General features: G+C 41.9%; 16 protein-coding genes across 20 annotated transcripts; 10 read left to right on the forward strand and 6 right to left on the reverse strand.

Moving 5' to 3' along the window:
• Positions 1-2,524: 2,524 nt before the first annotated feature.
• Positions 2,525-3,607, forward strand: homezb (homeobox and leucine zipper encoding b; the record flags this gene model as incomplete). The annotated part of the gene is made up of 1 exon (XM_079215195.1): positions 2,525-3,607. One exon carries the CDS (start codon positions 2,525-2,527, stop codon positions 3,605-3,607), a length of 1,083 nt encoding a protein of 360 aa, XP_079071321.1.
• Positions 3,608-4,428: 821 nt separating this feature from the next.
• Positions 4,429-6,744, reverse strand: cideb (cell death inducing DFFA like effector b; the record flags this gene model as incomplete). The annotated part of the gene is made up of 5 exons (XM_079215091.1): positions 4,429-4,570; positions 5,236-5,426; positions 5,528-5,686; positions 6,281-6,395; positions 6,719-6,744. The coding sequence occupies 5 exons, from the start codon at positions 6,742-6,744 to the stop codon at positions 4,429-4,431; spliced, it is 633 nt and encodes a 210-aa protein (XP_079071217.1).
• Positions 6,745-7,866: 1,122 nt separating this feature from the next.
• LOC306733886 (TERF1-interacting nuclear factor 2-like) lies at positions 7,867-10,141 on the forward strand (the record flags this gene model as incomplete). The annotated part of the gene is made up of 8 exons (XM_079215196.1): positions 7,867-7,973; positions 8,294-8,496; positions 8,693-8,797; positions 8,892-8,987; positions 9,067-9,177; positions 9,506-9,629; positions 9,727-10,014; positions 10,131-10,141. The coding sequence occupies exons 1-8, from the start codon at positions 7,946-7,948 to the stop codon at positions 10,139-10,141; spliced, it is 966 nt and encodes a 321-aa protein (XP_079071322.1). The 5' UTR covers positions 7,867-7,945.
• LOC306733786 (uncharacterized protein) lies at positions 10,063-12,186 on the forward strand. Its single transcript, XM_079215089.1, has 4 exons — positions 10,063-10,543; positions 11,091-11,149; positions 11,262-11,323; positions 11,747-12,186. The coding sequence occupies exons 1-4, from the start codon at positions 10,167-10,169 to the stop codon at positions 11,864-11,866; spliced, it is 618 nt and encodes a 205-aa protein (XP_079071215.1). The 5' UTR covers positions 10,063-10,166; the 3' UTR covers positions 11,867-12,186.
• Positions 12,187-12,336: 150 nt separating this feature from the next.
• dhrs4 (dehydrogenase/reductase (SDR family) member 4) lies at positions 12,337-15,464 on the reverse strand. Its single transcript, XM_079215088.1, has 9 exons — positions 15,409-15,464; positions 14,983-15,098; positions 13,962-14,139; positions 13,707-13,808; positions 13,494-13,564; positions 13,362-13,413; positions 13,126-13,260; positions 12,975-13,030; positions 12,337-12,892 (listed from the first exon to the last, which is right to left on the reverse strand). Exons 1-9 carry the CDS (start codon positions 15,418-15,420, stop codon positions 12,778-12,780), a joined length of 837 nt encoding a protein of 278 aa, XP_079071214.1. The 5' UTR covers positions 15,421-15,464; the 3' UTR covers positions 12,337-12,777.
• A 1,275-nt stretch (positions 15,465-16,739) lies between these two features.
• efs (embryonal Fyn-associated substrate) lies at positions 16,740-25,529 on the forward strand (the record flags this gene model as incomplete). The annotated part of the gene is made up of 7 exons (XM_079215198.1): positions 16,740-16,751; positions 17,509-18,822; positions 19,048-19,176; positions 20,149-21,078; positions 21,388-21,459; positions 22,840-23,097; positions 23,276-25,529. 7 exons carry the CDS (start codon positions 16,740-16,742, stop codon positions 23,459-23,461), a joined length of 2,901 nt encoding a protein of 966 aa, XP_079071324.1. The 3' UTR covers positions 23,462-25,529.
• A 430-nt stretch (positions 25,530-25,959) lies between these two features.
• On the forward strand, positions 25,960-47,590 carry acin1b (apoptotic chromatin condensation inducer 1b). 4 transcript variants are annotated; one of them, XM_079215082.1, is made up of 18 exons: positions 25,960-26,104; positions 27,760-27,825; positions 28,136-28,247; positions 28,632-28,705; positions 29,001-29,609; positions 29,700-30,638; positions 30,755-30,828; positions 35,253-35,373; positions 40,129-40,174; positions 40,865-41,007; positions 41,828-41,977; positions 42,117-42,288; positions 42,482-42,627; positions 44,266-44,373; positions 44,494-44,601; positions 44,977-45,328; positions 45,869-45,966; positions 46,060-47,590. In XM_079215082.1, the coding sequence occupies exons 1-18, from the start codon at positions 25,970-25,972 to the stop codon at positions 46,399-46,401; spliced, it is 3,795 nt and encodes a 1,264-aa protein (XP_079071208.1). In that variant the 5' UTR covers positions 25,960-25,969; the 3' UTR covers positions 46,402-47,590. The 4 variants fall into 4 exon arrangements, with proteins under 4 accessions (XP_079071208.1, XP_079071205.1, XP_079071206.1 ...); XM_079215079.1 differs by having other exon boundaries at positions 29,001-30,638; XM_079215080.1 differs by having other exon boundaries at positions 29,025-30,638.
• A 128-nt stretch (positions 47,591-47,718) lies between these two features.
• Positions 47,719-54,473, reverse strand: ajuba (ajuba LIM protein). Its single transcript, XM_079215083.1, has 8 exons — positions 52,695-54,473; positions 50,301-50,402; positions 50,083-50,150; positions 49,912-49,974; positions 48,815-48,945; positions 48,557-48,608; positions 48,346-48,414; positions 47,719-48,250 (listed from the first exon to the last, which is right to left on the reverse strand). The coding sequence occupies exons 1-8, from the start codon at positions 54,295-54,297 to the stop codon at positions 48,119-48,121; spliced, it is 2,220 nt and encodes a 739-aa protein (XP_079071209.1). The 5' UTR covers positions 54,298-54,473; the 3' UTR covers positions 47,719-48,118.
• Positions 54,474-58,766: 4,293 nt separating this feature from the next.
• On the forward strand, positions 58,767-60,522 carry mrpl52 (mitochondrial ribosomal protein L52). The gene is made up of 5 exons (XM_079215092.1): positions 58,767-58,809; positions 59,115-59,184; positions 59,735-59,802; positions 60,053-60,117; positions 60,242-60,522. Exons 1-5 carry the CDS (start codon positions 58,776-58,778, stop codon positions 60,386-60,388), a joined length of 384 nt encoding a protein of 127 aa, XP_079071218.1. The 5' UTR covers positions 58,767-58,775; the 3' UTR covers positions 60,389-60,522.
• A 6,043-nt stretch (positions 60,523-66,565) lies between these two features.
• On the reverse strand, positions 66,566-81,134 carry mmp14a (matrix metallopeptidase 14a (membrane-inserted)). Its single transcript, XM_079215084.1, has 10 exons — positions 80,931-81,134; positions 73,521-73,669; positions 73,187-73,309; positions 72,348-72,655; positions 72,095-72,256; positions 70,370-70,509; positions 70,071-70,209; positions 69,736-69,886; positions 69,077-69,192; positions 66,566-68,783 (listed from the first exon to the last, which is right to left on the reverse strand). Exons 1-10 carry the CDS (start codon positions 81,012-81,014, stop codon positions 68,467-68,469), a joined length of 1,689 nt encoding a protein of 562 aa, XP_079071210.1. The 5' UTR covers positions 81,015-81,134; the 3' UTR covers positions 66,566-68,466.
• A 3,133-nt stretch (positions 81,135-84,267) lies between these two features.
• On the forward strand, positions 84,268-90,315 carry lrp10 (low density lipoprotein receptor-related protein 10). Its single transcript, XM_079216077.1, has 9 exons — positions 84,268-84,386; positions 84,555-84,587; positions 84,884-85,028; positions 85,393-85,589; positions 85,696-86,231; positions 86,324-86,760; positions 87,729-87,923; positions 88,394-88,523; positions 89,634-90,315. Exons 1-9 carry the CDS (start codon positions 84,338-84,340, stop codon positions 90,237-90,239), a joined length of 2,328 nt encoding a protein of 775 aa, XP_079072203.1. The 5' UTR covers positions 84,268-84,337; the 3' UTR covers positions 90,240-90,315.
• Positions 90,316-92,698: 2,383 nt separating this feature from the next.
• Positions 92,699-98,052, forward strand: cirop (ciliated left-right organizer metallopeptidase; the record flags this gene model as incomplete). The annotated part of the gene is made up of 14 exons (XM_079215203.1): positions 92,699-93,131; positions 93,310-93,403; positions 93,702-93,753; positions 93,864-94,013; positions 94,716-94,841; positions 94,926-95,010; positions 95,491-95,636; positions 95,713-95,896; positions 96,034-96,103; positions 96,206-96,302; positions 96,581-96,699; positions 96,862-96,973; positions 97,649-97,758; positions 97,842-98,052. The coding sequence occupies 14 exons, from the start codon at positions 92,699-92,701 to the stop codon at positions 98,050-98,052; spliced, it is 1,989 nt and encodes a 662-aa protein (XP_079071329.1).
• Positions 98,053-98,175: 123 nt separating this feature from the next.
• On the reverse strand, positions 98,176-103,208 carry LOC306733825 (ubiquitin carboxyl-terminal hydrolase 47-like). 2 transcript variants are annotated; one of them, XM_079215132.1, is made up of 14 exons: positions 103,106-103,208; positions 101,609-101,690; positions 101,425-101,518; positions 100,937-101,036; positions 100,560-100,669; positions 100,410-100,480; positions 100,205-100,330; positions 99,907-100,002; positions 99,674-99,802; positions 99,471-99,599; positions 99,336-99,373; positions 98,984-99,015; positions 98,717-98,887; positions 98,176-98,615 (listed from the first exon to the last, which is right to left on the reverse strand). In XM_079215132.1, exons 3-14 carry the CDS (start codon positions 101,489-101,491, stop codon positions 98,497-98,499), a joined length of 1,188 nt encoding a protein of 395 aa, XP_079071258.1. In that variant the 5' UTR covers positions 101,492-101,518; positions 101,609-101,690; positions 103,106-103,208; the 3' UTR covers positions 98,176-98,496. The 2 variants fall into 2 exon arrangements, with proteins under 2 accessions (XP_079071258.1, XP_079071257.1); XM_079215131.1 differs by lacking the exon at positions 103,106-103,208 and having other exon boundaries at positions 101,609-103,024.
• Positions 103,209-104,072: 864 nt separating this feature from the next.
• LOC306734259 (uncharacterized protein) lies at positions 104,073-105,130 on the reverse strand. Its single transcript, XM_079215610.1, has 2 exons — positions 104,960-105,130; positions 104,073-104,299 (listed from the first exon to the last, which is right to left on the reverse strand). Exons 1-2 carry the CDS (start codon positions 105,090-105,092, stop codon positions 104,178-104,180), a joined length of 255 nt encoding a protein of 84 aa, XP_079071736.1. The 5' UTR covers positions 105,093-105,130; the 3' UTR covers positions 104,073-104,177.
• Positions 105,131-106,179: 1,049 nt separating this feature from the next.
• Positions 106,180-107,910, forward strand: LOC306733438 (putative E3 ubiquitin-protein ligase RNF144A-A). Its single transcript, XM_079214671.1, has 3 exons — positions 106,180-106,274; positions 106,793-106,945; positions 107,062-107,910. The coding sequence occupies exons 1-3, from the start codon at positions 106,209-106,211 to the stop codon at positions 107,503-107,505; spliced, it is 663 nt and encodes a 220-aa protein (XP_079070797.1). The 5' UTR covers positions 106,180-106,208; the 3' UTR covers positions 107,506-107,910.
• A 923-nt stretch (positions 107,911-108,833) lies between these two features.
• LOC306733433 (uncharacterized protein) lies at positions 108,834-111,552 on the forward strand. Its single transcript, XM_079214666.1, has 4 exons — positions 108,834-109,884; positions 110,017-110,117; positions 110,270-110,419; positions 110,538-111,552. The coding sequence occupies exon 1, from the start codon at positions 108,943-108,945 to the stop codon at positions 109,771-109,773; it is 831 nt and encodes a 276-aa protein (XP_079070792.1). The 5' UTR covers positions 108,834-108,942; the 3' UTR covers positions 109,774-109,884; positions 110,017-110,117; positions 110,270-110,419; positions 110,538-111,552.
• The last annotated feature ends 5,935 nt before the right edge of the window (positions 111,553-117,487 follow it).

Here is a 117,487-nt window from a genome sequence, read left to right on the forward strand (position 1 = left end):
ACAAACATGTTGGTGTAACTCTGGTGTAAACATTAGGACTCATAGGCCCATTGTAACCTAGCACAACATCTCTTACAATTCATTCATCACATAAATTCAACTATACATGATTCATATTTTAAACATTTGCATCTTTAGATTTTCTCTATTTATCTTGCAAAACCTTTCTTTATACTCGTTAAGAGCAACAGTAACTACTAGGTCAGTTCGGCACCATGGGAACAACTAATACAATGGAGCGCACACACCCATGGGATAGGTTCATTATAAATGGTGAAACCAAATGTCTTAATTTATTTTATATCGTTATTCTAGGTTGTTTAACTGATGGAAAGTCGTCATCCTTCCGTCTTCGGGTAGTTAGGTAAAGTTGGAAAGATATTCACAACAGTACGTATTGATGAAATGTGCTTTTAATTAATTATGGTGAAAATATTTATTCAAATTCAGTGTTGCACAATCAAAACCAGTTCAACCACCAGGGTGTCGCCTTTTGGTTGTACTAAAGCAGTAATTATTGAGAAATATGCTTTTGTATACTGCAGAAGATTTGTTATTGGGAGGAATAATCAATAACTTCACTGTTACAAAGTCTAGCATGACCACAATCCTTTCATACATCAATGGGCTCATCCTTGTTGTACTGAAACTGTGTTATGGTCAAATTTGCTTTTGATTAATTATGGTGAATTTGTATTTGGGAAAAGATGAAATAACTTTACTGTTCTGCAGCGTGACTAAAGTCCTTTCATACATCAATGGTCTCCTCCTCGTTGCACTTTGCTGTTGTGTGTGTTGTGTGTTGCACAAGTTTCAGCCAGGTGTACCAAATAAACTTGCTACTAAGGGAATATTTAATTAAATAATCAATATTTTCACCATGCATTATGCTCATAGGCATGTGGTATATAACTTGTATCTATACCACATATAACCAGTTGAGAGGATGTGGACAGCCGGTATTTAAGTGGAGTTAATTTATCTGGAGCCCCTGCGCGGTTGTTTTTACCGACGAGACCAGATCAGCAGAAAAACAACTCCTGTCAAACTTACAAGACTTGTTTGTGCTTTTAAAGGTAAGTTAGGAACTATAGCCCTATCGTGATCTGAAGATAATAATAACAGTGACGTCTTCTGGGGACTGACACGGAAAAAGTCGATGATTTAAAACTTTAATAAAAAAGTATCTTAAGTTTTCTGTAACGGTCTTTCCTGACGTGTCCCGCAAGCTAGCTAGCGAGCTAACGTTACGGCTAATGCTAACAACCGGATAAATCGAACCGCAGCCCGATCGATGATGTAATCGATATGTGACGTTGCTGTGAACTCGTTTGTCCCCGTTTATCTGCGTTACACGTACATTAGTTAGCGTTACTCAAACGTGGAAAGAAATTACTTTACGTCAGATTTTAGCGCGAAGTTAGCTCGCTGCTAACCCCAAAATTAGGCTCGGTTTATAAACCAGTTTTAAGGTTATTCTTTGAGTCTTATTTGGTCACTAATTTAGTTTATTAAATAAACACAGGGTCACTTTAGTTTTATATAAGTTGCTTAGCAGCAAGGTGCAGTAAAGTTCAGCAACTTGTATTTATTTTACTTAATGTCACCCTTTTCTTCTCCTGCATGTAAGAGTTTAACTACTTAATTAACTTTATTATCTCCACCAGTGTTTTATCTTTCTGGGGTTCGCTTGTGAAGTAAGCTACCCCATCACTAACTGTTTAAAGATGAACACTAAGCTAAAAAACAGCGGCAATATAAAACGTTAAAATGTTTAATGACATTTAATTGCTGTCACCACATTAATCAGTAATAAAAATAAAATATGTGAATAACAATTCAACACTTATTTAATTTACCTAATGACTACTTTGATTTGTGATATTTTAATTATATGCATGTGCATCTTTTTAAGCAGAAAAAAACTTTTACTTTCAGTAAATTAGGGATCTGAGTCAGGTATATATAAATAACACTTCTATTAAAAATATATTTATTTGTAATAGAAGTGATGGATATTGTATCACAATATATGTCATTTTATATCAGATGTACATTTTTCGGAAAGTTCAGTTGGGGCGGTTTTCGAATAAAACACCCATAGATGTGTCTACTTTAGGCTTAAATCCACACCTGACAAATCAAGTGCATCATCATCATCAGATTGTCACTGATAATTCGTCCTCAGTCATACAACGAGAAATATTAAATATAGGTATTATTATTGAAACATCTGTGACTGGTGGCAAATGTATATCTTCTCACTATATTTTCACTATGACTCCTATTCATATTGTTCACTACAAAAAAAAGATGAAATTGCATTCAGATGATTCATTTTCTGTTTCTTTATGGTATTTTATTCATGAATACATTTTTTCTTTGGGTATCAACCCTCTCTGCTTGTCTGCTATTTCCAGGAGTTATTCCAACAGATGACTAAGAGATGAGACAAAAAGCCAATAAAGGACTCCCCCATCTCGGACAAAAGACACCCAACACTCCTGGAAAGACTTTATCAGACATGAACGTTGGCCAAACATCTTTCAGTCTGAACCAGAGCAGTGTGGTGTGTCTCCCCCTGGTCTCTGACAGTCAGAGGCTCGTATGGGTGTCCTCGAAGGAGATCAACCTGCAGCTGGATGGTGCAGACATGCTGAGCGAGGCCTTCGACCGGTTTCCATACCTGACACAGAAACTGACAGACGCACTGGCGCACCGCTGCGCTCTGCACCCAGACCAGGTGAGGGTGTGGTTCATGGCACAGAGGCTCCGCTATGGCATCAGCTGGGACTATAAAGACATCCCCAGTGTTCGGACAAAGATGTCAGGTCAGGGAAAGGAAGAGCCGCGAAACAGAAAGGAGCCAAAGGTAAAAGAAGATGCGGGAGAGAAAAAGAAAGGAAAAAGAAAGAAAAAAGAGGCTGGTGGGAAGAAGGCAGGAGAGGTTCGGAAGGAGCAGGGTGCAAGGATAAAGGGAGAAAAGTTGAGAGCTGCTGTGAAATTAGAAATGAAGCAGGAGCAACCAATGAAGAAAGACAAGGGCATAAAAGAAGAAGAAGAAGTCAAAAAGAATCCTCAGAAGAAGCGGAAAAAGATGACACTGACAGTGACGGACGAAGAGATGAAAAAGAAGAGAGTGAAGCAAGAGGGAGAAGGCGTTACGGAGAGAGCAGAGGGAGTAGAAATAATAAGTGAAGAAGCTGAAGAGACAGCACGTTTAACCAGACAGAAGAAGAAGACCCAGTTGGCGATGATGAAGGTGGCTTTCTCCAACTGCCAGTATCCAGACATGAAGGACTACGACCGGCTGGCGGTATTGATTGACATCCCCCGCTACATGTTGGTTCAGTGGTTCGGTGACATGCGCTATTACGTCAAGAAATTTCGACCACGCTGGCTGAATACGGAGCAGTACAGCCAGGCGCTGGCCAACATCAGGTACCGGCAGTATTTGACCGAACTGGTCAAGATGCAGCCACAGGGAGCCGGCAGCGCAGGCGACGGAGAAGCAACCTGGAAGATTAAGCTTGACGGGAGTGAAAGCTTTGGCGGGGAGGAAAGTGAGCCGGCGCCTCCAGAGGAGAAACGATTCCACAATCTGTGAACTGAATATCCCTCCGAAGGGAATGAAGATGACTCATATCTTTACGTTTGGAAAGATGTATAAAATGTAGTGTATTGACTTGTACTTTTTGTGTTGATGTTTTGAACTTCAAGACTTTTGCCAAATTCTTGACAAATAGTATTTTCTGTTATGTTGTTTTTACACTGTTATTGTGATTACATAACATGCATGTACTGTCTTTACAAAAGATACTTGCGTCGATGAAGCCCTTTGTGCCGTGCAGACGTTTTAATTCGAGTAAAACACTTTCATTGTTCGAACACAATTTTGCTTGTGATTAGTTACATCGTTTATATGTTGCACAAATAAACTGACAAAATGAATGGCAACTTGTTTTCTCAATTCTGTAATATTTCCTCTTTTTTTTTTTTTTAAGATAGACAGTGGTTTTGTATCACCTGTGATGTCAGAGCAGATAGTTTACATCATCTACACCAAATTATCAAAAATAAAGTACAATTCTAGAATATTATGTATATATGGCACAAAAATAGAAAACTACATTAATACCTATGACACTCATTCTCGTGTTATCCAGCTACACCACTGAGCTTCTTTTGCCGTTACTGACATTTATTGTTCTCTGTTTCCAACCTGAAGTACACACAGTCATATAATCAGCCCGTATCATATTATCACTAAATCAGTGATATCACTATGTGATGATAACACATTATCACTATAATGGCAGAACATCCACACAACAATAGTCACCCAATAAAGGGAATACTATTCAAAAGATCTCAAACCTTACAAATCCCGATTAAACAATGATACTGAATAGGTCTCTCTTGGCTCCCTCAGTTGAAGCTGGCTGTGTACTCTGTCCTCTGTGGGTGCCAAAGCTCAGTGCCTTCGATAATGCGGCGAATCATGGAGGCGGAAGAGATGAGCAGGTGTCCAGCGGCGTGCAGGAGGGTGGAGGCGACGCGCAGGGCTTCTCTGAAAAACAGAACAGAGATAAAGTGTTATCGGTATCGTCTTGTTCGCTGCCTAACAGCCTGCTCAAAGTCACGTTTAATGTCAAGTTACTACATCTTTATTTATTTATTTTGGCATTGTGCAGTAAATTTGAACTTTGAAAACAGAGCATTTATCAATTCATCTGCTGAGTATGAAAAGTAAGATAAGATTGACGAATTCAAAGTACATTTACTCCACAAAATGTATGTAAAGCTATAGATATAAGTTACTTTTCAGATTAGGGTTTTACATATAAATAAAAAATAGAATAAACATAAAATGCAATGTTAGATTTTTGGCTTGAACCCTTTAAAAAAAGAGACATTAAATTAATTTAGATAACTCGTTGAGGTCTTAGGAGGTTAAATTATCAAATATTTCACTCAACAAAATAATGAATACTGTAGTAGATTTTTTCTTTTTCATTAATCATTTCACAACTCCCAAGATTAACTTGTGGCCTTTTGGAATGGGCCCCACCCGAAGATTGTTTTACAAACTATATTGTAAAACAGTATAAAGTAGTTTGAACTTGCATCAGCATTAACAATCTCATCGTGCAATTATATACCTGCATTTTTTTTCTGCAGAACATAAATATATATTTTCGGTAATGACCATTACCCTCTTCCCTTTTGACTTACCTGAGGACTTTCTTGGGCCCCAGACATTCAAAATTAGCGCTCACAGAGTACAGGCCTTGAAATGTGGCCTTCACATTCAGGGAGCCAAACACATCCTTCGGGCTTATCCTGTAAAGGTCAAAGGTGACACGAGCTATGTCTCTTCCGGTCCGAGGCTTGTTGTGCTCCTGAGATTTGGACACGACTGCTCCCTGGTGGATCATAGATGTGATGTGATGATAAAAAGCCTGCGTAAGGTCCAACATAAAGTACACATGGGGCTATGTGATGAATAACATTCGGTCAAACATACTGGCTGTGGTCTCCACGTCTGTCCCGGCTCCAGGGCCATGAGCATGGTGTTGTCAGGCAGGGTCATGAGGAACTCTTCGGAGTCTACCTCCGTACCGTCCTCCTCGCAAACCAGAGACAGAGACACTGCAGACAGGGACAGCAGCAAAGCCTGGCATACCTACAGCCCAGATTCAAGTTAGTGCACAAGAGCACAAAAAGCTTGAACGTCCTAAATGGTACACATCCTGTTGTACATGACAACTTCATCAGCCTCTCAGAAACCACAACAGTATTTATTCCCATGGAGAAATTATGCCGTTTGAGTTAAACTGGTGAAAACGCCTTCATGTTACCCTTTAACTCCAACATCTACACCTACAACTAACATTAGCGACATCTTATCTTTCGGCCTTGACTCATGATGTGATCACATATTTGACATCATCAAGGCTCTGACAACAGTTTTAGACAAAATAACCATTGTGCTGTTGAAACATGCTGATTATTTAAACGTTTTAGTCAGTAAGTAACAACGTTTTTAGATGAATTCTTAAGAAACTGCTAACGTTTCCATTTTTAATGAATTTTATATGCTTTTTGTGTACTATTTGCTTATTACTTACTATGTTTTGCTTTTTTTTTTAAAGATGTTATAGTACATTTAGTACTTCCTTGAACCTTTTTTTCTTCTTTTTTTTCTTATATTATATTACAAAAAGCAGCCGTACCCTGATCTGCACCTTTCCTGTTATTTGTTTTAAGTCCTTCTCACCCTCTCTTTCAGCTCCTGCAGGGTCCCGGCTGTGATGCCCTTCCTGGTCGCCCGGTCATGACAACAGACTCTGAAGGGACGCTGAGGTGGAGACCACACTCGCTTGGTCACCGATCTGAGGAAACACCAGACAGAAATATATTTAAATTGTTTAATGTGTGAGTGCTTTTCCTGCTATCAAGTGTCAAAAACATTTGTGTGTGTGTAAAAGGCCCTATAACAGGCCAATATTTGAATATGTCATGAGATAAGATTTAGCTTAAAATTACATCTTGTTGATATAACTTCTCATTGAGATAATTACTCTCTTCTTTAAGTCCTACATTCATTTTGGGAGCGCCAACTACCACAAAATGTTGTTTGGATCGTTGATCAAGCAGAGGGACCATGGAGAAAATCACTACAATATCAACAAGCCAGAACATATTCTTCACTTACTTGATAAATGAAGATGTTGTGTCCATGCTCGTCAGTCTTCTGGTGTCTCTTTCCACGGCCTTGTTTTTTAGCGAGTTGTTTTGGTGTAACAGATGGTGATAATGTCAGTACTTGTGTTTGACCCAGCAGCTGGACTTTGCCCCGAACGTGGTGATAAGTCAGATCCAGAAAAGCACAGGCAAAGTTCATCTAGCCTCTGTTTGTACGTGAGAGGCATCCTTTCGTCATCTGACAAAAGTTAATACCTCGACAGCCCCACTCATGCTGGGTATTTGAGGGTATTTGAATTTGATACCAATATTGATATTTGAGAGTTTAAAAAAACGTGACAGTCTGATTGTATATGACACAAATAACAGTTTTGATATGGATTCCTTATATTAGTTTTGTACTTCTGTGCTGCAATTCCTTATTGGCTGACAGCTAAAATATTCCATCCATTTTCATCCAAACTAAAATATTGTCCCAGGGAATTTATCTGGATCACTTCTAAGATATACATTACAACAGCATTCATATTTTACAGTGTGAACTATATATTTGAGAAATTATATTATCATAGTAGGGATATGTGCTTATATTGATATCTGTCATGGCTTGTATAACAGTTTGTTTCTTAAATATTTCTTGGCATTTTTTCCTTTCCTCTGGGCCATTATCTTAGTTTTAATTCTTAAATAATTATTATTTGTTTTAAAAATGTTAACATATTTAAGCAGTAAAAGCCAAAGACTGCATCTGGTAAAATCACAGAAATAGTCAAACATATGGGAACCAACGGCTGTCGGATCTGCCGCTACGTCACGTCCTGTTATTATCAATGGGTGCGCTTGTTTTGTGTATCACCAGCGAACGCGTGGACGGAGTTTCTTATTCGAGCCGATGTCTTTCACTCAAAATGCGCTAAGCACCGCCCGTTCGGTGCGGACAAATGGTATTTAGAGAAGCTCGATAACGTTCCATGAAGGCGGGAGGACGAGAAGCAGAACTTTTGACGGAGCTTTGTTTTGGTTTTTAACGGCTAAACAACAACAGCGATAGGGTGTAACGATGAACTAAACCCGGTCCAGAGAAAACATTATCTCAGCAGCGGTTCGTTGACAACGTTGCCCGTGTACACTGTTAGTTCCGCATCAGCTTGACGTCTACTTGCGTGGTGTAATGTGTCTATAAGTTGCTAAGCTAAGCGGTAAGTTAGGTTCTTAACGTGTCAGCTGATTCAGTATCATGGCTGCAAGGAAACATAAAGAAAATGGTAAGTATTAATAGCATTTAAAACGGGATGTGACACAGATTTTGGTCAATGTTGTAGTGACCCTGGTTTACATTGAATAAGGTAACGTTAGTATGTTAGTTTAGTGACTGTCAGTGACATCCTCACCCCAGCTGACCAGTATACATGTGTCTTTTTGGCAGCTGGGTAGACCTGTCAATGGATTTTACAGCTGTGTGACTCCAGTGCCACATTGAAATAGTTAAGCCATGGAGACGAGTGATTTTAGGTCTGCTTAGCTAGTTGCTGTAAATGTATCACTGTTGTCTCTTTTTCTTCTTCTTTAATTGTCTCCTGCACAGATGTCGGCCTTCCTTTTGCTGCACTCCAGCTCCTGGCCCCGCCAGTGCGCCTTGTGTCTGCGGCCCTCTGGAAAGTGATGAAGCAGAAGGATGTGATGCAGTACGGGGTTGTGGAGGAGGTCGTGACATCCGCCTGCGAGACCGTCCCAGGGCTGCTCACCGTGAGACACCAGGGCAAGCTGGCACTGGGGCTGAGAGGTCGGGTGAGGTTTGGATGTGACTCTTCTGATACCGGCCTTTTATTCTCCACTCCTATCTCGATTGTGTGTTTTTTTTTTTTATTATTATTTTTTTTAATTTTAGCCTATTGGATCAATGCATAATGATCATTAATATATTAAATCAGTTTTATATTCCTAGTTCAACTGTGCGGTTCATCAACCGTACCCTCCTTTTCAGTTAATCTTGGAGCTGTGCTGTACAAAGCCAGATGAAAAGGTGATTGCGCCACACCTGCAAAGGATGCATGCTCCTGCTGCCATGTCCCTCTCCTCTGCTACTGTGGTAAATTTAATTTAATGTTCAGAGCTTCAAAATTGAAAAAAATGCCATTTTTGTCTATGTAAACAATAACCGTAATTTTTTTCTTTTCTTCTAGAAGAGGGATGTAAAAATCATAAGAACAGTGGAAAGTTTCCATTCATTGGTTCACACTCTGCTAAAAGACCCAACGGAGAGGGAACACTTCTTCAAGGTGAGTCTCTCTTGTAAGGTTTATTTGCAATCATGCAGCAGCAGCAGCAGCCAACATATCTTATTCTCTCTTCTCACAGGAGGAGTTTCCTGTGGAATATGGTCCAAAGTTTGATCAGGAGCTGGAGAAGCTGCTGTGGGAGTTTTTGATTCGACTGGATCAGTTACTTCCAGTTCCCAACTTGGCTCAGGTAGTTGGTGCTTTTGAGAACAAAGCTTCCTTTGATGTTTCACACACACTATGCCTCCTTTCATTATTGCTTTACAGAGTACAGACTCTGTACAGTTGTAAAAAGTCAACTCAGTCCAGACGAGGTTTCATATACCTCTTGTTAGTTGTATGATTCAGCCTGCAAGAACAAATATAAAATGTATATTTGGTTACAGTGGATGAATGATGTGTAAAAGCAAAGTATATTTCTGCTTTTTCTATGGCTGGTAATCATCTAAAACTGCCTGCTGACCAAACAATAATACAAAATGAAAGAAACAGTTTATATATTAATAATTTCTCTCCAGACCGTGTCGTGGCTCAGTGACGCCCCCCCTGTCCTGGAGGAGTGTGCGCAGGCGGCCACCCAACCGCAGCTCCTGAAGATCTTGCTTGAACATCAAACCTGTCTGGGTCACCTGGAGGCTGCAGGTAAATCTAGATGACTTCTGAGTTAATCAAAGTCTCTTAGCTCGAATGACTGTAGATTACGAATGCTTCTCATTATCCACTTTTTTTTTTTTTACAGCATCCCTGCCTCCAAACATGGGAGACTCCATCCTAGCTTCACTTTCCCTGCCGCTCTCTGGAAGAATACCTTCAAATGGACCAACGGGAGCCAAAAAGTCTGGAGTGGACCAGTCCGGTGGCACACAGATAAGAGACAAGACAGCCTTCATTACACCTGTTATCGGACTAATCTCTAACAAAGATGTGCCCTTTATGATCAGGACAAAAGATGCAACAAATGAGCACTTGCACCCCAAAGAGAACTGGAAATACACCGGGGTTAAAGAGAGACAAAACCCCAAAGATGGTGAAGAACAAGTGGAGGAGGAGGAGGAGGAGGAGGAGGAGAGGAACCCCTCAAAAAGAAGCAGTGGACTGAAACGCAAGCAACCTGACAAAGGAGAATGTGAATGTGATGAGGAGGAAGTGTTTGACTTGACCAGATCTTGGGAAAAAGGGATGAGCAGGAGTTTGATGAGTGGAGCGAGCATGGTCAAGCAGGAAAGTGGTAACGAAGGAGACGGAGCTGTAACAAACGAGGAGTGTAACAGAGCGGCCCTGGAAACCTGCATGACCCGGCTGGGTGTCAAAACACTGCACCTGCCTGAGGATCCATCAGTTCGCTCCATTTTTGTCTCTTGCCTGAGGAGCCAACCCAGAGTTATTATAGAAGGAATGGCTCCTGCTGCCGCTGACGGGATGTATGGCGGCGGAAGTACATCCCTGTGTGTAAAACGGGAGACTCAAGGGAGAAAGTCACCAGTCAAAGCTGCAACGCAAATTCAGAGTCCACCTCAAAAGCCTGACCTGGATGTCCCTGGCCTGGACGATAAAGAGTAAGAGACATGGGAGTACGGCGAAAAATACGCCTCAACATTGTGTTCAATTTGTAGTGCAAGAATTCAGCAACAAGCTGCTAAACTACATAATGTGTTTTGGATTTTGTTAACTATCTTTTTTTTCTCTGTCTTGGTTTCTTGTGTTGTACATTTTGATTTAAATTATGAACATAAGCACTAATTTTGCTGAACCATGCATTTTAAGTTGAAGTAGTAGTTTAAATTACTATTGTAGTTGTTTTAAACCTGACAAATACAATAAAACCAACTGATTCAGTTCAATGTTTCCGGTTTCATTTGGTTTTTCTGTCAGATATTATTAGTGATTTCAATACGTATATTATTCTTTTAAGAATTGCAGGTCTTATAAAGAGAGACGTATTTACGATTCAACTGCATTTAAAAGATTCTTGGTAGTCTTAAGATTACAATGCCCCTAGAAAAGCAGCTTAATAAAAGATGGCCAGGTCTTTCTATATTGAAACTGAATTGATTCAGAAATGAATTGACTTGGTGGTTTAATTGTGTTGTTTCTATTTGACAGAAATCTTCCTGTGTTACCGAGTATAAGCAGCTCTCCCTCTCACCAACGTCGTAACACAGGTGATTTAACAAATCATGTCTTTCCAACGCATGGAATTGAAAAAGAAACAAGATCAACAAAACAATCCCCTGCACAGATTTGTAACTGTTTTCTTTTGTGTTTGCCTTCCAGGAGACACTGACGACTACGTAGCTGATTCTGAGGATGAGGCGACGAAGAACTTCAAAGTCAGGGTAGGTATTCTACGAACATGAGAAAAACAGGGTTTTCGTCGGCATTTTAACGGGGGGCATACCTTGAATATTTGTTTTAAAAATGGATGGTTGTAATACTTGATTTATTTTAAATAATAAAATCCAGCAAAATTCATCCTGAGGAATATTCTGTTTTATCATTTCTTCTTTGTAACGTGATTGCAGGCTAACAAAGAAAGATTATTAACTTAATTACGCGTAATTTTACACAGATGTCACATTTTAAACTTTAAACTAAATCATAGCGACTTTAAGCCTTTAACATCATCAAACAAGACACTGACGGTCGATAAAGTGTTTTCACTGGTAGAATAAATATTGCTCCCTTCACATTTGTGCTCATATTTCAATCAACTCCTAGCCATCATCTGTGTTTTTCTTCCGGACTCTTGTCTCCCTCAGCTGTTCAGTAAGCGCTACTACAAGACCAAACATGGCACATACGTTCCCACTCTGAGGGAGTACTGGAAGCCCGGGATGACGCGGCGGGACCCGACGTCTGCTGGAAGCAAACGCAGATGATGAAATGGATTTTCCATGCCAAGATGGGTGTTTTTTTTTTAAACCATAGGACTTTAAACTGTGGTTATGTTGGGTTTTCTCCACCCGCTGCGATGACAGAAAATCCCAAAATACATTGAATTTCACCAGCCACTGTGGCTAATGGACTTTTTTTTCTTTGTTATCTTCCTCTTGATGTATGATTTCACTTGAATCAGAGTTGAGCTTCTCTCAGTGGTTTGTCATCATGGAAAACAACCCTTGAAATGATTTTCTGGGGTTTCAGTCTCATACAAATTTGTCATTTTTAAATGTTTACTGTGCAGATTGCATGCAAATAAAGACCAGCATATTTTAAACCATTAAGTGCCATTATTGGACTGTCCGTTTAATACAGAGCTAATGGCAAAAAGACAACGGACGCTCTTCTTGAACTGCTCCTGCATCCAATTAATGTGATGTGGAAGGAATCAGTGACTAGTTTTAAAAAAAAAAAAAAAAAAAAAAAACTTCTACAACTGGGTTTGTCAATCATGTGTATATTTAAGTACTTATACATCACATCATTGAATGAAAACCTTCATAATTATTTGGAAATTGAATGTCATCCCATTAAATCAAATTCAATTGATGTGGCTTATTTGCTCTCATAACGTTTGTAGATATATTCTGGCTGTGCTGTGTCAACATATAATCAAAACGTGTATATATCTCTATCTATCTATCTATCTATCTATCTATATATACACGTTTTGATTATACATATAGAGATATAGAGATATATATATATCTCTATATATATCTATATATCTATATATATATATATATATATAGATAGATATCTATAGATATCTATCTAGATAGATAGATAGATAGATAGATAGATAGATAGATAGATAGAGACAGAAACACAAGTTGTTGCCACTGGAGAATCAGAGTCGGCAGCCAATCCCTCCGGTCACCATGATGGTCTCTCCAGTGATGTAGGAAGCCTCCTCGGAGCACAAGAAGGCGATCACTCCGGCGACTTCCTCCGGCTCTCCGACTCTGAAGGGCAAAATGTGAAATCTGGTATCCATGTGTTTATTGTACAGCACATCAGTGAGGTACCTGCGACGACGAGTTGTACCTTTTAATGCTGAGCTGGCTTTTAAACTCGTCCATGATGTCTTCATTCCCCCATAACTGGAACAACACATCGTATTATAGAGACTTTAACAGTAAATCAACACCCAGGTTGGAGATGTGGGATTTGAATGTGTGTTTTTTTTTCTCCTCACCGCAGAGCTGAAGCGGGTCTTGATGACTCCAGGGGCCACGCAGTTGACTCTTATGTTACTCTGGGCCAGCTCAGGGGCCAGTGCCCGGGTCAGACCCAGCAGAGCTGTCTTACTCACACTGTAAGGGCCCAGAGCCTGCAGAGACGGAGACACCGTGTACTTTACATACATACATTCACATTGGACTTGACCTATTTATCTTATAATATAAACATTCTGCTTATTCTCTCACTGACCGGTATTGGTTGGTATCCAGCCACAGATGACACGAATACCACATTCCCCCCTCTAAAAAGGACAATACAGAGGATGTGTGATTAAAAACACAGCGTGGAGTTGTATAGTCTTTATTGCTGTTTGTCACTCACCCCCTCTTCTCCATATGAGGCACCACCAACTTAGTCATGAGGAAGGCTGATTTTACGTTTACAGACAGGATCTACAGAGAAATGATCCCATATTAAAATAAACAAATGGAGGAAGTACAGGTATAATTATTTTTCAGAAACACAGAATCATTAAAACAATTTTTTCAGATGCTTTACAATCGAGTCCCCGGAGGCTTCGCCTGTGGTGCGTACCTTGTCCCAGACCTCCTCAGTGGAGTCCATGATGTTTCCGAAGAAAGGGTTGACTGCTGCGTTGGATACCAGGATATCTATGCCTCCGCACTGATCCAGAGTCTAGTCCAAACACAGAAGGAAACGATTAATGAGCTTATGAGACATATGAATCACTGACAACCTTATAATTGTTGGTATGCAGCCATGTGGACCAAACTTGCAGATGGCTGAAAACGATATACGTGTGGTTGGTAGAATTTTTAAAATACTCACAGTTTGGACCAGTTTTTCTCTGTCTTCTCCTTTGCCAACATTACAGGTGGTGCCAGTCACTTGGATGCTCTGGCTCTGCAGCAAAGCCACAGCCTTGTCCACGTTGGCTTGCCGCCGGCTGCTCACCACCACATGGGCTCCTCTCTTTCCCAGAGCCTGAGCTGCAGCCAGACCAATTCTGAGGAGGAGGAGGAGGAGGAGGAGGAGGAGGAAGAGGAGGAGAAGAGCATCTCAGGAAGGGATCAAGTCTGTAATTGTGGTTGTTTTACATGACGTTATTAAGAGACGATTGTTTGAGATCATTGCAGGTGCCGTCCTTTGACAATTCAAAGATTCAATGCTTCGTGGCCGAGTCAAAGTTGTCTTAGAGAGCTTGCATAAAACTAAACAGGAAACTCCAAACATAACATGACTGTACTGAAGACGTAAAAAAATTACTAAAAACACAAAATGATCACAGTAAAAAGCTAAAAACTGTGCATAAAAAAGGGTAGAATTAATAAATAGATAAGGCCAATTTCCCCATAGTGACGCTAGCAGCACCATATCATGTGTTCCATTGTGTGTCCTAAGCACAGGAATAACAACACTACCGGTATTCAAATGGTAAAAGTAAAAGTTTAGTCACGTTTTTTTAATAGTCTGTGTGAATTTTAGCACGGGATGGTAGCTCATGAATCATGAAGAATGATTATTTGATAGTTAGTTTGATGCGTCACTTTGCCAAGCCTTTTCCTGCCTCGACCTGGGGTTCTGCAGTTACAGTTCTGTTATTGCGAAGCCAGTGTGCATAATGCCTTTCAGTAATTTGGGACCATTTTCGGCTGTCCCATTTTTGAGCTTTCTTCATATGATCACAACTAAGTATAGTTTATCGTCCAAGGGAATGTTTGATTATCCACTTGCTATCACTGCTTCATCAGGACAGCATATACGTATTTCAAAAGCCATTTACTAGTTAGTGTTCTGTGTATTTTTTGGAGAGTATAAACAAAAGAGGAATTCGTAAAGGAATTCATACCCTTCTGTGGAGGCAGTGATGATGGCGACCTTTCCAGCAAGGCTACTTTGAGACATACTTCTTTGGCCAGCAACAGGATTGGTCCTAAGGCACCTGAATACACTCCTCAACATCACCTGTGAACACAGAATAGTTATATTTTCTGTTATTAAAACCCTGGGTATGTAGGGTAAAGGTCATCTGACAGCAGTGGTGCACGAGCTAAGTGCTAGAAATAAACAATATGTTAACGTTAGAAACATCTTTTTTTGATAAGTCACCTCAACAATTATTACACTTATTGATACCTGGTGTTAAGGCAACGATAACATACTTGATTGGTATTAAAGGCAAACTCAAGACAATGAAGTAAAAGTCCACGCATGAGGCTACGTTGCATACGCAACTAATGCAAATACGCAAATGTGGTCAAAAGCATTATCTCACCCTGCAGTTCATGCAATATTGAGGTTGAACAGTGGAAGAATTTCTTAAAAGACAAGGTCTACTTCTGGACCTTTGACTACCGACGATTCATGTGTAGTTGTATTTTCCGGGTAAAATTTGCGCTGTCAAAACAAAAGCCTCCAGCAAGTAGCAAAACGAAATTAGCTGCTTTTTAATTCAACTGTACAATCAAGTCTGTTGAAACGATAATGCTATTTGTTCTGTACTGTCCAGTAATATATACATTTGACTACATATTTAGTTTTTAGTTTTTTTTCAGTTCAAAGCATAGTACTCTGATGAACAACTAATTTCGGACGTCCCGAAACGCAACCCGCAATAACGAACCAATCACAGACGCGTTGTGTTCCGGGCGGCGGATACCAGCGCGAGCTCACAAGCGTTGGATGGGTCTGAACGCCTGAAGCCGACGCCCGCGCTCTGCTTGTAGATCAGCGAACCGTGTGACGCGCAGAGGAGGCGGAGCCATGGATGTTGTCATCGTCGAAGATGATTGAACGCCGATGGTCTCCGATTTTCACGCCTGAGAAGAAGTGAACGTACGTATCCTGGACTGTACGCCGACGCGAAGTTTATGGGCGAAAAGATCTGAAAACAACAACAACAAGGTAACGTATTTCCCGATGGCGGCTTTGGGTGCTCACGTGCACCGGGAGACAGCTCACCGTGAGCGGGTTCACCCGGCGGTGCCATTGTTGTTTTGGGCTGAACTTTAACGTCAGGCGATGAAGATAACCACCTTTTAACGTCGCGAGCAGCTAGGCCGCGACAACACAGATCGCGCTGTCGAAACCAACGGTTGCCCACACTTAAAACAAACCGTCGTTTTACACCATGATAGCTATTTCTAATCAGACAAATATAACGTATATATATTTAATAGCGAATACACCCCGCTTATTCAATTTCGGCGCTTAGCTAACGTTAGCTATCGTTTAGCGGTTGGAATTTTACGTAACGTTACGTTACTGGGCGTGAAAAAGGAGAGACAGGTGTCGTCGTTACCCGCCTACCTTTCGGCTCACACGTGCCCAGCACCGTTTTGAGTTTGGGAGGTTTTCCAAACTGTCGTCTTATGTGTGTGTTTTTTTTTTATTTTTATGAATGTGTCGTCCTGGTGAAGGCGGAGACGACGAGGCGCCCGGACTGTGAGATGTGTCCTCCTCCGACTCTGCGGTGCTTCTTCTGCACCGAGTCTCTCCGGCGACCAGCTCGTCCATGAGAACCACCGCGGATCTAGATGGACGACCCCGACTGACCAGGACACTGGAGTTATCTTCTCTTGAGTCATTGCTGTTAACTTAGCTACGATGTCTGTCTCTGTGAGTACACTATTTGTTTCCTTTTGAGTATATGAACTAAGTATTTTGATGGTATCAAAATAGGATTACAACTATTTGTTTTTTTTAAAGCTAAGCAATGCATAATTTACTGGACGTTGTTTTGACATTGTATGTTATCTCACCTTATCTATACTATTTAATCAGGATCCTCATTGCCTCCATTACTCTTCTAAGGGGTCCCACATGGCTCAATGGACCCCAGTTGTCCCCAGGGGGTTGGTTTAGAAAATGAAAGGGGGCTGACTCTGGCTTTAGGTTGGCAATTAAATCCTAAACAGCTCGGGACAGATGTGCCTCTTATCCCTTCCCCCTCCCTCTCATCTCGCTCATTACCATTAAGCTCTTGTGTCCAGTTGAACATTGATCCTCCCCGACTGTGCCTCTCTTTCTCTCAGCCTCATAATTATTGACACAGCTGTGAATTGTGAGTTTGTCATGATGCTAGCTTTAAAAAATTGTGTTCACCCAATCTTTTCCTGTCTCTCGCATGGACATTTTACGAGATCTTCCCTATTCACTCTCCATTCATTAGCCCCAAACAATCAACCTTTTGATACTCCTGACTTGGCATTGCCATGTCAATGTACTTGCTTGTTTGTGGTATGAGACACTAGCTTGTGTAAATTTAGGCTGTTGTTTAAAACCTACTTTTTCTCGCCATTTGGTGTATTTGTTTGAATTTTTGAATGGAAGGGTCTGTTTATGCTTTCTGCTTTTGTTTCGTCCTCTCTCTCAGACGGTATTGGCAAAGGCCCTGTTTGACAACGCAGCAGAGAGCCCGGAGGAGCTGGCTTTCCGGAAGGGTGACATACTGATGGTTCTTGAACAGGAGCAGGGTGGTGGGCCGGGCTGGTGGCTCTGCTCCCTCCATGGCAGACAGGGCATTGCCCCTGCGAACCGTCTTCGACTCCTCCAAACCGCCCCACCCCCAGGGTCAGACCCCCATCGTGGCTCCGTTGAGGACTCTGTTTACCTGTCTCCTGTCTCCCCAATGACCCGGACTGCAGTCAGCGGCAGTGCAGAGGACATGGATGGAGTATATCGCTCCCCGCCAGGTGTTGGTGAGGCACGAGGAGCTGCTTTAAGGCCTACGGAGCTCCGCAGAGTCGAGGGTGGGCGCCCACGCTCGCACTCAAGCTCTGGACTCCGGCCAAGACCTGACTGGGACTTAGAGGGGGCGGGACGTCCACGCTCACCCTCTCTGAGAGGCAGAGGCACAGAAATAACAGGAACACTTTATCAGACTCCAGTAAGTCCCATGCCTTCAGCAGCTCAGCATGCCAGACAACCAGGAGCTCTCACGGATTCAGAGTCGGTGTACCTAGCCCCCACTGGAGTTTCAAGGGCAGCTGATGAACCAGAGGACACTACATATCTAGTTCCTAGGGAAACACTAACAACTGGACACTCGGATGACTGTTATTTAGTGCCCAAAGGTACGCCACTTGCAGATAATGATGTTTACCAATCCCCAACAGGAGGGATCTTGGGCTCTGCTTTGTGCTCTAATGGCCACAGTGGAACACCTGGTACCCCTCAGCTGAAAGTGAGCCAGGACTCACCTGCGATGTACCAAACACCCACCCCTGTGGGAGCAAACCTCCACAGGACTTCTGCCACAGTTTTGGCCCACCAGCACCCATCTCAATTATCCCCTATCCAAGCATCTCCCAGACCTCTTCTCAAGGGAGTTTCACCTAACCCTGCTGTTGCAAGGGGCAAACCCAACCTGGCCTGTCACCGGGGGTCTCCTTTGCTGGTCCGAGCAGGGCAAGTCAGGGTTCCTGGTTCACCAAACTTTGCCCGCAAACCTCCCCCACCAGCTCCTCCGGTGAGGGGAGTCACCAGGAAAGATTCAGCATCATTGGCTGATTCTAACTCTGTCCCTAAACCCACTGCTCAGGTCACTTCTACAAGCCTGCAAGAGAAGGACAAACAGAGGAGGGGTCCTCAGAGTAAGGAGGACAGGGCGAATAATGTATTGGAGAAAAGCAACAACGTGCTGAACAAAAGAGGAGATAAACAGGATTACTCTGACGTAGATGACCAGGTTTGTGATGGCTACTTCACCTACCACACTGTTAAAACCCGATAGTATAGTGATGTGTTGTTTTTGGATCATGCATTTTGTATTTCCTCCAAAAAACGTTTTTATAGTAGGGTGTTTGTTCGTGTAGTGAGTTTGCATGTTGTCCAAGTTTCATCAGCGTGTTTGAAAAATATACAACTTTTGATCAACCAAAACCTGTAATTATAATTTTGTTTGTCTTGGTAGGTGTATGACACTCCTCCCAGTGGCAGATGGCAGCGCGCTGTCCCATCTTCCATTGGTGGTGATGATGATGAGGATGGCATCTATGACACCCCTCGCAGTCTCCCACCACAAACTGATTCTGAGTCAGAGGTAAAGACAACCCTTAACAATCCAATCTAAATGAGACTTTCTTTTTGGATGCATTTAACTCTTACATTTCGGACTTGTCTCACATTTTGGAGATAGAAATGTTTACATAAAATTTGTGTTTTGCAGTCTGTGTGCAGACCTTCAACTTTCATCAATGAATTATTCCAAAAGTGTTTCTGTTATGCCTATCATTTCTTTCATAGTATGACAGTCAACTGACAATCCTTATGAATGTTAGACTTGACTGAGAAATAGCTGGGAACCGTTAACAAACGGTTGTGTTGGATTCATGTCTGTACAAGTGAAGCAATTCACCAACAACAGATGACATGTCATATACCCTGATACCATTTCTTCCCATATTCCACCATCAGTCTGTCTCCCTACCCCCCTTTCAAGGCGAGGCCACACCTGTCTCTTTCTGCTGGGGGAGCCTGTCTAACCAGTCCAAATGCTGCTGCTATTTTCTCCCCGTCACACCCATCTGTCAGGGCCATGCCAAGGCCGATCCACCAGCACCCTGCCCCCAGTGGTCTCCCCTTTTAACCTTACTTAAATATGTCTGCCAGCTGTTGGATTATTTTTTTCCTCTTTGCCTGCAATTACTGGATGTGGACTCACTGCTTTTAGACTTAGCTCTTCTTGGGGACTAATATGTCTCCGCCCACATTTGGTGTTTGTGGTGACCCTGTTTCATGTGTTTTTACTTTTAACAGATCGTCCATGCACAAGCCAGGTTTAAAGGAAGTCTAAACTCGCATGACACATGATATTGTTTCAAACTCTGTGAACTTCCAGTATTGTGGATGCGTCATTGTTCCCTCATTGACACAGAAACCTCATATTGTGTCATTGCACAATGAATACATTGTGCCTATGTCTCAAAGTAATGATCCTCTGTCCACATAATCATAAAGTGAACTACACGCATAATATTAAAAACATCCCCTCTGTCTTTTCTTTCACTTGTAGGTCTATGATGTCCCCACCATCACTCTCAATATGTCCACATCAGATATCCAGCCTGAAGAAGTCGATGAAGACGTATACAGTGTTCCCACACTGCCAGGGGTGCCTCTGGGCCCGGGGGAGTCCACCATCAGCCTCTCTGGCGAGGACGTTGGACAGGTCTATCGTGTCCCTGGATCTGAGAAACGAATTAGCAGTCATAACCGGGACTCATCTGAACCCGACTGTGGCATCTACGACATGCCCGCGCTGACCGGCGAAGTGCTCTCTCACTCTTTGTCGTCCTCCTCCACCTCTACTCGCCGCCTCTCTGTTTCTAGTAACGGCTCAGGTGACGTCCAGTGGAGAGCCACACTCGCCAGCCTTGTCCACTCGGTGTTGAGCGCGGCCTCCTGCTTGACCTCCGCTCTGTCGTCGCGGGACCTGGCCACCTCGTTGGCTGAAATCTTGTCGACGTGGAAAGCGTGTCATTCAGACGACCCTCCGCCGCCTCTTCAGCAGGTATGGGCTCGTCTGTCGGACCTCCTGCCGGCGTTGTCCGCTATCGGCAACGCTCCTCCGTCTGAAGGGCTGTTGACGCTGGTCCAGCGCTCCTTAGAGGAGAGCGCCCTCATCCTGCAGGCTCAGGGCCGACCACGTTTGCCTTCCCAAGACTCCCTGTCCCGCAGGCCTCTGCCCGCGCTCCCAGTGCCTGATGGGAAACCCTCAGGCGGTGGAATGGGCTCCCGTAAAGGTAGCTGGATCCAGGAGCGGCCCCTGCCGCCAACCCCTCAGCCTGCCTTCCCCTTGCCTCTCACTCTGTCGACGGTGACACTGACAATCGGCCCCGTTGACGATGAAGATGACCCCAGCAATGAGTATGCAGGGATTGGCTTGACCCCGATCCCTGCCCCTGTACCTACTGGGGACAGCGTTGGATATGTCAAGCTGCAGGTCAGTTTTCATGATTCAATTTAATTTGTTACCCAACATTTTCAAGATTTCTTTTTTTTTTTTTTTTTACTTTTTAATGCTACTAATTTATTTTTTTAAAATATTTATGCTTTCAATCATTTACATGTTTTATATTTCCTACCAATTTGGTTCTGTTGCTGATGTTTTTTATGTGTTTAAACACAACTGCACTTTTTTAACTGTTCATACATTTTTAATTTTATATAGATTTATAGTTATAACGCTATGAAACATGGAGTCTAAATGTGCCTGTATAAATGCTTGACTGTTTTCTATTTCCCACACTAGGGTAAACCTGAGCCACTTCCTGATATTCTGAGTGAGAACGGACACATACAAACCATCAATGCAGATACAACGGTGAGTCTCTCTTTTTCTCTTTTTTTTTATCGCTATAAACACAATCCTTCACTCCTGCAATCCAAAAGTTGTTGTTGTGTAGAAACTTAACAACACGTCAACACAGATAAGTCATTGATTCACTCTGTGTTGTTCACAGTGTGCTCTGTTTACTAATGAACACTGACTCATTAATCCAGTTTGCTGCAGCTCTTTGGCTGTTGATGTGGTCCAAACACATCTTTAGTCTACACTTACGATGACTACACAACACTTCCTTACTTATATCCCATTAACCTCTGTTGATTTATGTCTCATGAAGCTGTACAGCCATCATTCTTGAGAGAATCTGTTCAGCTTTTGTATTTGTTCTTCTGATAATCCAACATCAAGGCTTTCAGTCTGAGAGTTGTAGCAGCATACATGAGCAGAATTACAATCGTGCCTCAAGTCAGTTTGGTCTACTGTTTTTTGAGACTGAGGTCATGTTTTCTTATTACTCAGTCTACGTTTTTTTTCTACTCTTTGCTAGATTCCTTGGCTGCGTAATAGACGACCAACAAGAGGTCATTTGTAAATCTTAACAATCTTGCCTCACATAGAATGGAGGCTGCAGGACAATGAGTGACAGAAAAGCACAGTAATTCTTTCAACAGTGCCACTTGCTGACGTACTATATGTACGACTTTCTCCGGCTTTTATGTCTTAACAATCTATCTCAACTTTATTTAAAAAGAGGTTTGAGGGCTCACTTTCTGTATTACATTAACACATGTATGCTCCTTCAATCAGAGATGTCTGCATGTGTTTGTTTACATGAGGAAGCTTTGTTAAATGGTTTCTTAAGATCATGGCTGTAACCAATTATTCTTTTTTTTTGTCACTGTTTCGTGCGTAGATTATTTTCCTGATTAATTATTTGGTTGACTTAAATGTCAGAAAGTGGAAAATAACAATTATAGTTATAAAATGTTTTTTTAATAAAATGCGTCGTACAACCAACATTACAAAACTCAGTTTACTGTTATGTGTGACAAAGAAAAGCATGAAATACTTACATTTCCGATGCTGGAAGCAGATTTCTTTTTGGCATTTTTGCTTTAATAAAAAAAAAAAGACTAAAGTGTTTTTTCAGTTATCAAAATAGTCAACGGATCAACAGTCGGCTATCAGTTTAATGACTAATCGTTAAAGCTCTATGAGTCCTCTAAATGTAATGGCAATAACTGCATTACAGCAAAATGGCTTTAAATATGAATTGTGTTTCTCATTCATTCTCCATGTTTGGATTTTCCCACCTCTTACATGGATTCAACATGGAAAACTTCCACTTTGCAATCCAATTTCTCAGATCCGTTGACTTTCCCTTGCAAACACTAACTTCATCTTTCCTTTGCACAGTTGACCCCGTCCCCTCCACTTCCTGTGTCCCTCTCCCTGGAGGACTCGGAGCTGCTGTCCTTCTACTCGTCTCAGAGCCTCGCTCACCTCTCCTGCCTGGCGGACGCCATCGACGTGCTCTTCAGCAGCGTGCAGGGGAACCAGCCCCCACGCATCTTCGTAGCCAGGGGAAAGAGTCTCATTGTGACGGCGCACAAATTGGTGTTTATTGGGGACACGCTCTCCCGCCTTCTTACCTCCGCCGACCTCCGGGCCAAAGTATGTAGAGAAAACCCGATGCACGTTTCCTTTTTGCGACATCAATTGTGTGAAATCATGTAATATAGGTGCTGTGTACATGCTCTCGTTTCGATGGACAATAACAGCCAGTTTAAAAGAAGTAAAGTTGATCATAGTTGTGCAATAATTATGTTCATATTCATCTTTTCTTATGTAGATCACAACCTCAGGGGGACGACTCTGTCAGGCCTTGAAGTCAGTTGTCGTGGCAACAAAAGGCGCTGCACAAAACTACCCGTCGGTATCCGCCACCCAGGAGATGGTCGACCACGTCGCTGAGCTCTCCCAGCAGGCGGCTGGCTTCTCCACTTTGCTGCAGCGCCTGGCAGAAATATCTTCATGATATTTCAAAACACTTGCGTAAAAAAACTTTGTTTACACTACACGTATATTTTCTCCTTTTTGAAATGCCTTATTTGTTGTTAGACTCTTGCGTTTGAATGGGATCGGAGCGAGCGACGCTGAAACCTTGGAATAAGTGTTTCGCTTCGCTGCAGCTGTTACTAAGATGGGTTGTGAGTGTTGGTTTTGTCCTCCAAGTGTGTGTTGGCTTGCCTTTGTTTATATACTGACCTTCGGTGCTTTGAGGCCAGGCACACTTGTCTTTTTGAGTGTTAACTTATTGAATATTTTAAGCCCCTCCGTGGCTTTGAGGTTCCGTGCGGACTGTTTATTTTTGGAGCTTTGCTTTATTATGCTTGCCATATTTTTCTTTCCCTTCACATGATAGCCATTTTCCTTCCTTCCCCTTTTATTTATTCAGCCATCCCCCCGTTTCCAAAAATAGCCCAGAAGGAGGCCTAACATCCTGGTTCTGTCCTACTTTCTACTGTTAACCTGAAAGGCCTTTTGTGATTATCATTCAGAAGCTGTTGATGCAGCATATCGAGTGTTTCGGGATTAATATGGATGGAGTTGAGGTGTGGAGTAGGAAGTGTGCCCGACTTCCATTCATAAATCTGTGCAAGTATGTGTTGTTGTGTTCCCATTTCCACTAGAAAGCAAACTACAGTACAGCTTGTAATCCGCTCAATGACAAGAAACCCCTTGACACATGCAGGCGTACACACCGCATGACGAGAAAAAATATCTAATCCTGTCTGACGGAGAGATAATATTCAAGAGTCGGTTAGGATAGTTGGGGGAGGAATTACCTAATCCTGTTCTTTCCCACAGTCACATGGTATAACCTGGCAGTGGATTAGTAACCTTTTCCAAGATCACCTGTCTCCACATGTCTTGTTGTGATCTGCATGCATACCTTCCTTTGACTTTTTTTGCTTTCCATGTTCATTTCCCACAAGACGTTCAACCCCTGGTCAGCGGTGCTTACTCACTTCTGCTTTGATCGTTAAACTAAGGCTGGGTGTAATGAATATATAATTCATTAATAATGTTAACAGTGGAACACAGTTCAGTTTACACTTGCAATTTTGTATATACATACACACACACACACACACTGCCCAGCGTGCGTGCGTGTGCGTGTGCGTGTGCGTGTGTGTGTGTGTGTGTGTGTGTGTGTGTGTGTGTGTATTGCCCAGTTCTAGTAGAAACTGGGAAATGAAGCACAGCATAGTTTTTGATAGAAAATGGGGCACTTTGCGTCTTAAATCCAACAAAACACCCATTTCCTTTCTTCAGACTACAATAATAGAATAGTATTACAGCCTGACCTCTACAATGTTTTGTTTATACAAGTTATCAGATTTTATATGTTGGTCGTCTGTGGGCAAATGGCTACACTACAAAGGTACTCTACAAAGTTGGATTATATTACTTACAAATTGCTGTCATTGTTGGTCATATTGTTACACCATACATTTTTTTCCAGCTCAAAGTCAGTATCATCAGGGCATTGCATAATTGTCTCACTTGTATGGCTCTGTTTAAATCATTCTTTGAAGAATACTTAATTTCCTTGCTTTTACATCTCCTCTGCTGCAGGGCCACCATGTGGAGGTTAGAGGTATTTCTTAATGAATGCCTGTTAGACAAAACAAGCTCCTCACTGTATGTATGATGAGAGCATGATTGGCAAGTAACCTTTAGCAGTATATTTATTACTGTCAATGTTTATGTTCTTTGCTTTCCAGTTTGCATGGCTTTAATTTGCTTACATTTTTATATATGCACATAGTTTGCCATTGGATGGTATTACTGGGTAATTTACAAATAATTGTTTTCCCCTGAAAAATATGCTACGTTACAGGTCAAAGATGTGGCTGTTTTTTTCTTTTGTACAAGGAAGTTTTCTACTATGTGAAATCATGAGTCTGTTATCTGTATTTGCTGAGGTATAGAAGTGAATCTTTGACTTTTCTCCCACAGTAATACACCTCTTAAATTTAACACTACATTTGATGTCTGTCTTGTATTCCTGTTCAGAATGCACAAATACATCTTTTGTAATTAAACAACTGTGTTTGGATTATTTTGCATGTGTGTGTGTGTGTATATATATATATATATATATATATATATATATATATATATATATATATATATATATATATATATATATATATATATATAGTATTAGTATTTTGTTCTGTCTGCAGGAGATCTCTCGACCTATTTGCTGTGCCAAAACAAATAATTGGTGCATTTTCTACTCCATATACCATAATTTTCCGTAGACTAGTCCAATTCCGAATAAAAACACTTAAATTTGAGAAACTCATCTTAAAAAGTTAAAAACTTCCCCAATATTGCTTCTTTCAACTGTCACAGTCCTGTTCTGTGACTCGGGACTCGGAGAACCCGAGCCTTTCCGGAAACTGCCGAGCTGTGACGCTGAGCAGCAGCCGTAGCGACGCTAGTTGGAGTTTAGACAAGCGGAGGGAGGAAAATGGCGGACGAAGATATTACGCTTGATGGAAAACCTCTACAATCGCTGCGAGTGGCGGATTTGAAAGCCGCTCTCGAGCAAAGAAACCTCCCGAAGAGCGGGCAGAAAAACACACTCCTGAAGCGACTGAAAGGGGTAAGTTTTCGCTCGTGTTCCGGCCGCCTGTCGAGTCTGGCTAAGTTCGGCAGGAGGCGAGAGACGGTGGGGGTTAACGTTAGAGGCCGTAGCGGTGTGTGTGGGCTCGGAAGCGGGAATACATAAACCGCCTGGTACACGTTATTACGCGTCCACAACCGTTTCTGCTCTCGGTTACGTGTAGCTTTACGTGTAGCGCAGCCGTCCACCGACCGAGTTCATGATTAATCGGTAACTCCACTTCGTGCACCGTGTTGCACAGAGTTGAACTGTGCACCTGTCAAGTCGAGGCCTAAGCTGAGTGCACACAGTGTACAGTACACGGCCGTGCCCGCGCTTCGGTTTGTGAGTGTATCGGAGTAACGGGGGCGCGCCTCGCCATGTAAACACCATTTTACGAGCTTCACCTACGAGTATTTTAGTCAATTCTTAAGTTTCATCACCACCGTTGTTGTTTTGCTCAAGACACCCAGCTCGTAAAACCCGTATGTTTCAGGGCCATAGCTGGGATTTTAGAAATACTGTAGTCATGAGTCTCAAAAGTCCCCCCTCCCCCAGAAATATGTTGGCCACGACAGACATCTAAAATGAAGTCTATACCTTTCTTTTAGATTTTTTGCTATACTTTATTTTATTAATTAACTGTTTTCTCATAATGTTTTGAGTTTTTATTTCCCAAAATTAAGCCGTAAATGCTGTTTCAGGAATATAGTTTTGGGTGAGAAGACAAATACGTGTTTAAATATTTATTTTTATGTACTAAAAGTAGTCGAATACAATATATTATTTGCAATATTTTTTTTTCTAAAATATAGTGGAATTATTATAGCCAACATGGAGAGACAGAGGGGAACTGTCTCATGCATTTACTCTGTATTTCTTACAGAAAAAAACACATGGTACTTTCTGAACTTATATTTAGTTTGTCTTAAAGTCACTGCAGCACCTGGAAAATATTTTAAGTTTCTCTAGATATCAGTTATTTGCATACAGTCAAAACACATCCCTGCAGGTGGGCCGGGGTACAAATGAACCAAGCCTTTGAAAGTGTGTAAAAGAGGCCGCACTGGGGACACCAGAGGGTATAGTTACACATTGTTACTGAGTTTGTTTATTTGTTTTGCCACTTCTGGATTTGAGTGTAAATTACTGATGGTCTCATTCTTATTAATAAAGCAGACATTTTTTAATTGCATCCATTTTTGATATGAAGTGTCCCATTACAAATAAAACATAGATCTACTATGTTTTTCAAATTGTCACTCAACTCACAACAATGAAAAAAAGTTGAGAAATATTTCTCTAAAGGATAATAATCCTTTTGCGTTTGTGGGCATATTTAGTATTAATATAATACCTTTTCTGTTTTTAATTTGAATAAAATATTTTCATGCAATGTCAATGGTTATTGTTTGAATGTAAAACCAGCTAAACAAAACTTGCTTAGACAAATTACAAAGAAATCTTTGACCGGAAGATATTTTTTCTCTCAAATCATTTATCACAACATTTTTTACAAACTAAGATTTGCTTTACAATATAATCAGAAACTGAGGTGGGCAGTACCATTTGATTTAGGGGTTGTAGCAGCTGGCCTGTATTTATTTTTATATTTTGTATATTGTTTAAATAATACCCCTCCTTATTCCTGGCAGGCACTGATGCTGGAAAATCTTCAGAAGTCGTCCTCCTCTCACACTGGGCTGCAGCCCAACTCACAGGTAAGAATAGATTTTAATATTTAATTTTAATATGTGTAGGCATTTAAAGCTCTGTATTTTATTGGCAGGAGAGCCAACCTACAGAATATTCCCTACAAAGACAAACAGAAATAAATAATTGTTTGATGGTCAGATGTGCTGTTTCAGTCTTATTTTAATTTAATTTAAATGTAATTTGTTTTTACGAGCACAACTTTTGTCAGAACTGGAGAAATGTTACATGCACACAGTTACTGCTATTTGCCTCTGTGAATTTGACATTGCAGATGTTTTAATAAAGTGCCTTTTTGTGTATGTTATTGTGTTGTAGATCGGTGAGGAGATGAGCCAGAATAGCTTCATAAAACAGTACCTGGCCAAGCAGCAGGAGCTCCTTCGCCAGAGACTGGAGAGAGAGGCCCAACAAGAGGAGGAGGCAGAAGGTAATACATAAACACACACAGTCACAAATCAGATAATAAACCTGGTCTCTGCCATGTGAACTATGGTCCTTTAGCTTAAAGACACAGGACAATATTTGCATCTTTCTGCACAACACACTCTTTCTCTTTCAGCATCTGCACTAGCTTAGTTTCATGTATGAACTCATACAGGCTCCAGGAGTAAGGATGCAGCGAGCCACCTTTCATCAAGGACATAAGGAGCCACCAGCTCCATCTCCTATGAACATGCAAAACACACAACACAAAGTTCTCATAATGGATTATTAGCCTTATTCATTCAGAGGTTGTCCTTGGTGGATTTGTGCCAATAATCCTCACATTGTTTCTGACGTCTAACTCCTTCTTTGTGTCCCTTCCTGACAGAGAGCCCAGCAGTGGTAGAGGAGGATGAAGACCACTCTGAGGACAATGACTGCTCTTCCTATGTCTCTGACAAGGTCAGTCACCTCCACACACTGAAGAGTCAATGAGGAAAACTAAGGCTTTATCCCTTCGAGCAGGACACTCTAAAATGCTTCACATCGATGAGATAATGTTGTGAAAATCTTATTTTTCAGTCTCTACCATATTCTATTTGTGACGCAAAATCCAAGGTGGTGCTTTTTACATGACACAAAATGTTTCCAACACTTGTGTGTTTGAATGTTGTTCCTATGGTTATCCTTCACCTGGAAAATACATTTTCCTTTCTCGTGAATGTCTAAAAACATGTCAATGAATATCTTCTTTCAGACTGACTCTATTATTTGTACCCAGAAGCATCACAACATACCCCCCAAGCCCTCAATGACCAGAGCCGAGGAGAAAGAAGGAGGAGAATCAGTGATGGGTCATGTGATGATGGCATGCGGCCCTGACGTTGGCCCCGGTCCTATCCTCCACCCCCAGGAGTCCATTGAGGCTCCAGGAGTAAGGATGCAGCGAGCCACCTTTCATCAAGGACATAAGGAGCCACCAGCTCCATCTCCTCCCCGTGCTGTAGCCTCGCTTTCAGTGCGCGTCCTGGGCCAGCCGGACCGCCAGGGGCTGCCCCCTGCCATACCTCGAGCCCAGGAGAAGGAGGGCACCGCACCGAGTGAACCCGGATCAGCACATCCTGTGCTCCACCTTAGCCGATCTGCCGGGGTCTCAGCGGGAGCTCAGGTCCATGAGGACAGTGATGACGACGACGACGACGACGACGAGAGTGAGGATGACGAGGATTGGGGGCCTGGTCCTGGCGGTGCACGAAAGGGCAATCAAGTACCTCCTCAGCCGCAGCAGATGCCTCCAAGCGCCCCATCAACAGTTGCGAGATCCAAACGCAAGCTTCAGCCTCCGCAGCACATCCCACCTCCACAGGTACACCACACACCAATGCAACTGCGCCACCCCACTCCTCCTCCCTCTCCACCTCCTGACTTGTTTCCCCTACCTGACACTCCCAAACAGAGCCCACCAGACACAGACGACCAGGATGGAGAAGGCCCCGAGGCTTCATGTGGTCCAAGGGTGCCACCTTCCACCATGCAGAGGCAAGACTCTGACTCAAGCTCTCGTTCCAGCAGTCCTGAGCCCCCTATAAATCGCAGGCCAGGGCCTCTTTCTCTGCTGGTACACAAGATGGAGTCAGAGGGGGCTTTCCGTGCAGTAGAGGCCGCCTCTGCTGTGGATATGTGTGGAGAGGCCTCACACTCCACTGCTGGGTCCGCCAGTTCCAGTGAATCTTCACAAAGATTGGAGAGAAAGAGGCTCCTAGAAAAAAGGGAAATGGAGGAAGAAAGGCGACTGAATGAGGAGAAGGAGAAAGAACAACACCAGAAGCAAGACAGAGAAAGAAAGAAGATCCAAGAACAAGAGAGAGAAAAGAAACGCTTGGAAGAAGAGAAGGAAAAGGAGAGGAAACGGCTGGAGGAGGAGGAGAAACAGCGCCAGAAAGAGGAGCGAGAAAAAGAGAGAAACCGCCAGCAGGAGGAAAAAGAGAGAAACCGCCAGCAGGAGGAAAAAGAGAGAAACCGCTTGCAGGAGGAAAAAGAGAGAAAACGCCAGCAAGAGGAAAAAGAGAGAAAACACCAGCAAGAGGAAAAAGAGAGAAAACACCAGCAAGAGGAAAAAGAGAGAAAACGCCAGCAAGAGGAAAAAGAGAGAAAACGCCAGCAAGAGGAAAAAGAAAAAGAAAGAAAACACCAGGATGAGGAGAAGAAAAGAGAGGAGAAACTGCAAAAGGAGAAGAGACAGGAGACAGCCAACAAAGGAAGGGTGGTTGTGACTGAGGCCCAAGACTCCGGTTCCTCATCAGATTCTGACTCCAAATCAGACTCCTCTTCACGCTCATCACAATCCTCCTCTTCCTCCTCCGGTGATAAAATCATCCCTGTCAAAAAGCTGAAGGTCAGTGATCAAACAGACGTGGGTGTCTGTCATTCAATACAGCATTGATAGAGATGTTTGACCTGTTGTGTGTACTGTTATTTCTTTTTGAATAATTTTTAAACATTATTTCACAGAAGGCAGAGCATGATGCAGAGGATGAGAAAAACCTTAACCTTAAAGGGGCAGAGAAACGATGCCTTTCAAAAAGGTCAGTAACCATCATTAAAATACAGTTTATCTCATTAACTAGTGGAATTAGCTCTTCAGATCATATTTGGCTGGAGTTACACCAGCAAAAATGAACCATCTTTTATTCAGTTGCATCCTAGATGCAAAAACATCACAGTGACATAGATTTCTTAAGTGGCTCCCTTTAATATTGATCAACAATGATGTGTGTGTTTTTTCAATAAATTGAGCTATTCTCTCTATTCTTTCTGGATATATCAACTTGCTAAATGTGACTTAGAGAAGATTATACATTAAATGCGGTGATACAATCACAAAAGGAGCGCTTCAACCTTGGAAATATGTAGTCAACATGAACTTAATCACTGTATTATTTGGATATCCAGGATGCCAATTACATTTTCTAGCTATGTGGTCATGCTTAAATTAGTTTGTGCTCTGTTCTATCTTTTTTTGGTTTAATCACATGTATGCAGTATTTAGTAGAGAAAGAACCATGTCTGCCTGAAGTTAGGTGATACACATTATGTTTTGTGAGCTCTATTAAGTAATTTACCATTGTATATAATTTGTCAGCATATAAAGGCATTATATAATGTTGTTTCCGGTTTAAATATGACGGTACGCCTCCCAGATCTCCTAAACATGAATCAGTTGTGTAGCAGTTTATATTTCTCGTCAGGCGTTCACTGCGGCAGCCCCACGAGCGGCGTGGCTGCTGCTGCTTTTCTCTTGAGAAAAGAGGGTCCTTTTTTCCGCCTTCGCCTCATTGCATTGTCCCGGTTTGTCTTTTTCATGTAATTTCCATTTGTGGCTGGCAGTAGAGCTCGTGTTTCCATGCAGCGCAGTCCTTTCGCTTAAATAATACTTTTTGTTTGATTATATCTCGGAATGCGACACGTTTGAGCGGCTTAACATAGCTTTTATTTTGGAAATCTTTGACCGGAAGATATTTTTTTCACCCTCCCTAGTAGACTTGACACAGGTCTCGCTAGCCAACATGGCCGACATGCATGCATTGCATCCCTGATACCGACGCAGTGCACGGATAATCAGCAGTAGAAACAACCGCGACCGGATTTTTTCTTATTTCGCGTCCCCGATTTCAACCAACGGCTGACCGGAATAACCGTTGGCGGCAAAGCGCCTCATTTTTATCCCCGGGGGTTCCCTCTCAAGGCCGGTTATCATGCTGTCCGAAGGCAACAAAAACGGGTAAGAGCGAGCTAGAGGGCGACTCAAGGCTTTTAGTTTGCTGGTTGTACTGAAACATCAGGAATCAACGTGTATACATCGGCCGGTCTCCTCCGATCGTGTCCTACCGGGAGACCGGCTGCACATTGCGATGCTTGATGAGCCAACAGCTCCTTCCTGCCTGTTAAATATCATGTCATCAGCTCACATTGGCCTGGTTTAGGAGCGTGTTCGCCCATGTGAGGAGGACCGGGGGTGAGGGTCTTTTGTTGGGTGAAGGAGCAGGGAAGATATATTTTTTTCCCGGGGGGGGGGAAAGGGGGTCTCCCTTCTATGATCAGTGCCTAAAATAGCTTCACATTGGAGGAGCACATTGATTAATAAATAATGGGCTCAGATTTCATGTTGTTCTGAGGAGAGTCATGCAGACTGTGATTTCTCCCCTACTCTGCTATGCTTCTTGACCTCAACATTGTGTGTAATGCCAGGTAGACTAGAGATAAAAAGGAAATGCATTTATATTATTTAATAATGACATCCTCATTTTGTTGTCCCGTTAAGAATAATTTATGGCCACGCTGTGTGTGCAGTTTGTTGTCTACGCTACTGGAGATTATTTATTTTATTTCAGGGTTTGTGTGGCTGTAGCTGTTAATGATCTCACTGTTGTCAAGGGAGATCATTAAAGCAGACATCTGTTAGCTGTACAGTCAGTGTGAATGGACCCTTATGGTGTGATATAATTCTCCCAGCTGGCACCAGCACTCGCACTCTCGTCCCCTGAGAGCTCACTATGTGTCCGATGTGATCAGTGACAATGTGATAGTTCTATTTACGAGTCCGGTTTGTTGATTAGGACATGATTTGAGTAATTCTGCTGAGCTACCATGAATGAGAATTGGTGCCTCGGGTCCTACCACACCTATAGTCACTTTAAAGCAGTTTAAATAAAGGCGATGCATTTATTTTGTGATTCATTGTGTTACTGTTCCCCCAGATTAAAGCTGTACTTCAATGTGGTTCCTCATTCTCACATGGTCATAGGAATACAAAGCGGTTTGACTTGAAGGGCTTTTACGGGTGTTATTTAAAAAAAGGGAAAAGCCTCATCATGCAGACGCACTGTTAATTCACTCATTCTTTCTTTTGGTATCATTACATCACCTCTGCCTGGTCTTTCCTGATCCTGGGGGGATTGTATTTCCAGTAGACATCTGTCTCTTTTATATGCTGCCCAGGTGCGTCTCTGGCCTTACCCAAGAGCCACACACACATAGACATTGACATCCACACCTAGGGCAAATGAGGAGAGCCATTGTGGCATGGAGGAGGGGAAAGTGCTGTCGCTCTGCCTGCACTTCTCATTCACTAATATCCAGAGGAGGAGGCCGAACACTCTGGGTAGATTTCACTGGTACATAGACTGACATAACATATATATATATATTTGTCAGTGGCCATGCTGCATGTTAAGGAGAAAGAGAAAAGCTGAGGTTTGGTTGTTTGAGTCTTTTCACAGTTATCGGGCAGTTTTTTTATTATTTAAATCCAAAGGAAACTGTGAATCACCTGGTTATAGAAGGGATTTTGAGGAAGGTGACTCAGTGTTTGAATCAGAGATTATTCTGAGGGTCAAATTGAGTCCTCTACCGCCTTCATTTTAGAGGTCACCCAACTCATTTTACGATTGGTGGATTAATCAGTTTGAGGCTCGGGGAAATTGTGATGTGCACATTTCAGTTTTCTGATGTTTTGTAGAGCAAACATTTTTAATATTAGGTGAATAAAGAAAATAATCAGGAGATTAAAAACTGAAAAACAATGGTCATCACATGGGCGGTTTTTAATTCAGGAATTTCTACAATAAGCAATGAAAAGATTTAAGTCAAAAAATGCTGCAGAGATTGGCATTTTCACCTGCAAATATTTTATCTATTTGGTGCTTTTCAGGGTATTTTTAAAAAATTAATTATTTGTCTTCTGTATCCTGTAAAACGCTAACTATGAAATGCAGTGCAAAGCATCATGTTACTGTGATGGAGGACAGGATGCTGGAAGATGTGATTCTCCCACCTACAAGGTGCCACCTCGGCGGTAGGGGAGGTTGAGAGGGTAGCTAAAAATATAATGATGACATCTGCTTGGTTTTGCCCTGTCTTAGATAACAGTGATAAAATCAAACAATGCGTAGAAGCTTTTGGCGGTATGAGGTCTGACTCATAGTAACTCTTCAAAGTGGTTCTTTTATTGGCTGAGTTAGATTATTATTATTTTTCAATAATGATTCAAGATGAAGACACACACACAGAGAGAGAGAGAGTCAGCTGTCTTGGACTATGAGTTTGTTTGAGTGTTTGTGACCCTGGGTGTCAGTTAGCTGGAGAGTTATTCATAGCGGGAGTGACCCAGATCACTGGCCCCCAGCACCCTTCCTCTGACACATCCCAGTGTTTTCTCCGTCTTGTCCTACACATCATTTTGTCTGCTCTCAGAGGAACCCTCATATTGGGCTCTAGGGCGGAGCTGCAATGTCCAAAAGCTCCAGGTGATGTCATGAAATTGCCTGTTCTGTCTGGCCAACACTCCAAAAAACCCAAATATTCAATGTATTTCTTCATAATACAAAGTAAAGCATTACAACTTCCTTATTGACCCTTTGCTAAGCCCCCGCTCCTACGTTATCAAGGTGTCAAAGCTACCGTGGAGCTTCCAACCTCTCCGGGTAACAAATATCACCATTATAAAATGTTTAGCCAGGACTAGCTCGAAATCCTCAATACTCGCCGGAAAATCTGAAACTAGTGCATGAGGATCAACATAAAAAAAACTAGGCCAAAAGGTCAAAACTAAAGAATCGTCATGATACTGGTATTTCAGTCAATTCATCCCTTCTGTCAACACAACAGTCACACCCACTCCGAGGATGCTGGTAGGCCTAATTATCATTGAGTGTATAATTGCAGTCATTATCGATTATTCCTACAAATAAGAGGCTTTGATGTGTTTGAATTATGCATCACCTAAGCTCAAGAAACAATTGTTTGATTCATAAGACAGATCATTTTACTCTGACTCATAATTTCAGACTCTATTAGCGAAAGCCACACAAGGGCAGTCAAAGATTACACGCTTAGTACCAACTGAGGATTGGTAAAATCAGACACTGATGGAGCGTCATTGACCCTGAGCTCACTGACAGTATTTTACAGTCAAAGCTTATTTTCTCCCAAACATCTCCTCCTCCTGCAGGGAGGTGTCAGAGCCCAGCGCAGCAGCAGTGACGGAGGCCGAACCCGACTCGGAGAGCTCCAATGCCCATCAGCCGCCCTCCGGGGCTGAGCCGGAGAACAGCGAAGGTCGCCTGGAGGAGGTAAGGTCACTGAGGGTGGCGGTGCCTGGGTCTTTGCTCTCTCTCCTACTAACCTGCATCCTCATTCATATTAAAGCATGTGTAGTCGACAGCACAAGTTAGGAGGGTAACTTAAACCAACACAACCCCGTGTTTTTTTTAAACAGTTCCTTTGTCTGGCTCCTGTGGGGCTTTTATCCTCTTGATTCTGGCTCTGTACACAGTTTCTGTATCCTTTGTAAATGCTCATCACATTAATAAATTGGAGGTTTCTACAAATGCTCATTGGTGAACAAACAGGGGTTGAGTTGGAGTTGGGTCCTGGGGGTAAATAGAAATGAACTAATCCACTCCATTAATGCAACTAATATTTCAGAACTTAGATAATCGCTCACACACTTGCCCTGTCTGTCTGCTACTTGCAGAGGGATGTTAAGTGTTGATGCTGCTGGGATGCAAGTAGTGATGGCAATGGTGTGTTAAGTTAGACAATCATGCTGCAGAAAGTGCATGCTTCCCACTGTTTGTGTGTGTGTGTGTGTTTTTGGGGGGAGGAGGTGAGAAAACAAAACATTAAACTTGAGCGCCATGACACATCAAGCCGATTATCGAACGCTGTTTAGCATCTGTGTTGACCCATGGCCCTTGTTTTCATGATTTATCCGCCAATGTTGGCAGTACTCTGCTCTGATCAACATTTCAACCGATTAAGAACTATGAGTCGGTGGCAGGTGACGCCAGTTAGAAGACAGGTTATCATTTTAGTGATGTCACTGCTTTAAGTCCAATTTCTCTTTATCTTCTTGCAACTTTTTATCAGACATATTCCCCATTTTCCAAACTATAATGTGACAATTAGAAAGACTGATAAGTTATTTCCTCTAATGCAGGCATTTACTACAGCCGCCAGTGTTGCCTACCATACATTGCAGTGTATTTAGGTTCATCAGTGCACGTTGGTGTGTCGGGGTCTCAACCATCATTGTATTGGATCAGAGTACAGCATTTTATGGTATCACAAGCAATTTAAAAGAAAAAATATAAATGCATTTAAGATGCAATTTTACATTTACAACCTAAATACATCACAGAGAATCATTATTAGAGCTCATTATGTAGCTACTGTGTATGTTAGTGACGGCCTAAAGCCTTCATCACTTATTGCTGCGAAACCAGATACACACGAACATACATTACATTCGAGTACTTCTTGAGTACTTAGTTTAGATGTAGTGGGGCGGTGCTATTCGAATCATGTTATTACGAGCATGTGTCTTTTTCATTTATTTTTACGTGTTTGTGGGTTTTCTTCCCCATCTGCATGAATAATGGACCCTGCTGTTTCTTTCACCCAGTTTTCATTCTCTCTGCTCTCACTTGCTCCTTCCACACTGTCTCTCTGGCTCTCTTTTATTCACTCTCTTTCACTGCCTCTCTTCCCCTCTTCGTCCCCTTACTTTCCATTTTTTGTCTCTGTATCCCATCATGAAAGCTTTTCTCTCTCACTATATATATTTATGGTGTGATTGCTGTTTAAAACCCCATTGATTGCTTTGTTATGAAGGTGCCCATGCCTCTTCCATTGCCCCTAATGGTACCTGCTGCGTACTACTACTACTACCACCGCCACCACCACCACCACCAACACCTCCTCCACTCCTCCTACTCCTACAACTCCTGTCCCGCTATGCCCAACAAGCGCGTCGCTGTTACCTGAATTAGGCCCAGAGTCTGCAACTCCATGCCACTGAGTAAAGTGTCTGCAAGGCCGTACCCCCCCACCCTCCCCGTAGCCCACCGTCGACGTGCTGAGCCAGCAGGAACTGGAGCTCGCGTCAGACCACCACCGAAAAAGCAGTGGCAGCCATGGTAACTGCAGCTGCACACAGTTGCCATGGTAACTCAGCCTCCAGGGTTGGAAAGCCTGCTTCGCTGATCTGAACCCAACTGGACTTTACTGCAATGTGTGGTGGTGATGATGAATAATGGTGTGAGGGGAGGGAGTCTAACGCTCTGTATTGCCCGTCCCCCACCTTTCCCGCCTGCCATTTTGAGGATAAGCATGTCCTCAAAGTGTTGCCCTCCAACATCCATGCCTCAGTCCTCCAAATGCCAGATGCAGCTCAAGAGACAAAAGACAAAACTCTTCAGTTCTCCGGTTTTGTTTTCACCACTTGCTCTAATCCCACACTGCCCCCTGCTGGTGGTGTGGAAGAATGACTTTGGACTGAGAAATCTGCAACAACCCTGACAGTGAACAGGGCATGAGCGTTTATACGACCACTGTTTGGGGATTTAAGTTTAAAAACACACGCCAACAAAGCAACTGAAATAATCAGCGTGGAAGTAATGATTATTTTACTTTTTTTATGGAAAACTTTGTGGATAAGACCTGTCTGTGACATGGACTTGTGCTCACACTTTGAGGTATCCTAAACACTTTGATTGGTTGAGCTTGGCTCAAGGCTAACCATCGACCCCTCCCCGCCTTGAAAAGCTGGCCAGCCCTTTCAAAGGCATGTAAATTCTGTCATCATGCTCGACGTTGCCATTCATAAAAGAACTGTTCCCCTGAACTCTGCACCAGTTCCACTGTAACAGAGACTTTCAAAGGACATGGTGCCAAGGACAAATAATCTGACACACATTATGCACCACAAATCTGTGTGGGTCCAGAGTGACATTCATCATCTACACAGAGCTGGATATTATACTCCACAAACCATCCCCTCCCTTCTTCTGCAGCCACACTGTCTGTTAGCGCATGTGTGTGTCTCAGTGGATGTTTCATCAGGAAACCTGGCTCTGCCGTGGACCTGACAGATGGACGACTGTTGTTTGTCTTTCTACATCCATCTCCTCGCTACACCCACGACTCGTTCCCTGCATCTCATGTGAATGCAGATACATTCATGCCAGCAACGATACTCAAGATGATGTCCATCGACCCTCATTTTTCCCTGGATTGTAATCTAACAAAGATACTTTCTTCTGGATTACTTTTGCCCACTTTTTTTATCTTCAAGAAGAGACCTGTGCTGTCAATTGCAAATCTTCTGTCTATGGAAACCTCATGAACTGCTTTAAAACAATAACGCCACAGGACAACACTTCAGATACTCTCACGCCTTCCGGACATTACATTGGAGAATATGGACAACTATGACAATAAATTCAAGCCTCACAAAGTGGATTTTTATTTTTTTACTTTCCAGATGTACCTCAAAGATCATGGACTCTAACAAAGTTTACATCAACCCCCAGCCCCCCGTCAGAATTCATCACAAGGCAATTTGAAACCCTTGGCTCCCCAAAAGACTGAAACTTGACTCTTTGATCAATCAAGAAAAGTCCTCCCCAGCCCCATTCAAGAAAAAATGTCCAATCCAGTGGCTGGTGCCTAATCTGCATACTCTAATCGAGCCCCGCCCTCACTCCTCTGCCTTCTCTGATTGGATCCTTGTTGCCTAGATACAGTACACACTGTTGTGCGGTTGGGCCATAGTCAAGCCAGTAAGGAATCAGGTGTCAAATGGTACCAGGAAATGACTTGTGATTATTCCTCCATTTAAATTCTATAAAATTTTAAAAGATTAACTGAAGAAAAAAAAATCTTAACAAGAGGAATGCATTTTTTTTCCTCATTATGCAAATATAACTGTCACGTGTACTGCAGTTTATATTTGCCATTTCGACACTAAGATGAAAGTGTCCGTTGTGCTTTTGAGAAACACTGCTGGTTGACAGTTGTGTGTTGTTAAATGTGTTAAATCTTCAAGGTGAATTTAAACTGCAGTACCGAAAGTCCTGCCAAAACATCTTTGAGTCTTCTACACTCGGTTCTCCACCTCTGCTCCACAGAACTCGTCATCACTGACAGCATTTACAAAGGTTGACCAGCAATCTCTTGAAACATAAGTTTGTTACCTCACAATTGATGAGCCTGCGGGGTCTTGGTCTCATAATGTTCAATGCACTTTTTGCTTCATTGGAAGAGTTGACCGTTGTGAACAAGTGACCTATTGGGTTTGCAAAATCCTTTTCTACTTCAACTCATGAATAACATTTAATGCAGTATTGTGCACAAAAACTCTTTGGGTCCAATTTTTGTTGCGGAAAGACCAGCAAATCTTCCAAAAAACAGGTTATGATTAGTTGGCTTATTAAGGCCTTAATTATTACTGGGTTGGAAGGTATAAAGAATCAGACACATGTATACGAGTTTAAAATTAAAGTCACCCAATCTCCTCTAGGCAAAATAAATCCAGTCCATGTGGGACGCGAATCTTAAAAGTGACAGCATCCACTCAAATGTGCTGACAGACACTTCTCTAGTCTGCCTTTCCTCTCTATTCTCAGAGTCCTCTAGTGGACATTATCTTGTAATAACACTGAGATATGACCCAGTTTGAGTTTTACACAGGCCAAGCCGTGTCTTAATGAACATTATGCACTTGCTTTGTCCTTAGAGTCTCACACACACTCTCACACACCCACACGGGGGGGGATCAGCGTAATGATTTATCTCAGTGTCTTTGAGCAGAGGTGGAAGGCGGAAATGTGTCTGGAGTCTCTCTGTATCGACCCAGAACTCTCTCCATAATGTGGTACAATTGGAGCCTCCAGGCATCTGTTTAACCCCCGCCCCAAACCCTCCTCCACTTTTCCCGTTTCACCTCCTCTTTGTTGTTGCCTGTTTGCGTTTTGACTCTTGGTTCTCATCTCGCTCCGCACCCCTGGGGTTTCTGTATGTTCTCTCTCTGTCTCTCTTTCCAGAGCACCACTCCGAAGGCTTTTGCTGCTCGCAAGATATCCTTGACCAGTGAGTAGACCAAGTGCATCTTTTGTCCTGCTTGGAGACTATTTAGACACAAGAATGAAAAAGAAAATATGTTACTCTATTCATTTCTTGACTTAAAACATGCAGAAAACTATTGGCCTCCTCAAAATGTTGGTGGCAGAAGGAAATGTATTCACACTCTTTGAGGACTGTAATATCCTTTCACACAAATGCGCTGTAGTAGCAGAGTGTTTGGGAAACAAAACGCTTTTACTTATGTGCTGGTTTTGGCCACAACATGTAAAAGCTACAGTCTTTCCTGCTATTTAGATGCACAAGGACCCTGTCGCTGCTTACTGTTAAATCATTTCTGTATTGTACCCAAGCTCAGTGTGGCAGAAGTAATGCACGGAACCCTTCTCTTAAAATATCTACTAACAAACTTGTAACAACATGTTGAATGAGTTTTTAATTTAACAATATGGGAAATAGTTACTGAAATTATTTAATCACGGAGTTCCATTTATAAACTCTTAAAATTTTAATTAGTTACTGCAACCGATGGCAAAACTAGCTGGGTTAAAGTATAAAAGCAATTATTTCTTCTTTGAGGCTATGAGCCTGCAGAAACTTGTTACTATAGTTCTCTTCAGCACAGAGCAAATCATCCATCTGGGAGTTTGATTTTCTCTCTTCTCGATGATGAACCACATGTTTGTGGCTTCTCTACAGGCAGCAAGACGTCTCCAGTTGCCACAGATGGAGGAGCGGGTGATGCCGACGCAGGAACTGCAGCAGGGAGAAAGAGGCGGTGGGGCTCTAGCACAGCAGTCACTAAGAAACCATCCATCAGTATCACCACTGACTCACTGAAGGTACTGGCACGGCATACAGACCAGGACCAGGTGTCCATGCAGGTGTGGGAAAATGTGGGACATTAATTACCGTAGATGATTTTGCTCCTTTTAGTTGTAGCAATATTTTTGGATTGGCGCTGACATTTTGGCCAATGCTTATTATTTTCATGCCAAAGAATCGATGCCAATGCTTCAAAGAGCCTTAAAGATTCATTCTCTCTTCTGGCTAGCAGAGGGTGATGCAAAAATATGTCTAATTGTATAGAAGTCTTTGAGGAAATTAACTTCACACTTGATTTATTGATTTAACAAGTTTAGGATCTCAATAACTAGTTTCTAGTCTCCTTCAGTACAGCATGAGTTTAATTTTGTTATATAGTGTAAAATGGACTATAAAGCAGGGTTTGCTTTGGGATGTGGCTACCTTGTGATTTACATTTTTTACAACTAATACTTTCACAATGTTTTTCAACTAATGAAATTTAATTGTAACCGTTTTGGACGCCTTGTCTTATTCAGCGATGTCTTATTCAGCGAGAAGATGGAGCCAAGTACAACTGAACTAACTTATTATGGTTGTACTCGGCTCCACCTTTTCGCATCACTTCTGGTTGCAAAAAAACAAGATGGCGACAGCCAAATTGCCAAACTTAAGGCTTCAAAATGGCGCTCCACAAACCAATCAGTGCCATTAAAAGTATCACAAGTGAGCTTTGAGGCTTTTAGCCATTTTCTCATTATTATTATTGAGAGGAAACGAAGCCACCATCTTTTCTTGCGCTGTATCACATGTCGTTAAAATGTTGTTCCATTGTCTGTCTGTGTCTCTGTCCTTCAGTCTTTGATCCCAGACATCAAAGTGACCCAGGAGGCCGTGATGGAGCTGCACCCAGAGGAGCTGCAAATGTCTGGGGACGAGGAGAACCTGGACACCAGCAGCCGGGGCGACCAGGACAAAGGTCTCAAGATCAGACGCACCGTCACACAGGTCAGAAGAGGCGTATTGTGTCATTACTGTCAGATGAAAACATTGCAGTTCCAAATACCGACTCAAATATGCCACATCCAATTATGTTTAATGTTTTTCGTCAGTGCTTTTGAACCGTTTTCCCACCATTCTTCCCCAGGTCGTCCCAGGCGACAGCCAGGAAAATGGACAGACGAATGAGGAGGAAGGGGTGGACAGAACGGAGAAAGAGAAACCCCACAGGCCCTCCAGAGAGACCAGGAAGAATAGTGTTTCTGAGGAAGCTTTGGAAATGCAGACAACTGTCCAGCTCGAAGGAGAGGCAAAGAAAGGTGATGCCCCGCTGTGACGTTTGTGGGCTTTTAATTGCTGTGGATTGTTGGGTGCAATTATTTTTGCGGACTTCTCACTTCCGCCATCCCTCTGGCAGTACTTCATCTTTCTCTCTGTACGTGATGACAGACATTCCTGTTATTTATTTTTGTTTGCCCATTCAACTCACTCTCCTCATCATCTTTCCCTCAGTTACCCCCAGCGACAGTCTGGTGCGTCGCTCCATAAGTCAACAGAAATCTGGCGTGTCAGTCACTATCGATGACCCCGTCCGTGCAGCCAGGCAGCCCTCTCCGCCTCACGGGAAAGTCTCAAACATCATCCATGTGACCAATTTGGTGGGTTTGGAACTCGGTGCATTACATTACATTAAGGCATACAGGAAGTACAGTGAAACTTTCCCCACAAACTAAAATTAGGTTGAGGGGAAATGATTGTACAGACAAATCTGGCATTTCAAAGTCTACCCAAAAGATTTTCATGAATGAGGCATATTGTGTTGATGCCAGTGGTAATCATCATCATTCCCATAATTAGAGTCAGGAACACTAACCCAGGTATTATGGCTGTAGTCAAGTAGCACCTTAAGTTTGGGGCACACTGCATGACTAAACAGACTATGACAAGACTAGACATTACACATTTAATGACTAGCATTTGCAGATTTCTTTTTACTTGCGTCATAAAAGCAAGGCGTATAAGTAATTTTTGGATCAAAGACTACCAAATATCTAATGCCACCCAGCCTCAATGATCTCAGAAAAACATGGCTCTTTGCCTTCAGTAACACAGAACGCAAACAAACGGGACTAAAGGTTCTTCGCTCGGCTGTGTGACCATAATTCTCATCACCATTTTGTTTACCAGAAAACAACACTGATACATTAAAAATGTAGAAACAACTTTCCTCCCGGTTTCATGTAAACTGGCAATACTTCAGTTGTTATTTGTAAAAGTGTCATTTAGTGTTATTATGACCTAGTGCTGGACAAAAAGTTAGGGGGTGCACAAATCCTCATGATGCATCCTCTTGGAAAGATGAATATTTAAACTACATTTCATGGCAAGTTGTCAAGACTAACATCATTACATCCTCAGAGCTAAACCATTGGAGTTTGAGCATTTCTCGCTCCCGCTTGTTGTACTTGATTCCCACTGATCTTACTCTTACTGACTGTTGGCAGTCTTCATTCCAACGTTGTCAACACTTCATGTTCAGATTTAGAGTTCTGGTTCTGATACCAGTATCAGAAATGCCTCTGGTTCGTCCTTAAGTGCTGGATCGAGTATCAGCGAGTACTCGAGGCTATGCACGGATACAATATCAGGTTATCATTTATTTTGTCAGCTCAATTACACCAAACGGGAACAACAACAACACCTGTCTATCGCTACCCGATGTGTACATCCGAACCCTATTTGTTCCCTCATGATGCCACATTGTGAATAACAGAGGAGAGCTAGCTAGCGTTTGCTGTTTGCTGTTGGACAGCACAGTCCTGCTTTTAAAAAACAAAGCTAACAGCTGTTGATGGAGGTTCCATTAAGTTCCATTAGTAAAAATTACTATTAGGCGAAGGTAAATGTGTTCAAATGTAATCTTGTCAAAATGAATTTTTGACGTAAAACTTGATTAAATTCAGTTGTTTGAAGGCAATTATGTGTGCAATATAGCAGATATCAGAGAGGACATTATGACCTGCTTAGCGTTTTTGTTTTTAATGCACTGGTATCGTATTGGTACTCTATATCAGGAAGGAAAAAATGGTGTGAAAACATCTCAAATTCGGATAAGTTTCGTTTTTTAATATGAACTTTACAACTCTAAGCCTTTTCAACAAAACAAAAAAATCACAGTCTCTTGTGTTGATACACAACAAGATCTTCTCTGCTCAGCGCTTAATATCTTGTCATGTTTTTACTTTTATATAAACGGACCCACCTTGATTGAGCCATGCTCCTTGTGTCTCCCATAGGTGCGACCCTTCACCCTGGGACAACTCAAAGAGCTGCTGAACAGGACAGGCAGCGTGGTGGAGGAGGGCTTCTGGATCGACAAGATCAAGTCTCACTGCTATGTCACAGTGAGTATCAACAAATTAATATATTGCATGCGATATTTAAGCTCAGGAATCAACAGATTCAGCTTAAAAGGACTATTTTCAGCCTGATATTTTTTTTTCCTCGTCCCCTGTGCTTTATAGTACGCTACAACAGAGGAGGCGGCCGCCACTAGAGCTGCCCTGCACGGGGTCAAATGGCCTCCGAGCAATCCCAAAGTCCTCAGTGTCGACTTCTGTGAGCAGGATGAGGTAACGCATGACATGTCAAGTTTCACTTTTTGTCACTGTTGCTAGACTGTAAATAAAGAAAGTCACCAATATTTGACTGTTGGTCTCAGTTAAAGGAGTAACAAAATAATCTTACCATATAGTGTATATAGTATGCAACCAGTGCTATCCACCATGTTTGCTTACTGTGAAATCTGGAACAGTAGTCCCAGTACATTGTTACATCGTACTTAAAATAAATCTGATCAATTTCCTACAAAAAAACTAATCTGTAATAATCTATCAGATTTTCCGTCTGAAGGTTAAATTTTTGTCCATTCAATTTTGTCTACACACTCGAACTTTACCATCCTCACTTTTGTCTCCTTATTTTTATGTTCTTATTTTCTCCTGCAGCTCGACATTCAAAAAGGCATCCTGAAGCCAGAAAAGAAGGAGGAGGTGCTTATTTCCCCGCCAAGCGGTCCTCCGAACCGGCTGCCCCCTCTGATGCCTGAGCGAGGCCGGGACATGGTGGAGCATGACCGGGAGAGAGACCGAGGCGTTGCAGGCGTGCGGGACCTGTGGGCGGAGCGACAGAGAGAGATGGAGCGCAGAGAACGGGCCCGCGGCGAGCGGGAATGGGACCGGGATAAGGTCCGCGAATTCGCCAGACCCGGAGAGGACGAACAACGATCTCGGTCCAGAGACAGAGAGCGGAGGAGGCGAGAGAGGGCCAAGAGCAAGGAGAAGAAGACGGATAAGAAGGGTAACGAACCTCGCTGTGATTGAGTAGAGCAGAAAGTGTAAATGTATAGCAATAATTCACTCCTTCATTACTCTCCAAAGGGAAGTTTTCCAGCTCATAGATAGCCATCCATGTCTCAAGTTTTTAGTTTAAAATATTTTGTTTGCCACTTTTACTGAATTATTTATAACTTGTTTTTCAAATGGTGTATATTTGGTGTCCAAAACTTTAAGCCAGAAAAGTTGAATGAAACATGATGATCTCCTCTCAGTACCTAGCCAATCACAACCAACAAACAAGAAGCTGAATAAACAAGTCAAAGCTATCCCTACTCCTCAAACTTGTAATTGTTATTATTAGTATCCACATGAAACGGGCTGCGTTGATAAGAGAGAAACAGACTTGCATAGACGGTACGCACTGTTGACGCAGACTGTTATGGCATGTAGCCCCATATTTCCCACCTCTGTAGCAGTGTTTGCAGCTCAAAGTTAAACTTCATGTAATTTGATTTGTTCCGCTGTTTGAAGAAATTCACCCTTTTACATTTCCCCCAAACAGAGAAAGGAGATGAGCCTCCTGCGAAGCTGCTCGACGACTTGTTCCTGAAGACCAAAGCGGCTCCGTGTATATACTGGCTCCCCCTCTCCGAGGAGCAGGTTGGTCACTCGCACACTTTTACAATCATCTGTCACGATTTAGAACACTTTTAGTCTTGATGTCCTCCAACTGAACTGCTCTGTGTCCACCAGGCGGTGCAGAGGCTTTTGGACCGCACAGAGCGGCAAAAGGAGCGCGAACGAAGGCGCAAGGAGCAACAAGAGGAGGAGGAGAAGAAGCGGGAGGAGGAGCGGAAAGAGAGGCTGAAGGGCCGCGAGAAGGATGGTAGCGTGGCGCCGGCGGTGGTGGCGACGGCGAACGTTGGGGCAGCCGGGCGAGGAGCCGACAGAGACCGAGAGAGGGAGCGCGGCCGAGATAGAGAGGGAGATAAGAAGAGGGACAACAACGTCCAACGGCCCAGGCGGCCCTCGGTAGGCGGCGGCAGTGGACGCCGCTCCCGTAGCCGTAGCAACCCCAGGGATAGACGCCGCTGAGGGCCGAGTGGCTGCAGGGAAAGCTGAAGAGAGGGGAGGGAGAGAGGGACATGGCAGGAAGTCTTGGGAGGGAGTGTTTCATCTCGGCGATGCATTTTTCTCGCCTCAAGTTCAGGACTCGTGTCTGCTCTTCGCCACCTGCCCCACCGAGCTTTAGTTCGTCCACTCTTGACGCCGACGTTGTCTTCCACACACTTCTGCCATTTTACCCCTCCCCCACCTCGCCCGTGGCAATTTACACAGAAAATGTTGAGCACGCATTCTGTTGATAGTAACACAACAGTTTATCTAGCTCCTGTCCCCACTCTAGTGTTCTCTCTCCGTCTTCCAGAAGTCAGTCCTTTCCCTCTAGAGAGCGGCGGTCCTCCTCGTCTCCGTGTAGCGCCGTTAAATAAAAGAAGCGGAGAGGACGGTGGTTTTTCTGGCTCGCCTCAGCATTTTGTCCCACTGAGGTTTGGGAGCTCGCCTCTTTATTTTAGTTCTGCGGGTGCAGTTCCTTCCTCCGCAGAGCCCTGTAATAAAACCAGTCCAAAATAGATCCCTGACCTTCAAATATTTTCTAGGATCAGTTTTAGTGTTCTACTCTTCAGCACTGAGAATTATTCTTTTTCTTTTTTTTCACGTTCGACTAGATTTGACCTCGTCAAAGTGAGGATTTTGTTTTGAAGTTTTATGAATCATGTTAATTTTTTTTTGCAGCCTTGGAGGCTTGTTGTGTGTTACAGCAGGTGACATTTGTGTAAGTAATAACCTTCATCTCTTCTCTCCCACAAAGATGCAACTGGTAGTCTCAACACTGTAACATAGAAAAGTGTGTGATAGAAAGAGACGTGATATGTGTTGTGGTGATGCAGGACACATGTGCACATGCCCGAGTTTGTCTTTAGTGGATGTTTTGAGTCAGAGGATATAAGATTCTTGTAAAGTGGTTTATTCTGTAATAATTACAGGCTGACCTTCCCTGCACTGAAGTCTCAGTTTGAAACGCCCTCCTCCTCTGATCTCAATCATATATATATTTAAGGAGGTAGAAATACGTTAACCTTCTAATAAAGTAATGGTTACAATTTTAATATTTTATGCTTTTAGTTCAAAACTGTTAGATGTTGCTTTTTTTTCTTCCTTTCCTGCAAGTGCTGAATGTACTGAGAATAAAAAAAAAAAAGAATAAATTTAAATTGGTTATCAGCTTCTGCTTGAGTGTTTTTGCTTAGTCATTTCTCAGAGGCAGCATGACCTGTCTGCAAGCTGCTGTGCACGTTAAATGTATTTGGAGGTTTCTCTACACACCCAAAACATTCAAGTTTGTCTCAACACATGAAAATATTTATTACAACATACAGAAATTACAGTAATGTTTTTCCCCAAATTGTACAGATTCACGTAACGAATCTCTTACAGTAAAGTCAAATTAAGTGCAAAATGTTTGCTTGCGATAATATATGTACAAAACAGTTTAGCAAAATCCCTTGTTCTTCTACAGCAAACAGTAGCCACATTGGGGTAAAAAAAAAGCAGTAGTTCCTTTCCCGTTCCCTTATAACTATGGTACAGCAGGCAGTACATGTGACAAAGGGGGACTGAAGTTAATCAGTGGAAATGTCTGAATATCAGCAGTTTCATCGTATAACTGAGCAAAAGCACATTAGAGAATGACAGCATGTTAAGACCAGCTTTTTCAAAACAAAAACATCTACAGCTGCACAGGCGCTGATCGTCAGTGTGTGTTGTGAGGGGGAATGTTGTGTGTGGGGCACGCTCTGGTCATGTGACAGGCGTGGCAGAGGAGATGAGAGTCCAGAGGGAAGCACTGCGAGCCAGTCTTATCAGAGAGCTGCTTACCACACTCCTGAGGAAAGAAAAAGAGACACAGATAAGGACAGGAATGCACACAGGAAGTGAGGTCAGGAAATGGAGGAACAGAATGCGCTAAAGATTGCTCACCTCGCAGTGGTAGCACTCGAAGTGATAGTCCTTGTTCATAGACACGACCCTGAGGATCTCTTCGCTGCCCTGAGACACAAAAGAAAAAAGTCTCAGCTACCTGAAACAATCTACACACACACCGGTGCTCAGGGTTCTGCACAAAATAAATGGGCAAAGACCTCCAGCCAGCAGGTGCGTGGAGAACACAAACACAATTCAGACTATTCACCTCCGTTGGTAAGATGGGCTGTAAACAAGCGGCGCACTTCGGGGCGAAAGTCCTGCAGAACGACAGGAGAACGTTTATTTAGTTGTGAAAACAAAGCAGCACACACAGTTGAGTAACGAAGGCAGCGGGATGAGGACGGCACATTCAGACGTTACACTTCTAAAAACTAATTTGCTTAACTTCTCCGACACATGAAAAAAAAAAAAGTTAATAGCAACAGCACCGGGACGCCTGCACGTCTCGGTTTGAGCGTCTCACTTGTTGTAGTCGGACACGCAGTAGATGTTGCTGTGGTGGTCCACGGTGAACGGCACCCCGTCCAGAGCCTTGGCGCAGACCACGCAGCGGAAACAGCCGGGATGGTACGAGTTCCCAAGAGCCTGCAGGATCTGATGGAACACCAAGACGCATCTCAGTAATTAGAAGTGCATTGCTTATCTGGTTTTCCTATTGAGTGGTGTATTTTTACCACAGAACTGGTAAAGTGTGCAAATGTATGTGTTTCTGTGTATGCTCTGCTGCTTTGAGATGTTATCATATTTTGTTTCATTTACAAGTCCATTCTCTTTTTGTTTGTGTTCCGACAGTATCTACATTTTTATGTTAGATTGCGTTTTACATTTTGCTGTTATGGATAAAGGCTTTAAGACTAAACTTCTTTGTAGGTCATTTTTTCGACATGCTGTAAAATCTATTTGCAACTAAACCAATTGGATAATTTCCACCATTTAGACTTAACGCTCTCCTCTCTTGTATATACAGTGAGGAGAGCAATAATTTGATTGGCAGTATATGAATTGGTTCATCTGTTAGTTTAATGATACAGCTGCATGATGACTTATGATCTTTTAGACGGAGAATACTTTCTTCTTATGTCAGATGACCGTAGAAAACTTTACTTCAGGAAGCAACGTTTCCAATTCAGCGACAATGTGACATGAAACTTTTGTGGACCTAAAACTTGAACGTTGTTTAAGCCGTTCGTATCGTGCGGAAAATTATGCCTCTGGAGCTCACACCCACTTTCTATTTATATTATTGGTCTTATGTGGTACAAATATGGTAAAAAGTTTGAGGCTAATCACAACAGAGACTTTTTGGGGTTTATAAAAAAAAAAAAGGCAAACATTCCAGTGAGAATCTGCCGTGGGAACCTGAAGAGGAGCCAATAAAAAAGCGTCACTGAATCTCGATCCTCTGGGAGTTTCTCGAAAGACATTATGGGAAACAGTCGCATGCAACTAAAAAAATTCACAGGGCAGGTTAAGGTTAAAGTAAATCATCCTTAAATCGAGCTTAAGTCTAAAGTATTAAGAGGTATTTGTGCACGTCTTCACACACACACCTCACCTCACCTGTTCAAGGATAAGGTGGCCACACACATTACACTTCTCAGCAGCAGCCTGGAATCCTGAAAACTGTATTTACAACAGAGAGATTACCATTAGACGAAAATCAATGCTGCAACTCCGACTCTGTGACCGTGTGAGACGGATGACAAAACACGCCTTGACCTCGCCGCTCACCATGTAATCCTCTTTACAGTACACAGAGCCGCTGACATTGTAGAAGTCCTTGTTTCTCAGCGTGCGTCCTGCAGAGAATGGAGGCTTGTTAGAGCCAGCAGCATAAACACAGGAACTTTTAATAGTAAATGGTTAAAATGGTGTTCAGGAAAGGATAGAAATTCATTACACTTAAATTCTTTAAAATCATTGTTGTGTCTGTGAGGTGGGGTACTCACCACAGGACACACAGGTAAAGCAGCGTGTGTGATAGAGGCTATCCAGAGCCTGGCAGGCATTATCCGCCCCATACACGCCTTTCCCACACTTTACACAAGCTCCTGCCAGCACAATGGGGGAAAACACAACGGACACAAACATGCATTTAGTCGAGAGTAATAGCTCGGCGGCGCTTAACACTTCGTTTACGACGCATTCCAAGAGAATGTGTCTGAAATCCAACTCCACACAAAGTGTCAACACTTGTAAATCCTCTCGTTCGCACCACCTAGGGGATTTTCACACAGTTAAACCCCAGTTACCCATGCCAGCCTGTTTGCTCATCCACTCAAGTGTCTCCGTTGAAGCTCTGTTATTAAAAGGGAAACTCAACAGGAGCAGACTTTATTTTTTTGCTGTTCCAGAAAATAAACTTCCCTTTTAGATTTTACTTCAAATCCCACAATTGGAGCCATTTGGAGACTAAATGAGGTGACTTTTTTTATTTCTTTTTTTTTTAAGCCTAAACTACCCCAGGAAATGAAATGGCTTATTACCAACATCATCACATTTGCTCCCAATTTCTAGTCAATGGAAGATAATTGTTTCCTCCATTTAAAGTAAATAAAAACCTAACTGCCTATTTATGGCCAAGTTTTCATCATACAAAACATCCTTCAGTTCTTTTTTTTCTAATTTTCTTCAGCTTAAGTGTCAGATAAAAAAACATTAAAAAAAACTCCACAGTGCTAACAGTTTGCACAAAGTCAAAATTAGCACACCTTAAAAAGAAACACCTATATAATATAAAAATGTGTACAGCAAACTAACTTCTCAGTGTGTTTGCAATCCAACAGAATACAGTTTAGTCTAAGTACATGTTCAGCACTCGTCAGGGCACTAAATGTAAAGTGGAAAAGTGGTGTGTTGGTCCGAGAGACCACGTTTCTGTGATCTATTTAAAGATCTGCCTGCCTTTTTTCCTTTCTAATGTGGCTGAGGGAGTGCCACACAAATCCAAAATTCCTACACTCTTGGACGGTCCTTTCAATATTTAGGAACAGGCACAAGTCTCTGTCAAAGCCCAAAAAACTAAAAGGGAAACAGACTCAAACTCCAGGCTTTAAATTTGATGTCTGAAAACCGTTGGGATATAATTGGTTTAAGTGAATAGGAAAACATTCTCGGACTTTGTTGGGCACAAAAACTGAACAACGCACCAAATAAAAATCCTAAAAGCCACAAAAGAAACGAGAATTACAAGAAGACACATTACTGGTCGTAGTTCTGTGTGGACACATTATTTTTAAACTCGTGGGAAGAAATCATTAACATCATTTTTATGGATTAGCTCTGAATCTATCTGGTTTCTTGGTTCATTGGGCAACATTTTTACTATCTTTTTTTAATTGAATAATAGCTTACACTTTAATATAGGTGTGTTGGCGAGTGTCTGCCAACGCGCCTGTCTTCATGGCTCAGAGCTTGTGATTTCTCCCTAATGGCTGAGGAGTACAGTATTGTATGTCCCCTCCGGGCACACATACCTGAGCAGAAAAACAGGCTCCAGCACACCGCCCCTGCACACATGACTCACACAGCGTTACTGTGGCCTGAAGTCACTCAGGGGGAAACACACCCTGCCACAAAGAGACCACACACACACACACACACACACACACACACACACACACACACACACACACACACACACACACACACACACACACACACACACACACACACACACACACACACACACACACACACACACACACACCTTCTGTGACTCACAGTAACGGTCGGAGCTGTGTTTATAGGGAACCATGTAATTTGTGTCTTGAGCGTTACAGCAGAATTTTGCAGTTTAACGGCCATGTCGAGTCGCTGCATTGTGCACCACACTGTTGCAAATTAGCAACGGCCCGCCGGAAATGTCAGCCGACTTCGCCCGATGTCGGAAGGCTACAGGTGCGAACGGGAATGAGTATATATGCAGCCAGAGTATTTTCTTTTCTCCTTTATGCTTTGCATGCTACAACCCTGCATGTCTCTGCAGGTTCCAAAAGGTACCATCCATCCATCCATACACTCTTTCAACTATTAATCTGTCCAACCATCCATCCATACTACCCTTTCATTTGGAGAGAAACCTGTGATCTGACACCAGGCGGCGAGGAGGACAATAATAACACATTGGGGGCGGATGCTGGGTGACCCAGCGCTCTATTATGAATGCATGGGATACCGTGCATGAACGGTGACGGCACTGCTTCAGAATAGGGATGTGATTTTACAATTTGGGTTAAACGCAGCTCTGTTTAACTCATATCTTGGCGACCTCTCTCCTCACTTTCCTCTTTCTACGTGTAGCCTGAAAACTACTGTTTAAAAAAAAAGAAAAAGGATCTCACCAAAAAACTCCTGTCGGTTCTCCACGCCCTCCCTCCCAGCTCCGACTCCTGGATCCTCCTGAGGTTTGACCGGCCCTCCAGCTAAGCAAGACGCCATTGTTATTGTGCTCGGCTTGGAGAGAGCCGTGAGGGCCAGAGACTGCTCTTTCAGCATCAGGCCCTCCAGGAGCCCCCCACCTGCCAGCGCAGCATCTCTCAGTAGAAGTCGGGTGAGCTCTTCTTGGTAGCGGGTGCCAGGCAGATCCGAGTATCTGGTCCTGTCTCCCATCATGACCCCGTCTTTGCCTCTCACTCCTGCCTGCTGCTCCAACCACCACTCTGGGCCAGCCTGGTAGCACGCCGCCCCCGGACTTCCAACAGCGGGTGGGTAGGAGTGTCGGCTATCTTGTGCCCCTGGACGCATCCCTCCGTCCAAGTACTGAGTCCAGGCCTCCACAGGGGTCACCCCGGCCCTGCCTGGAGGTCCATAACCAGCCACAGAGCCCCCCATCTGCATGGAAGGGCACTGCTGCTGTGGGGGCAGGCCTCCAGAGGCAGAGTAGCGAGAGTCATAGCCCAGGCTGATGCCACTGGTTCGGTTGCTGCTGCAGCGGCTCCCCATGGGGCTTCCACCGCCGCCGCCGCTGGCCGTGCTGGAGGCGAAGCTGGACCTGGGGCTGACCAGCACCGACTCCTGGAGGCTGAATGACGAGCATGGGCTCAGGGTAGGTCCTGGGGGATAAAAGAAGCCTCCTACACCTCCTCCGGTCCCATCCGACGTGCGATGCTGCGGTGGATGAGAGAGGGACGCGGGCCTGGTGATCTCCCACAGTTCACTGCCCGTGCTCTGGCGCTTGTAGAACAGAGCCTCCTGGAGAGAGAGGCGTTTGTGCCTCTCGTGCTCAGAGAGGTAGCCAGACTCTGCCATGCCACCTCTAGGAGCTGACCCATAGCCCGAAGAGGCAGGGTACGGCGGGGGAACAGAGAGCGGCGGCGGCTGAGATAGGAGCTGCTGTCGCCTGACCAGCTGCTGGAGCTCCAAGGAGTACCGCCGCTGATTGAGGGACGCCTTGGAGCCCAACGCTCCCTGAGGGTCATACTCGGGGCCCAGGCCAGACTCGCGCCTCAGGTGGGAGTCCACGCCTTCGCCGAGGTAACAGGAAGCTCGCTGCTGGGGGGAGCGACGCCTCAGCGGTGCCAAGGTGGAAGGGTGAAGCGGTTGCTCACCATCTTGGGGTACGGCACCCACCGAGGAGGAAGACAGCGGTGGGGTGAGGAGCTGAGAGGGAGGCATTCCCATTCCTCCTCCTCCTCCTCCTCCTCCTCCTCCTCCTCCTCCTCCTCCTCCTCCTCCTCCTCCTCCTCCTCCTCTCGCTGGAACACATGCATCGCTTGTGGTTGCAGAGGCAAGCGAGAACGGGCCGGGTCTTGAGGGTGAGGCTGCAGAGCTGGGAGCCAGTGGCAGACCGCTGCCCCCACCGCTGCCTCCGGAGATGCCAGTGTTGGCGTTGCTGTTATTAGAGTTGCTGGCGGAGTCATGTTTTTTCTTTGAACTGTTGAATTTCACACTGCTCGAGTCCGTTAGCTTTAACTTCTCCAGTAACTTGCTTATCGGCCTGTCCATGACGAAGCCTTCTTGTGTTTTTACCTGTCTGGGCAAAGTCAAGTCCTACAACTCCCCCCCCTTAAATTACAGATTAATGTACTCAAATACAGTGTGGGTAGATACACAGCAGAACAACAATGTTCAAGTAAATCTAGTCAGATGAAGAAACCAGCACAAAACTTTTAAAAAAAGGTTCCTTATATACACTCAATAAATACAGAACAGATAAATAAGACTTTTAAGACATCTCAGGGTGGTTGCATGACTTAAACCCTACGAGTCATCTGGTTTGCCTTCATGTGGACAATCCACTGGCACATGCAGGCTGTGGGGAAGAAGAATCCATTGGATTATGGGACAATTACTAAGAGTTCAAGTCAATCCAGCCAGGAAACAGGAGAAACATACATCCAGGACACTTCGGCGTGACCTATGGTCGTAGAGGGCCTCCTTTGTGGACCCTCATGTGGCCCCACATCTGCATCTTCTCTATGGGTTAAACTGTCTGAAATACGCGTGAGTAAAGTGGGTTTGTTATCTTGGCGATCCAGTGCGGTGTGTGGGGGGTGATGGGGGGGTGTCTCCGTTTGAATTTCTTTTTTTTGTTGTTTTAAAAACACAAAGCGGCTGAGGTGCAGCGGGGTGCAGGCTAGCAGTTATCACCACTTCATGTGGGTCCAGTGTAGACGAGAGAGATAAATCCGTTGGTGCACAGAGAGTTGACTCACCCGACTCCTGCCATTCATCTCGGGGCGAAAACGTGCTCGGAGTGGGGGGACAAAAATAAACTAAAATAAGCGTGATTAGGTTTAATCACATAAAACACACGCAGGTCTCTCCTCGCTAGTCTCCTCGGTCCCGTCCCTCTGTCCGCCTGTGCTCGGCTGCTTTTATCATTCCCGTTTTTCAAAAGGGAAAAAGTCCGGTCCCGGGACTCGGCGAGAGAGCAGCGCAGAAGTTATTGGAGGGAGAAGGAAAGTAGTGCGCCGGTACAGTTGCGTCCCGGCAGACCGGTGCTGGACGAAACGAGTCGCTCGAGATAAATAAAATCCCTCCCCGTGTGCATTGCACGGTCGACAACTTTGTCTTTCTTTCTTGCCCCTAAATAATTACTTACCTCCCCCCTCTTTTTTTTTTTTTGGCAAGACTGTCAAGCTAGCAATTGGCGGAGAGACACACTTCCGCTTATACCTTTTCAAAATGAACTCATTACTGGGAACTGTTATATTTAAATGTAACAACTTGTGATACGAGTCGTAGTACAGCGTTGGTTTCATTTTGCGTTGAAGATTATATTCATGTTTAATATTAAAACACTGTTTTGTAGTTAGATATGCCCAAATGGTTATTGGTTATCCTCCTTTTCGAAAGCCGCCGTATACGATGCTTTTATTTTGAAGGGTGAATCACTGAACGACCGTTACTTTGTGTTCCGTCAGGTCGTTCAGCTTGACGCGCCACTGCTCCTTTATCAGTCAGCGGCGGCTCGTTTCCCCCACAGGGCCGGAACACCTTTTCACCAGCCATGATTGTGTCGTCATTCATAGGCAAAACTCACTCAGAGGATGAACACCATCTGCAAATATCTGCTCTTTACAGCAAAATAGCGATATTAAATAAGAGAGTTTGCGATATTTAATGTTTAGTTTTCAGCATTGGAACGAGTAGTCTTGGGGGGATAAAAAAAAGAAGAAGCTTTCAGCAACAGGATCTTGTGTTAATAGTTGTCAAACCAAAATAAATGTTTCCACAGACTTTCTGTCATTTTAAATGGAGACTTCCTACGCAATCTTATGTGTGGGAGTTTGACAGACTACGTATACTTATATCAATATGGAGTATTACTATTTGGTAGTTTTTTGTGTGCAAAATAACTAAACTATGCTAAGTAGGGGTATTGGATTAAAAAGTACAATAGTCCTACTTAGTTGTCCTAAATAGTTGAAATATAAAGTAGCACAAAATGGAAATATTCAAGTACACATACCTCATTGTACTTAAGTACAGACCCTGGAAAGAATACTAGTTCCTCAGGATTAACTATTAGGTTCATTTTTATTATGTCTGTGCATTGGATGCAGATGTTTTCATGTGGCTGTGGTTTGGCCTAAGCTTAAACCTGGAACTGACCACCAAGCCAAACCACCGCTGTAAACAATTTTCAGAAAAGCCTTTATTTTGTTTTTCCTCATATAACTGCAACCTCCAAATCACAACCAAAACCAAGCTTGCTGCTGTCTCAATAGTTCTGTTCAATTTTGTTTTGTGCAATAACTCTTAATGTATGCTATAACTTTTAATGTTTTAAACCAGCGGTGGAAAGTAACTTGAGTATTGTGAAGACAATATTGAGTGAAGCCATTACTTTACATGCATATTTTAGTTTTCTGGTACTTTATACTTCTACTCTATGAGTAATAAAGACATATTGTGCACTTTTTACTCCATTTCATTAACTTGACACTTAAATTGATCAGTTGTTTTGAAAATTAAAATATTCCACACAAAATACACGTTCAGTTTATTAAATATTTCATCCTCAAAGATGAATCCGCCAAACAGCAAATATATTATATGACGTCAACTAGAAATTGCTGCCCACCAACAAATTATAAAAGATAATAATTTGATGTATGTATGCAATATATAACCTTCCATATGCTGAGCTTTAAAATGCAATGCTTTTTATTTGTAATGGAGTAGTTGAACAGTATCATACTTGTAGTTAAAGTAAATATGTTGATGCTTCCTCATTGAAACATGTTATAATCTGTGTTTCTCTCCATTACACCTCAACTCATTTAAAGACGGCGTCGTGTTAGGCCACGGTACTACTTTGTTGTTCCACCAGCCTGTGGAATGTGCGCAGGGACACCAGGAAGTGATGCGGCGGGTGAATTTTTTCGGCGTGTCTGAGTTCTCCAAGGAAGACACAGAGTAAACATCCCGCTACTATTTCAGGACCGGTCGGTGTTAGTCAGGCCCAATTCCGGCCGTTTTGTGGCAGTTAGTGGACACACCTAAACACACAAAGGCCCCTTAGAAAGATACAGAGTTGGGCCCCGGCGTGTTTTAACAGTCCCGTCGGCTCTCTGTGCCCCGGAGCCCCCTCCGCGTAGGAGCCTTTTCGTGGCCCCTGCGGTTCACCGGAGTCCCTGCAAACAGACTGCAGACTCTGGCGTTCACCTCGCAGGCTGCGAGTGGGAACTTGCCTGAAAAGCTAACAGAGAAATTCTTCTGGGCTTAGTAGCGGAGCACTTCATACAAAAACAATACTTTGAAGAGCTGTGCGCCTGTCTGCGTTTCTGTGCCGCAGTCCTCTTGTCCTCGGGCCCTGCAATATGTCCAGAAACACGAGGTCAACTCACCATCTGTCTCAATCTGTCCCTCCTTGTGTGTATTCGTGTAATTTGTGAAGACACGCAAACACAACGTCAAAACATTAAACACAGTTTGTGCAACGTTTCTGGCGAAATGTGACGCTTTTTGTTTTGGAGTAATTTCAGTAGAAAACTAGTCACCAGAAGTTTGTTTATTAAACATTAGAGACAAATTATACAAATAATGGTCCAAATTAAAGAAGCAGAATCAAAAGCACCCTTCATTCAAACAAATTCCATCTGAGAAGTCACAAGATAAATCACGATGGAACAAGACAGAAACCAATAGAGACTAGTTTTTCTCCTATTGGACCTCTATAAACCTCTAAAAATGTCTGACAATCACACTGTGCAAAGACAGATAGCCCCGATGACACCGCTATGACATCACTAAACGTTTTGTCTTTATTCTCGACCCACAGCCTCAGGAGACGTTATTCAGCTGTTGGCTGAAAACTATCCTCCTCGTGACGAGTCACCTGACTTTGACATGTAAAATCAGCGGAGAGCTCCTTTAATGTGTTAATGAGAACCTCAGTGATGATTTCCTTTCCACTAAAGCCTGATCGCAGGCAATCAGCACATGTTTCCTTTCACTGGGCTCACAGCAATGCAGTTTATATATTTAATTAACTGTATACTTTACATTAAAGATGTATACAGCAACAGCAGGCATCGTGTCAGATAAAATACAAGAAAATGCAACAATAACAAAGAGAAAAAGTTTGATTCAATGATGCTGATGGCTGAAAGTTTGGTTTTGTTATGAGGCCCTGGGGCAAACTAATTGCTGCCCTGTATGGAGACTTTCCTTGAACTTCCCATGATGTACAGTGTGCAGATTAAACATCTGTATTGTGTGTAGTGCTGTACTGTTTGTGTATCGTTGTTTGTCCCTTGTAGAAACAAAACAAATAAGAGAAAAAACTGTTTCAAAAACTACAAAAAATTTGCTAAATCAATGTGAACAAAATAATCTATGCATATATTGTCACTCTCAGTTTTCTTTTCTCTTAGTTATAAAACCCTCTTTTTTAGTGACACAATATGACAACAATGACAGGCAGTGCTCCTTTAGCCCCACCTGGTGGTCAACGCAGGAAGTGCGCAGACAACATGGCGGCCCCCGTGAGGACATTGTGCTGTTCAGGTGAGACAGAGGTTATGCACGAAAACCGGTGCGTGTGAGACCCGCTATCAACCTTCACGTTGATCTCCGTCGTTGTGAATATCTTCTCGTACTTAGTCGCTGCCTTTAATTCAGCTGTCTGCTTGAAAAAACACCGTAAATGCAACGTGGGCCCCTGTGGATGCGAACAGATATGTCACGCGAACTCCTCCGTGCAGCAGCATTTGTTGTGTTGTTCAACCACACACGAGCGTTTTGTTTTCTTTGTATCTACTCATAAGGTCATGGAGGGTTTATCAGAGGCTGTTTTTGTTTATGTCTTCCAGTGTTGAGGCTCTCCAGCAGGCAGTTCAGCACAACATGTGGAGTCCGAGCTGGGGAGAAATGGAGGAAAGAGTAAGTTGACTGGTAACACACTGCTGCTGAGTCCCATCTCACGTTCTTAAGCATGCAATTTAATGGAAAAGTGACCATATATTGACCAAGATGTTCACCCAGGAGCCATTGGTAATGGGGTAAATGGAGAGTTAGGATTTAAATTGCAGTTCAATCTTAATTTATTAGAACTGTAGTTTGGGTTCCTGTGTCTCAACAGCACCCAGTCAACTTTTTTACAAACATGTGAAAATCAAAACTCAACAGGAGAATTAATTATGTTTCGTCTATGAACTTGAAGTCAACTGTCTGTCAATAGAAAACTGTGTTGAATGTAACCGTGTGTTGCAATGTGGGAAATGTAGGCGCCAGGTTTTGACAAGAAAGTAGAATGTGGGATAAAAGAAAAGCTCTTCTGCACTGTTTTTGATGTTTTATGCACAGATCGACAGTAGGAACCCCCGACGTTATAGATGGCAAAATGCTAATCCAACAATCTCACATAGAATGTATTATTAATAATATTATTATTCTCTGTTTCTACTTCAATAACGTTTGTGTTTGCTTGCAGACACGGACTTGCCCGAAGTGGCACAGAATATGGCCCTCTGACCGATCTGCCTGATTGGTCGTTTGCAGGTATTGTTTATTTTTGGACCTCTTTTAGGCTTTTGTGGAGTCAGAGATCAAGACGTTTTTCAAGTAACAGAGGACTAATTTAGATCTCGCTTAAGGAGGCAGTCAACAGGGAGTCAAGCTCTTTATTTCCATGTCGTGTCATAGATCTTATTAAATTCTGTTGCAGTAGTTAGAGAAGGCGGTTATCATGTTGCGCTCTACTTGTAGCACTTTTTGTAATTTCCTTATTAATGTTTCTGGAACCGGACAGATGGGAGACCAGCACCTCCAATGAAAGGTCAGCTGAGAAGAAAGCAAGAGAGGGAAGTTTTAGCTGTGAGTATCAACGCCTTTATTTATTTTTGAAAGCATCTTCCTTTTTACATCTTCTTGTCTCTCTGTTTCTTCCGTGATTTTTTTTTATTTATTTTTTCTGTAACCTCGGCGCTCTTTCTCTCAGAGACGTATCGTGATGCTGAACTCGGAGGTGGACGGAGGAATGGAGGCGTGGAGGGAAAAACAGGAAGAAGCCAAACGACTGGAGGAGTACAAAAAGTCTCTGTTACTCAAACCTAAAGGGAAGTTGTTGATGAAGAAGAAAATCTAAAAGTTGGAGACGTGTAATCATGTTGCCATTTCCTTATTTGGATTTATTGAATATATTTATGAGGACTTGTGGGGTTTCTTCCTCTTTACAATTTGTTTTTCATGGATTTCTGCAATAAATGTTCTGATTTATACTTTAAATATCAATCTGTCATGATTATGGATTTGTTGCTGAGATCCTTTATAGACGCCATTCTGAGTTAATGTCTCTCAGCTTCCACTAGAATGCAGCATTGCTCCTCTGGCGAGGCCGTGTGAAGGCTCACACGCCATTTTGTCTGGAGTTGGGCTCAGAGAGGCGTTTAGTCGGGTCGGCAGAGGGAAGGGGCGAGCTAGAGAACATAAAGTCGGATTCAGGATCTGCTGTGTCTGTGTGTTTAAAGAGAGAGGGAGAGTTCACACCCTGGCATGCTGTTGTAACTCAACGTTATTACTCGAAATACATGACTAATGGGCTCAAGACCACCTCGGTGACACGGCTTCATTAAATTTAAGTAGACAGATAGTAAAAATAAAGTCTTTTGTGACGCCATCACCAGAATAATTGACAATTTGCACAATTGTATTAGCGAGAGTGAAGACAAATCTGTTCCAAGATTAAAAAGCCCTTGATGCCTGACAGAAAAGGGGTGTTTCCTGCTACATTTAAGCTCATATCATGCGTTGTTCCTCATTTAAAGCAATTCTTTCGTGGGGCTTCAACACCAACAAAGAGGGGAAAATCCTGAATTTTGAATGTGCTTTTCTACAGCCTGGCGTCTGGAAAGATGATTAGCTTGCTCCAGCCAAGTTGCATCCCACAGAAAGTGATATTCTTTCGAGTATCGGCTCAAATTTTAAGCTCGATAAAGTCTTAATCAGGCTGCATTCACTTCTAGCTTATCTAGAGCTTATCTTCTGCGTCATTTAATTTTAAAAGCAGAAAACATAAATCAGCTGCGAAGAAATTAAACCTAATTCCAGTTCTCGTGTGTCCTTAAAGTTGTTAAAATTGTTTATATACGTCCTTTTTTCTTTTTTACAAAAAGCATTACCTCACTGACTCACCTCGAACCTTTTGTCGCATGTATTCAAGGTGTAAAGTGACATTTTGCAGAGCTGCTGAGCAGCGGTGCCTTTGTAAAGTCAGCACTAATTTAGTGTGACTGACTTATAAACAGACTATTTACTAAATGAGGTAACCCTCTCCTCGCCCTCACTCCTGCTCTCTGCACTTTCCTCCTTACGTCTCTCTCTCTCTCTCTTTGTCTTGTTGCAGACTTCAGCAAAGCCCCACTGTAATTAGGGCTGCTAGCTGCTGAGTTGCAGATTCTTTTCTGTGGAGATGGGAGTTTTCTCCCCCCACCCCTCTCTGTCCTCTTCTTGTCTTGACATACAGTTGACCAAAGGAGCTGACTGTTTGTTGCGTAGGAAGACACTGAACAGGCCGCATAGGGTGTTAAAGACCAAAAAAAAAGTGGTTTGCGTGGTGACATTTTTTCAGTCGCACGCAAATCCTCACACCTGCACCATCAAAGACCTCCAGTGAGAAATGTGACTCCTCATTCTTTCTCTTGATGGACCACATTTTTCACATCCTGCTTCTCTGTGAATGTCTTTCTCCTCAACAAACCTCTCTTCCTCCTCCCTTCCTCTCCTCCTCGTGTTGTTTTGGTTTTGGGGAAATGAGAACCAGATGTTGCTTATTGTGCAGAAGTCAGCGATGGAGGGAGGGAGGGTTGGTGGGGTGCTTCAGGGGCCGCTAGGTGAGCTCAGTCTGCTCGGATGGAGGGCCAAGGGTGAAGCAGATGTGGCTGGCTCTGTAAGTTCACCCGCAGACCAGAAACAGGGAGGGTTTTCTGGCTGATATGACTGGGTTGGGGGTGCAGGAGGATGAGCATTGACCCCGGTGCAGAGTCAGGGGTCTGATTCAGCAACTCTGTTCCCAGAGACCGCTTCCTGACCTGGGTGTTCCTGTGGAGTACGGGGCACCCCGGGTAGCATGTTGGACCAAATTACACAGCCTGAATGTTTTGAACTGTGCGTGACTGGATGAGAACTGGCACTGCAGACTGCAATTATCTTTGTTTGTTGCTAGTTGGACAGTTAACCACGTGGCTTCCTTTTGTACGCTCTGTATTTATTTGCTTTTTATACGACTGAATTAGTGTGTTTTGGCATCAGGACAGATTCTTTTCACTCTTGTTTCATTTCAGTTTGTTGAAATGCTTCTGCTCAAGTGGGAGTTTGTTCTGTGGGAGATGAAGGCGAGATCTGCAGTTAGTAGTTTAGTACAGTGTTTCCCAACCTGATGGTCGGGCCCCTCCAAAGTATCACAAGATGAATCTGAGGGGTCGTGATTAATGGGTTAGGCAGGAAGATCGAAGAAACTCTGCTTCACACATTTTTATTCATATTCTGGACTTTAATCTTTCCTCTTTTTTGTGAAATATTAAATAATTTGGCCCTCAAACAGTTATTTTGGAAAAAACATCTGAGGAGTGTAGCGGGGGAATAATTCATCCACCTAGACCAATTTTTGTTGTATCTATTTGTATCAGCATATATGTTTAGAATGTTAAATTAATTTGAAAGTAGGCAGTTAGAGGGGCATCATTTGCCACTGAAATGTAGTGAAGTAGAAATGGGAAGTAGCATAACATGGAAATACTTTCAGGAACCTCAGAGTACTCGAGTACATGTACATTCCAGCACTTCAGGCAAAACTAGAAAAAGGTACAGTAGAAAGTAAAAGGTGGCATAATGTAGGTCACCCAAACAAAGTCTCAGGTTGAATTGCAAGCAGCTGTCCTGGCCACTTCCTGCCTGGCATGGAGAAGAAGTGCTGAGCTGGATGGTTGTTCCTGAACCGCCCAGCCAGGCTGTACGAGTTCAACAGTAAAATGGCTGACCCAGAGAGAGAGAGAGAGGGGAGAAAGGGAGAAATGGGAGAAAGAGAGGAATAGAAGCCAACATGGCTGCCAAAAATCTCATCTGCTTCCATGTCTGTGATATACAAGACGGAGAGCAGATGTTTGGCAGAAGAACGAGGTCACATCTCCAAACAGACAAAATCCAGTGAAAAATGTGTGTTTGATCAACATCTCTTGTCCGACTGCTCCGCCTACAGAGATGGCATCACTTCCATTTAAAAGTATACAATCTTTATCAGGGCTATGGGGCAAATAAAGAGTTTCTGGCAATAATATACTTTACATAGTTTCCTTATGATTTTCAAGAAATACACTAAATCATTGGAAGGTTTCTGGAACGATTTACACAACGTAATTCAGTTTTAATTATAGGAAACATGGAGACGAGACACAGCCAATTAATTAATCCGAAAGCCTAAAGCATTAGTTCTCCGTCTGGGCGTTGCGACTCTACCGAAGGATCATCCAATAAATCAATTAACAGGATAAAAAAAGCTGAATCTTTATTTATTTTGACTGTAAATTACTGGTTGATGTCACCTTTTTGTCTTCAGGCCTATAACACAATTACCCACCTTTTACTTTTTATTCAACTTGTTCACAAAGTATACGCTTCACAAAGGCGTCACAAAATAAAATTATTTTAGCCAGTGTGCAGCAGCAGCAACAAACAAAGCAAAGTTATATTATGAAATTAATTCAGGATCTTTGGGTAATTCCTCTGAAAAATCTTGCACTGACAATAATTCAAGTAACGTCCTCAGAACCGTTATTTACTGGAAAATTCCTATACAATTGTTAGGAAATATGCAAAGGTCAGAGGTCAGGGTCAGCTACTCAGACGCAGCTCTGAAACTGATTCGGATTCAGTCTTCAAAATTCTTACTAATTATTGTGTTAATGGTTAAGTCATACTTTGGTAAATCTTTATGCTATTCTAATGTATTTCAGCAGCATCTATGCATCCATCAGTGATCCGGTGGAGCGGTGGAAGTTTCTATCGAAAGATGGATTCCCCAAAACAGTTCTTGTGCATGAGCGAGATCCACTGAGACAAATGGAAACACTGGGTGAGAGAGAGAGGGGGAGAGAGAGTTTGGCAAGTGGATGAACAGATGTGAGTAAAAAAAAGAAAAAAAAAAGGTTTGTGTACATTAGTCCCCAAAAGTTGCACTTGGTGCAACAATATGCCTCAGTAAGTGACGTAGAGGGATAGTTAAAGTCAGTTTAACCAATCAAGCTAATTATGGAATCTGTATGAGGTAATCTATTATTTCTTCTGTGATGTTTATGGAGATAGAAAGATCACATCTACTCCAGTTAAAAAATCTTCTTTATCGCATTAAAGATCACATTTGAACCAGCTGAACATCTTGTTTTTAGCTGCCCTCCATTAGTGTAACTTCTCTCCCTTATGCAGTGATTTAGAAATGCACTTCAGGGTGTGTCAGTGCACTGTGACATCACTGTTGAACGCTTGCTCAAGGGCACTTCAACCTGCACTGGTAACACCTGATCAAAAACAAGATTACATCTGTAACCATAACACACTTTTTATGTCACGACCGAGCGCTTTGAAAACTGGAAACAGTTAAAAGTGGGAAAGGTGCAACGGTCATGTGTTCTGGAAAATCTTATTTACATGAAAATAAGGTTTTTGAGAGACTCAACCGTAATTGCATAACAACCAGATTTTCAGTGACTCTTCTTTTTTTGACACTGTTGTTTACCGCTACACTGACAGTGTGAAGTGTTAAAACAGAGAGCTCGAGGAAAAAGGAGTTGGAGGGGGGAGGAAAGGGCAGAGAAAGAAAGAAAGAAAGAAAGAAAGAAAGAAAGAGCAAAAACAGACCAGAGATACTTGTGGTGAGAGGAGGAGTGGTTTGAAACTGAAGCCTCATAAAAAGAACAATTTTGCAGTGGGTGAGGAAATAAGAGAGAGAGAGGGAGGGAGGGAGGCTGCTTGCAGAAGGAGTTTTTGGATAGAAATGTGCAGAGGGAAAAATATCCCCAAACATAAGAAATAATTTCTGTTTTCTTCTCTCTTCCTTTTCTCGTTTTTTTCTGTCACACAATTGTATAATTAATTTCCAGTGGAGACATACAGGGCTTGAACTTTTTGAACACACACACACATATGCACACACGCAGCCGGGCTTGGCCGAGAGGTTCAGATGTTTCAAGATTACCAGATGCTCAGTTGGAAAGAGCTTCTCTGAAAGTGTGAGCGTCCCATCACTTTTTCCAACTAGTTCCTCGACACAGGATTGCTGGCTCCACGTCCAAAACAACCAGCGGTGGTGTAACTGTATCCAGACAGTCTTTGTTTCCTCCTTTTTGTGTGTCTGTTTTCGTTCAACACCGCATTGCTTTTTAATTACTGATTAATTTGTAACACCTGTTTGCATGGTTAGCTCGTGGATTTGATTGTGCAGAGTGCAGGAAATGGCTGTAAAACGTTGTCATAAATCATTTTCATTTGATCTTTTACATTTATATACTTTATATCTATTAATGGAGCTACTTATTATGAATTAGATGACGTTATTTTCCCGCAGAGCAGGTCATAATAGAAAAAGAGGAGACCACACATCGAAAAACAAAAGTTCAAAAGAGCAGATGCTAATCTGGCAACAGCTCAGGCTGAAACGAGATGAACTGGAACGATGAAATCATCCCAAACAAACTATGTCTTCCAGACACGCTCTTCGCCAATTTAGAAACAATTTGGTCAGAAATGGGAGCGACAGTTAGCACCCATTTTGCATCATGCATTAAGCACACAATGGTATTAGTTAGATATTACTTAGACTACCAAAGCAAAGTACATTGTAAAGAGTACAACACTGTAGTTTTAGCATGTAGCATGTACATGGAGTTGGGAAACTGACTCAATTAAAGCCACCAGAGCAGAATATTTGCCTAATTGGAAGCATGACTACAGTTTTAGAAACAGTTTATTGCCAAGTAAGTTTGTTCCACTGTGTGCATGTTTTTTGTTACTAACTTCAAACAGAATTTCCTTCAGAATAGTTCTGGTGAAAACTAAGAACTTAGTGTTACAGTTACATTTCTTTTTGTTATCTGGTAAATATAATACAATACAAATGTGGTTGGCTTAAGGTTGCATTTCATATTTGGCTTTTCTAGAGTTTGTGTGTTAATCCACTGGTGAAGAGAATATGAAAGCATGGAAGAGAGGTATAATGCGTAGGTTTCATTACACTTTATCTAATGAAATACAAAAGTGAAAACAGGCAGAAAAAAAAAATCTCATTCCATTTTATTGATATGATCATCATTATAAATATCATTACCATTATCATTGTTATTAACTAAATTAATTCACCTTCAATTTTGATTTAAAACAAAAAAAATCATTGAGCACCATCAAACCCTTAAAGTTCATAAATAGCATCGCTTGTTATTCTGTGCCGACATCTCTGTAATTCCAGGTGTTTCAGAGTAAAAAGAAACTCCCTGAAGTCACATTTAGCCCCCTGATCTAATTCATCACATGCTGAGTGTAAACTGGGATTCATCTCCATCATTGTCACGTTACGCCTCTGTCCAGCAGGACTCCGAATGACAATGTACAAAAGCAACAAAACAAAACAAAAAGTCCTTATAACTTTACCAGGAGAACAATAATAACAATAACCATACTTATAATAACAACACTTTCCCTTAACAATGATAATAATTACAAAAATTGCACTATATTGTTGGAAACTGTACCGCTTTCTGACACATTTTGGACAAGCAGCTCTGCTCCTATTGGTCAACAACAAATGTACTGGAATGTTTGGAAACTGAGTTAAAACGTCACGTTTTTTTAAGAAAAATAGTTTTCCCGTCTGACTGCTTACACTGAAAGAAGATTAATGCTTGTGAATCAAATTGCAGTTAAAACACATAAAAAAGGTTTCTAGTTGTTGTACCGCCTTTGTCTTTTGGATGTCTCATCAGGGCTCATGGCTTTTGTGGATGTAATCCTGGATAAACAAATCCTATCAATGCATGCTCAAAAGTCTGCATCAATCAATACTGACACTGTTCAAAAGGTACGTGCTGATGTACTCGGCTCCATCAAACACAAGACAGGTGATAATAACTCAAACTGAACATGGTCATGCTGAGTGTTGAGCAGATGGGAGAGACTCTTCTTAGTAGTAGGACTAGGTATTGCTTTATTGTTTTCCATGCTAGTGTGGATACGATACCGATTATCGATATCAAAACAATATTTGTTCTTACTTTAAATATGGGCATTTTTCCATTAATAAGAAATCAGTCAAAATTGGCAGATTTTTGTATAAAATCGGAAACTACTTGATGAAACAATAAGTGAACAAGTTCACGTATCTAACCAGAAATTGAATGCCAACTTGATAGTTTTTAATGCTATGTGCAGTCGACACATTTCAGGCAGTACTAGAGAAGTATGAGGTCCGATACCCAGCCCTAATTAGTGGTAAAATAAAAATAAAACATTTTGAGAAATACTGCATTGCCGAATATCAAAACTTTGCCAAAACATTCAAGAGCAGAAACGTCACGTTGAAATGAATTAATTTCAAACCCTCAACAGATTGTTTGACAACAAAAGTATTTCAGAGCAAAAACTCTAAACAGAGGTGATGAATTTTGTAGTAAAACCCAAAAGTGAAACATAGATCTCAATCTTAGATATGAATCAGACAGCAGTTCAGATGGAGTCGTCCAGTTAAAGGAGAGCAAGGAAGGAGGGACGTTTGCTTTTTAATACCTGGGATGTGAGAGAGGAGAGGCGGGAGGGAAGTCGTTGATGAGTCTCTTTGTATATTTCCCTTCTCTACGTGAGATTGTGGGTATGTTGTTAATCTCTGAACACAGAGCAGTACATGTAAATAGTTAACATACAAATACACATTTTCCTGATTTCAGTTTCTAGGGCCTTTTTTTTCCTCTTCTCGTTTGTGGCACATACAAACCACCCAACTCTTAACACATTGTCCCCCCTCCTATTCTCCATTATTTTTTCCTCCGCTACGGTCTCCGTCTCCCCCTCTTCCATTTCTTCCTCCTCTCAGTTTCCACCTCCACCCGGCCCTCGTTCTCTCTCCCTCTCTCTCTCTCTCTCTCTCTGTCCCTCTGTGGCAGTCTGTCAATCACCCCGCCGCTCCGTCTACACCTTGTCCAGGAGGGATCTCTGGCAGTAGAGGAGGCGCCGAGGCGTGCCGTACTTCCTGAAGAACAAAAGCGCTCCCAGAGTGACCACAACCAGCACCAGTAAGAGGAGAGGGATCACCACGGCCACCGGCCCGGCCCCGCCCTGCGATTCCTCCACCTCGATGATGATCACCTCTTCCCGACCCTTCTTGGGCTCCTCGCCTTCACAGCCCATCCAGTCACTGAGCACAGACTTGGGGTAGCCGGACTCCACCTTCATGTACTGGTTGTTGAACTTCCAGTACTTGTTGGCTTTGTAGAAATAAGTGTAAGCTGAGGAGAGTGGAGAGAAAGATTTCAGATTGAAATATGTCACTTATTATCTCTATTAACTGATTGTTTGGTTTCTTGTATTGAAAATGCTTGTTTTGTCTGACCAACACTCCAGAACTCAAATATATTCAGTTTGCTGACACGGCAAAGAAATGCAGCAAATCCTCACTTTTGAGAAGCTGTATCTGAGAAATGTTTGGTATTTTTCCTTGATTATGATTTTCTGTTGTTGTTTCTGTCTCTAAGTGGGATTTAGACATCCACGCGATCAGTTCAATGTGGAGAAAACTTACATCCATCTTCACTCATGATGGCAGCTTTAATGTTTTCTGGCGCACCGCTCCACATACTGATGGGCTTTGGATAACCGCTGTCCACGGTGTGAGTCTGCTCGTTGAAACGGTAGTACCTGCAGGTGACGGGAAGACACACAGGTGTTAAAGATGTACAGTGTTAAAAGACATTTCCAAAAACAGGGGAACACCAAGGTTCATGTCCTCGCTGTTGTTTTTGGGAATGTTTTTCTTTCTTTCTACAATTACACAGAAAGGACGCGTGGCAGTTTTTAGTTTTCACATATGGAGTAATACTCTTTAATTAAAGATGAGAGGGACAAAGTGTGAGTCAGATAACTGAAATGTGGGATGATGCCGTCACAACAATTCCACAGAAAAACCTCAGTTATAGTACAAGTTGTAACAGGTGCTAAAAGTATGAGCAGTATCTGTTTGGACAACAGGAAAATAGATTACATCTGTGCACGAGGGCTGCAGGAATGCTCCCAAAATGGTTTGAAGAAGTAGTCCCAGTCTTTTGTTCTTTGAGACGAGGACAAACTGTTTGTAACTTCTCTTCAGGGAGAAATTGTTTTCACAAATGCAAAAATCGATTACACTCATAAATAGTTTTACGGTAATGTATCCTGTTAAACTTCAGTGGAGGACAGACTCACTTGTTGCCTCTGAAGAAGTACGTCTGTCCTGTCGGTGTGTAGAAGAGAGCAGCGTCGATCTTGTCTTTGGGTAGGCCGGTGCCCAGGTCTTTCAGGCTCTTGGGAGAATCCTTCTCCATGTTGGCCTCGTTGAAAACCCAGTACTTGTCACCTGGAGACATAAGAAAGAACAACAGGAAGACGGTCAGAAGTGAGACGAAGAACAGAAAAAAAAGATCAGAAGAGATGAAAGAAGACCCTTCATAACAGCTAACATGTGAAGTTCATCACTCGAGCAGCTGCGGTGACGCAATCATCCTAAATCTGGTCTCAATCTAATCTCAGATGGAATCTACCTTTGAAGAAGACAAATTTCCCATCATCCCTCTCGTAGGCGGCGTTGATGTTGGAGGGCAGGCCCTTCCAGAAGTGACTGATGGTCATCGGGTACCCGGGCAACACCTTGTTGTTACGCACACGCCAAAACCACTTGTCCTGCAAACACACACATGCACGCGTAGATTAGAAATAATGCTTTTTAGTGGGACACTTGCATGGAACGAGAGCCATCTTTAACATTATTGCTAACTCCTGTTCTTTCTCAAAGCAGCTGCTGTGAGAAATAATTGTGTCTGTTTGAGAAAACATTGTATACCTTAAACACAAACTTTTCCCCTCTGAGGATAGCGATGGTGTCAAAGTGTCCCTCGCAGACATCTGGGCCGTTGTCGGGGGTGGGCGGCTTCGTGGGTCGCGGGGGAGGTGGGGGAGGAGGGGGAGCCCCAGACTTGGTTCCTGTGAGGAAGATATTGTGTGAAATACGTACGTATGCACCACCCACTCCACCACTTTGGTGCAGACTGAGATATCAACTGACTGGGTTACCTTGAAATGTTGTGCACACGTTCATTGATCCCAGACTATACATCCTACTGACTTTGGTGATCCTCTGTCTTTTCCTCTCGCGCCACCATCATGTTTACAATCAGATGGCAGCATCCTCAGGTTTAAATATACATTTTTGCAATACTTTGTTTGATTTAATACTTGACCAGATGTTTACATGGTATTTATCTTGACTGTTGCATAATCTATTTTGTTGTATTGTGTATTCTGTCTATTCAATGTGCCTCTTGACTATATTACAGACATACATTTCTAGTCCATCATACCCATGACCAATGTTCCCTCTAATTTTTTTCAGCACTGAGCAAATTTTTTTTTTCTGAGCGCACATTTCAGCACTGAGCAATTCGCAACCACGCGACCTGCCAAATGACCACAAGCCTGCGTTAGCCATAGGGGATACAAAGAGATGACAGCAAATGCATCAATATGTATACAAGGTTGATATTTATTCAATATCCTTTATATTGGCTGGACTTTGGGAACATTTTAATGATGGTGTTTTACCAGTCAGTTTAGTTGAAGGATCTTTGTTGAACTTCAATGAGGGGAGGTTATGACTGGTTAACTGGTTATGACTGATAATGATATATATAAAAAAATAAAAGTATCAAAGGTGTTTAGTCATTTCTCAGCAGGTACAACATTTAAGTGGAACTTCATTGAAAGGAGCCTAAACAGCTCATGTGGCGCCCAGGGCGAGCTTCACTCCTGGCGCCCGGAGGAGGACAGCGGGGGTGGGGGGTGCTAACGGAGGCAGAGCGCTAGCAGAGGTACAGAGAGCGCATGTCGAGAAACGGGACGCTGATTGGCCAAGAAGACTTGACACGTCACATCAAAGATCTTATTATTGTGAAGATGGCTCACTCCTATCTTAGAAACGCTGGCGCAAAAAAGATTATTAACCCCTGAAAAAAAATCGTTTGTGCGGTCTGAAAAATGTGCGCGGTCTGAAAAATCTATTGAGCGGCCACTTCCACTGGCCTGCGCGCCGCGCACGCGCGCAGCTTAGAGGGAACACTGCCCATGACTACAACTCTAACTGATTGACACCTTTGCTCTGCATTAAGGCCAATCAAGTGATGTTCCCTGAACCTTTTGTACCGCCTCATTCACTTGCTAACTGTTCTTGCCTTGAAAAAAAAAATATTTGAGTGTGCAGATGCTTTCTTTGATGACAAAATACCTGAAAAGAAAATGACATTCCCATCCTCCTCAGTTGTATTTCGTGTTTAATGCTAATTAGCAAATGCTAGCATGCCAACATGCTAATTTAAGATAGGAAAAATGTACATAAATATAAACATTATACCTGGGAAACATCAGCATGAGAGCATTTAGCTCAAAGCATGGCTATAGACACTTGTTAAAGGAGCCATATGAGGCTCATTTTAAGGTTCATGCTAGTACTTTGGGCTTTGTGCACTGCAGATATCTCCAATAAAGTCCCACTTCCTTGAGGAGAACAACTAACCGTAGATCGCCTGGATGCCTCTGCGGTCGTCGTATGGGAGCTGGAAGTTTTCAGTCTCAAACCACTGGTAGAAGGGGGCCATGATGGCAGAGGGGTCGTTGGAGTGCTCCAGACCCAGAGCGTGACCCAGCTCATGGACCGCCACCAGGAAAACATCGTTACCTTCGGAGAGAGAGGGACAGATACCAGTTAGTTTATTGGTGTTCATTTCATGTAGGACCTACATGTGACCGTCAGCTCCTCTCTCTCTTACCCCCCTGGTCTGTGTTCCCCGTGGTCCAGGGCTCAGCGAGGTCAAAGTGCGTGTCTCCTCCGATGCCGTGTCCGGGGAAGTACGCGTGAGCCAGGAAGCCGCCCTCGCCATCAAATGGCGTGCTGTCGCCGTGGAAACCCTCCGAGAACGAGAGCATGATGTCGGCGAACTTGTCGACCTTGTCCTTGATGTAGCTGAAGGGGATCTCCCTGAAGGTCAGCGGGATCACGTCCGCCCAAACCTTGAAGGCTTTTCTGATGGCTTCGTATGTGGCTTGTTCTCCGATCTTAGGGGTGTAGTTCTGTATGCTGATAGAAAGGACGGAGAGACGGGGATTCAGGGCCGACTCAGTAATTATAAAGAGGAGCAAGTCAAAGAGTAAAGTGCTACTTCACAATAAAAGCATGTCAAACATGAGCGTCTAAATAAAGGAGATCAGTTTACTATTATTAAGAAATTACAATGAAGTCAAAAAGGCTTTGCTAGATTCTATTGTGCTCTGTTAAAGTAATGTTTGGAGTTTGGATTTTGAGTTTTAATTTAATTTAATTTAATTAGAGCTAAACAGATAAATGAATGAATTGACAGAACAATGTATTTTCAGTTTGATAATCGGCTTTCAGTGGGTCCCACTTCTTATCTATGATAGAAAAGTGAAAATATTTAGGTTTTGGACTGTTGTCCAAAGTTGTAGTTTGTAATTTTTTTTTACAATGTTAACGATTAATCAAGAAAATAGTTTAATGAATGAGAGTGAAAAAACACTAGTTGTGCATCATAACATGAATAATCAGACTTTTGTAGCGAAAGCAGTAATATTGATCGGCGTAGGCGTGTACCTGAAGGTCACCTCCGACTTGTCCCACTTCAGACCCTGCACCGCGTATCTCTTCCTCCTCAGGTTGGTTTTCAGCTGTGGGCCGAATTTGTCTGGGACGCCACACCGGGGCCGGCTCATCGCCCTGGCAACAGCAAAATGAAATTCCCAGTTCTTAACTATATAAAACATTCACACTGCACTGGAGGACGCATTTGCTGATAGTAGTTTCTCTTTCTTAAATGATCTTAACTCCAATCTCACATCATCGGATTATCTGACAACTTGAAAGACTCTAGTATTGATTAAAACATTTAAAACCAATAAATAAACTGTTGCTGTCAATCAGGACTCACTCTAACGTGTTGGAGTCGATGGAGCCGCTGACGGTCAAACCGTAAAACCTCTGCATGGCTGATATCGCTGTTTCAATGGACTTTGGTGAGCGGAGGGCCTGGGCTCTGACATCACCTGGAGGCAGGTAGCCATACTGCTGCAGCCAACCCTACAAGAGAGAGAGACACTTATGAATGTCTGTTTGTTCACATTGCAATGGAAACTGAAATGATTTCCTTCCCTGTTGGACAAAATGGACAGCACCAAAGATTGCACCTCAGAAAGATGAAGCAACTTGTGCATGAAAATCCAAAATAAACCTTCCAGACCAATTCATTAATTCCACCTGGGTTGAGAGAAAGGTAATACAATCATTAAGTGAGATAAAGAAGTCTTTAACACACCAATTATCCTTTGGAGACTTTTGTGTAACACATAAGTGTTCTGCTCGTAGTCAGAGTTGCCAGAAACAACAACAAAACCCATGAAAACATCTTAGTCGACGAAACAGAAGGAGTGGCCGCTTGTGTGAACCTGCAGGTGTTTGTCTACTTTCAGTCACCTTTCAGAGCGTGTTGGGACCTGCGTCTCAGATGCATCACAGAATAAATGGTGAATAAGGCAGAACAAGTGTGTGTGTGTGTGTGTGTGTGTGTGTGTGTGTGTTTCTTTAGTGCGACTTGTTAACCTACAGCAGCCAACACACACTTTGGTAACTCAGCATGTTAAATGTATTTTCATTTCTTCATTTGACTGTGACATTATCCCGTTTATGAACTCTTAAAAACCAATACTGCATGCCCCCTCGATTTATGCTGAGCTCGTCAGGGGGAACTTTGTTGTGGTGTCATAAGGAAGGACGAGAGAGGAACCGAAAGCCAAATAAAACACACAATCTGAAAACACTGATGTCATTTCAGTTACGATGACCCAGAAGTCTGTCTAGACGATCGCAGCCAAAGACAACTAGTGGTCATAGCGCTGGAAAAAGTCAAATTTTAGCAACATTTGTGTTCCTCAAAGCTTGAGTTTAAGATCTCCCTGCCTCTCTGTCTGTCCTCCTCCTCCCTCTGTCTGCCTCAAACTCAAAACCACCACTATTTATCTTTGCATATGAAAGGCCAGCCTATTCTTTCCACTGCCTGCTGCTGGTGGTCTAAGACTTAAAGGAATAGTTCAACATTATTGGGAAATACTTGCTTTCTTTTCGAGAGATGAGAAGATGGATAACATTGTAATGTCCGTTAGAAGTGAAGCTGGGAGACGTGTAGCTTAGCATAACGACTTTAGCATTAATAGAGAAGAGCCATTAAGTTAGTAAACTTAGAATTAGAATAGAACATCAACACGCTAGTGAAAAACCTGAATGTGTGTTATTTCAGTCTTGCTTTAAATCTCACCAATGAACAAGTGCTTGTTTAATTTGTACAGAAACCAAAGTGTAAAAATATAAAGTTGTGGTTTTACAGCGGCGTTATTATTAGTGTGCTTTAGAGCTGTCGGGAGATATTTTAACAATTAGACAGAGTCATGCCTCCTCTCCCCCGGGTTTCCACTCCGGTTGTGAGTTTTCACTCCACAGTGGTGTCAATCTCCTCATCTCATGGACTGCTTTCGTTGGAGCTGTAGAAGCTTAAGTGCATCTTTAACTGTGTGTTTTTCCACTTCTGTATTTGCACACACAGAGTTAACACACAACTTCATCTCCGCCTCTGATTACGTTTGTGGAATTACCCCGAATTCTTTCGTTAGCCTCATCTAAACCTCAGATATCTCTCTTATTCCACCGTTAGTGCTGTTTTTCTCATCAAGCCATCCGTCGACAAGCGAAGGGAAAAGCACGGTGGGGGAGAAGGGGGAGGGATGGAAATGCAGCAACTGCATAGGCAGGCCTACCTGGCCGTGTACTGCCTGGGCGCACACACAGCTACTGTTAGTCATGTGCTGGGCAGAGAGGCCGGAGAACAAGGTTCACTTATGACGACCTGCAGGCATCGTATCCCCCGTCTCTCCACCTCTGCATATCCCCCCTCCCCACTCAAAGTTTCTTCTAGATTATTTAAGTATTAATCTAATTTACCCCCCCGTGCCCCCACCCCAACTTTCTCTGAGTCAATCTGCCTGTAACACCAACCAACTTTACTCTCTCTGCCTCTCCGCTGACTGCTGCTAGTGTGTCCTGTGGCTCCAGTGTGGTGACGCGTCTGCTTCTATAAAAACACTCCCCTGAAAAGTCTCCCCCACACCGACAAGACCTCTCCACTTCTCTCCCCCTCGTCCCAAACTACTCCACAGACAGCCACCACCACCTCCGGTTGAGACGCCAGGTATCCCAGCATGCTCCCCTCCTCCCTGGAACTCCCAGCAGCCACCATCAAAGCTTCTATTTATTGAGACTTGTACATGGCTGGTATTGTTGGCCTCGGTGTAGCTCGGTAGCTCGCTACACGGCCATGTGTGGTCAAAGGGCTGGCTGCTGGTTCGCTAAACACACCCCTGAGTGTGTGTGTGTGTGTGTGCAATGACGTGAGGTATGATTGTATAATGCACACTGAAACACAACCAGCGTGATGAAAAGTTGGTGGAAGAGGTTTTCTCGGTGGATTGTGTGACCGTACTGTGACCTTACTATCTTATATAGAGCTCAAGCAATGACTTAAATTTGTTCATGTTGCTTTTCCTCATCTTATATTCTACAAAACTGAATGTCTTTGGGTTTTTGGACGGCTTGCTGGATACAATAAGCAATATAAATATGTCGTTTTTGGCTTCAAGGGAAATTGTGATGGCTGTTTTTCACCATTTCCTGACATTCTATGATGAAAATCATCAGTTGCAGCTCTAAATTACATGAAGGTGTATCATCACTTGCACAATTAATTAGATTTAGATGTAAAAACTTTATGTTTGGGGTATATTGAGTGTTTTTCTGACTTTTCATGGACCAAATGATAGTTTTTGAGAGAATAATCAAAAATGCCGATAATCAATATTTTAAACTCTAATCCTAGTTATTATATGTTTATTGATAACTGATTAAAGTCACTTTAGGAGCTGAACTCTGTCTCCAAAGCACCGCTGCAGATGGCTGCCTGCATTCATCGTCTTCTCAAGATCAGAACAGAACAATCTCAATCTGGGCGCCGGGGCCACAATGAGCTGCAGGGCCATAACCCTCCATTCTTCTCACACTCTGCCATCTGTGTAACCTTTCTCAGCTACAACAGGACCCCATTGTAGTTTGATTACAGGACTCTGGTCTACTGTATGTATAGAGTACCAGATGTTGAATAAAGGTTTTAAAAGTACACAGATATCCTCTTCAATCTACAACCTCATCCTAAACACAGCAGGACATACTTCAGTTTATTTCTGGATACAATTTTTTTAATTAAATAAGCACAAACCAGCTGAATCCCAGTCAAACTGGAGCGTTCAATGCCCCTGCTACGTTTCCCAGTATACACAAAATCACTCAACCCAGAGAGCATCGACAATTGCAAAAATATGACCGTGACACCGGGACGCATTTATGTGATGTCTCAATGTTCTGTCACCCATCACAAGACATGTGGGTGCCACTTATTGCCACACGCTCTTACTCACATCCATATGAGACTGAGTTGTAATTTGTTTTCCGGATGGACGCTGAAAAAAAAAACACAAACCACAAGTTCCTACAAGAGTTATAAACAAAATGAAGAAACAAAATTCCCCTGTGCATTTATAACTGCTGCGGTAAAACAAAAGAATGATGGCATATTCTTGTTGTAAGTGGAACTGTTATTGCGTCTGAACATTTATCATGTGGGTGCTTGTATTTCTGCAATATATACTGAAAGAAATGAGGAATTAATTAAGGATAAGGATGTGATTTTGTGTATATTTAACCATGTGTTCACTCAGTGCTGCAGGAAAGGTCATCTTTTTGTCTATCACAATGCTGCCAAGTGTCAAAACACTATTTGTTTCAAGCTGCACAATTTCTATTTATGTCAATAAGTATTTTTCTCGCCAGACAAGTTATTTGGATGCTTCATTTCCTGCCTTTAAAAGCAGTGAAGCAGTGAAGGAAGAAAACAGACAAGAGGGTAAAGGACAGAAGAAGATGATCTAAAGTGCAGAGTTACATTAGCGAAGGGGCGGTAAAGACATTAGAAGGAAGAGCGGTAAAAGAGAAGTGGGGGGAGAGAGAGAGAGAGAGAGAGAGAGAGAGAGAGAGAGAGAGAGAGAGAGAGAGGGGTTATAGGCTGAATTTAAATTTGAGGGACTGAGTCAGTTGTTCCTCTCACTCGGTGCCAACGGAAAAAACTGAGAACTCTGCTCATGAGTGGCTGAATCTCACATTGCCTTCATTTCTTGGCATCTCTGACCAAGTTAGCACTCACAGCAGCGCCGTGCCATTTTTTCTTCTTCTGCATTTACATTTCTAGTGGGTCAAACAGGTCAATTAAAAACACTTATTCTGCTTCGTGGAACTCCATTGAACTAATGCAGGCCATCCGTTACTGGTCCATGAATACGTTGTCTTTGAGGACAGTGATGCAACTGGAGTGATAATTAGCATAGATGTTGCTTGTATGGCAATAATTCCACTAAAATAACCAGTTAGTGGAAAGTATGTTTACTCAAGTACTGCACATAGCACCATTTTGAGTTTACTTAGTTCCACTCAAAGGCATTATTGTACTCACTTACTGCCCTTCATTTGACATATTTAATTTATTACATACCACATATAAAAGGAACTTATAATATATGATGAATTGTTATAAAATAAACCGATTAAACATTAAGCATGCAATATCATATTTATGCATTGCAGCTATATTGCATTAAAGCTGGCCGCAAGTTGGAGCAACACCTATGAAACTATAAATTAGACGAAAAAAGTGACGAAAACTGGGCCGTCTCCATGACAACTTACTAACTACTCCATCGGCTGATAAAGACTGTGAGATGCAGTAAATGCTCCAAAAGCTAGTAAGGAGAGTTGAGATCATGAAAGTGATCATGTAAATCTACTAATAGGCTATAACAAGCTCTATTTAGATAGTGCGTCATATTGTATAAGATGCAATACTCATTTATGTCGTGCAGTAAAAAGTACAATATGTCCGTGATGAAATGTAGTGGAGCAGAAGTATAGCATGAAATGCAAAGAGAGCTCTCTTCCTCAGGTGAGTGGGGAGTCTGTAAACTGAATTTGATTGAGCACATCTGGCCTAAATTAAGTTGAATCCAACCAGCTGAGCACCTGAGACGAGAAACTTATGGAAAAAAGCATTTTCAAAACCTGCACTTCTAACATCATGGTGGAAACATCCTCTCTTTGAACCAAACCCTTTGCCCCACACCTATGTCTTGGGTGTGGGGCAAAGATAAGCTCCCTTTCTCCCTTGAAGTCCATCAGTTTCTCATTAAGGCCGATCCAGCTGATTATTTTGACATCTCTCAAGTGACAACCGCTGCCTGTCAGAGCAGCGAGCGCCAGATCTCGAGTGAAGCCTTTTCTTTTGATGCTACGTCAACAGCCGCTCAAGTATAGATAAAGAGAATTGAACCCAGATGTGTTTTGAGCGGATCAGTGACCCTTTGCTGGGATCACGAGACATGTGTCTCCAGATGGCAACGGGAAATCTTCAGAAACTTTTTTAGCCAGATATGGAAAGATCCTGTTTTAGACGCTGTTGTTTTCATTGCTGCCCACTTCCTTTACTCCCCAGGTCTCACTGAGCTTCTCATTGAAGTAAAGAAAGATTAGACAAGGCAAAAGTGGCGAATGAAAACATACCGGAGGCCGCAAAGGTACTCGACTTCCCCAGAAGTCATTTTCAGAGAATAGTGGAAGTCTCATTTCTATTTTGGTGGAGCTGCTTCTCTTTTCACTCAGTGTGGATTAAGTGGGTTTACTTTGTCAGAGTGAAGTCAGGGAGGGATATTCAGACGTTGAGCAACACTGATAAACCGCCACATTTCTCTGAACTCAGTTTATCTGTTGGACTTCTGCTTTCTCAAGCCCCTGAATCCCCTCAAAGGAGTGTCAACGAGACTGAAATGAAACATTTATGTCACTCAATTGTTGCTTTGACTCTGTTTCTCCTATATTTGCTGCTTTCGCCACAAACAGACGTGTCTATCTTTTGATCACAGGACTCATATACAGTGTTTAGGTGATGTAATCCTGAACCCATAATTGATCCTCTTTCTACATCAGTGCTATGTCTGACAGCTTCGCAGCACTGTGCACACAACTTGTATCATTCATCTGATGAAATCCTCATCATCAGCACTGAGGTGATACATATTCAAGGTGTTATAAACAGCTGTAAACAGTCCGTTTTTCTCACGTTGTTTACAGACATTCATCACTGTGTCGGTGCATTCGCCACAGGAGGGCCGCCGCCTGTAGCGTCTTGTAAACCGCCTGACGCTCTGAGTTATCCATCATGTCTGGCTTGACTCACACGCCAGCAAACTTGTGGTCAGTGACTAAGGCCCTCCTTCGTAAGTTGTCGTAAATGGACTTTTTTGCTCTGTGAATCAATTTCCTGTGACAGCTGCCTTTTCGTGGAGCATCCTGTCTTTTAGGAAGAAACTCCTTGAATGTGCAGTTCCCAGCAGTATGACTGAATACTGATGAGGCAGTGTTTAAATACTAACATCAGACACCCTCATGACCTCTGAAACAACAAGCAGTCAATGTATACAAGGAGCTGAGAGACGGAGGCGCCCAGGGTGCTCGTACCCAATCATTTACGAAGCTACCTGGTGACAAAATATGTTATTTAGTCCAAGGCTTAACTGCACTTTAGTGTCTCGAGGCCGGGGTTTCACAGCCTGAGGCCTTCAGTCTCCCTTGATGGAGCAACTCATGTCCGGCTTGTTGTGAATGCAGACCAGCTTCCCTGCAGTCTGCTCAGGCAGATGAAAATCATTAACCCCCTCCCCCGAACCACCACTACCCCCTTTTTTTCCTCAGAACAAAGCGGCTCAGCTGAGGTTTCCAAAATTGGGCACTGCCCCTGCATGGCTGGATCTCCTCCTTCACAAGCCACAAGAGTTTTGACTCATGACATTCTTGCTCTGGTTGGAGTTTCATCTCTCATTACAGATGGCGTCTTTTAACCGGTACTTAGTGCAGAGAGATAAACGTCAGGAGTGTTTGAGGGAGGCAGAATAAACACGGGAACATAAACAGTTCCTCCCTTGCTGTCGCAAGATTAGAAAAAAAGCTATAAACACGGGACAGACCCTACAGATATCAGTGAAACTTGAATTTCCTGTAGTGATACAATAAGAGGTTAACACAAATCTGATCATTTCTTTAAGCTTCCTTCATAACAGCTTATATGACAAACTTTCAAACCTTATGTGGATCACTTTGCATTGTTTTAAGTGAATCAATTATGATTTTCCATCAGACTTACCTCAGCTTTGAGTACATTTGCAGTGACGGAGGTAAAACCAAAGCAGCAGAGACCACAGGCCAGGGTGAGGATCTGGGGCAGCATTCTTCTATCTGCAAACTGCCCCGAAAAAAACGTTCAGCAAACCTACTTTCTACACAAGTCCCGCCGTCCTGACAGCAGACGACGCAAACAAAAATGATAATACAAGATCGATTGATGCTACTCCGTTGTGCTTTTTAAAGCATGGCATAAAACGTTTTTCTCGTATCCAAATGGACACTTGGAGCACACCGGAAAGGTTTTCTGCACAAAAGCGACTTCCTTAAAGTCAGAGTTGAGTTGAAAACGCTGAACAAAATGCCCCAAAAAATCGTTAGGTTGCGGTGACAAACGCTCAGCTGGTGTTCGCTAAAGCTTCACAGTTTGGCTTTCCGTCGCAGCGCGTGTGGACGTGGTCCCACCAGAGAGAGAGAGAAAGAGAGAGAGAGAGAGAGAGTGAGTGAGAGAGAGAGAGAGAGAGAGAGAGAGAGAGAGAGAGAGAGAGAGAGAGAGAGATGGATTTTCCTCTGGGTCCTCCTCCAGATGTGCAGACGTCATTTCTTTTTCATGGCTATCAGTATACCGATTATTGACACTGAGACAAATGCCAATATAAAGAGACTCTACGACATTGTAGGCAGATTTGACAATATGTTAATTTGTTTGATTTGGCACAGAAATTGACAATACTTGACTTTATTTTATTATAATATATTTTTTAAGCTAAAAGACATTTTCTACATTTAGTATTCAAAAATAAAACGTTAATACTCCATTAGTCCTACATTCATGATACTTAAGTCTACAACTGAATTTAAGTAACAATAATATCCATCTTTATTCTAATGAGACATTTCAAATCCATATACGTACTCAATTTATATAATAATAACAATAATAATAATTCAAACTTTTATAGCTCTTTTCTAAGTACACAATGACGCTTAACATTGAGGACAAGAGACAGAGACAAACGGAACAAAACAAAAGTAGAAAGACAAAGCAAAAAAACCCAAACAAACAGAACATAAATATATCGCAAGAAACATTGCTTGAAAAGTGAATTCGCAACATTAAGATACTACACATTCATGCATAATATATAATAGAACCAGAATCAGAAAGATATACAAACAAGATATATGAACATACAACACTGAATGCTAGCTAGTTATTTTTTTTACTTTTACCTCGGTAAGTGTTTAAATCCATGACCTTTTTTTTAAACTAAAGGAAGTGTGCCGAGTTTGACACTAATATGTCCACTTAAAACCTGCAGTTCATATAAACTGAGAATGGGTTTACCGTGAAGCAGAAGACATTTTGCATTCAGCAGTTAAGTTTTTTTAAATGGAAAATATTTGCACAATCATATCTGGATTTTTCATTCAGGGAGGAGAAGTAGGACGAGGCATAATTCTAGGAATTTTCAGTGAGATCATTTATCTTTTTATAATGGAAAAAACAACAACTTCAGACCCACATCAATATCTAAAGCAGGTTAGCGGTGGAAGAGGTATTGATACTCTTAAATGTGCTTAAGTCAAATGCATACTCATTATAATGTTACATCGCAAAACATGTCTGGATGACTTCTTTATGCAAAGGATTTGAATATGTTTTCTCCCCATGCTGGAATTCGGTGTAGAAGTATGAAGTAATAAATAATAATAATAATGAATAAATGTAGGTTCCTACTATATTTTTGTTAATTAAAACTAATGTTGTATATATTTATACTAACCGACACTGACACCTTGTGTTTAGAAATAAACATTTCCCACTAACTCCTTTCAGACATTAACCGCCCCTTTAGTAATACAAGATAAATATATGCATTTACAGTATTGTGACTATCGCATATGTTCAGTGTAAAACATTTAATGTCAAACGTTAAGATGTATGAATGAAAAGAACATGTAAGCCCCGCCCCTTTCCGTCACGGGCTAAAATATACGGAAGTAGATCAGAACTTGTCAACAAGAAAGGCCGACTGACATGGTAAGGTACTGGGCGCCTGTCGTTTTTTACAAAAAGCCTTTTTATTACGTTGTTGCCGCTTCTGACCTCCATGTTGTGATTGTTTCGGGCACTAAAACTCTCCGCGTCGTGCTCAGAAACATTTCCTCTTGGTGACGTCGTCTGTAACGACGTCTTTTAACGAAATCAAAAGTGAGGATGTTAGCAGTTAGCTAGCTGTGAAGCTAACTAGCTAGCCGTTAAAGCTCTTGTGACTGAGGACGACGAGCAGCTGCCCCCCCCACCCCCCCCCTTCCCCCAAACTCTCAAACCGAAACTATCTCCTCACGTTGTTTAAATTGATATTTTAACTAAACGAGGTGTTCTTTGTCCAGAACACGACTGTTTTATAGGTTTTACTTTACTGTGGGAATGACAGAAAGACTTTGAAACTGTTCGTGTGGCGAGGATTTCGCTCTCGGAAATGGTCGCGAGCGCTGCTCGCGTCATTGTTGAGAGGATTATGTGAAGGAAGTCTCTGTGAGTGTGTTGAGTAAACACAATGTTCAAGGTACAAATACCTTTTAAGAGGCACTACTATTGTGTTTTGGATGTATCACTCTAACAGTTATGGATTTGGGATATTACTGTGTTTATAAATTCTCACTTCACAAGTGAAGTGCCTCCGTTTTTTACTCAATCAGTGATAGTTGTGTTTATTAATCTAGTAAATATGTTTAAAGCAGGAGCACTTTAGCAGATTAAACAAAGAATTGCTGCAACAAAGTGCCACGCAAATAGATGGTTTACAAAATGCATTAGCAGCCAGGGAAGGTTATTTTTTCTCAGATAAGAAAAACTGATATCAAAACTGTATTTGTCCTAAACTGAAGTCTGGCAAATACACATTTACAATTATTTTTTTTTATTAATGGCTAATCTGCTTTTTATTTTGATTCCACAGTTTGAGTTTACGTTCTCACATTACTTTTTCATATTACTTGTTTCATCAGACCAATGGTTCAAAGTCCAAATATATTTACATTTATAGAAACATAGAAGACAAAGAAAGCAGCAGGTGAAATCATTTGACGAGCCAAAAATATTTTTGCATTACTGATCTATTGTCATGATAGTTGACAGTTGGTTTCCTAGCAACAACACTTTAGCCCTAATTATAACTATCGAATAAACTCTCTTGATATGTTTGCTGATTATTTGTCGCAGTAATAACATTATGAGGCGGTTTTTATGGCGGACAACCAGATCTAACCGTCCTCTCATTTAGCTTTTTCTTCTTTCACTCTACAGGTGAAGTCTTCCTGAACAAACCTCCATACAATGGCCCTTCTCTGACGTTTGTTTACCCTTTTTAAGTCTTCAGTTTTAAATAATTTCCAACATTTTAGAGGGGACGCATCACCACGATGACGGTCACGTACGACCTCTGCGCCCTCCTAGTTTTCACCATAACGGGTGAGTGAATTCTTCAAGGTATTTTGGCAGTGTATCTTTCTATGGTGCCTACTTTAAATGTGTGTCAGGCAAAGGTCGTGTTTGCATGTCTCATATCATACGTTTACAATCTGTCAGCCATGGTTATAAAAACTCTTGCCTGACTTTTTTTGCTTATTTCCTCCGCAGCATGCAGCCGCTTTGAACCTGCCCTCTGCTCCGGTGAGAAAAGCAATCTCGTCAGCACTGTCTCATGTTGTGGATGTCATGGAAGGCTTATTCAATGTCACATTCTGGTTACTTACTTTTTCTTTGACGTACAAATGAGGAACAATATCTAACAGTACTTCCACTTCGCTACATCTCCAAACAACTATTTCCAACTGTGGTGTGAGAACGTTAAACTAAATTGGAGGGATTAAATTAAGGATTAATAAAACATGGTCAAGCTGCAACACCTCACAGGTTAATTACCATAAGTCGAAACCTTTCTTAACCTTTGCTCTTCTGTCTCGCAGCTCGCTGTGGGCACTCCCTCCAAGTCTTGGACAGCAAAGTAGGAGAGATCAGGAGTTCTGCTTACCGCAGCTGGTCCTACCGCTTCGGCTCTACCTATGACTGCTGGATCATCAAGGGTTCGGATGAAGAGCCCATCGTTCTAAGGTGAAGACACAAGGGGAATTTGAAATGCCCTCAGATGCTGTCTGTAATAATAACACGCATAATTTAATGTACTATTAGTATGAGGTGTGCTGTACAAAGTATTGACTGTATTTACTACATTGAACATTTTGGGGACCCTGATCTTGCTTGGAGGATGTAATGTTATCAATGGCCGATACATTAATCAGATAGGGAGGCGATTCCAGCCAATGAAATACCCAAGAGATTAATAACCATGATTAAATTGATGCCCCAAATCATATAAACATCCAATGTTGTCATGCTAAATTACATAATGTCCTGATAAACATAGAAATATTAAAGTGATTCACATTCTGATCGTTAATCTGAATCCTTTTCTCAGCTTTTCACAGTTTTCAGCACAGTGTAGTAGGAAGGAATGGGTGTCTATAAAATCATCATCTGGCAGTGAGCCGGTTGTCCTCTGTGGCTCCAAGTTGCCGCAACCGATGGAGTTCTCAGGGGGAAATATTACAGTGATGCACCACTTCCTCCCGCATCAGTTCCCTGTGTCGTCTTTTCTGTTGAGCTACGCCAGAGGTATGATCGCAATGTGTTTGTTTGTTTCATCTAAAGATGTTTAAGAAAGAATCTTAAAGTGCTGGCCCTTAATATATTTGATACTCTTCTGTCTCTACACATCCAGACTCTGGTGAATGCCCAGCAACATCCTTTGAGTGCCGGGGAGGCCGCTGCCTTCCTTTCTCTTGGCGCTGTAACGGTCAGGTGGAGTGTCTCGGGGAAGGCTCCGATGAACAAGGCTGTGAGGCAGAAGTGGAGACACCTGATGGCATCACACCGGCAGAAGAAGCCAAAGCACAGACGTCATCGGAGAAGAACCAGGATAGGGACTCTGAGAGACATTACGTGACAGATTCTGAATCTGATCTGTGGGCGCTGCTGAAGGAGAGGGATGAGGAGGTGCAGGCGGATCGAGAGCAGAATCACAGGCAGCTTGTGACGGCCACTCCCATTGAGTGGCCCTGCGGAGGCCTCCTCCAGACCTTCTATGGTACCTTCTCCCCTCCAACCATCCGGGGCCCTGCGCTGTTCTGTGTCTGGACTCTGGACCCTCAGGACTCGAGGCCACTGAGACTGGACCTGCAGCAGCTGGTGCTGGGACCCGGGGATCGACTCACTGTGTACAACAGAGAGCAAGGCAAAGGAGACGTCATCAAAATCGTGAGTTATTTTAAACTCTGAAATGTATCCAGACCCTTTTTTTTTTAAAAGAGCTGTTGGTCACGTGATGTTCCCTTCCTGCATCTTGACAGATCACCAGCGCGTCCAATTACAAATCAATCCAAGTTGAGTCCCATACTGGCCTGCTGTCGATGAAGTACGAGACTCTTTCCGGCTCGGAGGGAAGCGGCTTCAACGCCACGTTCCACGTCGGGACCTACTGCCCCCCGTGGGAGGGCCGTTGTGGGGGAGCGGGAGGAGGATGCTTCAACCAGGAGCAACGCTGCGACGGGAAATGGGACTGTCCCGAGACGGGGAAGGACGAGGAGGGTTGCAGGGGCTGCAGTCTGAACCAGTTTGCCTGCGGCGTGGCCGGGCAGAGAGCGGTGCCTTCCAGCCACTTTGCCGGCAGACCGGTGTGCTACCCGGTCACGGAGCGGTGCAACTACCAGCTGTACTGTGCTGATGGCAGCGACGAGCGGGACTGCACCGTGTGTCAGCCGGGGACCTTTCACTGCGACAGCGACAGGTCAGTGTGTGTGCGCGACTGAATAGCCGTTTTTCCCCGCAGAGGTTACTTTTTGTTCTTTTCTTGACTTTGTTTTTTAAACTGTTGTTCCCAAAGTCAAGAAAAGAACAACAAGCAACCTCACCTCATTTAGAAGCTGTTCTGGAGCGTCATATTTTCACAGCCGTTTTAGATTTTGTTTTACTAGAAGAAATGCTTATTAGCTTTAGTCTTAATTTAGTCATTTTTGCCCTCGACAAAAAAAGCATTAGTCTCTCTACTACCTCTCTCTCAATTTTGTCAGCTGTTTTTTTTCGTGTCTTATTCCTGTGTCAAATTTTCCTCCTTTTTTTTTTTTGTGTCTTCCCGGTGGTTAGTTACGTGTTAGTGCGAGGTGTGTCTTGAATATAATGTGAGTCAGAGGGTGTGTGACAATGTGACCATCTCATGGATTTTTCTGAGGTATGAGACCTCCATTGGTGCATTTTGTGAGTTTATTCTACAGTTGAAATTAACTTGCTTAATGAGAGAAAATATATTACATTTCCCCCCAAATAAGCAAAAAATATGTGCCTTGTTTCCATTTTTAGTTTATTGTTGTACTCATTTATTAGCTATACATGCATTCATTATACTAAGGAACATTTATCTGACCCATGTGGAGCATCAATAACATAAAACGCAGACCCTAACTATATAATAAAAACTACCAAAGACATATTTTCAGCTCATGAGCCACAACACTGCATTCTTAAACAATATTTGAATAACCTGTTTTGGTTTTTTAACTCTTACTTCATCTTTATAAATTGATTCATACATAACATCACTCATACAATGTCACCGTATTTAATCATCATCATAAGGCTGGTCTATTATTATAACGCTTCACGCGGCTCAGTGTGAAACTTCATGTGAAACCGAGTCTCTCACTTGAGAAACTCCTCGACACTCTGACTCACACAAGCGGCCCATTGTTCCGTCTGCAGGTGTGTGTTTGAGAGCTGGCGCTGCGACGGCCAGGTGGACTGTAAGGACGGAACGGACGAGCTCAACTGCACCGTCATCCTGCCCCGCAAGGTCATCACCGCGGCAACAGTGGGCAGCCTCGTCTGTGGGCTTCTGCTGGTTATCGCCATGGGCTGCACCTGTAAACTTTACTCGCTCAGGACCAGGGAGTACAGGTAACTCTTGAGTCACGGCTCTACCGTATGATGCGTTTTCTTTACGCGAGTTTCCTTTCTAGACGCCAGTTTTTGAAATATCTTGCTTGTTTGACACAGCATAGTAGGGATTTATTGTGAGTCAGAGGGATGAAGTAGTGCAAATAATCTGAGACGGTGAGTCACAAGTTTGTTTTCCTTACTATGAGCTTCAGTGGTTTCCAGCACTACGAGACAACACCTTGCAAACGCAAAGCAGGATGTCGCACAACGTCACTGTATGAGAAAAGTGGTTTGTGTTATGTACTGTTTTAAAAAAAACTAAACTTTCAAACTAGTGCAGCATCTTTTAATGAAGTGAAAACTATCGTAAAACAATATGGTATTGCCGTGTGAACGATTTTCAACAGAAAATGTCCTGACGGTAGAAGGCAAAGCGGCAACCGCTGTGTGTGTGAATGCATCTTAATGTGTCCGTTTGTGTCTGGCAGCTTGTTTGCACCAATCAGCCGCCAGGAAGCGGAGCTGATCCAGCAGCAGGCTCCTCCCTCTTACGGTCAGCTGATTGCACAGGGCATCATCCCGCCAGTGGAGGACTTCCCCACAGAAAACCCCAATGAGGTGAGAGAAAAGGGCACGAAACAGTGTTGAAGTTGTTCACTGCTATCTGATGATCAATAAACCCACGATCAATTCAGTTGATAATTAAAGAGCTACTGACGTGGTCGAGACAAGAGCATCCCGCCAAATGCTTCATCTTGCAAAAAGAAAAAGTACATCTAAGAAATTATTTCCTGGTACTGATCAATTTTCTTTTGTCTTTAATCTCAGTGTCTAGTTTTTAACCCTGACACAAGTACGGCTGGATCTGAATATTTGACTACGCACATATTTGTTCGTTGGATAGATGGTATTCAGATATTCCTCCTCCTTTTTTTTTTTTTGTAACCGGGATTACAAACACACCAAACCTTTTTTGGAAAATGCTTCTTGTTCAAAAACGAGTAAGAAAAACAATTAACAGAATCCTTCCAAATGAATGCCTTTTTAATTAAACCAAAACCGTGTGGGGGAAGCCTCTGCGTACGTGACGGAGGATATTTGTTGATTACTACCAAAGCATCGGAGCCCAAGATGTGAGACTAATCTATTGGCAGTTTACAGTAAAATCCTAATACCTACTACCCTGGATTTAAGGCCAAGGTAAACACCTCCCCAGAGTTGTAAAGGACAACTAATTGAAATGCTTTTAAAGAGAATAGGAGTGAGTGTTTAAACTGTCCTATAAACTGAAAATAGATCACATTAACAATACATTGATTCATGAGGAAAGAGGCTACAGCGCCTTATTGAGACCTCAACTTCATCCACCCGCAGCACACTGTAATCTATAGCAGCCCTTGTTTTATCTCTCTCTAAATCGCGCCCTCCACTTTATCAGCCGTAATTAATCCCCAGCCGAGTGTTAAGATGTACTGTTGCCATGCAGGTCCACTCTGAGGAGCTTTATTATGAGTTGGTGAGGTAGAAGAGGCAGAGGGATTAAGCGTCTAAATCAAAGCTGATTGGATTTGACCAAGCTACTTACTCGTTCGCTTAACTTGGATCTATATCTTGTGACTACCAAGTTCCATATTTCAAATGATTTGATACAACTTAAGGATGTGAAGCACAAGTTGTTTATCTGCTCTTTTCCACTCACCGTTACTTTTACATCTCCCTCCTCGTCAGACGTCGTCTCTTTCTCTGAGGGGAATCCTCCAGCTCCTCCGTCAGGACGCCGCCAACTCCCCACACCGCAGACGCAGGCCTCGATTCATCCGCCGGGCCGTCCGCCGCATGAGGAGGTGGGGTTTAATCCCCAGACCTCCGTCTAGGCCAAGTCAGGCGTCGAGCTCCGGCCAGCAGCAGTCGGACGCCGCTCTGTCTGGACAGGAACCGGCTCACTCCGCTCCCACCAGCTCCTCGTCGGCCGTGGAGGCGGTCAACCAGCCGGTGCCTCAGAAACTTGGCTTGTTGGCTCAGTCGGAGCGGCAGCAGCAGGAAGCGCCGCCCGCCGCTTCCCCTCCTCCTCCTCCGTATGCTCCACCAGCTCCAAGCCTGGCTACCCCTCACACTCCTCCGGTCGCTGTCCCCCCGAGCAGCCCCTCTCTGGCCTCCATCTTCCACACACTGGGCCTGAGTATCTCCCTCTTCAGAGCTTCGCCCTCCTCCACCAACTCCATGCCCCTCTCCGCCTCCCCGTCTTTCTCGTCGTCCTCTTCGGACGACGAGGTGCTGCTTATCCCCTTGTCTGATGACACCACGTCAGAGGACGACGTGCCCATGCTCACCTGAACTTCCTCACCCACCCAGTGACCCCACTACCCTGTTCCCTCTCCTTCACTCACTGATAAAAACTGAAACTCAGTCTTTCCACATTTGTTTGAACTGAAGCACAGGAGTGGCCCACGGCGAGACTCACCCGCACTGTGCAAGTCTGGTGCCTTTTTGAAATAGCTTTGAGTTGGATTTGTTGACTTATGTAATCAAGTATTTTAACTTTTTTTTTTTTTTTTTTTACCTCCTTGAAAATAGTATAATTTTTAGACGAAAAGCACGGCTGACGTATGTTTGAGAGGAAATGTCGGTGAGTATTTGATGTGCACTCACTTAATGCTCGTCTGCACATTGAAGGTAAACTTTTGCACAGATGAATCTTCCCTATCAAGAAACTGAGGCGGGCTACTGGCCGATTGAATGATTTGAGTTTTTAGAGAACATGATGGAAAGAATTGCGCTTGTATGACTGCAACTGTGTGAATGCATTTGCGTTTTAGTCTTACATTGACAGTGGAGTATGTTCGTAGATGTGGATTGTCTCCACATACTTCTGCCACTTGCATCCAGTCTCGTGTTTTATCACAGCTAATCCCAATCAGAAGAAAATAAATCTCCCCTATTTAAGTGCCTTTTTTGAGGAGTTTCCTGTCGACAGTTCCAGAGAGAGAGACACACACACACTGCAAACCAAAACACACGGAGGCACATGTTTTCTCACATCATAGCACACATCGACACATAAGTGGCTTTATTATAACGTGAACGGAAATGCATGCACTCTCTGCAAGCTGGCAATAACCTTTTTGGGACCCGTATTTTAGTGCACACTGATTGCAACACTGTCCTGAGTACACACACACTTCTCAAGTGAATGTATGTAGTCTACAAAAGAAAACGTGTCAAAAGACAATCTCTTCGGTGCCTGATTTTAGTGTGTGTATGTTTGTCTGTGTGTTTAGTGTGCACGGGAAGATAAGGTGCCCTTGTGATGAAAGGGGCCCTGAATTCACTAAATAACTTGAATCTTCAACCCTTGAGGGGAATCGATCGCATTCTGTCACGTTTTGACACAACAGACTTGTGGTGTGCCATTTGTATTGTACATTTGATGGTGTTTTTATTTCAGCAAGTTACTTTTTTTTTTTCTTTCTCTTAAGCTGGTTTGCTTTGTTGAATGTATTTGGGTCAATGTCGGAAGTTTTAAATACGCAATTTAATGAGGTTAAATAAGAGAGAAAGTGATTTTATGGTTTATTAGGGTCAACTTCACTGTATATAAGTAAAAAATGGCTGAGATTAAACAATTTGCACTTTTATACGTTGGGTATTGTGTGTTTCTTTATGTGTGTTAGTCAGGTAGGTGAAGACACACCTGACGCCTCCGTAACAGGGATGGCCGAGTAGTTGCATTGTGCTTTGTATTCAAAAGCCCCGTAGACATTCACAGAGCGCTTCAGTGGTTGTTCTTGGGGGAAAAGGCAGATAATCCTTTTCGTGTTCAGGATAAAAGGTGAATGCAGAGAAAATGAAGCGGTTTGCCAACGAGGATTGAGTCTACGTGGTCAGGGCAAGGTAATCGTAATGAATGCTTTTGATATTATTTGATTAATGCTGGAGGAAAGTTATTATTGGAGCTGAAAGCTGTTCTATATTTAACAGCTGCTCTATCAGACACATGTCCTTATTCCTCATAGCAGTGCTATTCAGAGTGTTACCCCTCATGGAAAATGTACCTGATATAACAACCTAGGAGATGACAATGAGGGGAAAAACTATCTTTAAGTTTGTAATACTGTATATTTTCCTATTTGAGTCCAGAACATTACATCTACCTTTTTTTTAAATTACCTCATGGTTGTCAAAGAGTACACCATATAATTGATTTGTCTCATTGATGAAAAAACAAATGGGCCGTTATGAACAACGCTTAAGATTTATTATGTAAAGTACAACCATGAAACGAGTAAGCTAAACAAACTGATTTGTGACCTTTGAATAGGAACTTTAACTTAATGATAGCAATATAGCATTTTACATGGTCTGCATTTAGTTTCATATTCTCTGTTGTGTTGGAAAAGTCATCTTTGCGTTCGTTCAGTGGTTTAACGTACAAGTACTTGTACTGTTACATACAAGACAAGTGCATGATTATGGCCAGAAATACTGAGGTCATGGGTTCAGGTTCCCCCTCATGCTTTCATTTCTATAATATTCATGCATGTTTCATGAGCCAACATGAAGGTTTAAACGCGAAAGGCCTTCTCCAAACTGCTCGAGAGACGATTCTTCCAGGTCACTAACACCCCCCTCCATTCTCAGGAAAAAGACACATGATGTGAGCTCATGGTCCTCGACATCTGCTTCCATCTATCCCAAAAGGCTCCAGTGAGGGAGCTCAATGGGTGAAGTTGCTTTGAATGAACGTATCCTGCAGCTTCCAAAATGTCAAACTACTACCCCTCACAGCTATAATTATGGTCTTACCTCCACCCCAGCGCCTCTGGGTGGGGTTGTTGGTGGTAATGGTGGTGGAGCTCCCTGGATCCCTGCAGAAGTGCATCTTTGACGAGGTTCAGGCCCAGGCCCGGGTGGTCCGAGCTGCACCCGTCGCCCCAGACGGCCCACCCAGCGAGCCAAGGCTTGGAGCCCAGGCCGGGCGAGAGCACCTGCTACCCTCCGGGCAGCAGACCAATCACCCGGGACGCGAGGCGTCACCGCCGCATGGCCTGTCGGTGACACAGGGGAGACGCCTGAGAATGTTGGCGCCGCCCATGCCAGCCTTTCCGCAGCCAATCAGGATCCAGACCTGGATTCCAGTGGAGGGAAACAGCCTATCAGAGGCTGAGAAAGAGAAGCTGGAGGCAGCGGTGGAGGAGGCTGTGAAGATGGTGTCTTCTTTACTGTCAGGTGAAACACACACATTTACCAATGTCTCTTTTGGGCAAGTTACATAGGCTTACATTCATTTCCTAATATTAACCACTGACCCCGAATCAGCTCTCTTGACGAGCTATGTGTCTCAAAGTGGCCCAAGTTAGGAACACACACAGGTAAACACGTACGATCATGTCTGACCTTTCTATAGTGAATAGAGTGCCGGGTCCATTGCTGCTCAGCAGAGACGTCAGTAAATACTGCAAGTTTCTGTGGAAGAATTCAAGTACTGCAAACTACAACAGGTGTGTATGTATAGTATGTACTTTAAGCCATAGGTGAGCTTTAAGATTATCTTCAATAAACTGATCACTTTAAAGATGTTTGCGTGTTTTAATTATATTATATATAAGATATATTTTTCTAGTTTATCCAAAGAAACTGAAATAATTTTTGCAAATCACATTGTCGTACCATATATATAATTATTTAAACTTCACTTTATGGTGTAAAATGAATAAATATAAATGCCAGCATTAAATATACTACCTGCTACATGTATTTTAGCAAAGGACAGACAATTTCACAGTTTCCTTCTTTCAGGTGTGGTCGAGCCAACAACAACTACAGAACTGAGACCTGCCTGGATGTGACGGTAAGTATCAGTTATTGTATTCATGTGGGAAACGTACACAGAACCTACCTGTACACACAAAGAACACACAATCCAGCCGAGCTTCGTTTTGCCGTCCCTCTTATCCACAGATCCCAGATGGTCATCTTGCTGGATGTGATGTTTACTCTGAAGCTGATTCACCTCGAAGGACTCGGCTTCGTCCTGAAGGAGCCGGACTCCCCGACACCGACTTCCTGCTGTACCTCCACGTTCAGGCCACCGACAAGTGCAGAGCAGAGGTGAAGAGGACTTACTGAGAACATATCGAAGACTTAAAGTAAATAGTTAAAGTTAGACATTTCAATTAATGACAAAATATAACTATATATATATATATTTTTAAAGAGATACAAACAAGGGAACACGCTAAAAAAGGCTGAAACTATTAAACTGACTGGCTTTACTGTGTTAGAGCGTCTACAATAATATTTCTTCATTGTCTTTTAATTTTTCTCACATCTTTGATATTTGTTGCCCTCAAAGCCCAGTTATGAGATAAGATAGGAGAAGATATTCCTTTATTAGTCCCGCAGTGGGGAAATTGCAGGATTACAGCAGCAGACGGGTAAAGTGCGACACATAGTAAAATAAAAAGCAATTAATGTAAATAATCCACAATAGCATTATCATATATACAGACAGATTAAAATGTATTTAAAAATGTATTTATTACCAGTTGAAGTGATTAAAGGGACCAAAGTGATTGATGTGTTTTGTGGTCTATGAGCTCAGCTGGTTGTGCAGTCAATAGATAAACAGTGTAAAACAGTATCATGGCATCTTTTTCCTTGTATTTTTTATTTATTCTTTGCTTGCAAAACAGCAGCAACAGACAAATAAAACAAAAAAAAACTTCCTGCTTTAAAACATAAAATGGATCAAATGTATTTGCAGCTGTTGTTCTCTGCCGTTACCGGTCTCCTATGTTGTTCACCTCTCAGCCTCAGGTGTTGGCCTACGCTGTCCACTGCCAGACGGGCACCGATGGGCGACCCTTAGCCGGGGTGGTGGTCCTCTGCAGGGACCGACTGGCAGAAGCTGCCTACAGCCAACGGGCGACTGTGCAGGTAATGTCTCTAATAATATTGTTTATGATGCTTTTTAATTGGTCTGTTGATGTGCTGAATTGTGTGAACTCATCTGTTTTCCAGACTGTGATCCACGAGCTGTTTCATGCACTCGGTTTCTCTAAAGAGCTCTTCCACACCTGGAGAGACTGTTCCTCCACTTCTCAAGGTTTTTCCAACACTGATATTTATTATAATAATTTTATTTATACAGCACATTTTTACAGACAGAGCTTACAAAGTGCTTTGACAGACAAAACAAGGCAATAAAACAACAGAAATCAATACAAACTATGGTACAATAAATACAAATAAAAAATAAATATGCAATCAAAATATAATAATTCTTTGATGAAAACAAAGAATTATAATTATTACATAATAGTGTTTCATTGCCTCTTCTGTCATCTTGTTCCACATGTATACATTCATTTAGCCAGATGTAAAAGGATGTGAGATGATTCTGGGACGTCTGAATCTAGTTGTGGCTTGTGTGAGTTTATAGAGATTACATAGAGAGTGAAACGGATTAGACGCATTGTAAAAGGAGGAAGAGCAAACAATAATCTTACAAACATGGTCCAAATCCTGTATTATATCTTGAAGCAAAGATGCATTAAAGATCATAATGCTTTTCTTCGTGCTGCAGCTGGTGCCGGCTGTTCTCCTCGAGGCAGAGTGACTCACTCCGATGGATCGGGCCTGATGAGGGTTTTCACCCCGTCTGTTGTCGCGGCCCTGCAGAGGCACCTGGCGTCCGCTCACCCTGAGCTCGGGGGCCCGCTGGAGAACCTGGTACTGAACTGCTCCAACCCGGTTTTACAGATCCATCATGTGCTCTGCTTGCATGTTTTAAACTTCCTTCCTTCAGGATGTTCCTCCAGGCAGACTGTCCTCTCACTGGGAGTCCCGGGTCCTGCAGGGCTCCATCATGGCGGCGATGCTGGGGGACTCGACCACGGTTCGGATCGACCCGGTCACCTTGGCTGCACTGCAGGATACAGGCTGGTATGCCGTCGACCTGAGTCGAGCTCAGAGTCTAGTCTGGGGAGACGGTGAGGGAAGATGGAGATGGCAAATGTAATCATGTACATCTGAGTGATCGTTATCATGATTTAAAAAGCCTGACTTGTGTGTTTTAAGATTGTTTGCAGGAGAGAGAAAAATAGATGAATGTGTGTTTTTTTTATAGGGGAAGGAGCCATGTTTGGTTCCCTTTCAGCCTGTCAGAACAAGTCCTCATCCTTTTTCTGCACCGGCAGGTATATTTATAAATATATACTCTACATAATGTGGTCACTTTTCTCTTTTCATCCTTCATTTCCAACACTTCCAACAATGTTTGCATTATTCCTTCTTCTCAGTGGGTTTGGGTGTCATTATCTTCACCTCCATAAGGGGGAGTGCCAGACCGATCCCCACCTGGAGGGATGTCGAATGTATAAACCTCTTAAGAATGGAGTAAGTTTGATTTCCTCTAACTATATCTATATCCCATAGCCTCCAGATTGTGCAATAAAAAAAGAAATCTTACTAATTTTGCATAGCCAGAAGTCTTTTACATGATCTTAAAATGTCCAAAATTATGAACACTCTTCACACTGTTGCTCTGAATTCTCTAATTGCAGAGCAGGAATATGGGGTTGTTTTAATTTTTTGTGCCTTTAATGGCAATCTGTGGTATTTCCTTTCCATTGCAGCGCTGCATTTTCACTCCTTTTCCTCATCTCGTTCTTCAGAGTGAATGTTGGAAAGAGGAAAATGGCCGAGAAGAGGATTGGAGCGGGGAGGTCTTTGGTTTTCACAGCCGCTGCTTCTTCTCAAACCTGACCAGACAGGTGTTTGTGTGTGTGTGTGTGTGTGTGTGTGTGTGTGTGTGTGTGTCTGTGTGTGTGAGTGTGAGTGTGAGAGAGAAAATAATGTCACCTTTGTTTTCCTGACTGTTTCCTTTTTTTGACATTGATTTCTTCCTTCTACACCCGTCTTACTTTTAGAACCGGAGTCCGTCTCTTTCACTCAGCAGCTCTGTGGAGGGCCGTTGTTACAGACACAGGTGTACTGGACCGAACAGGTACCAGATCCAGGTGTCAGGCTCTGAGTGGGTGGACTGTCCAGCGGGAGGCTCCATTCAGGTAACATGACACAACCCTAAATGTGACTAACTCAATAGAGTTGTTGACTGCTACTGTGTGAGGAATGTGGAAGTAAACTTTCATCATATTTACTGTTATTACTGTTCCGTTGTGGACTGAGCAACAACTGAATCACTGTTATCTGATAAGATATTTTTAAACTTTATTAATCCTGAAGAGGAAATGAACACGTCACACCAGCACAGAGAGGCTGAGAGGCAAGAAAATGGATAGTATATATGTATGAATATGTACAGTATGCCTGATAATAAAATATGATAACACGTAGTGTTATATATGATGTATGTGCAGTATATCTAACATACTCACATTACACAGGAATAATACAATAATAGTATGTATTTACAATAGAAAAGAGCATGATTATAACAATGTATTACTATATTATTATTATTATTATTATAGTATTATAAGTGATATACTGCAATGTAAATATATGGAAACATTGTGGTCATGGTCTTGGTGTATTGTTGTTTAGTGCAACATTAAGCTGCTCAAATAAAATATGTTTGACACATACAGGTAGTAATAACTGAGTGTTTGTTTACTAATTTTACAAAAATATCACAGGTGAGATACTGAAACCAACTGGATCCCCAGTTATTGTGTGAACTTGAATCATTTGATGTGTTCTTTGCTGTTTTTAACCGTCAGATAAAAGGGCACCGGGGTTTAGTTCACTGTCCCGACAAGAGGTTATGTCTGTACGGCGACGTCACTCCTCCTTCAGAGGATGTCGGTACATTTCCTGCTTCTATCACAAGGCAAGTACGACTTAAACAAGCACCCTGTTTCTTTGTAGTAACCTGAAACTCACACTTGCTTTACTTTACTGCTTTCTGGTCAGTGAGACTTTAACTTCAGCCCAGAACGGGACGCGGCCGCCCCTCAGACATCCTGCAGAGCTCACTGCGGCCTCCGCGCTCTGCATCACTGCTGGCCTGTGTCTGCTGGCTGCAGCCGTGGTCTCCTACAGGACGTGTGGCCTCTGCAGGCTCCGGGTCCACGCCGCCCCAGAGGATCACACACAGGATCTGCAGCGAGCACCGCCTCCTTAAAAACTTTTGAATATACACTTTCAGTGTCGAAGAAACTGTGGCTTTTTGATGGCTTTGTTTTTCTTTTCTTCTCAGTCTTAATGATTATTTAAATGGGAGAGAAGATTAATTAATTCAATCAAATATTGTATTTTTTATTGAACAGCAAAGTCATGAACCGTTGAACGTTTATCAGCTGGTTTCCAGCACAAAGCATAATAGTGATACTAATTAATGTCAACAACAGTAAATACAGAACAGAATGAATAGTGACTCACACAGAAACATTCGGCTGAGATAAAGATTACATGTGACACAATAGATAGTTGATTGTGTCTCTCGATCATCGACATGATTTTCACATGGATCAGTACATTGCTTACAAAGAAGCAAAGTTCATTAATAACATTATGGAGTAATCATTGTCTTCATTACCACCGTGTTCAGTGCTGAGGTAAATCCTCCCTACGCAAATATTAATGGCAATGCAATAACAACTGCCACACAACCGATAATGATGAGTGAAATCCAAACAGGATGCAACTTGCAGGTTGAACTCTTGCAGAGTTTATGAGAATTCTCATCTGGTGGGAAAGATAGACAGAAATTAATCATCAAGCGCTTTAATTAAAAATGTATGAAAATAAAAAGGTTTGTCTCCTCGCCGTCCTTTTGTTGTTGTTACCTTTTTCCATTTCCACCACTGTGGAGTCGCTTGTGTTTTGTGTTTGTTGAAGGGCAAACACATCTTGGATCAGGTCCTCTGTGAAACTTGGAACTACCTGTTTGTGTTCCGCACTTTCCTTTTCTTTTAAATTGAGTGTGTCTCTCTGTTCATCCTCGTCTCTCAGACTCTCTGAGATTTTAAAGTGGAGGAAAATAAATACATGACTCAATTATCTTTTGATAATACGGACACTGATGATTTCTTGATGTTTTTAGGTGAACTTACCTCTGTACACGAGCAGATAGGCATCACTGGAACTGTTGAACAACCATTTTGAAATATTTCAATAAAAAATGTTGAAAACATACCGTAAACATTTCCAGATAGATAATATAATATATCTCGGGTCCATTTTGGAGCTGTTCTGAAGCTTTAGATAATTTTACATGAATTTGAATTCCTTTTAAGTGCTTCAAAAATGAGAAAATGGAACTTTTATAATACAGAACTCCATCTGCTGATGAATATTGTGATACGATCAAAAGCTCCGGCACAGCTACTAAATGGACCTTGTGGTATAACATTGTTTTTTCCCCAGGCATGTCAGACATGTTAAAATGTAAATAATTAAGCATACGTGTAAGTCCCGGTTTCTGCAAATGGTTGCTTCTCAACCTGCACCGTTTATAAGAAGGAGAAAAAAAACATCACTTTTATTTTTTTAATGGGTTTTTAATATTTGTCATACTGGATACGTTAAAATAATCCTCACCTTGTTGACACAAGTGTCGTCAAACCCGTACCAGGTGTTGTCCTCATTGGACAGGATGGTGGCTGTGTAATGTCCTCCCTTCAGGCTGCCCATGTGATTCACCATCCCGTACAGGTCGTACTCCTTTTTCTACAAGAACATTGTATGTGAAACTATATTTAAAGCAAACACAAGGAGCACCAGTGAAAGTCACTCCTCCTTACCTGTCTCTGTAACGCACGGGGCACGTCCACACTGCAGTTTGCTTTGACATGCTTCATGGTGTTGTAGTCAAACTCAAATCTCTTGAGGAGTAGAGTCAAGATCTGAGGAAATACCACCATCTCACACTCCTAAATAATACAAGACATATAATTATACACCACAGACAATATAATAAACATTCATAAACGTTCATCTGGTTCCAGTCAGCTCCATCAGGTGTTGGATAACTCACACTTTCTGCCTCTGTTTTTTCGTTGCAGTCGTTGCAATGCACCATGTTGTCTCCATTGAATAGTTTAGACTGGAAAAACTTTTCAAAGCCACTTTCCTGTAAAAACACTTAATGTTGTCATCATTTCCCAAGATTGTTTGACCTCTGTTATTGGCAGCGTAGTGGTCAATAACAAATACTATTGCTTTACAGATCAGTTATTCGGCACACTAATCTTTATTCAGACAACCGAACAACTTCTTATTTTAAAAATGTACTTATTTTAATAAGTGATAAGTGATTAGAACAGGGTAATCACCACGCTGAAGGTTTCATCATGAGTGTCCTTTAGTGACAGTGGAAGAGTCCAGAATGGATTTGTCTCCTCGTTGATGCTGTGGCCACTGGAGCATTTTGTTGTGTACGCCAACTGTCCTTGGAAAACCTTTAAATAGAAGAACCACGTATATATCACAGTTTTCTGAATTCTTACTTATCATAGTATGGATATTACAAGTGCTCACCACACAGGCTTGTCGGCTGATTTTATTTAAAATCAACTCCAGGCATTCAGCAGCATCACGTTGTTGGTGAACTTAAAAATGGAAATGTCCATTTACATCCAGTAACTCCAAATCAGTGAATCTGAATGTTCTCATGATGACTGAACTTACCATTCTCTATTCCTAAACTCTTTGTGATGTTTCCTGTTTTACACGTTTCTTTCTTCAGTTTTTCAAAGATGTTTTTCAGCCCTTGGTCTGTCTCTGATCTGGGATCCAACCTATAGGAAGAGGTGAGTTCATTGATGACCATTTCACTATACAGTCGTTTTTTACGACTTTTTTTAACCATGACATCATCACTATTTTCAAGCTTCAGACACCATAAGCACACATTTATTCTTGATGCTAGTCACCAACCCAAAATTATTTATGAGTACTTTTATCTCCTTGCTAACCAGCACCATACTGGATCACTCTATAAAACAATGTTGTTGATACTTGACATACTTGTCTCACTTCTACAGATGAAAGCAGCTGTTTCAAACCTGTCGTGGATCTCTGTCGTCACGGAGAGAACCTGCAGGACACTGTTGAGGTAACATGTGGAGCCCTGATTATGAAGACCATAAAGAAGTCCCTGTGTCACTTAAAGGAAATAAAAACACAGTGGCATTAGGTCATCTCCATTGACTTTGGGATGTTCAAAATGCAACAGGAGACCAAATTCACAAGTTTTGTAGGAATCTCAAAACATGCAAATAATTTGATGACACAATTCTCGACAAGCGGTTGTCTGTTTATTGTGTCTTCATATGTGTAGTTGTCGAATAATACTTCATATATATCCCATATATATATATATATATATTATTTGAATAACTGCCACTATATCACCATCAACCACGTTTATCTCAAAAAACAGTTCAAATACAAATTCTGCTTGTAACTTGGGCCCACTTTTACTCATTCAGTTGTTGTTTTTCCACAAAGTGTCCTGCAATAATATTTCGTACTTCACCTGCTTCGTTATTACCTTTTAGTTTCTTCGTCTTTTGCTCTGCCTCATTGTTTTTTTTCGATCGTTTTCTTGATCTCCACATCTTTCTTTTCGTCTTCTCGTTATTTATCTAGGCGAGAAAAAAATGCGTAAAGTGTTTTTTGGATACACAAAACAATAAAAGCCATTTGATAAAGAAGGACAGAAAATGTGTTGTTACCCTGTCAAGTGTTTTCTTTGACGTTTGCAGAGGAGACCATTTATAACTGTTTGCAGCGCTCAAGGCACCAGGTGAGACGGTCCTAAAGTCAGAGACACAGTGTATCAGAACACTTTCACAACATGTGTGGCTCAGAAAAGATCAGCAGAATAATTTAAATGTGTTTTCTAATCCCTGTCAGAAGAGGATAACCGTCCTTTTTCTTCTACGTTCAGGTGCTGCAGTTTCTTCCTGATAAAAAATACTTTTGACTTCAGTTCAGAACAGACAACGATTCAGGGTGTTACCTGTGAATCTGGCATCCTTACAGGGTAAACCCAATGTAGGCATGCTGCTCCATCGTCTGGTTGTACAGTAATACCTGTGGCAAACACTGACTGACCCATCCAGGTATGAAAGCGCTCTCTTGGCACACGAGAACAAAACTTCCCTCAAACAGGTTTTCCCTCTCAGACTCTCAGTGTAATTATATTCAGCAAACTCAACTCAAACTTGATGTTTTGTTTCTTCGCGTCTCACATTACATATTTTGTCATCTTTTTTTTGTCGTCTCTTTTAAACGTCTTCTTTCCTCATCCTCTTCACTGTCACATCTGTCTGCACATCTTCCCTTTTCCTGAAACTTCTTGACTGTAGTGAAGGACTGCCCTGCATGAGACTAATGGTTAGTTACACTGAGATGATAAATGTCAATACTGCAGTTCACAGCCACACTGCAAGCCTTTTGCCACGTCTGTTACAGGAGGGAGCGCTATTCCTCTCTACGTGACGCCACAGAGAATATTTAGACATTCATCAAAATATGTATCAACAAAATTATCTTTCTCAATAGGAAGTATGGGAGTTGCACAAAATAATTGCATGCAGATATTTTGTCTTGCATTTTGTTTAGTTTAATTTGGATTTTAAATGTTAGATTTGAATGTTATGAATTTCTACATGTTGGTTTCTGTCGATTGGTTCTCCGTTTGAGAATAAACTCACATTTAAATGGTAAAATGTCAAATTATTCTAGTCCAGCAAAAAACTGAACATGATTGACTTTAACAGCTGCTGCATGAACTTATCAATGGAAATAAAACGTATTAAACATAATGATGAACGGAAAACAAATCTCAGAAGTTAATTATTATTATTAGTATGCTATTCAATCTGCAAAAGCAAAATCGATGAATATAAATCCATAAGGACCACCAGCAGTAGTTATAGTTTAAAGAAGTAGCAGAAATTAACTTCACAAAGTTCGGGTTGTGCACTTTAAAGCAGAAATTTCTAAGATGTCCCGGAAATTTAACGGTAAAAAAAGCTTGATGACCCCGTTTTATTGTTTTACATCGCGTGCAATTACATTATTTTAATGCAAGCTGTTAACACCGTAAACAGAACATAAGAAGAAATCAATAAATATCTGCACAGATTCAAAACGAATGTATTAGAATGACTTTCAAACACCCGAGAGGATACTTTGAGATATTAGAGAGATAATCTGGTACTCACTGACAGCTGGCCTTCACATAATAACTTCAGTAGGTTTAGTGGAGGATGTGGCTTCCTCTGTCTCAGCCATCAGCTCACGTTATGAGCTACCTCGCATTACGAGTTCTTGTTTTTTTTTACGGACGGAAGTGAGCACCTTGTAATTATGGCAAAGAAAATTCCCCTAAAGTTTTCCTGGATGATATCAGGAATTTTATAACCACATCCCTGTTCTTGTTTTTTTGTATTCCGCTGACAGAACGTAGTCTAACTACATTGTCTCTCTCTCGGAGTTTCTCCTGAACGTATTGTTTCAGTTTCTCATGAGAACATATTGTTTATCCTTTGATCATAATTATGTTCACTGAGGGAGATGACTCAGCCGCTACTTATAGAAGATTTAATTGACTAATTGGCACCATGGTTACTAATAACTCCCTTTGATTTTTCACAAGGAAGAGAAGAATAAAAATGCCATCTGCTTGACGGTAAAGAAGAACCTCCTGAAGTAAAACAACCAAACTTTCCTCAGTTCAAACACGTTTCCAGTCCTTTTGGATTAAGAGACTCTGATCAGTGTTTAGTTTTATCCAGCAAACTCATTACAAAGAACTACATTAAAAAGAGTTCAGAGCTTTACATTGAATGTATTCCGATAACTTTATTTACATCATTTGATAGGAGCATTTTGTTCTCACTCCTGAAGCTTTGTGTTTTATACGTGACTCAGAAATAAAGTACAACTAAAACTACACCTCTGCAAGTAAAACTCACAAGAAACTATTCAGCATTTAGAGGCACATAGCCAACTCTTTTTCTAGCATAGCATGCTGGTTTCCCCATAACAGGGCAGGGCACCTCAGGTGTTCTTGCACGTTGAGGTACTGGTATGTTTTATTTATAGATGCATCCAAGAGACATAGATACTTTTAAAATACTTTTTGTTTTTTTAAACATAGCCGAACAAACAATACAAAGCACACCCATCAGCACTATACACCGTATTTATTCATTTGTATTTATTTTTCGATATTATTGGTATATAAATTAGTTGCAGCGGTTCAGTTTGGAGTCCCTGCGCGTGTCCATCACGTCAGACCCCGCCGGGCAGCAGCAGCAGGGTATGGATCGTGGACATGTGTCGGATCCCGTAGGTCGTCAGCAGGGAGGATTCCTCCAGCGGCTCGGTTCTGAAGACCATCCGGATGTCCTCACCTGAACACAAGGAGAGAGATGTGTTTACCACGCAGACGTGTCCACGCGTCTAATCCCCCAAAGAGGAGAGATCACGTCAAAGTGTAATAGATAGGTTCATGATTTGAAGCTGGACCATGACCAAATGTTTTTAAAGGACTTTCCCCTTCATAAAATGTAACTGCTGACTTGATAGTTAAAGTTGTCTTTAAACCCTTTTATTTATGGGTATATTGACTAATAATATGCTAAAACTTGCACGAACCTCTTTTAGTTTATCTTATGATGGAAGCCTCGTCGTTTCAGTTGAGTTTTTTAACTTCTTATTTATCGTGTTTGCCTGTGTGCATGCTTGCAGAGATAAATACAATTATCTCTGCAATTTATTTTTCTTCTAAATATTTGTCATATTTTTCAACCATTACAGTTGTAGTTATGTCATAGTCATATAAAAGGCTGTATTTCATGTTAAAAATAAAGAAAAAGATATTGTGAAAAATATTCAGTTAATATTAATAATGCAGAGTACACAATCCCATCTGCCTTTGGACCCGATATCCAGGAAACAAGCCTATATTTTGTTTACACACAGGCATATTACCCTATATTTATCATTATAGACTCTATCGTGTAAAGTTTCAAAAGCCTGTATAATATATCATAAAGAAGAAAGGAGCCTACTTGTCCTCAGATCTCGAGCGATTTTCTTTTTCAGCTGGTGGACAGTGATCCTCTCCAGCTCTTCTTCACTCTCGCACAGATCAACGATCTTTTCTTCTCCCCTTGGTCCATTTATTTTCAGCTGGATTCTCATTGTCACTTCAGAGCAGAGATAGAGTGTGTGTGTGCTCAGGTGGAATTATCCCAAATATATATATGCAGGTAATACAAAAGATGAAAAAAGAAAAAGAGACGCGTAATTTCTTGCAACTTCAAGTCACATGACTTCACGGAAAAGGCTGCCTCGCGCACTAAGCAAGCTTTAATGCAGTGCAGACTTTGGCTGTGTCACGGGAGAGCTGAGAGTCAACATGGGGAGCAAATCGCCAGCTACGGGAGTTAGGAGACTTGTTTATTTCTACGAAAGATACGGAGGACATAAAGAAGAGCCGAGTCCTCCTCTGCCGTCCACCTGCAGCTTCCTTCAGACTGAGAAGTGTTACGACCCGCAAGACGCCACTCTGACGTTTGTAGACGGAGAAGACGAGTTAGATTGTAAGTAGTTACATTTTGCATTTACCAAGGATGAGTTTAACTAATATAAATTAGGGCTATAGTCGATCATTCCACATGATGATTGATTGTCTCTCAATCAACTCCAATGGTGATGAAATCATCAAGATGTGATAAAACACAATTATGTTGTCTAAATTGATGATAATCACGAACTCAAATCAATCAAAACATTTTATAAAACTCTGTTAAATCTAACGGGTATCTTGGTTACTCTGTATTTGTGTGCATGCATGTAAACAGAGTCAATGGAAAAGTGAAAATATTTTTTCCTTCAATGTAATTTCACTTGGAACTGCTGAAAGCGTTAACTTTGCACTAAAGTTCAATATTTAAGAAATTATTTATTAATATTTATTTTATATTTAGGAAAATACTCGTTACTTTTTATTTGTCAAATATTTTATTCACAAATACGGTTTTATCGCAAATGGTATTTCTTTATAGCCATCATAAAATATACTTCATCACGATATGTATCGCTATCGGGATATGAAAAAACCCACGTCGTCAGAGAAGATTTTGCCATATCGCCCAGACCCAATAACTTCACAATTTCAGTTTTTTTTACCTTGCTGGCTACTTTCACATTTGATAGCCTATTAGTAACCTAAGAGCTGATATAACACTGCACATCTTTTCATCTTGTCTGCGTCTCGTAGTTTTGTGCGCTGACTACAAGTCTCTCAGAGCTAAGATGTCCTGCGGGCATGCTACCACTCCAACGTCTCTCACCAACTGGTGCTGCTATTTGCTGGACAAGGTTTGTTATTTAATGTCACTCTCATCATGAAAAATATAGTTTTAATAGTAAAGTAAAAAGACAGAATGCAAGTTACAATATTTTTGGAGGTCAACCCGGAAGTTAGCATCACAGCGTGAACACGAGTGGGCTAAGCACAAAGCCCTAAGGGGCTCCGTTGTCAATGCAAGTAAAACACTAACTTAAGGCTAGCACGAGTAAACACAGCAAGGCCCTAAAGACGGACTAGTCTGCTTGATGATGTTAAGTCGTCTCATTTAGCCACTTGTTAGCAACCGCATTTTTAAGACACGCAAAAGCTTTACGTTTATTAGAGGGGTATTTACTGACATATTGTAGAACAAAAGTGTAAAACCTCTTAAGCTTGTGTTAACAACTGTTTGAAAAATGTACTCGACACCTGGTGGTAAAATCATTCAATCAGGACATTTATTCTTTACAAAGAAGGAGCAGAGAAGAATTACACAACATGATAGACTGTTGCATGTCCGAGACTGATTTCCTTTATGATATTTAAGGGTTACTGCAAATTTGTGTGCGGACAAACCAAATGTGATGTTGAGTGGCCCTTGGAGGAGGTTTGTAAAATGGCTCTTCTGACCCCTGAAGAAATTGATGACTTTGAGAAGAAAGTTTTTAAAAACGCTGCCAAGGATTTTGACGTCAAATTTGTAAGTATCTCAATCACACCATTTACAAACTGTTCTTCAAAATCATACATGTGTGTTTAAAAACAAATCGTTGTGAGTTCAAGGATGAATGTTATAAACATTCTCTTGCTTCTTAGTGTCCCGGTTGCAAGTCCCGTGTGATGAGAGCGGACCTCCATATTCTGAGCGTTGAATGTCCAGTGTGCACAGCTAAAAGAAGAAGGCCTTACACATTCTGCTGGCTATGTTTGAACAAATGGAAAGGTCCAGCTTGGTCAGAGCGCTGTGGAAATAGTGACTGTAAAAACCCACTGGATATACTGAAGAGCTGCCCTGACATCACCTTTGAGATGGTGAAGGGGGTCACTGGCTGTCCCTCCATCCGTGCCTGCCCCACCTGTGGTTTGATGGTGGAGCATAACAGAAAGCAATGTAAAACCATGGTTTGCCGCCTTTGTAAAGTGAAGTTCTGTTTTGTGTGCCTGAAGCTCGCTGTAGAGTGTCGGACAAATCCATACAATCTTTGCCCCAGTGGTGTGGCACCAAGACAGACCTCGATACCTGTGTGGAAGAGGACATGAATCTGTTGATTGAACACCGTGATCTCAAGAAATAAACACAACTGTTTTGTTTTCATATAACTGATATTTCTCAGACACAAACTCTCCTTTCAAAATAGTTAGAGCCTAAGATATATCTGATATACTTGCACTTCAGCCCTCTTGAGAATGTGTTTCCTTCTTTCCACAGTTGAAAGATTTATAGAAAATGTAGTAATGATGTAGCGTGTGGTATTTTTGTGTGTTTTTTTGTGGTATCTGAAAAGTAACCAGTAACTATAGCTGTCAAATACATACATATTTCCCTCAGAAATGGAGAGTTGTAGAAGTATGACAGAATAGGGAAGTGCAGTACTGAGTAAATACTGAGCTACTTTCACCACTAACAAATAAATATTGGAGACGAGAGGGTTTAACTCTTATAGCACTGCTGGTTATAGATGCACTACAAAACCTTGAAATACCTCTGACACGGAGGTGTATGTAAACAAATGTTTTGGTCTATAACATATATATATATGTATATACATATATATATATATATATATATATGTATATACATATATATACATATGTGTATATATATATATATATATATATATATATATATATATATATATATATATATATATATATATATATATATGCATTCTGAATGAGGGCACTTCATCTTCATCTTTCTTTGTTTTGTGTCATGCAGTAATTTTTTGTTGAGGCATATCATATGCATGTCAAATACTGTATTTGATAGTGTTAACATTTTAAAAAGAGTTAATATAAATATATTTGATATATATAATATTATATATATATCAAAAACAATATATATATATATATATATATATATATATATATATATATATATATATATATATATATATATTATAACATGACCCGATCTGCACAAAAGTAGCCAATACATAGACATATAGAATAATAACTTATATATTACATGATAAAAAATAAATGAGCCGATCTATCCTTGTGAAGTGATTTTCTTTTTTTTTGTTTATCTGCTGTACAGCGATCTTCCTCATCTCCTCTTCATTTTCGCACAAATCGATAATCTTTTCTTCTCCATTTTATTTTCAGCTGGATTTTCATTTTGCCACCGAGTCAGAGCAGGAGACATTAGTTCAGGTGTAATTATCCCATTATGTATTCAGGTCATGCAAAAGGTAAAAAAAAAAAAAAAAGAGACGTCATTTCTGTCAACTTCAAATCACATGACTTCACGGAAAGGACTAAGAGCCTGCCTCTGCGCGCATACACCCTTAATTAAAAGACGTGCAGGGTGTTGTCATTTCATACCAGAGTCGAGAGCATAAGGAATCAACATGGGAGGAAAAGTCTCAGCTTCACGGAGGCAGAAACGAGAGAGTTATGACTTTTTGAATAATGTAGTGGAGGAACGTTCTAACGAGAGGTACATATATAACGACGAAAAGGACGCAAGACATGGAGACAAAAAGGACGCAAGACATGGAGACCAAAAGGACGCAAGACATGGAGACGAAAAGGACGGAAGACATGGAGACGAAAATGACACAAGACATGGAGACGAAAGGGACACAAGACATGGAAACAAAAAGGACACAAGACATGGAAACAAAAAGGACACAAGACATGGAGACGAAAGGGACGCAAGACATGGAGACCAAAAGGACGCAAGACATGGAGACCAAAAGGATGCAAGACATGGAGACCAAAAGGACGCAAGACATGGAGACGAAAGGGACACAAGACATGGAAACAAAAAGGACACAAGACATGGAGACGAAAGCGACACAAGACATGGAGACAAAAGCGACACAAGACATGGAGACAAAAGCGACACAAGACATGGAGATGAAAAGGATGCAAGACATGGAGACAAAAAGGACACAAGACATGGAGACAAAAGTGACACAAGACATGGAGACAAAAGCGACACAAGACATGGAGATGAAAAGGATGCAAGACATGGAGACAAAAAGGACGCAAGACATGGAGACGAAAGGGACACAAGACATGGAAACAAAAAGGACACAAGACATGGAGACGAAAGCGACACAAGACATGGAGATGAAAAGGATGCAAGACATGGAGACAAAAAGGACGCAAGACATGGAGACGAAAGGGACGCAAGACATGGAGACCAAAAGGACGCAAGACATGGAGACCAAAAGGACGCAAGACATGGAGACCAAAAGGATGCAAGACATGGAGACGAAAAGGACGGAAGACATGGAGACGGAAATGACACAAGACATGGAGACGAAAGGGACGCAAGACATGAGGAAGAGCTGATTTCTGATTCTGAAGAAAGCAGCAGTTGGATAACTAAAGAAGAAGAGAATAAGTTTTATGACCCTGCAGACACCACTCTTACATTTGTAGAGGGAGAGGACGATTTAGATTGTAAGTTACATTACCAATTTATTTGACCAAGCACACATATTTTTCATTGGCTTTACTCTTACATTTTAAATAGCCTATGCCAACATACTATAACACTGCACAACTTTTCATTTGCTTGTTTGCATCTCATAGTTTTGCTCGCTGACTACAAGTCTCTCAGAGCTAAGATGTCCTGCGGGCATGCTGTCACTCCAACGTCTCTCACCAACTGGTGCTACTATCTGCTGGACGAGGTATGTTTATATCACCTTCATCCTGAAACAATGAACCGTTTTAGAAACTCATGTTGTTGACTCATGTTGTTGATAACTGATTGCTAATTTGCTTCTTCCTTTTTTTTTTTACTCTTTAATGCTTTTCTTTGATTTCCTTTATTATATTTAAGAGTGACTGCAAATTTGTGTGCGGACTCTGTGATGTTGAGTGGCCCTTGGAGGAGGTTTGTAAAATGGCTCTTCTGACCCCCAAAGAAATTGATGACTTAGAGAAGAAAGTGTTTCAAACCGCTGCCAAGGATTTCTTGGACATCAAATTTGTATGTACCTCAATCACACCATTTACAAACTATTATAAATCATATCTGTGTGTTTAAAAGTAAATAGTTGGGAGTTCAAGGGTACAGTTTATAAACATTCTCTTAATTCTTGTAACAGTGTCCTGGTTGCAAGTCCTGTGTGATGAGAACGGACCTCCATAATCTGAGTGTTGAATGCCCAGTGTGCACGGCTAAAAGAGGAAGAACTTACATATTCTGCTGGCAGTGTTTGAAGAAATGGAAAGGTCCGTCTCCTCGTTCTGACCGCTGTGCAAATGGTGACTGCCAAAACCCACTGGATATACTGAAGAGCTGCCCTGAAATCACCTTCGAGAATGTGGAAGGGGTCACTGGCTGTCCCTCCATCCGTGCCTGTCCCACCTGTGGTTTGATAGTGGAGCATAACAGAATTGATTGTAAAAACATTGTCTGTGTTCGATGTAAACTGGAGTTCTGTTTTGTGTGCCTGAAGCTGACTAAAGACTGCGCGGATGAGAAAAACATAATCACATTTTTCAATCTTTGCTCCGGTGGTGTGGCACCGAGACAGACCTCGATGCCTGTGTGGCAGAGGACGTCTGTTGATTCAGCATTGTAGTCTCAAGTAATACAAATACACCTTTTATTGTGTTTATTTTAAAGGTTCTTGTGATTATCATAGCTAGTATTTCTCAGAAAGGAACTCCACCACTATACGTCTTTCAATAATTGTTTGAGTTTAAGAGCTGTGTACGTAAATATCACATATGTACAATGATATTTCTGACACAGAGGTGTACGTACAGAAACAAATGTTTTGGTTTACACTGAAGATATATTTAGAGAAAGTTGTATTCTGAATAAATGTGTTTTGGTCAAAAGCTTAAACCTAGAAAGTCACTCAAGCTTATTACAATTACTAACCACATCCTGGGGTCATGCAGGTGCTCATGTTTAAAATACTTCCACAGTCCCATTTGAACGTCACAACTTTAACTCCTACACAATGGCGCCCCCTTCTGGTCACTGCTCTTACCTTCAGCCCTTCATCTAGGTGATGCTGGTATTCACTTTGACTGCAAAACAGCTTATAAACTTACTTTCTCTAACACAACACATCCACTTAATCATTCATGAATATGGTTGCATCCTGGATCTGGGTAAAAAAAATAGCAGAAAACAAAGTATGGAAATCATCTCTTCAATAAATAAATAACAGTTAGATCAAGTGCCATTCTTCTGTTATTTTAGTGTAATAAAACACCCTTAACCAACGACTGGATATTTGCTCATGTATAGAGGTAAGATCATACAAACACTTTATTGTAATATTAACACATCATTGGTAAATGAATACAATTTGCTTCACTTCAAAGCCAATAAAGGTCAGAAAGACAACTATGAATCAACTTAGTTTTTTAAATTATTGTCTTCCATTTATTAAACCAGAGGAAAATTATGTGATTGACCATCCTGTGACAAAATATAAAACACATCTACAGTTAGGATTTTCCAGTATTACATGTAATATATATGAACTAAATTAACTGAAAAAATATTAATTAGATTTTTTTTTAAACACCCCAAAACTGGGAGGACAAAACCACAGAAATATATATACTTTTCCAATCACGTGAACATGCACATTGTAGTTAGTTGTGAGGTTGTGGTAAACGTGTCATATTGATCAGATACTGTTTTATTTAGTTTGATCCTGATGTCATCAACATTTAAAAAATATATATGTGTGCTCTCTCCACTGCTCTTCTCCCTCACACCAACGACTGCAGGGACCCATCTGTTAAACTCCTGAAGTTCGCAGACGACACAATGGTCATCGGCCTCATCAGGAACGGCGACGAGTCTGCGTACAGACGGGAGGTTGAACAGCTGGTCCTCTGGTGTGGTCAGAACAACCTGGAGCTGAACAGGGCCAAAACTGTAGAGATGACACCATTCACAACAGCACTGTTTCTACCATAATATGTATAATGTACCCGCCTTTTTTTAATAAAAAAAATATATATATTTTACCATGTCATGTCATACTTTTATACCATCATTATAAGACTCTATACTTTGAGGAGACGGCACTGTTGGTCTAAGCTAAACACTGGAATGATTTTTCTACCATGTAAACCTGAACATGCACACCTCTCTTGAGTGTGACAGCAATTATAACCGCACAACTATATTGATTCTAATTAATTGGAGGATACACTTTTTTTCTACACGTATATCTTTAACCCTTGAATATAAAGAGGACCCATTGAAATTGGATGGGAAATGTAACTCAGCAACAGTGCAAAAAAAGTTGGACGTGCCCGGAAAACCTCTAATGGGAGGCGTCCAGGAGGCATCCTGATGTCCAGGAGGCATCCTGATGTCCAGGAGGCACCACTTCAAGTTCCCTGCTGATGTCCGGGCTCCTTACCCTATCTCTAAGGCTGAGCCCGGCCTCCCTACGGAGGAAACTCATTTCGGCCACTTTTTCGAATTTGTTTTTTTAAATACAAGTTGGATAAAATCGCCACTTGTCCTCTCCTTATATATAGTTAGATGTCGGTCGGTAGGTGCCGCGAGCTGCCAGTGCCAGTAGTTGTCAGAGAAGTGCCACAACGTGTCAGAGACTTGCCACCAGTAGTCAGACAGGAGCCACCACGAGAGGGCCCGTAGTCAGAGAGGTGCCACCACGATAGGGCCAGTAGTCAGAGTGTCAGTAGGTGTACGATGATTGCCACTAGTCAGAGGAGTATGCCATCCTCTTTTATTCACCTTTCTTCAGAAATTGAAAACACAATTCCACTGACATTTGATCAAACCACTTTTTTTATTGATGTAACTGCAGTGTAATTTTTCTAAATATTTTTTTAATGTCTCGGGTTTCATTCTGTCAGCTGAGCATGTTGTCTTGTTGTTCATCTCAGACTGGCATCAGATGTCAGACGATTGCCACAGAGTGCCAGGTTGTGACAGGCTATCAGTAGTGACAGGGTGGATTTACGACAGCTTAATTATTCCAATGAAGGATAATGGTTATCACAAAGGTGGTTTTTACAAATGTCTCTGTTAAAACTCTTCTGGTATGGACCCTGCCCCCGGCGACAGGAAGTGACATGCAGATTTGAAATGACCATAACTGATAAATTTGGCTATCAATGTACTTCCAATGTATTCTGAACGCTAAGAAGCTGAGCTTGCCAATGGTATGCAGTAGATTACTGTAATAATTTAGCCAAAGGGCATTTTAAATTTCTGAAACATTTATTGATAAAAAAAGAAGACAAAAAGGACCAGACGGACTGTCATAATTACAGATGTAATACTTAATATTTATACCTCTAATACTACTACTACTACTACTACTACTACTAAATGCATTGTCAATACCTAAGTGTCTTGTGAAATAAAAAAATAATTAAAAAAAACATTGAGAGACACTTTTCTGTCTTGTGCGATTATAACATATTTATAAAGACACAATATATTTTTCAGTGGTAGGCAATTATCAGTGCAAATACCTGCAGTTGTCAGAAACTTTGTTCATTGAGAGGGCATGTGATGAGATAAATGTAATAGGAATTTCCAATAAATGTCCTGTCAAGTTTTAAACTATGTTTCATTACTATATTGAATATTTTGGTGTTCCTCATGAATTTGCATCATGTTCTTTTCTTGTATTTTGCAGCCTCAGGTAGTTTATTTTTTGCTGAAAGAGCCCCTTTCTATGGTGTAAGAGCCATTTTGTTATTATTTCATTTTGTTTAACCTTACACCACTTGGGGCGTAGGGCTGTTGTCAATTAGGCAAAAGGTAAATATAATCAGGAGGATCAGTAGGACAGGTATTGCTGTAATGGCAAGAGCAAATAGTTTTTGAATGTGTGATAACTCATGATAACCTGTGATAATAAACACTATGATTTATTTTAGTCTACGGTTTAGTAAAATGGATTATGACAGAGAACGTCTCCACATCGTTAATTGTACGCATCTCTAAACTGAGCAAACAGCAATGTAGTGGCCTTTTTTTGATAGGCAACGGGTCACTACATATGATAACACACATTTAGCGTGTTAACATATTGTGTACAGGCTTTTATTGTGAAGGGAAAAACGGAAGAAGTGTGGCGGAGGTTGGAGTGTAGAGGAGAGAAGAATAGAATTCCGTACACAATATAATAGCTTACAATCGCTGTATAGTAATAGTGTGATGATTATAAAAACACACAAAATATTGTAGCCTGCTGTGTATTCGTGTAGTAGTATTTGTGTAGCAACATATACAACGTAGGCTATAAAACAATCAATACATAGTAGTGACTTTAACAAATATCCAATGTTATCTTACAGCCACTGGGGGCGAACGGGGGAGAACTTGTTCGGACACGTGTTCAACAAATCCCTGTCCCGTTCTCTGGTGTCTCTTTCGATCTGTTGATACATATTCCATTGCACCATGACACCATAGCATCAAATCAGCAATGTTGAATCTACTTGTATCCAATTCATCTTACATGCTTAGTGACAGAATAACACAGGATACCACATGACAGGCTAAGACAAGACGAAGCCTTGACACTAACCATCGACACGACCACGGTCAAAACCTGTTTGCTTCCCGTCCTTTTTTATATGTTGTTCTACTAACTATGTCATAATCACACGATTTTCAGTGATGACTTGCATAACAGGACACCTACTTTTATGTAACACAATTAAGTAGGAAATGACATTTGGCACGCAGGCTATTTATGTAGGGTACAATAGATGTCATGTGTACAGAATGAACAATTCTGTTCATTCAATGAATATGACAGAAATGATAAATATAATGACTAGTAGGCATGATGAAAAAGTTACAACTATCAAAAATACCAGCAGCAGTGGATATAGTAGAATAATAATAATAATAGAAACAGTATGTGTATTTCCAATGCTAATAGTAATAAATAACAAGTAATAATAACAATGTTAATAGCAGTAGGTGTTGGACCGGACCAGGATCCAGATATAACCACGGTCCATGTAAACCATGGCTGCAGTTAGTCTGACAACTACTGGCACTTCTCTGAGCGCTGTCACTCCAAGAGAGGTGTGCATGTTCAGGTTTACCTGGTGGAAAGATTATTCCAGTGTTTAGCTTAGACCAACAGTGCCGTCTCCTCAAAGTAGTCTCATAATGGTTGTATAACAGCATGACATGGTAAAATATATATATATTTTTTTATTCAAAAAAGGTTATACATTATACATATTATGGTATATAAGTGCAATATATTATGAAGTGATTATTATTTATTTAACACACATAAAAAAACTCACATTATCTATCTATCTATCTATCTATCTATCTATCTATCTATCTATCTATCTATCTATCTATCTATCTATCTATCTCTCCACACTCGTTTTACACTGCAGGCACTGAGTATTGAACAGATTTTTGAAAATCAGTGCACTTTATGTCATTTTAAATATCAGAATCAAAACTTTTCAACATTCAAAACAACAAAAAGAGCCCGGGATCACTTACTGTCTGAACTTCACAGTATTCTGCAGCAGCTAGGGGAGCCATAGTATCTTCAAAGTACTCCATTTCCTCAACAGACAAATCTGCCAGTCTGCACACCTCTGGGTACGACCACAGTTCATTGCACTGTTTGTTCCCCTCCACCAGTGCACAGCATCGGAATTTGTATTCACCCTTAACACGGCAAAGAGAAGAAGAATTCCTGAGCCCCTGATCTGCCATGGAGGTTTCTAAGCTTCAAAGAAAACATGCTTTTAGATTACATGCTATGTCATCACAGTCTGACTGGTGTAACACAAGCAAGATGCTACCAACTGTCTTTATATTACTGTCTCCTTCCCAGTTTGAACACATTGCTTTAATTACAATTGATATATAAAAAAAATGCCTTCAAGACATGAGATACCTTATCCAGCTCGCTACGACACCAATTTGTGAGCGAGTCAGGAGTGACAGCGTGGCCGCAGGACATCTCTGCTTTGAGACCGCCATCGTCACCCATTGGATCCAGTTCATCCTTCCTGTCGACAAACTTCAGGGTGGTGTCATGTGGGTCGTACTTTTTCTCAACCTGTTGTTCACCTGGCATGAATTGTGGGATACAACTTGAGTATTTGTAGCTTTTATTTGTTTACATTTTGGTATATTGGCACCATTAAAAGAATGCCGAATTAGGTATTAATAGTGCGTGTTTGCAATGCACCCACGGACGTACAAATAATCATCACTGGATTACTTTTAGACTGCAAAAAACTTATTGGTAATGTACATCGGCGATAAAGACACATATTGTGCCAGGGTTCATATGTTTTATGATACTTTATTGCTCTAAATGTGAGTCGCTGAATGTTGTTGAAAATAGTTTCTTGTGAGTTTTAATTGCAGAGGTGTGGTAGTTTTAGTTTTACTTTATTTCTGAGTCACGTATAAAACACTTGGAACCAAAAGCTTCAGGAGTGAGAACAACATGCTATAATCAAAGCGCTTCTTTACACTGAGACGAAATACTTGAAATGAACACTTAAAGTATTTCCTTAGCTGCCTCCCTCTGCTCGTTTCCGTTGCCTAATGTCACCTTAAATAAACATATTCTGATTTACTTTACTTAAAAATTAAATAATTTAAAAAGATACATATCTTAACAAGTAAGGAATGAAAGTTTAGTTGCTTTTGCTTTAATTAACTTCTTCTTTATGACCGTCAAGCAGATGGTATTTTTATTCTTCTCTTCCTTGTGAAGGATCAAAAGGAATTCTTAGTAACCAGGGTGCCAATTAGTCAATTAAATCTTCTATGATTAGCGGCTGAGTCATCTCCCTCAGTGAACATAATTATGATCAACAAGGAGAAACTGAAACAATAAGATCAGGAGAAACTCCGAGAGAGACAATGTAGTTAGACTACATTCTGTCAGCGGAATACAAAAAACAAGAATAATATAATTAATTATAATATTCCTGATATTGCACAGGAAAACTTTAGGGGGATTTTCTTTACCAGAATTACAAGGTGCTTACTTCCGTCCAAAAAAATTAGACGAACTCATAATGCGAGTAG

Source organism: Taurulus bubalis, assembly GCF_910589615.1.
Source record: "Taurulus bubalis genome assembly, chromosome: 3".
Lineage (NCBI taxonomy): Eukaryota > Metazoa > Chordata > Actinopteri > Perciformes > Cottidae > Taurulus > Taurulus bubalis.

Bases quoted from the DNA above. Each gene is read 5' to 3' on its own strand.
- LOC306733786 (XM_079215089.1), top strand. From the start codon at position 10,167: ATGAGCAGGAGTTTGATGAGTGGAGCGAGCATGGTCAAGCAGGAAAGT. The intron at 11,150-11,261 runs GTGATTTAACAA...TTTGCCTTCCAG, and splicing joins TCACCAACGTCGTAACACAG to GAGACACTGACGACTACGTA. The intron at 11,324-11,746 runs GTAGGTATTCTA...TGTCTCCCTCAG, and splicing joins CGAAGAACTTCAAAGTCAGG to CTGTTCAGTAAGCGCTACTA.
- dhrs4 (XM_079215088.1), bottom strand. The intron at 13,809-13,961 runs GTGAGTATTTTA...TGTTTGGACTAG, and splicing joins GAGAAAAACTGGTCCAAACT to ACTCTGGATCAGTGCGGAGG. The intron at 13,565-13,706 runs GTACGCACCACA...ATTTCTCTGTAG, and splicing joins CTGAGGAGGTCTGGGACAAG to ATCCTGTCTGTAAACGTAAA.
- acin1b (XM_079215079.1), top strand. From the start codon at position 25,970: ATGGCGGACGAAGATATTACGCTTGATGGAAAACCTCTACAATCGCTG. The intron at 28,706-29,000 runs GTCAGTCACCTC...ATCTTCTTTCAG, and splicing joins CTTCCTATGTCTCTGACAAG to ACTGACTCTATTATTTGTAC. The intron at 35,374-40,128 runs GTAAGGTCACTG...CTCTCTTTCCAG, and splicing joins GCGAAGGTCGCCTGGAGGAG to AGCACCACTCCGAAGGCTTT.
- ajuba (XM_079215083.1), bottom strand. From the start codon at position 54,297: ATGGACAGGCCGATAAGCAAGTTACTGGAGAAGTTAAAGCTAACGGAC. The intron at 49,975-50,082 runs GTGAGCGGCGAG...TTGTAAATACAG, and splicing joins ACTGTAAAGAGGATTACATG to TTTTCAGGATTCCAGGCTGC. The intron at 48,946-49,911 runs GTGAGGTGAGGT...GTGTTCCATCAG, and splicing joins GCCACCTTATCCTTGAACAG to ATCCTGCAGGCTCTTGGGAA.
- mrpl52 (XM_079215092.1), top strand. From the start codon at position 58,776: ATGGCGGCCCCCGTGAGGACATTGTGCTGTTCAG. The intron at 59,185-59,734 runs GTAAGTTGACTG...GTTTGCTTGCAG, and splicing joins GGGGAGAAATGGAGGAAAGA to ACACGGACTTGCCCGAAGTG. The intron at 59,803-60,052 runs GTATTGTTTATT...GGAACCGGACAG, and splicing joins GCCTGATTGGTCGTTTGCAG to ATGGGAGACCAGCACCTCCA.
- mmp14a (XM_079215084.1), bottom strand. From the start codon at position 81,014: ATGCTGCCCCAGATCCTCACCCTGGCCTGTGGTCTCTGCTGCTTTGGT. The intron at 73,310-73,520 runs GTGAGTCCTGAT...TGCTGTTGCCAG, and splicing joins ATCGACTCCAACACGTTAGA to GGCGATGAGCCGGCCCCGGT. The intron at 70,510-72,094 runs GTTAGTTGTTCT...TCTTCCTCACAG, and splicing joins AGGCATCCAGGCGATCTACG to GAACCAAGTCTGGGGCTCCC.
- lrp10 (XM_079216077.1), top strand. From the start codon at position 84,338: ATGACGGTCACGTACGACCTCTGCGCCCTCCTAGTTTTCACCATAACG. The intron at 85,590-85,695 runs GTATGATCGCAA...CTACACATCCAG, and splicing joins TCTGTTGAGCTACGCCAGAG to ACTCTGGTGAATGCCCAGCA. The intron at 86,232-86,323 runs GTGAGTTATTTT...GCATCTTGACAG, and splicing joins AAGGAGACGTCATCAAAATC to ATCACCAGCGCGTCCAATTA.
- LOC306733825 (XM_079215132.1), bottom strand. From the start codon at position 101,491: ATGTGGAGATCAAGAAAACGATCGAAAAAAAACAATGAGGCAGAGCAA. The intron at 101,037-101,424 runs GTAATAACGAAG...ATTTCCTTTAAG, and splicing joins AAAGACGAAGAAACTAAAAG to TGACACAGGGACTTCTTTAT. The intron at 99,374-99,470 runs GTGAGGATTATT...TAAACGGTGCAG, and splicing joins ACGACACTTGTGTCAACAAG to GTTGAGAAGCAACCATTTGC.
- LOC306734259 (XM_079215610.1), bottom strand. From the start codon at position 105,092: ATGAGAATCCAGCTGAAAATAAATGGACCAAGGGGAGAAGAAAAGATC. The intron at 104,300-104,959 runs GTAGGCTCCTTT...CCTTGTGTTCAG, and splicing joins CGCTCGAGATCTGAGGACAA to GTGAGGACATCCGGATGGTC.
- LOC306733438 (XM_079214671.1), top strand. From the start codon at position 106,209: ATGTCCTGCGGGCATGCTACCACTCCAACGTCTCTCACCAACTGGTGC. The intron at 106,275-106,792 runs GTTTGTTATTTA...ATGATATTTAAG, and splicing joins GCTGCTATTTGCTGGACAAG to GGTTACTGCAAATTTGTGTG. The intron at 106,946-107,061 runs GTAAGTATCTCA...CTTGCTTCTTAG, and splicing joins AGGATTTTGACGTCAAATTT to TGTCCCGGTTGCAAGTCCCG.
- LOC306733433 (XM_079214666.1), top strand. From the start codon at position 108,943: ATGGAGACAAAAAGGACGCAAGACATGGAGACCAAAAGGACGCAAGAC.